The sequence below is a fragment of the Lepidochelys olivacea genome, assembly GCF_965140295.1.
Source record: "Lepidochelys olivacea isolate rLepOli2 genome assembly, chromosome: 9".
Taxonomy (NCBI): domain Eukaryota; kingdom Metazoa; phylum Chordata; order Testudines; family Cheloniidae; genus Lepidochelys; species Lepidochelys olivacea.
In genome coordinates this window covers 54,467,469-54,592,468 of record NC_140419.1, presented here as the reverse complement: position 1 = coordinate 54,592,468, position 125,000 = coordinate 54,467,469, and the positions used below count along the sequence as shown (strand labels likewise).

Genomic DNA, 125,000 nt, shown 5'->3' with positions numbered 1-125,000 from the left:
TAACTCAGATCCCACCCCATTTAACATCCCATCACAGGCCATTGGGCCTATTTACCATGAATAGTTAAAGATCAATTAATTACCAAAATCATATTATCCCATCATACCATCTCCTCCATAAACTTATTGAGTTTAATTTTAAAGCCAGATAGGTCTTTTGCCCCCACTGCTTCCCTTGGAAGGCTATTCCAAAACTTCACTCCTCTGATGGTTAGAAACCTTGGTCTAATTTCAAGTCTAAACTTCCCAATGACCAGTTTATATCCATTTGTTCTTGTGTCCACATTGATACTGAGCTTAAATAATTCCTCTCCCTCTCTGGTATTTATCCCTCTGATATATTTATAGAGAGCAATCATATCTCCCCTCAGCCTTCTTTTGGTTAGGCTAAACAAGCCAAGCTCTTTGACTCTCCTTTCATAAGAGAGGTTTTCCATTCCTTTGGATCATCCTAGTAGCCCTTCTCTGTACCTGTTCCACTTTGAATTCATCCTTCTTAAACACAGGAGATCAAACTGCACACAATATTCCAGATGAGGTCTCACCAGTACCTTGTATAACAGTACTAACACCTCCTTATCTCTACTGGAAATACCTCGCCTGATGCATCCCAAGACCGCATTAGCTTTTTTCACGGCCATATCACATTGGCGGCTCATACTCATCCTGTGATCAACCAATATTCCGAGGTCCTTCTCCTCCTTTGTTACTTCCAAGTGATGCACCCCCAGCTTATAACGAAAATTCTTATTAATCCCTAAATGCATGACCTTGCACTTTTCACTATTAAATTTCATCCTAGTACTATTACTCCAGTTTACAAGGTCCAGATCTTCCTGTATGATATCCCGGTCCTTCTCTGTATTGGCAATACCTCCCAGCTTCGTGTCATCACAAACTTTATTAGCACATTCCCACTTTTTGTGCCAAGGTCAGTAATAAAAAGATTAAATAAGATTTCTCCCAAAACCAATCCCTGAGGAATTCCACTAGTAACCTCCTTCCAGCCTGACAGTTCACCTTTCAGTATGACCCATTGTAGTCTCCCCTTTAACCAGTTCCTTATTCACTTTTCAGTTTTCATATTGATCCCTATCTTTTCCAATTTAGCTAATAATTCCCCATGTGGAACCATATCAAATGCCTTATTGAAATTGAGGTAAATTAGATCCACTGTGTTTCCTTTGTTTAAAAAATCTGTTATCTTCTCAAAGAAGGGGATCAGGTTGGTTTGGCATGATCTACCTTTTGTAAAACCATGTTGTATTTTGTCCCAATTACCATTGACCTCAATGTCCTTAAATTTTTCCAAGACCTTGCATACTCCAGATGTCAAACTAACAGGCCTGTAGTTACCCAGATCACGTTTTTTCCCCTTTCTTAAAAATTGGAACTATGTTAGCAAGTCTCCAGGCATATGGTACAACCCCTGAGTTTACAAATACATTAAAAATTCTTGCTAATGGGCTTGCAATTTCATGTGCCAGTTCCTTTAATATTCTTAGATGAAGATTATCTGGGCCCCCCCAATTTAGTCCCATTAAGATGTTAGAGTTTGGCTTCTACCTCAGATGTGGTAATATCTACCTCCATATCCTCATTCCCATTTGTCATCCTACCATTATCCCTAAGCTCCTCATTAGCCTCATTAAAGACTGAGGCAAAGAATTTGTTTAGATATTGGGCCATGCCTAGATTATCCTTGACCTCCACTCCATCCTCAGTGTTTAGCGGTCCCACTTCTTCTTTCTTTGTTTTCTTCTTATTTATATGGCTACAGAACCTTTTACTATTGGTTTTAATTCCCTTTGCAAGGTCCAACTCTACTTGACTTTTAGCCTTTCACACTTCATCCCTACATGTTCTGACTTCAATAAGGTAGCTTTCCTTGCTGATCCTTCCCATCGTCCACTACCTGTATGCTTTCTGCTTTTTCTTAATCACCTCTCTGAGATGCTTGCTCATCCAGCTTGGTCTACAACTCCTGCCTATGAATTTTTTCCCCCTTTCTTGGGATGCAGGCTTCTGATAAAAAGAAAAGGAGTACTTGTGGCACCTTAGAGACTAACCAATTTATTTGAGCATGAGCTTTCGTGAGCTACAGTTCACTTCATCGGATGCATACCGTGGAAACTGCAGCAGACTTTATATACACACAGAGATCATGAAACAATACCTCCTCCCACCCCACTGTCCTGCTGGTAATAGCTTATCTAAAGTGATCATCAAGTTGGGCCATTTCCAGCACAAATCCAGGTTTTCTCACCCTCCACCCCCCCACACACAAACTCACTCTCCTGCTGGTAATAGCCCATCCAAAGTGACAACTCTCTACACAATGTGCATGGTAATCAAGGTGGGCCATGTCCAGCACAAATCCAGGCTCTCTCACCCCCCCCCCCTTTTTTTTTTCCAGGGACACACACACACACACACACTCACTCTCCTGCTGGCAATAGCTCATCCAAACTGACCACTCTCCAAGTTTAAATCCAAGTTTAACCAGAACGTCGGGGGGGAGGGGGGGAGGAGGAAAAAACAAGGGGAAATAGGCTACCTTGCATAATGACTTAGCCACTCCCAGTCTCTATTTAAGCCTAAATTAATAGTATCCAATTTGCAAATGAATTCCAATTCAGCAGTTTCTCACTGGAGTCTGGATTTGAAGTTTTTTTGTTTTAAGATAGCGACCTTCATGTCTGTGATTGCTTGACCAGAGAGATTGAAGTGTTCTCCGACTATTTCCCCTTGTTTTTTCCTACCCCCCCCCCCGACGTTCTGGTTAAACTTGGATTTAAACTTGGAGAGTGGTCAGTTTGGATGAGCTATTGCCAGCAGGAGAGTGAGTTTGTGTGTGTGTGTGTGTGTGTGTGTGTGTGTGTGTCCCCGGAAAAAAAAAGGGGGGGGGTGAGAAAGCCTGGATTTGTGCTGGACATGGCCCACCTTGATTATCATGCACATTGTAGGGAGAGTAGTCACTTGGATGAGCTATTACCAGCAGGATAGTGAGTTTGTGTGTGTGTGTTTTTTGGAGGGGGGTGAGGGGATGAGAGAACCTGGATTTGTGCAGGAAATGGCCCACCTTGATTATCATGCACATTGTGTAGAGAGTTGTCACTTTGGATGGGCTATTACTAGCAGGAGAGCGAGTTTGCGTGTGGGGGGGTGGAGGGTGAGAAAACCTGGATTTGTGCAGGAAATGGCCCAACTTGATGATCACTTTAGATAAGCTATTACCAGCAGGACAGTGGGGTGGGAGGAGGTATTGTTTCATGATCTCTGTGTGTATATAAAGTCTGCTGCAGTTTCCACGGTATGCATCCGATGAAGTGAGCTGTAGCTCACGAAAGCTCATGCTCAAATAAATTGGTTAGTCTCTAAGGTGCCACAAGTACTCCTTTTCTTTTTGCGAATACAGACTAACACGGCTGTTACTCTGAAACAAGGCTTCTGATAGTGTCTGCAACTTTGACTTGAAGTGATTCCAGGCCTCCTCCACCTTTAGATCCACAAGTTTTTCAGTCCAATCCACTTCCCTAACTAATTGCCTTCATTTTTTAAAGGTAGCCCTTTTGAAATAAAAAACCCTAGTCACAGATCTATTTTTGTTTATCCTTCCATTTAGTTTGAATTGAATTAGCTCATGATCGCTCGAACCAAGGTTGTCCCCTAAAACCATTTCTTCTAGGAGGTCCTCACTACTCACCAAAACCAAATCTAAAATCAAATCCCCTCTTGTTGGTTCAGCAAAAAGGAATCCAGGAAAATCTGAGCCCTATTATTGTTTCTAGCACTTGTTGTCCAGTCTATATCTAGGAAGTTAAAGTCTCCCATGATCACACAATTCTCATTAGTATTTACTTCATTAAAAGCATTAAAGAGGGCTCTATCCATATCCAAATCGGATCCTGGTGGTCTATAACACACCCCAAGCACTACCCCAGGGAAGGCTCTAATCGCTTTCTTTTCCAATGTGATTTTTGCCCGGACAGACTCTGTCTTACCCATTCCATCACTTCTTATTTCTTTACAGTCTACCTCATCCTTGATGTACAATGCTACTCCATCACCTTTGCCTTTATTTCTGTCTTTCCTAAACAGCACATACCCTTCCATACCTGTACTCCAGTCATGACTAATATTCTACCATGTTTGTGTTATCCCTATAATATTTGGTTGCACCAGTAGCTCTAGTTCCTCCATTTTGTTACCTAGGCTCCTCGCATTAGTGTACAAACATCTTACTTTTTGCTGTTTGGCCTCACTCACATTCTTTACCCGATTAGGCACAAACATTCTACCACCAGTATCACCTATTAGACTGGTATCTACACTACCCTTCCTCTTTATGTCCATTCTCCTACCCACGGCTGTATCCTTTCTAACTTCGTTTTCTTCCCTCTCAATGTTAAAATCTGGCATGGAGATTACCTGGACATCTCCCAACCATCTCCCACAGATTCCTAGTTTAAAGCTCTCCTAATCAGTTGTGCCAGCCTCCATCCTAGAAGTCTATTTCCCTCCCTATTCAGGTGAAGTCCATCCCAAGAGAACAGTCCTCTGTCCATGAATGCTTCTCAGTGGCTATACACCCCAAAGGCCAATAGCACCAATGCCTGAGCCATCTGTTAATCCTCATAATCTTGTCACACCCTTGTTGCCCTTCTCCAGAAACAGGCAGAATCCCACTGAAGATCACCTGAGTCTCAATTTCCTTAAGCGTCTTCCCCAGCCTGGCATAGTCTCCCTTGATACGTTCCAGCAAGAATCTAGCTGTATCATTTGTTCCCACATGAAGGACAATCAGTGAATTCTTTCCCGCTCCTGTTAGGATCCTCTTCAGCCTCAGGTCCACATCCTATATCTTAGCACCCGGCAGACAGCACACCCTTCTATTCTCTGGATCAGCTCTGGTTACAGGCCTGTCTATTCTTCTCAGTAAGGAGTCCCCAGTCATGTAGACCTGCCTTTTCCTGGTGATGGTGCGATTCTCTGGTCTATTTCCTGTTCCCTCTGGCTGCAAGTCCTCTCAATTCCTATTGTCCTTTGCAAGCCTCTGCAACCCATCCTGTATCCTCCTGGGGCTCATATTTGGTGTTATGTCTATTGACTCTTCCCCTCTTCCTATAGAACTAGCTGCTCTTCTCTTCTTCCTTGCTGTCTCACCTTCAGAGACCACCTGCTGTGCCCCTTCTTCATTTTCCAACTCCGCAAACCTGTTCCTGAGCTCTGTTTCTCCTTTACTAGCCTGTCTTTTCCTCTGCTTGGTTCTCTTAGTCACATGCTTCAACTGTCCACTTTCCTCACCCAGCAGTCTCCCCTCAGAGTTCTTTGGTCCTGCTTCCATCTGCAAGTCCGAGCTTTTCCCCTCAGCCTCCTTCTGTCTTTGCTCCATCATCTGCTCAAACCCCCTTCTAAACTGAACCAGAGTTTCCACCTGCATCTCCAATCCTCGGATCTTTTCTTCCAACAGCTCTATCAGGTGGCACTTCATACAGACAAAACTCTTTTCAGGTACCCCCTCGAGGATCAGGTACATCAGTTCCACATCCAGTCATCTTCATTCTTTTTAGGTGGCAAATTTGAGGAACTGTCCTAGATTGAGGTGTCAATAGAGGTGTAACAAATTGAGAAAAAGCAGGACCACATGGTATTCACTCAAGAGTTCTGAAGGAACTCAAATATGAAATTGCAGAACTACTAACTGTTGTATGTAACCTATTGCTTAAATCAGCCTCTGTAGCATAGGACTCAAGAATAGCTAACATTACGCTGATTTTTAAAGAAGGCTCCAGAGGCAATCCTTGCAGTGACAGGCCAGTAAGCCTTACTTCAGTACCAGGCAAACTGGTTTAAGTTATAGTAAAGAACAGAATTACCAGACACATATAGATTAACATAATATTATAGAAACGGATGGAAGGGACCTCAAGATCTTATCTAGTCCATGTCCCTGTGATGAGGAAGGACCAAGTTTACCTCGACCATCCCTGACAGGAGTTTGTCTAACTTGTTTTTAAAAACTTCAAAGGATGGGGATTCCACAATTTTCCTAGCTATTATGGGGAAGAGTCAACACGGTTTTTGTAAAGGGAAATCATACCTCACCAATATATTAGAATTCTTTGAGGGGGTCAACAAGCATGTGGACAAGGGTGATCCGGTTGATATAGTGTACTTGGACTTTCAGAAAGCCTTTGACGTGATCCCACACCAAAGGCTCTTAAGCAAAGTAAGCAGTCATGGGATAAGAGGGAAGGTCCTCTCATGACTCAGTAATTGGTTAAAAGATAGGAAACAAAAAGATGAGAATTAAATGGTCAGTTTACACAGTGAACAAGTAAATAGTGGGGTTTCCCAAGGATTTGTAGTGGGATCTGTGCTGTTCAACATATTCAAAAATTATCAGGAAAAGAGGATAAGCACTGAGGTGGCCAAGTTTGCAGATGATACCAAAATATTCAAGATTGTAAAGTCCAAAGCTGACTGTGACGAGTTACAAAGGGATCTCACAAAATGGGGTGAGTAAGGAAGAAAATGGCAGAGGAAATTAAATGTTGATAAATGCAAAGTAATGCACATTGAAAACATAATCACAATATACAAGCAAAATGATGGTATCAAAATTAGCTGTTAACACTCAAGAAAAAGATCTTGGAGTCATCATGGATAGCTCTCTGACAACATCCACTCAGAATGTGCAGCAGCAGTCAAAAAAAGCTAACAATATTAAGAATCATTAGGAAACAGATAAAATATAATGCCACTATATAAATGCATGGTACACCCACAGTTCTGCTTGCCCCATCTCAATATATATATAAAGAGAGAGAGAGAATTGGAAAAAGTACAGAGGGCAACAAAATGATTAGGGATCTGGAACAGCTTTCATAGGAGGAGAGGTTTAAAAGGCCAGGACTGTTCAGCTTAGAAACTAAATGATTAAGGGGGGATATGATAGAGGTCTATAAAATCATGAATGGGTTGGAGAAAGTGAATAAGGGAGCGTTATGTATCCCTTCACATAACACAAGAACCCCAGGATACCCTATGAAATTAATAGGTAGCAGTTTAAAACAAACATAAGGAAGTACTTCTTCACACAATGCACAGTCAACCTGTGGAACTCATTGCCAGGGGATGTTCTAGATTTGATTTTGACAAATTGGGAAGAACTGGTTGAGAATTTGAAAGTGAAAGGCAACTTGGGTGAAAGTGATCATGAAATGGTAGAGTTCATGATTCTAAGGAATGGTAGGAGGGAGAACAGCACAATAAAGACAATGGATTTCAAGAAGGCAGACTTTAGCTCAGGGAGTTGGTAGGTAAAATCCCCTGGGAAGCAAGTCTAAGGGGAAAAACAATTGAACACAGTTGGCAGTTTTTCAAAGAGACGTTATTAAGGGCACAAGAGCAAACTATCCCACTGCATAGGAAAGATAGGAAGTATGGCAAGAGACCACCCTGGCTTAACCAGGAGATCTTCAATAATCTAAAAGTCAAAAAAGAGTCCTACAAAAAGTGGAAACCTCGTTCAAATTACAAAGGATGAATATAAAGAAGTAACACAAGTATGTAGGGATGAAATTAGAAAAGCTAAGGCACAAAACGAGATCAAACTAGAGACATAAAAGGAAACAATAAAACTTTATACAAATACATTAGAAGCAAAAGGAAGACCAAGGACAGAGTAGGCCCATTACTTAATGAGGGGGGACAGACAATAACAGAAAATGTGGAAATGGCAGAGGTGCTTAATGACTTCTTTGTTTCAGTTTTCACCAAGAAGGTTGGTGGCGATTGGACGTCTAACCTAGTGAATGCCAGTGAAAATGAGGTAGGATCAGAGTCTAAAATAGGGAAAGAACAGGTCAAAAATTACTTAGACAAGTTAGATGTCTTCAAATCACCAGGGCCTGATGAAATGCATCCTAGAATACTCAAGGAGCTAACTGAGTCATTAGCACTTATCTTTGAAAAGTCGTGGAAGATGGGAAGACTGGAAAATGGCAAATATAGTGCCCATCTATAAAAAGGGAAAGGACAACCCGAGGAATTACAGATCAGTCAGCTTAACTTCTGTACCCAGAAAGATAATGAAGCAAATAATTAAGCAATCAATTTGCAAACACCTAGAAGATGGGAGAAGAGAGGAGCTCCTGGTATCCAAGAAGGTGGTTCCTATGGTCAAGAACAAATCGCGTCAAACCAACCTGATAACTTTCATTGACAGGGTAACAAGCCTTGTGGATAGGGGGGAAGCAGTAGATGTGGTATATCTTGACATTAGTAAGGCTTTTGATAGTGTCTCACATGACCTTCTCATAAACAAACTAGGGAAATGCAACCTAGATGGAGCTACTATAAGATGGGTGCAGAACTGGTTGGAAAATCATTCCCAGAGAGTAGTTATCAGTGGTTCAGAGTCATGCTAGAAGGGCATACCGAGGGGGGGTCCCACAGGGATCGGTTCTGGGTCCAGTTCAGTTCAATATTTTCATAAATGATTTAGATAATGGCATAGAGAGTACACCCATAAAGTTTGCGGATGATACCAAGCTGTGAGGGGTTGCAAGTGCTTTGGATGATATGATTAAAATTCAAAATGATCTGAACAAACTGGAGAAATGGTCTGAAGTAAATAGGATGAAATTCAATAAGGACAAATGCAAAGTACTCCACTTAGGAAGGAACAATCAGTTGCATACATACAAAATGGGAAATGACTGTCTAGGAAGGAGTACTGCGGAAAGGGATCTGGGGATCATAGTGGATCACAAGCTAAATATGAGTCAACAGTGTAACGCTGTTGCAAAAAAAGCAAACATCATTCTGGGATGTATTAGCAGGAGTATTGTAAGCAAGACACAAGATGTAATTCTACTGCACACTGATTAGGCCTCAACTGGAGTATTGTGTCCAGGTCTGGGTGTCACATTTCAGGAAAGATGTGGACAAATTGGAGAAAGTCCAGAGAAGAGCAATTAAAATGATTAAAGGTCTAGAAAATATGACCTATAAGGGAAGATTGAAAAAATTGGGTTTGTTTAGTCTGGAGAAGAGAAGACTGAGAGGGGACATAACAGTTTTCAAGTACATAAAAGGTTGTTACAAGGAGGAGGGAGAAAAATTGTTCTTCTTAACAAGAAACAATGGCCTTAAATTGCAGCAAGCGCAGTTTAGGTTGGACATTAGGAAAAACTTCCTAAGTGTCAGAGTGGTTAAGCACTGGAATAAATTGCCTAGGGACATTGTGGAATCGCCATCATTGGGGATTTTTAAGAGCAGGTTAGACAAACACCTGTGAAGGAGTGTCTAGATAATACTTAGTCTTGCCTCGAGTGCAGGGGACTGGACTAGATGACCTCTCGAGGTCCCTTCCAGTTCTATGATTCTGTGTTGTGAAGGCATAAAGTATAACTGGGTTCAAAAAAGAGTTAGATAAGTTCATGGAGGATAGGTCCATCAATGGCTATTAGCCAAGATGGTCAGGGTGCAACCCCATGCTCTGAGTGTCCCTAAACCTTTGATTGACAGAAGCTGGAACTGGATGACAATGGATGGATCACTTGATAGCTGCTGTGTTCTGTTCATTCCCTCTGAAGCATCTGACACCAACCATAACACTTAGTCCTGCCTTGAGTGCAGGGGACTGGATTAGATGACCTCTTGAGGTCCCTCCCAATTCTATGATTCTATGATTGTTGGAAGACAGCAGACGGCTTAATGGACCATTGGTCTGACCCAGTATGACAATTCTTATGTTGGTTACTCTCAGACCAGTTCACACCTTAGAGCGGCTGTTCAAGGCTGCCTGTAGACTCAGGCACACATCATTGCATATGGGATGTTCAGCTCATGGTTTGAAGTGTTTTTTTAAATATTTTTTTAAACAACCATGAAATCTAAACCCATTATTAAGTTAAGCGCTGGAATAAATTGCCTAGAGACGTTGTGGAATCTCCATCAGTGGAGATTTTTAATAGCAGGTTAGACAAACACCTGTCAGGAATGGTCTAGATATACTTTGTCCTGCCATGAGTGCAGGGGACTGGACTAGATGACCTCCTGAGGTCCCTTCCAGTCCTATGAGTCTATGTTTTTTTTTAATTAAACTTGAGATTCATCACAGGACTCCAGGAACTAGGGCTTTAGGCAGGTACCTAGAGCGCTATGCTTCAGTGCAGACCTTGGAGGCCGCACATTGAAGCTAAAGGCCTCAAGCACTATCAATGGTGAGACTTGGGCTCTGGGGGGAGTGCTCAGAACTTCCATACTTCAGCAGGCCTACACATTATAGTCAGGGCTACAAAGCACAAGCACTATGAATGCAGTGGGTGCTATAGGTGGCATAGGTGCTGAGAGGTATTGAATTGGGAAGTGCTGGAGGGGCAGCAGTGGTGCAAATGTTGTGGGTGAGGCAGAACATAGTAGTGTAATACCTGTGTGTGGGCCAAGTGATGTCATGAGTAGTGTGGGTGTTTTGGTGGCAGCTCATGCTATGAACAGCTTGACTGAAGGTTTTGTAGCTCTAAAAGTGACACTGGACTAGACTAGAGAAACTATAGTGAAATATGTCCTATCCATAGAAGGCAGTTCCCTTTGTCATGTAGCTTACCTTAACAACAGGAGTTTTAAAACTTTTTAGTGAGAACTACATCTCACTAGAGCAACTGTCTCATGGGTAACTTCACCTTCCATGTACACTCCTATAAGAGCCCTGTGCCAACTACTGTAATTGTTTACCTTGAGTAGTAACAATTGGAAAGTATTTTTTGTGTTTTTAGTTGTCTTTTAATTCAATTTGGCAGCAGGCCACCAGGAGAGTTAGAACTGAATGGCCAGCTTGCTCACAGACAGCCTTGAGAACAAATGTTTTAACATTAATGGAGATTTTTTTTTTTTTTATACAGAACCAACTCCAGATTATGCCTGAGATGGAAAGATCTTCAAATTAAGTAATCTGTGCATGGACCAATTTTAGAAATACACATTTGTCATAAATATAAAGGGAAGGGTAAACCCCTTTGAAATCCCTCCTGGCCAGGGGAAAGCTCCTCTCACCTGTAAAGGGTTAAGAAGCTAAAGGTAACCTCGCTGGCACCTGACCAAAATGACCAATGAGGAGACAAGATACTTTCAAAAGCTGGGAGGAGGGAGAGAAACAAAGGGTCTGTGTCTGTCTGTAGTCGTCTTGGCCGGGGACAGAACAGGAATGGAGTCTTAGAACTTTTAGTAAGTAATCTAGCTAGGTATGTGTTAGATTATGATTTCTTTAAATGGCTGAGAAAAGAATTGTGCTGAATAGAATAACTATTTCTGTCTGTGTATCTTTTTTGTAACTTAAGGTTTTGCCTAGAGGGGTTCTCTATGTTTTTGAACCTAATTACCCTGTAAGATATCTACCATCCTGATTTTACAGGGGGGATTTCTTTATTTCTATTTACTTCTATTTTTTATTAAAAGTCTTCTTGTAAAACACTGAATGCTTTTTCATTGTTCTCAGATCCAAGGGTTTGGGTCTGTGGTCACCTATGCAAATTGGGGAGGCTTTTTATCCAACATTTCCCAGGAAAGGGGGAGTGCAAGTGTTGGGAGGATTGTTCATTGTTCTTAAGATCCAAGGGTCTGGGTCTGTAGTCACCTAGGCAAATTGGTGAGGCTTTTTACCAAACCTTGTCCAGGAAGTGGGGTGCAAGGTTTTGGGAAGTATTTTGGGGGGAAGGACGCGTCCAAACAGCTCTTCCCCAGTAACCAGTATTAGTTTGGTGGTGGTAGCGGCCTGTCCAAGGTGTAATATTTTGTACCTTGGGGAAGTTTTGACCTAAGCTGGTAAAGATAAGCTTAGGAGGTTTTTCATGCAGGTCCCCACATCTGTACCCTAGAGTTCAGAGTGGGGGAGGAACCGTGACATGGTGGCAGAGGTGGGATTAACCTGAAATCATTTTGAGATCCAGTTGAGATTTTTTGAACTAGAAATACAGATTTTAAAAAGGAATTTTAGGAAGTCCAGGAAGCAGCTTTGAAACTGAAAGCAGCTTGGTTTCTCTCTGCTTTGTGGCCAAGCAGAGACAAAAGGGGATTATCTTGTGAATTGCAGGTTTTCTTTGCCTGGAGGCAGGGTACTTAACTCCTGCAGGGAAATTCACAGTCTTCCAACCCAGAGGTTTTTTTTTTCTTTTCTTCCTAAAAGTAAATAGGGGGTGTGTGCTCTACCCATTTGCCTGGAGACAAAAGTGGCAGGGTTTTTTTTTTAGGATTTTGATTTTTTTTTTTATTTTACAAGGAGCACAGGTTTGAAAAGAAATTTTTTTTTTCTTTGGGCTGGGTAAGCAGGTTTCCAAGTAGTTGGAGGTTTTTTGCTTTAATTTGGGCCCAGAGCAGAGACAAGGGAATTGTCTTTTTCTGTAGGCTGACAATCACTATCAGAGAATAGGTATTCTATTCCAGCACAGCAAAATTTTACAGCCAAGTTTTATTTGTTTATTTCTAAACCTCGGGTGTAAAGTTAGTTAAAAACAGAGAGGTTAGAATGGCCAAATCCTCGGCTCGACTACAGCTGGAATTAGCCAAATTTCAGGCTGAGGAAAAACAAAGGGAACATGAAAGACAGATAGAACTCATGCGGCTGGAGAAGGAGGTACAGGAGGCTGCCCACAAGAGGGAAATGGAGGCAAGGAAGCATGTGGAGGAGATGGAGAGGATAAAGGCCCAGCAGAATATACCAACAAACCCTAGCAATCCTTCTCCAGGTACCACTTCCCATCCCAGAAAGTTCCCCACCTACAAGGCAGGTGATGATACTGAGGCCTTCTTAGAAAACTTCGAAAGGGCCTGCCTTGGGTACAACATCTCTACTGACCAATACATGGTAGAGCTGAGGACGCAGCTCAGTGGACCCTTAGCTGAGGTGGCAGCTGAAATGCCTAAAGAACATATGAACAAGTATGAACTGTTTAAATCCAAGGCGAGAGTCAGAATGGGGATAACACCCGAGCAGTCTCGTCGGAGGTTCCGAGCCCTAAGGTGGAAACCAGACATGTCATTTACCCGACATGCCTACCACCTTGTGAAACATTGGGATGCCTGGATATCAGGAGCAAGTGTTGAATCTCCAGTAAATTTGCCCTTCCTAATGCAAATGGAACAATTCTTAGAGGGTGTTCCTGAGGAAATAGAAAGATACATCCTAGATGGGAAACCCAAAACTGTAATCGAGGCAGGAGAGATTGGAGCCAGATGGGTGGAGGTGGCAGAGAAGAAGAAAACTGGTCGCAGTTGGAGCGGAGACCAGAAGAGACCACCCCAGACCACACCCTATTACCGGGGGCCGCCCAAAGCCCCACCTACCTCCCAAAGAACCCTCCAGACCCCTTATCGTCCCACCACCCCGTTCTCCAGCAACCCACCTCGCCCCGGTGACCCGTCAGCTGGACGATGTTTTAAATGTAACGAGCTGGGGCATGTAAAGGCCAACTGCCCCAAGAACCCCAACAGATTACAGTTCATTGCACCGGAATCACACCAGAGGTCCACAGGCCCAGATACCTCCCAGATACCCTTGGAGCGGAGGGAAACTGTGAGTGTGGGCGGGAAGAAGGCCACCGCGTGGAGGGACACCGGAGCACAAGTGTCAGCTATCCATGCTTCCTTAGTGGACCCCAATTTAATCAACCCAGAAATCCAAGTGACGATTCAACCCTTCAAGTCCAACTCTTTCAATTTGCCTACAGCCAAGTTGCCTGTCCAGTACAAGGGCTGGTCAGGAATGTGGACTTTTGCAGTCTATGATGATTATCCCATCCCCATGCTGTTGGGGGAAGACTTGGCCAATCACGTGAAGCAGGCCAAGAGGGTGGGAACGGTCATCCGCAGCCAGGCTAAACAAGCCGTGAGGCCTAGTTCTGTTCCGGAAACTTCTATCAGGGCCCGGTCAGAGGTGATGGACCCGGACCCCAGGCCAATGTCTGCAACAGCAGTAGTGGATCCAGTCCCAGAGACCCAGACGGAACCAGTCCCAGAACCGGAACCAGCCAAACAACCAACACCAGACCCCGTGCCAGCACTGAATCCAGTACTTGCAACCTCAACACCAGAGGGCCCCACCGAACCTGAACTGGCAGCAGCCGATAACCCTACACAAGAGGCTCAGCCGGAGCCTGAATCCCAACATAGTGCACCAGCGGAGAGCGGTTCACAGTCAACAGAAACCGCTCCATCCCCTATATCGCTTCCAGAGGGACCAAGCCTATATCCCCAATCCAATGAGGAACTGATGTCTCCAGCATCAAGGGAACAGTTCCAGACCGAACAGGAAGCAGATGAAAGCCTCCAGAGAGCGTGGACAGCGGCACGGAGCAACCCACCGCCTCTCAGCTCTTCTAATCGATCCAGGTTTGTGGTAGAAAGAGGACTTTTATACAAGGAAACTCTTTCTGGGGGACACCAGGAAGACTGGCATCCTCAGAGACAGTTGGTAGTTCCAACTAAATACCGGGCCAAGCTCTTGAGCTTAGCCCATGATCACCCTAGTGGCCATGCTGGGGTGAACAGGACCAAAGACCGTTTGGGGGGGTCATTCCACTGGGAGGGAATGGGCAAGGATGTTTCTACCTATGTCCAGTCTTGTGAGGTGTGCCAAAGAGTGGGAAAACCCCAAGACCAGGTCAAAGCTCCTCTCCAGCCACTCCCCATCATTGAAGTTCCATTTCAGCGAGTAGCTGTGGATATTCTGGGTCCTTTTCCGAAAAAGACACCCAGAGGAAAGCAGTACATACTGACTTTCATGGATTTTGCCACCCGATGGCCGGAAGCAGTAGCTCTAAGCAACACCAGGGCTAAAAATGTGTGCCAGGCACTAGCAGACATTTTTGCCAGGGTAGGTTGGCCCTCCGACATCCTCACAGATGCAGGGACTAATTTCCTGGCAGGAACTATGAAAAACCTTTGGGAAGCTCATGGGGTAAATCACTTGGTTGCCACTCCTTACCACCATCAAACAAATGGCATGGTGGAGAAGTTTAATGGAACTTTGGGGGCCATGATACGTAAATTCGTAAATGAGCACTCCAATGATTGGGACCTAGTATTGCAGCAGTTGCTCTTTGCCTACAGAGCTGTACCACATCCCAGTTTAGGGTTTTCCCCATTTGAACTTGTATATGGCCGTGAGGTTAAGGGGCCATTGCAGTTGGTGAAGCAGCAATGGGAGGGATTTACACCTTCTCCAGGAACTAACATTCTGGACTTTGTAACCAACCTACAAAACACCCTCCGAACCTCTTTAGCCCTTGCTAGAGAAAACTTACAGGATGCTCAAAAAGAGCAAAAAGCCTGGTATGATAAACATGCCAGAGAGCGTTCCTTCAAAGTAGGAGACCCGGTCATGGTCTTAAAGGCGCTCCAGGCCCATAAACTGGAAGCATCGTGGGAAGGGCCATTCACGGTCCAGGAGCGCCTGGGAGCTGTTAATTATCTCATAGCATTCCCCACCTCCAACCAAAAGCCTAAGGTGTATCATATTAATTCTCTAAAGCCCTTTTATTCCCGAGAATTAAAGGTTTGTCAGTTTACAGCCCAGGGAGGAGACGACGCTGAGTGGCCTGAAGGTGTCTATTATGAAGGGAAATGTGCTGGTGGTGTGGAAGAGGTGAACCTCTCCATGACCCTTGGGCGTATGCAGCGACAGCAGATCCAGGAGCTGTGCACTAGCTACGCGCCAACGTTCTCAGCCACCCCAGGACTGACTGAACGGGCATACCACTCCATTGACACAGGTAATGCTCACCCAATTAGGGTCCACCCTTACCGGGTGTCTCCTCAAGCTAAAACTGCTATAGAACGGAAGATCCAGGATATGTTACAGATGGGTGTAATCCGCCCCTCTGAAAGTGCATGGGCATCTCCAGTGGTTCTAGTTCCCAAACCAGATGGGGAAATACGTTTTTGCGTGGACTACCGTAAGCTAAATGCTGTAACTCGCCCAGACAACTATCCAATGCCACACACTGATGAACTATTAGAGAAACTGGGATGGGCCCAGTTCATCTCTACCTTGGACTTAACCAAGGGGTACTGGCAGGTACCGCTAGATGAATCTGCCAAGGAAAGGTCAGCCTTCATCACACATCTCGGGCTGTATGAATTTAATGTACTCCCTTTCGGGCTGCGAAATGCACCCGCCACTTTCCAAAGACTTGTAAATGGTCTCCTAGCGGGATTAGGAGAATATGCAGTCGCCTACCTTGACGATGTGACCATATTTTCGGATTCCTGGGCAGACCACCTGGAACATCTACAAAAAGTCCTTGAGCGCATAAGGGAGGCAGGACTAACTGTTAAGGCTAAGAAGTGTCAAATAGGCCTAAACAGAGTGACTTACCTTGGACACCAGGTGGGTCAAGGAACTATCAGCCCCCTACAGGCCAAAGTGGATGCTATCCAAAAGTGGCCTGTCCCAAAGTCAAAGAAACAGGTTCAATCCTTCTTAGGCTTGGCCGGTTATTACAGACGATTTGTACCGCACTACAGCCAAATCGCTGCCCCACTGACAGACCTAACCAAAAAGAAACAGCCAAATGCTGTTCAGTGGATCGGAAAGTGTCAGAAGGCCTTTAACAAGCTTAAAGCGACACTCATGTCTGACCCTGTACTAAGGGCCCCAGACTTTGACAAACCGTTCCTAGTAACCACAGATGCATCCGAGCGTGGTGTGGGAGCAGTTTTAATGCAGAAAGGACCTGATCAAGAATTCCACCCTGTAGTGTTTCTCAGCAAAAAACTGTCTGAGAGGGAAAGCAACTGGTCAGTCACTGAAAAAGAATGTTACGCCATTGTCTACGCTCTGGAAAAGCTACGCCCATATGTTTGGGGACGGCGTTTCCACCTGCAAACCGACCATGCTGCACTGAAGTGGCTTCACACCGTCAAGGAAACTAACAAAAAACTTCTTCGGTGGAGTTTAGCTCTCCAAGATTTTGATTTCGACATCCAACACATCTCAGGAGCTTCTAACAAAGGGGCTGATGCACTCTCCCGTGAAAGTTTCCCAGAATCAACTGGTTAAAATCGTCCTTGAGATGTGGAAAATATTGTTAGTCTTTATGTACTTGGTAGTATATTTAGAGATGTATGTGTCTTATTAACTCTGTTTTTCCTAGAGCTCCAGGAAGAAATCCCAGCCAGTGTTTCACCCTAGCTGAGATTTGGGGGGCGTGTCATAAATATAAAGGGAAGGGTAAACCCCTTTGAAATCCCTCCTGGCCAGGGGAAAGCTCCTCTCACCTGTAAAGGGTTAAGAAGCTAAAGGTAACCTCGCTGGCACCTGACCAAAATGACCAATGAGGAGACAAGATACTTTCAAAAGCTGGGAGGAGGGAGAGAAACAAAGGGTCTGTGTCTGTCTGTAGTCGTCTTGGCCGGGGACAGAACAGGAATGGAGTCTTAGAACTTTTAGTAAGTAATCTAGCTAGGTATGTGTTAGATTATGATTTCTTTAAATGGCTGAGAAAAGAATTGTGCTGAATAGAATAACTATTTCTGTCTGTGTATCTTTTTTGTAACTTAAGGTTTTGCCTAGAGGGGTTCTCTATGTTTTTGAACCTAATTACCCTGTAAGATATCTACCATCCTGATTTTACAGGGGGGATTTCTTTATTTCTATTTACTTCTATTTTTTATTAAAAGTCTTCTTGTAAAACACTGAATGCTTTTTCATTGTTCTCAGATCCAAGGGTTTGGGTCTGTGGTCACCTATGCAAATTGGGGAGGCTTTTTATCCAACATTTCCCAGGAAAGGGGGAGTGCAAGTGTTGGGAGGATTGTTCATTGTTCTTAAGATCCAAGGGTCTGGGTCTGTAGTCACCTAGGCAAATTGGTGAGGCTTTTTACCAAACCTTGTCCAGGAAGTGGGGTGCAAGGTTTTGGGAAGTATTTTGGGGGGAAGGACGCGTCCAAACAGCTCTTCCCCAGTAACCAGTATTAGTTTGGTGGTGGTAGCGGCCTGTCCAAGGTGTAATATTTTGTACCTTGGGGAAGTTTTGACCTAAGCTGGTAAAGATAAGCTTAGGAGGTTTTTCATGCAGGTCCCCACATCTGTACCCTAGAGTTCAGAGTGGGGGAGGAACCGTGACAACATTTTTAAAATAAATTGAAATACTTTTGTATTAATTAGTTTTATTTTCATTTGAACACTAATTTAGAGTCACACTCAGATTAACCGTTTGGCCCATAAGGCATTCACGGTAGAGGACATTCAAGATAGCGGAATTTTGCATACTATTATGTAAGGATGACTTCTGAAGTGTATTTAATCAATGAATGCACGTGCTATGGCAATAGATACTACAATTTAAAAAAAAAAGTTTGGAGGGTCTTTTTCTACCATCTTTGATTTATAAGACAGGAAAAAAGCATTCTTGAAAATAGAATACACTTTTGCACTTCTATCATCCAATAATTCAGCACCAGCTGAGCAGATTTAACCAATTTCCCCCACAACATATGTAGTTTGGGAAGCATGAAAAATGGCAGCCCTACAGAAGAAATTAAATTAAAAGCAGAGGAGGTGGAAGGGGAATTTATTATAAAACCAGACTCGCACTGATTGGGCGGGGGGGTATATGAAATCTAAAGGCGGAGCCAATCCGGAATTTTAAAGATGGTTCTTACCTTTATAGACACAAAAGCCAAGGTAAAATAGGCAAAGAACCCTGGCTCCATATAGCCCTGAACTTTGAAGTGCTTGAAATCAGATCCAGGTCCAATTTTTGCCATTTGGATAGGTTTGTTTTTAACATCGCTATAACTGTAGGTTTTCTTATTTGTTATTAACCTCAATGGGAAAAGCACTTCTGAAAAATCAGGCCATTTATTTAGTTGTCTACATACAGACTGAGGAGCCTAACTGTAGGCATTCTTAAAAATCTTGCTCCTTTTCCCTAAATAATGCATCAGGTGAAACAAAGCATCAATGTTGTATCTGTTGAAAGTATGTAAAGAAAATGAGCCAGTAGCCACTGGTTTAGGAAGTCACAATAATCTCTGTAGGACATAATCTGATAGTTGGTGGGACAAGAGCCTCACCAGCAAAATTTCTCCAATACACGGTTTAATCCAGCAAGCTAATGTGACTGCCATCCAAGTTTTTAAAAAGCATGAGTCAAGCACCCCAAAAGTCATGAAACTGACTTGAAAATAACTTTTTGTGCTTTTAGGAGTCACATTTTCAAGCCTTCCTTTACAACCATAAGGGTTAGAAGATTTTTTTTTTTTAATTAATGAAAAGTAAACTGAGATTCTCACAATCACATGAGTGAAAGGCTCTTCACAGGAGTGAAAGATCAGTTTTACAAAAACAATTTGAATGGGAAGTGGAAGGGAAGAGTTTGAGAGTCAAGGGGTAGATTTTTGGTTATTTTTTATATAGAAGCTGAAACCCCAGGAGCAGATGAGATCTCATGATCTTAAAGCAGTTAGCCAAGGAAAAATCTCCCTTTGAACTATGCATACTTCTCAGCTTCATCAAGGCACTGACATCACTCTGAAACAGGTTTCAGAGTAACAGCCGTGTTAGTCTGTATTCGCAAAAAGAAAAGGAGTACTTGTGCCACCTTAGAGACTAACCAATTTATTTGAGCATGAGCTTTCGTGAGCTACAGCTCACTTCATCGGATGCATACCGTGGAAACTGCAGCAGACTTTATATACACACAGAGAATATGAAACAATACCTCCTCCCACCCCACTGTCCTGCTGGTAATAGCTTATCTAAAGTGATCATCAGGTTGGGCCATTTCCAGCACAAATCCAGGTTTTCTCACCCTCCACCCCCCCCACACAAATTCACTCTCCTGCTGGTGATAGCCCATCCAAAGTGACAACTCTCTACACAATGTGCATGATAATCAAGTTGGGCCATTTCCTGCACAAATCCAGGTTCTCTCACCCCCTCACCCCCCTCCCAAAAACCACACACACAAACTCACTATCCTGCTGATAATAGCTCATCCAAACTGACCACTCTCCAAGTTTAAATCCAAGTTAAACCAGAACATCTGGGGGGGGGGGAGGGGGGGAGGAAAAAACAAGGGGAAATAGGCTACCTTGCATAATGACTTAGCCACTCCCAGTCTCTATTTAAGCCTAAATTAATAGTATCCAATTTGCAAATGAATTCCAATTCAGCAGTTTCTCGCTGGAGTCTGGATTTGAAGTTTTTTTGTTTTAAGATAGCGACCTTCATGTCTGTGATTGCGTGACCAGAGAGACTGAAGTGTTCTCTGACTGGTTTATGAATGTTATAATTCTTGACATCTGATTTGTGTCCATTTATTCTTTTACGTAGAGACTGTCCAGTTTGACCAATGTACATGGCAGAGGGGCATTGCTGGCACATGATGGCATATATCACATTGGTGGATGTGCAGGTGAACGAGCCTCTGATAGTGTGGCTGATGTTATTAGGCCCTGTGATGGTGTCCCCTGAATAGATATGTAGGCACAATTGGCAACGGGCTTTGTTGCAAGGATAAGTTCCTGGGTTAGTGGTTCTGTTGTGTGGTATGTGGTTGTTGGTGAGTATTTGCTTCAGGTTGCGGGGCTGTCTGTAGGCAAGGACTGGCCTGTCTCCCAAGATTTGTGAGAGTGTTGGGTCATCCTTTAGGATAGGTTGTAGATCCTTAATAATGCGTTGGAGGGGTTTTAGTTGGGGGCTGAAGGTGACGGCTAGTGGCGTTCTGTTATTTTCTTTGTTAGGCCTGTCCTGTAGTAGGTAACTTCTGGGAACTCTTCTGGCTCTATCAATCTGTTTCTTTACTTCCGCAGGTGGGTATTGTAGTTGTAAGAAAGCTTGACAGAGATCTTGTAGGTGTTTGTCTCTGTCTGAGGGGTTGGAGCAAATGCGGTTGTATCGCAGAGCTTGGCTGTAGACGATGGATCGTGTGGTGTGGTCAGGGTCAAAGCTGGAGGCATGCAGGTAGGAATAGCGGTCAGTAGGTTTCCGGTATAGGGTGGTGTTTATGTGACCATTGTTTATTAGCACTGTAGTGTCCAGGAAGTGGATCTCTTGTGTGGACTGGACCAGGCTGAGGTTGGTGGTGGGATGGAAATTGTTGAAATCATGGTGGAATTCCTCAAGGGCTTCTTTTCCATGGGTCCAGATGATGATGTCATCAGTGTAGCGCAAGTAGAGTAGGGGCTTTAGGGGACGAGAGCTGAGGAAGTGTTGTTCTAAATCAGCCATAAAAATGTTGGCATACTGTGGGGCCATGCGGGTACCCATAGCAGTGCCGCTGATCTGAAGGTATACATTGTCCCCAAATGTGAAATAGTTATGGGTAAGGACAAAGTCACAAAGTTCAGCCACCAGGTTAGCCGTGACATTATCGGGGATAGTGTTCCTGACGGCTTGTAGTCCATCTTTGTGTGGAATGTTGGTGTAGAGGGCTTCTACATCCATAGTCGCCAGGATGGTGTTATCAGGAAGATCACCGATGGATTGAAGTTTCCTCAGGAAGTCAGTGGTGTCTCGAAGGTAGCTGGGAGTGCTGGTAGCGTAGGGCCTGAGGAGGGAGTCTACATAGCCAGACAATCCTGCTGTCAGGGTGCTAATGCCTGAGATGATGGGGTGCCCAGGATTTCCAGGTTTATGGATCTTGGGTAGTAGATAGAATATCCCAGGTCGGGGTTCCAGGGGTGTGTCTGTGCGGATTTGATCTTGTACTTTTTCAGGAAGTTTCTTGAGCAAATGCTGTAGTTGCTTTTGGTAACTCTCAGTGGGATCATAGGGTAATGGCTTGTAGAAACTCGTGTTGGAGTTACACAGACTTGAACCTCCAGATGAGGCACAAACAAAATGGGTCCTTCTCCTTCTGTTGCCACTGCCACCCTTTGGCTTAAGGAAAAGCAAACTGACCAATGAACCAGGCAACCATGAGTTTTAGATTCACTTCTCCTAACTGGTGTTAGTGCTGCACATTCCACAGTCATTAACATTGAGTAAGGTCTCATATCTGTAACATTAGGAGGTAAGAGGATACAGAGTCACTGCTGGCAGGAAGCTGTAGAACTGTTCTCTCTAATATGGCAGCCCAAATCTCAGCTGTATTGCCTCTCAAAGAATCTGCCAAAGCTAGGTGCTTAGGTATGTTATCTGCAAAATGGGGCCATTCCTGTATATGTAACCACTGTTTTAGCATGTTATGTGGCAGGTCCAGAGAGGATAACAGCCTTCTGACTCTAATAAGTAATGTAATTACTTTTTTAGCTCAAGCAGTAGAGGTATGCTACCGCACTGAACTGTCCTAGGTTTTAACTCTGCTGATAATCCAAAGCAGTTGGTGAGGGCAGGGGGGCTGCTAAACTTGCACACAATATATTTTTTTCATTTTTAAACTAGGAAATCACAGAAGAATATTAAAAGATCGTTGAGGTTACCAACAAAGCACTCTAAAGTTAGGAAGTGTCAAAATTAAAGTTGCATTTGTAACTTTAATCCTCTCCCATTGTACGTATGCATTTGAGAGTCTTTAATTATATGACAGTACACCTGAGAAAAATAGGGCCAATGACCCATAGTGTGCCAAAGGCTCACTCTATGGTACAGCTGTGCCACTGTAAGGTCTCCTGTGTGGCTGCTTTATGTCGGTAGGAGAGAGCTCTCCTGCTGGCATAATTAAATCACCTCCAATGAGCAGTGGTATCTATGTCGGCGGGAGAGCATCTGCCACTGCAATAGTGCTGTCTACACCAGCACTTTTGTCAATGAAACTTATGTCAGTCAGGGGTGTGTTTTTTTTCCACCCCCCTCACTGACAAATGTTTTACCAACAAAAATGCTAGTGTAGACATAACCGAATTGATCTACCCACAACAGCCAAAAATCCCTCCTTGCCTCAAAGCAGCACTGATAACTCAGACTATGGCTATGTCTAGATTACAGAGGCTGTTCGCATAGCCCCTTAGCCTAGATGCAGCATACACCGACAGAAGTAGCATTTTGGCCGATATAGGAACACCACTTCCCCTGAATGTTAGCTATGCTGACAGAAGCCCTCTTCTGTTGGCATAGCTGTGTCTTACACTGGTGGTTTTGTCAGCATAGCTATGTCACTAGGGGGTATGGTTTTTTTGTATCCCTGATCAATATAGCCATGCTGGTGTAAATTTTTAATGTAGACTAGGCCTACTTCATCTGCAAAGCTAAAAAGCACCAACGGGGAGACAATGCTGTAACCAAAAGAGAACAAAGGAACAATAAAGTTGCAGAAATGCCATCAAAACTGGATAAAAAATTTGCCGAGGCAATAGAGAGCTAGACAGGAAACTTCTTTTCTGAACAAAGTCAGAAGGAACTGAAACAAAAACACTGCAGAAGGTATTAGGGAAGGAAGGAGGAGGATCCTGGGAACTACAGGCCAGTCAGCCTCACCTCAGTCCCCGGAAAGATCATGGAGCAGGTCCTCAAGGAATCAATCCTGAAGCACTTACATGAGAGGAAAGTGATCAGGAACAGTCAGCATGGATTCACAAAGGAAGGTCATGCCTGACTAATCTAATCGCCTTCTATGATGAGATTACTGGTTCTGTGGATGAAGGGAAAGCAGTGGATGTATTGTTTCTTGACTTTAGCAAAGCTTTTGACACTGTCTCCCACAGTATTCTTGTCAGCAAGTTAAAGAAGTATGGGCTGGATGAATGCACTATAAGGTGGGTAGAAAGTTGGCTAGATTGTCGGGCTCAACGGGTAGTGATCAATGGCTCCATGTCTAGCTGGCAACCGGTATCAAGTGGAGTGCCCCAAGGGTCGATCCTGGAGCTTGTTTTGTTCAATATCTTCATAAATGATCTGGGGGAGGTTTAGGTTGGATATTAGGAAAAACTTTTTCACTAGGAGGGTGGTGAAACACTGGAATGCATTACCTAGGGAGGTGGTAGAATCTCCTTCCTTAGAAGTTTTTAAGGTCAGGCTTGACAAAGCCCTGGCTGGGATGATTTAATTGGGGTTTGGTCCTGCTTTGAGCAGGGGGTTGGACTAGATGACCTCCTGAGGTCCCTTCCAACCCTGATATTCTATGGTTCTATGATTAAGGCATAGGCAGTTGGCCTTCAAATGGGGCTGAACTACCAGTGCCTCAAAGAGAAAAAAATCTTTTGAAAGCTAGAGGAATCACAGCTTGTGCATGCTAGGGAGAGCAGGAATCTAGTCAACGTTTTGTTTTTAGAGAAACATTTTAATGTAGGAAAGGGTTAACAGCTTTGGGAAAAGATAAGATTAGTAATAGAGTAAATACATATTAAATAACTATAAAAATTGAAAAGAAAAATTAAGGGCTGGACTGGGATAGAATATAAATTAGGTTTCAGAGTAGCAGCCATGTTAGTCTGTATTCGCAAAAAGAAAAGGAGTAGCTCAAATAAATTGGTTAGTCTCTAAGGTGCCACTAGTACTCCTTTTCTTTTTGCGAATATAAATTAGGATATTTTATAAAGAAAAATACAGTAAGTGAAGGCTTCTGCACAAGGGTTGAGAAAGCAATAACCTGGGCAAAGTGGAGAATGGTTTTGTTTTGGGTCTGGTGTTTTTTTTATTTTAAATGTATCATCTCACCTATTGTCTTTGTTAGACTGAAAAGCTCTTCTGGGAAAGTACCATTTATGCATATAATGCTCATACCATGCTGCTATTATTATTGTCATAAACATCAGAAGACAAAAAGTCATGCACAGCTTTTTGGCTTGTCCCACTGCTTATGCTTTCCAGAAATTATTTTAAAATGCTGTTTACACCAGTGGTTCTCAAACATGGGTCCAGGCCCCCCTGGAGGGCCATGAGCAGGTTTCAGGGGGCCACCAGGCAGGGCCAGTGTTAGACTTGCTGGGACCCAGGGCAGAAAGCTGAAGCCCCATTGTGTGGGGCTGAACCCCAGGGCTCCCAGCCCTGCCACCTGGGGCTGAAGCATGAGCAACTTAACTTTGTGGGGACTCCTGCAGTGTAGGGCCCCAGGCAACTGCTCTCCTTGCTACACCAATGCTGGCTCTGGCTTTTATATGCAGAAAAAACAGTTGTGGCACAGGCAGGCCATGGAGTTTTTGTAGCTCGTTGGGGGGCCTCGAAGAAAAAGGTTGAGAATCCCTGGTTTACACCCAAAATTTAAAAACGGGTATTTTTAGTCTTCCCTAGGAAAAGAATGGCAAAATAATTAATTCAAGTTATATAGTGATGAAAGCCATTTTAATTGATACAAAGTCAGAAGAAACAGCAGCTGTATTGTTGCTTGGGAACATCTCACACTTAAACCATGAAAAGTGCTTGACCTTAAAGACTAAACTCAGAGCCAAAACACAGTTTTTGTTTTGGAATTTTTCATTCCAAGTACACCCAAACTAATTGTTGTTCAAACAAATCTACAGATCAAAATAAGATTCAAACATTTACTGTAATACTCATTCACTAAAAATGTGAATATACATAGAATAGTGTCATCAGTATTTCTGTATATTATCATTTAGGTAAACATTTGGCAAGTCCAAATGAAACAAAATTGTTAATTTTTGTTTCCTCACAATGCAGGCAAATAGTAAACTGGGAATTTCAGAGAAGTAACGAGGAAGGAGAAATGTGGGCAAATGAGAACCCTTTATCTATCTTTTGTAGCCTGCAATAACTTTTCCTCACAGGCCTGAAGTTTCTTGCACTCTAGACAAACAGCAATTCAGATGAATTATAAAACTCTGATATTATTTGCTTATTTGAACAAAAACATTTAACATGTACCAAAAAAGCAAAGCAGGAGGAAAATGGTTACTGACATAAAGGGATGATATACTACAAAGACAACAAAAAGAAAGGGTAGTCTTATAACCAGACAAATAAACTAACTCAAAACTGGGAATAAACCTAGTCCTTATTCACACTTGTTGATTCATTAATTATAACTTATTCCAAATTATAGTCTCTTTATCTTGACTTTTCCTCCCCCACCCCCCATTTTCCAGTCTGGTGATTTTGTATATTATATACTTTTGATGAAATTCATCATATTGTTATAGAAAAATAAGTAATGCTAATTTATCCAATATTTTCTATAGTAATCTAATTACAAAACTGTGAGTGAAAAAAACTACAACAGACATGGTTAACTGTCATATCTTCACCAGCCAACACTAATCAAGCAGGGTGAGGTTCCAGTCCAGGCCTTCAACATAATGCACAGCAGCTGTGTTGATGGAAGTCTGTAGTGCTGTACCCCTGCAGTGAACAAATAATTGAAGATACAGACTCGTTCTGTATTTAGTTAAGAAATTAACTAAAACTAATAAGGTCTGGAGAAAAGGAAGGCATTAGAGGCTCCTTGGCTCAACAGCACTGTATAATTCTGAGTGCATTTATGCTCTAAAATGATCCTCTTTTAATACAATCAACTTAAAAGTAGCTGTTTACAATAAGCTTTATCTGATACCAGGAAGGATACTGCTTTATTTCCCATCCACCCCACTGTGCCTTCATAGTCCTATTGATCGTTTACTTTGAAACAGACCTCTTAAACATCTGAAGGATTGTCTTTTGCTTATTCTTGGTCAACAGAGATTGGATATCCTTTGAGGCACAGCTGTTGACACAGTTCAACACTTTTCCTCCTCTGACACTGGGCGATTTCATCTGGAGCTTGGTGGGAGGCTGCCAGTTCTCATTGTGGGAGCTTCTTCGCAGTTTCCGATGACTCATTTCAGTCTGGCTCTTGGGAGATGTCGACTCACTTGCAGTCTTATGACTACCTCTCCCAGTTGGAGATTCCTCCAAAGATGGAGATGCTTTAGGACGCAGAAGGTACTCATCTGGAGAGCCTTTCTTTCGGTTTAATGTCTTTTGCTCCCTGTTTATCTCTCTCTGAAGTTGTAGAGCCAGGAGCCTGTCTTGCTCCTCTTGCTTACGCCTCTCATAAAGCTGCTTCTCCAAATCTATATGCATTTGCACATTAAGATCATTTACCTTCTCCTCTTGGTCTTCAAAAGTTTCTGGAAAAATTTTCCTCCTTTTATCAATCAAGCATAAATCAACTGCTGCTTCAGTTGGAGATACTTGAGATTTTCTTTTTGGAGTTTCCTTACTGTTCTGTAACACATTTTGTTTCTTTCCTTCAACTGAGCAGTTTGCAGCCACTTCCATGAGATTATGGGATGCATCCCTGTTCTCTAATTTGCCAGACGTCACAGAATCAACCACTTCCTGAAGAGAAGAGCTAATTTCTACACATTTTTCAAAGTCTATGTTTTCTGTACATGTAGAGTTATCATTTTCAAAGGCACTTCTGGCTACCTCTCCACTGGAAGAAGGAAGTCCAGTATCAGGCCTTTCCTGTTTTGACACATTGCGAAGTGCATTTGTAATTTTATCTACCTGATAGTTTGCTCCTGACAGACCTTCCCACTCAATGGGATGAGACCCCACTACCGGAGAGGTATTTAAATAAGTCAGACATGATTCTAAAAATGAATCCTTAACATTTCTGTCTTGAACAGTGGAGAAAGTTTGTGGAGACAGTGTTGGCATTTCCTCTCTATCCTTTTCTTGCCACATTAAGATGTCCTCTTCAGTGTTATTATTTTCCTACAGAAAAGATAAGGCAAAACTGAAAACAAACCGATCAAATACAGCTTGGTGAAAAGTTATTCTATAAACTTTACTTCTGTTCAGAAACGTTTATTGTGCTCTGATAAGCTTTTATATAAATAGAAAATTTGATAAAATAAAAAGCACGTTTCATTTCTGTTGGCTGCATTAGCTCTGAAAGCTAGAGGGTATTAAGTTGGATTCTTTTCTGGCCTGTGCACCAACAGAACTATTAACCAAGTCACCATTGTACAATTCTTGTTGGGGATGATGCACAAGTCAAAATGAATACAAGCTTGCCTTCCAGATGCTATGTTGAGTTTGCAGTTAGAATATTTTTTTTGGTCAGAAAAGTAGAGGTCTCAAACATAAGGCGAAATTACCCCTGTTTAGCAGACCTTAACAATGAATTTTCTGGCTCCAATACTTGATATCAGAGAATCAGAATATATATTTGGATCTTGCAATTTTTCACAGAGTAACAAAAATATATTTTGCCTAGTCAGTGATACAGATTGTCTGGATGAAATGCTTTCTAAGGCCATTTCTGAAATTCTGTTTAAATACAACCTTTACCTTTTTAAGATGACAGTGTGTTCATTTTTATGGCTATATATGTACTTCCAGTCTATATACCCTCAACAAAAAGAAAAGAACATGCAACTACTAAAAAATTGTGCCATATATAACTTCAATATGGAGACATAGATTACCATAGAAAAGGAGTTATTCCTGCCTTTCTCTGCTTTTTTAGAGAGCGACATTGATACCGAGGCACAAGGTGATTTTGGAGACAGATACCTTAAGGGGGGGGAAAAAAGCACATAGTAAGACAAAACTTTAAGCATCACATTAAAGTCTGAGAGTCCTCCACATTTCTCTGAATCTTCAGATCAGTGTAGGTGAGTGTCCCACTATTATCTTTCACATTATCCTGTGCTGAAATACTATAACATTCAGTAGCTTCTAGTTACCATAGATTACCAAAAAAAAAAAAAAAAGGTATGCTAAAAAAGTAATGCAGATCACCACTAGAATCCAAAGATTACACGATAGCTTATTTTACAAATGAAAAACCATTTACCTATAGTCGTTTTGAAGGTGATTTATTGCATCAACAAGAAACAAATGCTTGCCATTACACTTTCTAAGCCTCCTTGAAGCCATGAGAAATAGTTCATATTTACTTTAAAAGGCAATAGTGATTACCCAGTGTGGCTACCAGCCACAGCTGGAGGACCATAAAGGGTCAAGTTCTCTGATCCTAACTGGAAGACTGGATGGCATACAAGTCCATAAGGACTGAAGAACACTTCTCTGAAAAGGTTTCTACTCCTTTTCTTCTCTGAAAAAGTGAACTTAAAAACGAAAGGTTTCAGAGTAGCAGCCGTGCTAGTCTGTATCTGCAGAAAGAAAAGGAGTACTTGTGGCACCTTAGAGACTAACCAATTTATTTGAGCATAAGCTTTCATGAGCTACAGCTCACTTCATCGGATGCATCCGATGAAGTGAGCTAGTGCCACAAGTACTCCTTTTCTTTTTAAAAAAGAAAAGAAGTTAACAGAAACTGATCTGCCAGGAACAGAACTAAAGGTGAGTAACCAAAGGGGCCACAGTGATCAAGTTTAAAGAATATATCAACATAGAATAAATTCAGCCTAAGTAGGCCAATGAGACTACAACAGGATATCGAGGCAGAACACAGTGATCTTAAAGTGAGGTTACAATCGAAAGAGTCAACTATGCAAAGGCGGCACTTGTTATTCAGTAGATCTACCTGTATATGTCAAATCTTATCTGTTTACTGATGTTTTCACTATTTGCACTGCAGCTACAGGAGAACAAGACTGATTCTATTCTTGGCCATACATCAACAGAATTACTAAACGAGCTCCAACTGCAGAATCTCTATTGCTATGTCATCTCAGAGTAAGAACACAACTTGACTTTCAGATTCCAGGTTGAATTTGCTCTACTGACAATTAGAAAATCCATCTTTTTATCTGTTACCTGAGCAAGTTTGATAAGGAAGTAGTTGAGAGAATCAACACAGACTGCCAATGTGCTCTTTTACAGGGGTACATTTTCAAGTTTAGCCACACTTATTTCTTTCCAAACTAAAAACCATATTTCTCCTTTCACATGCTGTGTATGTTGTGGAAATGTACCAACAAATCTTGGACAGAAAGCTTGATTACTTACTTTTGGATGTCTCCAGAGTTGCTTGATTTGTTCTTTGTCTTGCATGAACTAATTGGAGATGGGCCAGACGTGTGACTGTTTGCAAGTAAAGGAGTGCTGAACATGTGTTCACTGGTGGACTTGTTCTTTAATGACAGGAAACATATAGAAATTAGACAAAATTGAAAATAATTGTGCTTCTGTACACAGGATTAGTTATTTGCACGAATTTTTTGGTGCAAACAAGAAGTATAGATAGGGAACTGCATTCAGCATGCATTAAATTTACCTGGAGGCAGTGATATCAGGAGAAGAGGAGTTTTTCCATTAGTGATAAATCCATTGTTTTTCATTAGTATACTGGACCCTTGCTAGAACATGGGATTTGGGATCCATACGCAGTACCGCGTTAACGTGGGGGGACAGCGTTATAGCAGGGACTGCATTAAAATGAACTGCAATTAAAGTAATTTGGGGATCTATGGCCGCGACCATGTTATATGTGAATTCGCACTATATAGACGTGCGTTCTAGTGAGGGTCCAGTGAATTACCACAAAATGGCAGGTTATATCAAAATGCAACTGAGGCATGTACATCCCACATCTATAAATATTTCAATGGTTAGGATTCTTCTAAGTTACTCTTTCTCAAACAATGCCATTGCGTTTTCCACTCCTAAACACAGGCTACAGACATTAACCTCCTCCAAAAAAGCATTTTTTAAATGACGGGAGAAGAGAGGAGCTCCTGGTATCCAAGAAGGTGGTTACTATGGATGAGATTTTAAATCAACTACTGGTAAGCACTTCAAAAAGTGGAAATTTTTATTTTCTCCTCTCTTTTGTTGGATTTTAAACTTATTTAAGCACTGAATATTTAATGTTGGGTTCCAATATAAAATTTGAAGAATTTTTTTGAAATTCTTCATAAGGATTTTTGCATATGCTCTGGAAGATATAAAGATCACTCACTTTGAGATACACACTGCTCTAATGCCCCCAAGAGCCAAACTCACCAGATTGATACTCAGCTCCCATGCCAGCTCTTCATCTTGTTTAAGCTGTTCATCCATCTCTCTTTGCCTTTCTTCTGCCAGCCTGTGCTCTTCTTCTTCCTCTGCTAATAGCCTTTGAATGTACTCCTCACTTGCTTTGCTCTCCTCTTGTTCATGTGCCCACCTCTCTGCCTTCACCTGTAAGAGAAGTTTCTAAAAGATCTCAAATTAAATTTCAAGTGAACCTGCAGACAACACATTAATTACACTAGAACCTCTCTATCTTGCACTTCATTAATATGAACAAAACATTCACAAAAAGGCACTCTTCATGTTCTCAGCAAACATTTAATAGCAGAGTGCTGTGAAACTTAGAATCATAGAATATCAGGGTTGGAAGGGACCCCAGAAGGTCATCTAGTCCAACCCCCTGCTCGAAGCAGGACCAATTCCCAGTTAAATCATCCCAGTCAGGGCTTTGTCTTCACTATTAACTTCACTATTAAGACTTCACTAATTTTAGCATATATACAGGATGCAATCTAGGATACTATTAAGTATTAAAGAATCAAGTACACTAATGAGCTACTTTTTAATTCTTAGAAAACTGCATTTTCAAACTTGCTAATTTGCAGGATTCAGTGATTTGCAAAGGGTCTCCCAGTCAGTGTGAAAAGGTTACTTACCTGCAGCTAGAATTCTCCAACTACGTGTATCTACAGAGAACCTTGAGAAAAAGTAGAGGAGGCCTGGGATTATTTTAAATTAAAGCTGCAGAAGCTATCGGAAGCCTGCATCCCAAGAAAGGGGAAAAAATTCATAGGCAGGAGTTGTAGACCAAGCTGGATGAGCAAGCATCTTAGAGAGGTAATTAAGAAAAAGCAGAAAGCATATAGGGAGTGGAAGAAGGGAGGGATCAGTAAGGAAAGCTACCTTATTGAGGTCAGAATATGTAGGGATAAAGTGAGACAGGCTAAAAGTCAAGTAGAGTTGGACCTTGCAAAGGGAATTAAAACCAATAGTAAAAGGTTCTATAGTCATATAAATAGGAAGAAAACAAAGAAAGAAGAAGTGGGACCGCTAAAAACTGAGGATGGAGTGGAGGTCAAGGATAATCTAGGCATGGCCCAATATCTAAACAAATACTTTGCCTCAGTCTTTAATAAGACTAAAGAGGATCTTAGGGATAATGGTAGCATGATAAATGGGAATGAGGATATGGAGGTAGACATCACCATATCTGAGGTAGAAGCGAAACTCAAACAGCTTAATGGGACTAAATCAGGGGGCCCAGATAATCTTCATCCAAGAATATTAAAAGAATTGGCACAAGAAATTGCAAGCCCATTAGCAAGAATTTTTAATGAATCTGTAAACTCAGGGGTTGTACCGTATGATTGGAGAATTGCTAACATAGTTCCTATTTTTAAGAAAGGGAAAAAAAGTGATCCAAGTAATTATAGGCCTGTTAGTTTGACATCTGTAGTATGCAAGGTCTTGGAAAAAATTTTGAAGGAGAAGGTAGTTAAGGACATTGAAGTCAATGGTAAATGGGACAAAATACAACATGGTTTTACAAAAGGTAGATCGTGCCAAACCAACCTGATCTCCTTCTTTGAGAGAGTAACAGATTTTTTAGATAAAGGAAACGCAGTGGATCTAATTTACTTAGATTTTAGTAAGGCGTTTGATACTGTGCCACATGGGGAATTATTAGTTAAATTGGATAAGATGGGCATCAATAGGAAAATTGAAAGGTGGATAGGGAATTGGTTAAAGGGGAGACTACAACGGGTCCTACTGAAAGGTGAACTGTCAAGTTGGAGGGAGGTTACCAGTGGAGTTCCTCAAGGATCAGTTTTGGGACCAATCTTATTTAATCTTTTTATTACTGACCTGGGCACAAAAAGTGGGAGGGTGCTAATAAAGTTTGCAGATGATACAAAGCTGGGAGGTATTGCTAATTTAGAGAAGGACAGGGATACCCTACAGGAGGATCTGGATGACCTTGTAAACTGGAGTAATAGGAATAGGATGAAATTTAATAGTGAGAAGTGTAAGGTCATGCATTTAGGGATTAATAACAAGAATTTTAGTTATAAGCTAGGGACGCATCAACTAGAAGTAACGGAGGAGGAAAAGGACCTTGGAGTATTGGTTGATCATAGGATGACTATGAGCTGCCAATGTGATATGGCTGTGAAAAAAGCTAATGTCGTCTTGGGATGCATCAGGAGAGGTATTTCCAGTAGGGATAAGTGTTTGTGTGTGTAACATCTCTACATTTAAATAAGTAGGCACTAGCAATTTTGTAACCACATGATTAGAATCTAGCTTAATAAATTTTTGGTAACCATTTATGCATAAGCCTGACTTGTTTTCTCTGGTTTACTGTAAAGCAGCCAACACAATTAAAGAACCTCAGCCGTTTTGGCTCTAAAGCCTGGCCATTAGGTGAGAGTACTAAGAGCCTAGCGTTGAGTTGTGCCGCCTCCACGGGGCAAACTCTTGGGGCACCTGTCAGTCAATCCTGGCTGCCCGCTGCGAAGGAGCTCTGAGCTCTAGCAGTTAAAGTCACGGGTGTGGAGAGGCTCTTAGTGCTGCCATTGGGGCACCTGTCAGTCAGTATTGACTGCCCGCTGCGAAGGAGCTCTGAGCTCTAGCAGTTAAAGTCACGGGTGGTTAGGACCTTGGGGCATCCGTCAGCCTAGCCTGGGCTGCCCGCCGCGAAGGGACAGTGCGTCCTAGCGGTTAAAGTCACGGATGGTATAAACGGGCATAGCTGGCACCTCACCAAACATCCTTGGCCGTCGGCTAACAGAAATTGGCGTCACGAACAGGATTGTGATATAGGCTGCACTACAGTAACACAATGAAACCAGTCATGATAAACACCACAGAATTCCCTGAGCTAGAGAAAAGTTTGACCCAAGAGGGATGGGGAAACCCCCTGTGGAGCAAAGAACTGCTGGAGAAATATTGGGGAAAACCAGCAGAGATCTGGCAGCATTTCTGTAACTGGAGAACTGCCTGCAAGATGAAGAAAGGGAAAGGAAAAGGTGCTTGTATATGGCTGCTTACTAACGTTTGGCAAGCTGCCTGTAAGGATTATCATGGTCTGGCAGTAGAATTTAATAGGCTGCAACAGGAAAGGGACACACTGCGCAAGGAATGCCAGAATTTAGATACCAGAGTAAGAACACTGAATAGGGATATGGAACATCTTCAGAAAAGATTACTTCCCTTAATTGAGAAAGAAGGGATAGAACGAAGGGAAAAGCTGGAGACTAAAACACGCAGTATCAACCGGGCTAAAGTTGAGACTGCTCTCTGGCTAGACCCTGAGGAATGGGATGGAGACATTTGGGATTCAGCAAATGAGTCCCCCTCCTCTGAGGAGGAAGGTCCCTCTGTAAAATTAAGACCAGCTATCACACATCACAAATCAGAAGAACATGAGGAAAATTTGAGTGGGGCAGAGCTGGATGAAGAAGGGGATGACAATTATCCATCCACCTCTTCAAAAACAAAGAAGGGAGGTAAAAAGGGAAAAGGGAGTAAAGCTCCAACACACTTTACCAAAATTACCACCCGCCAATATACTCCCATGGAGTTAAAAACAATCCAGGGAGATTTTGCTAAAAAGCCTGAGGAAGGTATAATAGAGTGGCTGGTCCGCCTCTGGGACACTGGGGGTGGATATATACGCCTGACAGCCCAAGAAACTGAGCGCCTTAACTTAGGTGCAGGAATATTCCTGGAACACTCAGAGGGGAACACCCCTAAAACACTTTGGCCTCTGGCTTGTCGATGGGCAAGAGGAATTTACCCAGCAGACCGAGATGAACCCACAGTAATGCACTGGACCAACATAGATGAGGTAAAAACAGCTCTATTAACTGTGGCTGTTATTAGCATGCTTGGCCAAAACCCTCAAGAGTTAGCCTATGAAAGCCCATGGGAGGGTCAGGTAGATGTAGATGATCTCAGACCCCTGCTTAAGGGAGTTCCGAGTAACCACAGGGCTATGGCACTGTCCCTTAGATCAGAAGCTGCAGCACATAACAGTACCTTTCGGGCACTGCTAAACCTTCTGGTGTCATACTTTAGAGAATTCGGAGACATCAGAGCACTGACAGGCAAAGCTAAGATGCGTTCCCTTCAGGGAAACAAGGGGACACCATCTAAAGGACAAAAAAACAAGCGAGAGCCAACCCAGGAGGAAAAGGAGCTTAGAGCCAAGTTGTGGAGACAATGTCTGGCTTTAGGTTATCCCAGAGATGTGATAAATGGACTGCCCACAGAGCGGCTAAAATTATTCACCACCTTTAGAAGAGCTGACTGGGAGACAACTAATGCTACTCCCAGTGCACCTCTGCAGCTCTCTCCTCTTCCCCCACCTGCAGACACCCGGTATACTCCATTGCTGCAGCAACTGCAAGAGTTACCAGAGCAGGGAAACTAGCTTGCGGGGGTCAATCTCCTCTCCTAATAAACCAGCTTAAATCCAAAGAGGAGAAAACAACAGCAAAAGACCCCCGGATACATGTAACTGTAAATGACAAACACATTATTCCTTTCTTAATGGACACAGGGGCTCAAATGTCCATGATTAAGCGAGAAAGTTTTCAGGGCTTGCCACCTACTGGCGGAAAACAGGTACTTGTTACAGGGGTAAATGGCAGTACCATAACTTACCCATTAGTTAAGATAAAACTGGATATCCCCTTGCAACCCCACCATCAGCCCCGAAAATATGAGGTGATTTTGGGCAATGCCAACATACTGGGCATGGACGTTTTAAGAGGAAAGAAGGGAAGGATTAATGGGGAAAGATGGGCTTTTGGAGTCAGTTCTGTTCCTCATGCCACCCACCTGGAAGAGGAAAGCCCTCCCCACTATTCTGTAAACTTACTTAGCAGCGCGCCTGCTCTCCCGCCCTCAACAGTAACAAACATAAAGCAGTATAATGTCCCAGCTGAGGCCATAAGCCCTGTTACTGACCTGATCAAAGATTTGGAACAGCGAGGAATTTTAATTCGTACCCACTCTCGCTTTAATTCTCCTGTGTGGCCCATCAAGAAACCAAATGGCAAATGGAGACTCACTATAGACTATAGGAAGCTAAACTGTAACACTGGACCATTAACTGCAGCAGTCCCTAGCATAACAGATATTGTAAACACCATACAAACCTGGGATAAACCCTGGCTAGCAGTATTAGATGTAAAGGACATGTTCTTCATGGTCCCTTTGCAACCAGCTGACCAGGAAAGATTTGCTTTTACTTGGAAAGGTGTACAATACACTTTTACCCGAATGCCACAAGGGTTTAAACACTCACCCACTATTTGCCATGGGGCACTGGCAAAGGTCCTAGATGACCTTATACTGCCACACAATGTACAAACTGTGCAATACATTGATGACATCTTAATAGGTGGGAAAACCCCAGAAGAGGTACAGGAGGCTATGAATCAAATCAAAGGAGCACTAGAAGCCCTTAATTTAGAGTTACCAGCTGAGAAATGCCAAGGTCCCTCCCAAGAGATAAAATTCTTAGGTACTGTATGGATGGGAGGTAGGAGGTCTGTGCCTAATGACACTGTGCAAGAGCTAAATCAGGCACCCTCCCCTGAAAGTAAAGATCAATTGAGACAGATTTTGGGAACCCTGGGGTTTTGGAGAAAACATGTACCTGGCTTTGCCATTATAGCCAGACCATTGTACAATTTGTTAAAGAAAAGTGCTGCCTGGGAATGGGCTCCTGCCCATGAGGAAGCCCTCAGGCAACTGATAGGGGAGATACACACCTATCAGGCTCTGGGTCCCATACATCCTGAAGCCCCATTCCATTTGTACCTAACTGTGGGAGCCACTGGAATGTCTTATGCTCTCTGGCAAGAAAGTGACACTGCTCCCAGACGACCAATTCAGTTTGGTTCCAAGTCATGGCAAGGGTCACAGGCTAACTACACGCCTTATGAGAAGGTGCTTCTGGCAGCTTACACAGCCTTGAGAGAAACTGAGGAATTAACTCAGGATAAGGACATCACAATTCACACTCCTCTTCCAATCATTAAACCTATATTGGAAGGGAAAGAGTTACCACCTGGTGTAGCACAAAAGATGACTATCCAAAGATGGGCACTTTACATACACCACAGGGTAGGGAGTGCAGACACTGCACAAAACCCCACTATGATTCAGGAATCCCTATGGAAAGTAGGAATGCCTGATGAATACCGCCTGCCTCCACAGCAGTCTCCCATTAAGGATGCTGCCCCATTTGATCCTTCTAAGCCTGAGGGAGTATGGTTCACTGATGGCAGTGCCAGGCTGGTCAAAGGAAAATGGAAGGGAAAAGCTGCAGCAGCGCCTGCAGACCCCTCTGCAGCACCCCTAACTGCTGAAATTGATGGGTCAGCACAACTTGCAGAATTGGCTGCAATTAAACTGGCCTGTGAAGCAGGAGCCACCACAGTATATACGGACTCCTATGCAGTATGGGCAGGTGCCACTCAGTGGATCACTAACTGGAAAAATAACCACTGGGAAATAGGAGGTAAACCAGTCTGGGGACTGGAATACTGGAAGTGGTTATATCAGCATGCCCTGCAACAACCCCTGTCTATAGGACATGTCTCAGCTCATCAGAGGAATAATACCCCAGCTGCACAGTTAAACAATTTAGCCGATGCAGCTGCCCAGCTCTTTACCACACAAGTAGAATGGGAACGCTTATATTCATGGTTACATGATAATTTAGGACACACAGGAAGTGATGAGTTAGTGCGGCAAGCACATATCAGGGGGTGGCCTATCACCCACAGACAGGCTAGAGACCTGGTACAAGCCTGCACTATTTGTGCTGAGACTAGAAAACATATAGTAGAAGGACAAAGGTTTGCCAGGCTAAGAGATGGAAAAACACTATGGGCAACCTGGCAGGTCGACTATGTCGGACCACTGCCCACTACAAGGCAGAGGTGGAAATACATCTTGACTGGAGTAGAAATTGTTTCAGGGATTGGTTTTGCATATCCAACCCGATTGGCAACAGGGTTGTCCACAGTTATGGGACTAACCCGCTTAACAGCAATTGTCCCAATGCCTCAAGAAATCCAATCAGATAATGGTTCGCATTTTAAGAATAAACTTGTAAGGGAATGGACCCTTAACCATGGAGTCCAATGGACCTTCCACCTTCCATATCGACCTCAATCTAATGGCATGGTCGAGCGCTGGAATGGGTTGCTAAAGAATCACTTGAAGCCTACTGATGGCACATGGGGAGACAGACTGGACGAAGTGGTGCAGAGATTAAACAACAGACAGACTCCTACAGGAAGTCCAATCAGCAGGGGATTCTTCCCTACAGGGAAAGCTATCTCCCCTGCCAGAACACCACTGCACAGTTCCAAGTATGCTCCCGGAGATACTGTTGTGATTAAACACCCAGCCCTGGGAACCTTTACCTGCGTTTTGCACGCCTATAAAGAGAAAGGTGTATGGAGTGCCTTAAATGCTGATAAAAGGCTAATAACCATTACAGAGGCTTGGATCGCATCCAAGACCGGCTGACCATGTGATTTATTGCAGGAATGGTCCCATCGTTCCGAGCAACCTGCCAGCTAACCTGTCAGCAAAATGGACCATGCAGCAGACCTGTTTGATCACTAGAGACTACTATGGACTGTTGATATATTTGCCATTACTTATAATAGCAGGTGTAATTTTTGCTTTTGGTTTTAAAATAAGTTTTTTAGCTAGAACACGACCCACCAGAGATATGTTCCTGCAAGCCCTCATGATCCTTCTGTTGGCTCCAGTCACCTTGGCAATACCAGAACATCCTCTTCGGGGAGCAATCCAAACCATCGCCTCAGCTGCTGGTGCTACAAATTGCTGGATGTGCACCTTGCTGGATTCAACCAATGGACTGGGACTTGAATTGGTACCACTACATGCAGTGGCTGAGAATGGACAAACCTCATGGATGCGATGGTTAGCTCAACACTTGGGATTCTCCCTCTCCCCGTTTTTACATTCGGTTGTGAATACTGTTTTAACCATTTTAATTATTGTAATTGTTTTTTGTGTAACTTTATGTATTATGAAGCGTTTGATTCAAACTGCTCTGTCCTCCACACAAATCAGATACCTAGAGCTAAAAAGGGATCCTACCCAATTCCGCGAACCCTCATCCTCTAATTTGGTTGTTGGGTATTTCTAGATTTCCCCAAGGAGGGCAAGAGGTGCTGGCATCACCGCCACCTTGCAATCTGGGATGTAGTGTGGTGCATCAGGGGGTGGAATGTAGCCAGACAGACAGCCCCCCCCCCTCTCAGACCAGCATTGCTGGAAACACAGGAGGAAGCCGGAACAGGGCACTTAACATATATTCCAGCACAGCCTTTGAAGCTGTGAAAGCACAGGTGTGCTGCTACAATGTGCCTCTGGGAACAGATACAACGATTAAACTCACAGCAGGCAGAGGCCCTGTGACAGACATGGCTGTTAGCCCCTACTAAATAGCGTGATGCACACACACCAACATCCTAGTTGGGAAAATATTTACCCTGATAAAAGAAATGTCTAGTCGTCGACACTTATTGTTTCTCTCCTTTGCAAGTGTAAACTACTCTTGCGAAAGCTGGCGTCACCCCGACAGACCAGCCTCAATTTGGCATAAGAAAGGAGAAAGAGAATAAAGGAGTACAGAGGTATAAGTAGGGGACCTACAGCACCATGATTTTTGAGTGCTTTCACTATCTATCTGCTGGTCAGATAAGTGACAGCCTCCCAAGGCTTCTGCAGCTAAGAGGGTCCCTACGCCTTGTCCCTTATTCGTCTTTCCGCGGAATTGAGTGACCGATCCTGGCTTGGCACCGCTGGAATCGAGAGATGCAAGGAGGGTAAGAAGCACCCACACCTGATCTCCTATCTTTAGTGTACACATATTTTGAAATAGAGCTCTATACTTTGTTTTCTTTCTTTGGGATTGTGGCTTCAGTTTTGTAACTTGTTTGTGTGTGTAACATCTCTACATTTAAATAAGTAGGCACTAGCAATTTTGTAACCACATGATTAGAATCTAGCTTAATAAATTTTTGGTAACCATTTATGCATAAGCCTGACTTGTTTTCTCTGGTTTACTGTAAAGCAGCCAACACAATTAAAGAACCTCAGCCGTTTTGGCTCTAAAGCCTGGCCATTAGGTGAGAGTACTAAGAGCCTAGCGTTGAGTTGTGCCGCCTCCACGGGGCAAACTCTTGGGGCACCTGTCAGTCAATCCTGGCTGCCCGCTGCGAAGGAGCTCTGAGCTCTAGCAGTTAAAGTCACGGGTGTGGAGAGGCTCTTAGTGCTGCCATTGGGGCACCTGTCAGTCAGTATTGACTGCCCGCTGCGAAGGAGCTCTGAGCTCTAGCAGTTAAAGTCACGGGTGGTTAGGACCTTGGGGCATCCGTCAGCCTAGCCCGGGCTGCCCGCCGCGAAGGGACAGTGCGTCCTAGCGGTTAAAGTCACGGATGGTATAAACGGGCATAGCTGGCACCTCACCAAACATCCTTGGCCGTCGGCTAACAATAAGGAGGTTTTAGTACCGTTATATAAGGCACTGGTGAGACCTCACCTGGAATACTGTGTGCAGTTCTGGTCTCCCATGTTTAAGAAGGATGAATTCAAACTGGAACAGGTACAGAGAAGGGCTACTAGGATGATCCGAGGAATGGAAAACTTGTCTTATGAAAGGAGACTCAGGGAGCTTGGCTTGTTTAGCCTAACTAAAAGAAGGTTGAGGGGAGATATGATTGCTCTCTATAAATATATCAGAGGGATAAATACCAGAGAGGGAGAGGAATTATTTAAACTCAGTACCAATGTGGACACAAGAACAAATGGATATAAACTGGAAAATTTTAGGAAATTTAGATTAGAAATTAGACGAAGGTTTCTAACCATCAGAGGAGTGAAGTTTTGGAATAGCCTTCCGAGGGAAGTAGTGGGGGCAAAAGATCTATCTTGCTTTAAGATTAAACTCGATAAGTTTATGGAGGAGATGGTATGATGGGATAACATGGTTTTGGTAATTAAATATTCATGGTAAATAGGCCCAATGGCCTGTGATGGGTTTTTAGATGGGGTAAGATCCAAGTTACCCGGGAAAGAATTTTCTGTAGTATCTGGCTGATGAATCTTGCCCATATGCTCAGGGTTTAGCTGATCGCCATATTTGGGGTCGGGAAGGAATTTTCCTCCAGGGCAGATTGGAAGGCCCTGGAGGTTTTTCGCCTTCCTCTGTAGCATGGGGCACGGGTCACTTGCTGGAGGATTCTCTGCTCCTTGAGGTCTTCAAACTACAATTTGAGGACTTCAATAGCACAGATATAGGTGTGAGGTCTTTTTTAGGAGTGGTGGGTGAAATTCTGTGGCCTGCATTGTGCAGGAGGTCAGACTAGATGATCATAATGGTCCCTTCTGGCCTAAATATCTATGAATCTATGAATACAGTAGACTGGAAACCATCCACATTGCAATGACTGCTGAAGCTGTTCATTCTCTCATACAGCCAATCATTTAATGCAGGGATATGGAAGACGGCATAGCACTCACCTCTTTCAATTCCTTTCTAACCCTTTAGAGCATCAAAAGAACTTTAACATAGTAGGGTGGGTGAGTATGGCTTTCTTGATGCAATATACTGAGAACTCCAGTTATGGGTTAAAAATCTTTTCTTCCTTTAGGAATTACCTCTGCAGACTTTATTTCTTGGGAGATCAGCCAGAAGAAACCACCCCAGTCAGACTAAAGGCACTGTGTTTGTTCTGCATTACTTGACTACAGATTGGAAAAGCCTGAACTATAGAGTGGAGGTGTAGAAGTGGCCCAAAGAAGCACGTTTTAAGGTGCTCATGAGTGTCTGACCTTGGCAAACCCTCGCAGGGCTCTGGGCCGAAGACTGGTGGAGTGGGAGGGCCCAGGCTCCCTTACCACCCTCTAACCACAAGGCGCCATCTCTTTTAAGTGCCAGCCATCACAACCTTTCTCCATTATTCCATCAATGCCAGCCTTGACATCCCTATAATCTCTTTCCACACATGCTGTAAGAGGAAGGTTGCACATGATCACTGGGTTCGCTCAACTTCCTTGTTGCCATAATGAAAAACAATGCAGCCATCAGGAAAAGGTGGTACAAGAACATTCATACTTTGGTTCAAATCGAAAATCTATAAAACATTATTAGTACCATGTTTAATTCCACTTAGAAGGGTCCTAAAGTCGAGAGTAAAAAAGAAGCAAGTGATCGAATAATTCCTGCACTGAGCCCAACAATTTGTGGTTAAACAAGAGCATGTCTTTAAAGAAACATCCAATCTTTATTGAAAGATGAAGATTGAGAATTAGTCACATTCCTTGGTAAACTACTCCAATGGCCACCTACGACAACTTAAATCAGGTGTGCAATTTTCTTGTTTGAATTTTTATAGCTTTGACTTCCGGACATTTGATATTGTTACGCCCTTGTGTGCTAGATTAAAGAGCCCAGTAGTATCAAATGCCCTCTCCCTGGATAGTGTCTTGTACATCATGATCAAGTCACCTCCTAACCTTCTCTTTAATAAGAAAAACTGAACTCAAGTCTGTCACTGTAAGGTGTGTTACCAAACCTCAAACCATTCTTGTAGCTCTTTCCTCTTCAATTTTCCAACACAGCACTAAACTTACTTTCTATTTTAAAAGAAAGAAAGAGGAAAGTTATTCTAATTAAATAGTCAAATACTGGAGTCATTCTATACATACAAGATTCAAATAAATCAATAGTCAAGGCAGTTACTACTTTAAACAGAATTTTCTAGACTTACCTTGCTAATCTCTGCCTCATATTCCTGTCTCAGTTCCCCAGGCTTGCTTAGCTGATGCAGTGGTTGGGATATGCAAACTAATCCAGAGAAAGAGAGAAGGGGAGTGTGGGGAAAACAAAATGATCACTTTAGATAGCTCAGATTTTTATAGATTATTTTCATCCTATAGTCCATTACAATTTCATATTATCCTAGTTTAACTTAAACCTAAAATATGCAGAACACAACCATATCCAATACTGCACCTTAACTCAACTGTGTCCACCTAGTGGGAACATGCAGTATGTTCCAATTCAGTGAGAAAGCAAATACATCTCTCAAATCACTTCCAGCTTCCCTCACCCTCTATGACAGGGGTGGGCAAACTTTTTGGCCTGAGGGGTTCTGAAACTGTATGGAGGGCTGGGTAGGGAAGGCTGTGCCTCCCCAAACAGCCTGGCCCCTGCCCCCTATCTGCCTCTCTCAGAACCTCCCACCCATCCAACCCCCCCTGCTCCCTGTCCCAACCCCTATCCACACCCCCGCCCTCTGACAGGCCCCCCGGGACTCCCACGCCTATCCAACCTCCCCTGTTCCCTGACCACTCCCCCCGATTACCTCCCCAAAACCTCCACCCCATCCAACCGCCCCCTGCTCCCGGACTGCCCCCCAGGATTCCCTACCCCTTATCCAACCCCCCGCTCCCCGCCCCCTTTCCATGCCGCTCAGAGCGGCATGTCTGGCAGCCACGCCACCCAGTCCGAATGCTGCCCGGTAGGAGCTTGCAGCCCCGCCTCCCAGAGTGCTGGCGGCACAGCGAGCTGAGGCTGCAGGGAAGGGGGGACAGCAGGGGAGGAGCCAGGGGCCAGCCTCCCCGGCTGGAAGCTCAAGGGCCGGGCAGGATGGTCCCACGGGCCAGATGTGGCCCACAGGCCGTAGTTTGCCCACCTCTGCTCTATGAGGAAAATGGCCAGGCTTCCTTACACTTTAGGATAGTGCAGCATGAAATGTAAAGATCTTAAAGCTGACCTTCAAAGGAAAAAAAAGAGTCTGTGCCCTCTTTTGTTCTTTATAGTATATAAAGACAGCCTGAAATGTGTGTTGCTCTGTCGATTTGAAGCTATTTCACAGGATTCTCACTCTTGAGCGCTAAAAATTCTTGACTGGATAGAACTCTCAAAGCTAATCTGTTGCAGGGCTTCACCTCCATATATCAACAGAGGAACATTCCCAGCCTGGATTGGCAGTGATAGAGCTCACTGGTGTCCTCAGATGTCAGTTTCTTTTTCAAATAAATGGAAGAAATTTATCAATTCATAGCTGTACAGGTAAAGCCACTCAAACTCTGATGACAGTGAATGGACAAGTGAGATTCCTGTAAGATTATTATTTTCAAAGAAGCAAAATTAAGCATGTCTCCCTCCTTCTTGATGAAGGATATGATGCCCTGATTACTTGTTTGAAATTTCTGGGATATCAGGCTCTGAAGGTTCTTAGAGCAATCAGAACTGCCCTTATTTTGCAAACACTAATGTGCAGGTTTCATCAGTGGAGCAAGTTCATAGCATGTGCCTATAATTTTATCACTGCCTGATCTAGTGTGTATTGTCGCTATTTTTATTAAATGGGACATTTCTTGAGCTATTTACTTTCTAAAAGTAAGAGTCCTTTCCAAAGCCTTGGCTGGGACGATTTAGTTGGTGTTGGTCCTGATTTGAGCAGGGGTTGGACTAGATGACCTCCTGAGGTCTCTTCCAACCCTAATATTCTATAGTCATAACATCTTCACATGAAGACAAAATCTGTATAAAACAGCCACAAATAGCCAGGAAACCCAATTTAACACCAAGAGACAATCTGTGTTCCTGTTGCGAGCTTTATTTGGGGCCATCAGGCCTAGGGTGCAGGCTGCAGTGCAACAACCTCCCATAGTTTTGGGATTCCCTTGTCAGGCAGTCTGAGGGCCTGGCTGTCAAGTTACAGTCTGTCATCCCCCTGTGCTTCCTGGGTTCTCTCAGTCAGCCAGCAGAGGAGGGAAGGGGTACCAAGGTCCTCCCTCTCCAATGGGGAAGTGGTGAGGAGACAGTCTCAGACCCTCTTAGCTAATACACTAGACCAGCCTCTCCTGGGCCACTTCCTACATCTCCTGTTCTCTCTTTGGCTAGGGGTGAAATCCCCACACACTGCTTCCCTCTCAGCAAAGGGTTGCTCTCACAGTCTCAACAATTCAGATAATCATCTGGGGCTTCCCAGTTCACTTTCAGTGTCTAGTTGTTTCCTCTTGTTGGAGTGGGAGAGAAGGGGGTGAGGCCCCTCGCCTCTTGGTCAGATCTTACTCCAGTCCAGACCTTTCCCCTATAGATCGCTTTGTCCCAGAAGCTACAGGACCTTACTCCTAAGGAAATTCTGCGCCACTGCGCAATGCAGAATTTTGCAGAAATTAATGTTGTATGTGCAGAATTTCCTTTAGCCCACAAAAATGGGCTGCAGTGCTGCTGGCCACCACTAGGGTCCAGGGGACCTGGAAGAGCCCAACTTTCACATAGAAGACACTGCCCATCATAGTCTCCTGAGCAACAAGTCTGTCTTTTGATATTTAAATACAGAACAGCAAAGATACTGAAATAATTTGTTGAAAATCCTGAGGAAACCTCAGGAGTAAATAAAATCAACTGATGTCAGTGAAAGCGTTCAGCCCTCCAAAACTATTTGGTTGGAACTTCCAAAGTCAATATGAAGTTGGAGGGTTAAGACCCAAGGCTGAGAATCATCATGATGATGATGATATCTAAAGAATTTTTTTCAATTTATTTTACCTTAGAAATATCAGGAATGTCAACATGGGAGCTGAGGTCGATATAACTATGTTGCTCAGGGGCATGGATTTTTCACTCCCATGAGCGACACAGTTATTCCGATATAGGTCTATAGTGTAGACCTGGCCTAAATAAAAATCATTCTAACTCTCAGTTAACCACGTTTCACTTCCTTATGACTGTGATGCCAATCCTAGTAGTTGTCAGAACCTTGGGCTTGAACCCATACCCACTGTTTTGTTTGGAAGTAGCCTAGGCCATCAGGCCACACCGACACATTGGTTACAAGGGAATTCACAGACTTGGTGGGCCAGCTTTCAGGGTTCCATGACCTGCTTCTTGACTGACCACAGGATCTTGACTCTGATTGGTTGGTGACTATATATAAACTTACTGCCTCACTTCTGGGCTTGTCTGAGCAAGAAGCCATTGCCTGCTAGTTGCTAGTCAGACCCACCTGACCCTGCCTTGCCCCACCTGACCTCATCTGGCTGCCTCGCCCTAACCCCAGCACCCTCCTCGCTGTACCTTCCCCTTGGATTAGATCTTCCCTTGTGTTAACTCTGACCACCACTTGGGACTACCCATTGCCCTGCCCAACTTCCCGCCATTACAGTAGTCTATCCAGCAGTCTCCCAGGCTGTGACCTGGTGTCAGTAAAATGTAGCCAGGGCTTGGGTATTTTTAACCATGTCACTCATACTATGTTGGTGATCAAATAAAAAGACCCAAGCACCATTTACATTTACAGCCTCCTCTATTACCACTACTGGTAATTTTCCTTGCATAGACAAGATGCCCATTTTTTGTGTAAAACACAAAACAGAAAAACAAATGTGCACTTTTGAAAAAACGAACATAAAAAAGGGCACAAGCTCATTTCTTTCCTTTGCAAATTACCTTTAACAACAGCAAACTAGTGTGAGACTGCATTTCCCAGATGATTCAATAATTTAGCTGTGCCAGCAATTGCTTTATGATCTCACTTCATGACATCCAAGCTCACTAATACCAATTACTTTGCGACAGCACAAACAGATACAAGACAAATGTCATTTTACTTACTGTCCTCTTCCAGATCCTGTCCATTAACTCTGCGCTGGCATTCTTCTGGGTAATTCTTTTGAATCCTTTCCCACAGTTCCCAATTGATAAGAGTATTTTTGCGGGCATTATATCGTGCCCAAGAAGAGACCCGCCGGCGGCAAAAAGGGCAGTACAGACTTGCCTTCTCTACTGTCAACTGGAAACAAGAGTTACAGAGTGTGTGGTTGCATGGCAGGGTCACTGGCTCCACAAAAATTTCCATGCAGATTTGGCAAAGACAGTCAGTCAAGGAAAGCGGAGCCTCAGATCTCTTTGACATTTTGATTCCAAGCAAAAGAAGGAGGTTAATGCAACATCAGTACCTGAAGCCAAAACAAAAAACGCATTTCTTAGTTGGTACTATCAAGAATACAATTTAAAACAGAGTTTAAAATGTTTGCTGAATAACGTATAAAAAGGCTTGCGCTATCAAAATGTGTGCTTAATCAGCTATTTTTGTTCATCACACCCAAGATTCCAGATTTGCAGAGTAAACTGGAAATCCTTCTCAAAGTCATCCTGAAATGTTACACAAAATGCTTGGAAATGAACTGCAAAGTTTTGCACAAATCCTAAATGCTCTATTATAAAATTCCAAAATAGAAGGGGGAAAAAAATGTATGCAGGGCTAGAAAATTTACATGCATCCACTAGCTACGGTGAAAAATACTTTTCCCAACATACCCCTTTTCCCTTACAAAGATATGCCCCTTGCAACGCCACTTGTGGGATGGGGAGTATGCTGAACACGCAGGTGAGAAGCCAAGCCCATTTGCCCTATTTCCCCAGCCCCTCAGTTCAGGGACAGGGAAGGTATTGAGATTTCTACCAGGGTGATTCCCTTAATTAAATGGCGGATGAAATTCAATGTTGATAAATGCAAAGTAATACATTTTGGAAAACATAATCCCAACTATACATATGAAATGATGGGTTCTGAATTACCTATTACTAGGGCCCCACCAAATTTACAGCTGTGAAAAATGATTAACAGACTGTGAAATATGATCTCCCCTGTGAAATCTGGACCCCAGCCAGCAGCTCCTATCCTGCACAGGGCTCTAGCTGCTAGTGCCCGCCAGGGATTGAAACAACTTCTTCCCCTGTAAGACCACTCCCACAGAAGGTCAGATCCATCTCTGGGATTCTCCCCAGCTGCAGGAAGCTCCACAGCTCCAGCTGTTACACCCCTCCTCCCTGTCCCAGAGGCTGTGGCTCCAGCTGTCACCCCTCTGTGTGGAGAAGCTGCGGCTCCAGCTGTCAGCCGGCCACAGGGAAGGGAAACTGCAGGAACCAGACCTATGGTAACTCATCCTGCAATACCCTGCAACCCTCACTTCTGTGCTGCTGGTGGCTTTAGAGATGGGTACCCAGGCAGCAGCCTTCCTCTCTGGCTGCCCAGCTCTGAAGGCAGTGCTCCTGCCAGCAGCAGGGCAGAAATAAGAGTGGCAATCCCACAATCCCGCTACAATAGCCTTGCGGCCCCACCACCACCACCTGACCACCTTTTGGTTCGGGACCTTCACGGTTACAACACCGTGAAATTTCAGATACAGTAACTCCTCGCTTAACATTGTAGTTATCTTCCTGAAAAAGGCTACTTTAAGCGAAATGATGTTAAGCAAATCCAATTTCCCCATAATAATTAATGTAAACAGGGGCGTTAGGTTCCAGGAAATTTTTTTTCATCAGACAAAAGACATGTATATATATATATACACACACACACACACACACACACACACACAGAGTATAACTTTTAAACAAACAATTTAATACTGTACACAGCAATGATGATTGTGAAGCTTGGCTGAGGTGGTGAAGTCAGAGGGTGGAAAAGGGGATATTTCTTAGGGAATACCTTACTGCTAAATGATAAACTAGCACTTGGCTGAGCCCTCAAGGGTTAACACATGTTGTTAACGTAACCTCACACTCTACAAGGCAGCACAAATGGAGGGAGGGGAGACTGCATGGCAGAGAGAGAGACAGAGACACCACTGCCCACACTCTAAGTACACTGCCTTTTTAAGTAGATAAGTAAATTGAGACAGCAGCTGCTGCCAGCAAGCTCGCTCTGTCCTGAGCCCTGTCGCGTGTCCCCCCTGCTCTGAGGAGATGGGGTGCAGGAGCAGAGGGGAGGGGGACACCCTGACATTAGCACCCCTGTTCCCCCTCCTTACCTCCCCGCACAGCAACTAGGAGGCTTTCGGGAGCAGCTCCAAGCCAGAAGGCAGGCAGGAGCAGCACAAGGCAGTGGGGGGAGGGACAGCTGAACTGACTGGCAATTGACAGCCTGCTGGGCGGCTGCAGCACAGGGAACAGGGAGCTGATGGGGGGGCTGCCTGCCGACCCTGGTTCCAAGCCCCCACCAGCTAGCTCCAATGGGCTGCTCTTCCTGCAAGCAGTGGACAAAGCAGGCGGCTGCCAAACAATGTTATAAGGGAGCATTGCGCAACTTTAAACAAGCATGTTCTCTAACTGATCAGCAACATAACAAAACATTAACCCGCCAGTGAGGAGTTACTGTGTAAACATCTGAAAATGTGAAATTAACTAATTTTAAACACACACACACACACACTAAAATTGACCAAAATAAACCATGAATTTGGTAGGGCCCTAATAATAAGACCATAACTATCATAATGCCACTATACAAATCCATGGTAGACCCACACCTTGAATACTGCATGCAGTTCCAGTTGCCTTATCCCAAAAAATACATTTTAGAAGTGGAAGAGACAGAGAGAACGGCAACAAAAATGATTAAGTGTACAGAACAACTTTCATCTAAGAAGAGATTAAAAAGACTGGGACTATTCAGCTTGGATCAGAGATGACTAAGGGGGTGTATGATAGATCAGGGGTTTTCAAATTGGGGGTGGTGACCCTCAGGGGGTCACAAGGTTATTACGTGGGGGACGCAAGCTATCACCCTTTACCCCAAACCCTGCTTTGCCTCCAGCATTTATAAAAGTGATAAATATATATATTATAAAAAAATGTGTTTTTAATTTATAAGGCGGGGGCTTGCTGCGTGAAAGGGGTCACCAATACAAAAGTTTGAGAACCACTGAACTAGTAGGACTATATATTTGAAGCCACTTATTCCACACCATTACTGGAAAAGTTGAGCATTCTCTCCTCCCTCTTGCTGTGTTTCCCAGGGGAACATTTCCAACACTGTACATATTTTCTAGCCTCTGGTTTGAGGTCCCCTTTCTCAGTCAACACCTCCATTAACTGCATCACGAAATTTGTCTATTCTTGTCTGTTTAACTGTTACCAACATGATTCTGAACACTAGTAAAGAAAACTGACAAGAGTCTGGTCAGATTTTACTGACTTCATCTGGCAAAGCTCTGAACAGAAGCATAGGCAGTGGGATTGTCAGCAGACTTAGCCCTGGTCTACACTACGAGTTTAGGTCGGATTTAGCAGCGTTAGATTGGTTTAGCCCTGCACCCGTCCACACTACAAAGCCATTTTTTCCCCAACTTTAAGGGCTCTAAAAACTGGTTTCTGTACTCCTCCCTGATGAGTGGATTAGCGCAGAAATCAACCTTGCTGGGTCCAATTTGGGGTAGTGCAGATGCAATTCAACGATATTGGCCTCCGGGAGCTATCCCAGAGTGCTCTATTGTGACTGCTCTGGACAGCACTCTCAACTCAGATGCACAGGCCAGGTAGACAGGAAAAGCCCCGCGAACTTCTGAATTTCATTTCCTATTTGGCCAGCGTGGTGAGCTGATCAGCACAGGTGACCATGCAGAGCTCTTCAGCACAGGTGACCATGCAGTCCCAGAATCACAAAGAGCTCCAGCATGGACTGAATGGGAAGTACTGTATCTGATCACTGTATAGGAAGACGAATCCGTGCTATCAGAACTCCGTTCGAAAAGACGAAATGCCAAAATATTTGAAAAAAAATCTCCAAGGGCATGAAGGACAGAGGCTATAACAGGGACCCGCAGCAGTGCTGTGTGAAACTTAAGGAGCTCAGGTAAGCCTACCAAAGAACCAGAGAGGCAAACGGCTGCTCTGGGTCAGAGCCCCAGACATGCCGCTTCTATGATGAGCTGCATGCCATTCTAGGGGGTGCCCCTACAACTACCCCAGCCCTGTGTGGGGACTCCGTCAATGGACTCTCACGCAACAGGGATGCGGATTTTGGGGACGAGGAAGAGGAGGAGGTTGAAGCACAGTAAGCAAGCGGAGAAACCGTTTTCCCCGACAGCCAGGAACTGTTTCTCACCCTGGATCTAGTACCCTCCCAACCCACCGAAGGTGGGCTCCCGGATCTAGAAGGCGGAGAAGGGACTTCTGGTGAGTGTACCTTTGTAAATATAATACACGGTTTAAAAGCAAGCGTGTTTAAAGATTAATTTGCCCTGAAGACTTGGGATGCATTCGCGGCCAGTACAGCTACTGGAAAAGTCTGTTAACACATCTGGGGATGGACTGGAAATCCTCCAGGGACATCTCAGTGCAGCTCTCCTGGATGTATTCCCAAAGCCTTTGCAAAAGGTTTCTGGGGAAGGGCAGCCGTCTTCCGTCCTCCATGGTAGGACACTTTACCATGGCACACCAGCAGCATGTAGTCTGGAATCATTGCATAACAAAGCATGGCAGCGTATGGTCCCGGTGTTTGCTGGCATTCAAGCAACATCCGTTCTTTATCGCTCTGTGTTATCCTCAGGAGAGTGATATCATTCATGGTCACCTGGTTGAAATAGGGGAATTTTATTATGGGGACATTCAGAGGTGGCCGTTCCTGCTGGGCTGTTTGCCTGTGGCTGAACAGAAATCTTCCCTGCTGTTACCCACGTGGTGGGGGGAGGGGTGAAGCGATCATCCCAGAGAATTGGGTGTGTGTGGGGGGGAAGACGGTGAGTTGGGTTTGTGCTGCACGTTAACCTGAAAACCGCAGCCCCTCCTTTTAAATGGCCAACCCAACGGGTGCTTGGTATGTGAAATGAGGGCACTGCTGTTTGAAACCATCCCCACATCTTAGGAAGGTTAAAGAAGTCAAAAAAGACTGTGGCTGCAAGCTGAATTCTGTTGCCCACTGGCCCTGTGCGTGTCATCTCTCACACCATACCGGCAGGCCCTCAATATAAGGGGCAAAATGCGACCTTGTAAACAAAGCACACATACTATGTAATGTTAACAGCTTGGTTCACCATGAAAGAGTCTACCCCTTGTTCTCTAAAATGTGTACTTTTAAAGACTAATCTCCCTTTTTTCCCCTCCTGCAGCGGCAAATGTTTCATCGCTCCACGTATCATCTCCGTCCCAGAGGCTATCAAAGATTAGAAGTAAAAAAAAAACCAAAAAAAAAAAAAACCACACACACACTCGCGATGAAATGTTCTCTAAGCTCATGCAGGCCTCGTACACTGAAAGAGCCCAGCACAATGCGTGGAGGGAGACAATGTCAGAGTCCAGGAAAGCACAAAATGAACACGAGGATAGGAGGGACGAGCAAGAGAAGAGCTGGCGTCAGCATGATGAGAGGAGGCAGGATGCAATGCTGAGGCTACTGGAGGATCAAACTGATATACTCCGGTGTATAGCTGAGGTGCAGGAAAGGCAGCAGGAGCACAGACCACCGCTGCAGCCCCTGTGTAACTAACCGCCCTCCTCCCCAAGTTCCATAGCCTCCTCACCCAGACGCCCAAGAATGTGGTGGGGGGCCTCCAGGCACCCAACCACTCTACCCCAGAGGACTGCCCAAGCAACACAAAGCTAGCATTCAATAAGTTTTGAAGTGCAGTGTGGCTTTGTCCTTCCGTCCTCCCTTACTCCCCCACCCCACCCGGTGCTTCCCTACTCCCACCCCTCCCGGGCTACCTTGGCAGTTATCCCCCCATTTGTGTGACAAATTAATAAAGAATGCATGAATTTGAAACAACAATGGCTTTATTGCCTCTGCAAGCAGTGATCAAAGGGGGGAGAGGAGGGCGGTTGGCTTACAGGGAAGTAGAGTGAACCAAGGGGCAGGGGTTTTCATCAAGGAGAAACAAACAGAACTGTCATACTGTAGCCTGGCCAGTTATGAAACTGGTTTTCAAAGCTTCTATGATGTGCACCACGCCCTGCTGTGCTCTTCTAACTGCCCTGGTGTCTGGCTGCGCGTAATCAGCCTCAACCTCCCGCCCGCCATAAACGTCTCCCCCTTACTCTCACAGATATTGTGGAGCACACATCAAGCAGTAATAATGATGGGAATATTGGTTTCGCTGAGGTCTAATCTAGTCAGTAAACTGCACCAGTGTGCTTTTAAACATCCAAATGCACAGCCTATGGATGAACAGCTCCTGACTACTGTCCAGGGTGCCTGTGTATAGCTTCATGAGCCATGACATTAAGGGGTAGGCTGGGTCCCCAAGGATAACTATAGGCATTTCAACATCCTCAACGGTTATTTTCTGGTCTGGAAAGTAAGTTCCTTGCTGCAGCCGTTCCTACAGACTAAAGTTCCTGAAGATGCAAGCGTCATGTACCTTTCCCGGCCATCCCACGTTGATGTTGGTGAAACGTCCCTTGTGATCCACCAGTGCTTGCAGCACCATTGAAAAAGTACCCCTTGCGGTTTATGTACTCGCTGCCTTGGTGGTCTGGTCCCAAGATAGGGATATGTGTTCCGTCTATGACCCCACCACAGTTAGGGAATCCCATTGCAGCAAAGCCATCCACTATGACCTTCACATTTCCCAGAGTCACTACCCTTGATAGCAGCAGCTCAGTGATCGCGTTAGCTACTTGCATCACAGCAGCCCCCACAGTAGATTTGCCCACTCCAAATTGATTCCCGACTGACCGGTAGCTGTCTGGCGTTGCAAGCTTCCAGAGGGCTATCACCACTCGCTTGTGAACTGTGACGGCTGCTCTCATCTTGGTATTCATGCGCTTCAGGGCAGGGGAAAGCAAGTCACAAAGTTCCATGAAAGTGCCCTTACGCATGCGAAAATTTTGCAGCCATTGGGAATCGTCCCAGACCTGCAACACTGTGCGGTCCCACCAGTCTGTGCTTGTTTCCCAGGCCCAGAATCGGCGTTCCACGGCATGAGCCTGCCCCATTGCCACCAGGATGGCCAAATTGCTGGGGCCCATACTTTGAGAGAAGTCTGTGTCTATGTCCTCATCACTGTCCTCACCGCACTGCCATCGCCTGCTTTTGCAGGTTCTGGTTCTGCATATACTGCTGGATAATGCGCATGATGTCTAGAACAGTCACAACTGCCGCGGTGATCTGAGCGGGCTCCATGCTTGCTGTGGTATGGCGTGAGCAGGAGAGCAGAGTGGCAGCAGAAGCAGCGGGTGGAGGACGATGCTGACAGCAATATGGCGCCCGCGCAGAAAAAGGCGCAAAAAGATTGTTGGCTGTTGTTTTCATGGAGGGAGGGAGTGGGGAGAAAGGGGTAGGCTGGCAGCAGACAGTGCAGTACGACTGCAAGCTGTCAGTCTCCTGGGTGGTCACGGTGCTGCTGGCTGGAAGAGCGACCTGAGGCAGAATGGTTCTCTCAAGGATTGAACTCACAACCCTGGGTTTAGCAGGCCAATGCTCAAACCACTGAGCTATCCCTCTGCCAATATTCCAGGCAGGACTGAATCTCCATTAGACAAAACTTAAAGAAGAGAATGACCGAGTCACTCCCGTTTATGTCCAGGGGCCCCTGACAGACCTCATTGAGGTCTTCCAGGAGCACCTGTGTCTGCCCAGGCGCCCTGACCGACCACACCGAGGTCGGCCAAGAGCTCCCAGGAGATGGGGAGGACGGCTACCAGTCGTAATGCACCATCTGGGGGGGAGGGATAGCTCAGTGGTTTGAGCATTGGCCTGCTAAACCCAGGGTTGTGAGTTGAATTCTTGAGGGGGCCATTTAGAGATCTGGGGCAAAAATTGGGGATTGGTCCTGCTTTGAGCAAGGGGTTGGACTAGATGACCTCCTGAGGTCCCTTCCAACCCTGATATTCTGATTCTATGATCTGCTGCCACAAGGCAATGAGCTGCTGCTATGTAGCAATGCAGTCCCGCACCTGCCAGCACCCAGGAGATGTACGGCGACGGTGAGCTGAGAGGGCTCCGTGGTTGCTGTGGTATGGCATCTGCATAGGTAACCCAGAAAAAAGGCACAAAACGATTGTCTGCCGTTGCTTTCAGGGAGGGAGGGCCTGGCAACATACCCCGAACCACCCCTGCAATGTTTTTTGCCCCATCAGGCACTGGGATCTCAACCCAGAATTCCAATGGGGGGCGGAGACTGTGGGAAAGCTACCCACAGTGCAACGCTCTGGAAGTCGACGCTAGCTTTGGTACTGTGGGCGCACTCCGCCGACTTAATTGCTTTCTAAAAAATTGACTTCTATAAATTCGACCTAATTTCGTAGTGTAGATATACCTTTAGGGAAGCAACACTATATCTGAGACATGTTTGGAAGGTCATTTTCACAAATATAGAAAATACTTTATTTTGCAAAGTTTAGGGAACTCCTTGCTCAAGAAAGCTTCCTACTCACCATTGGCATGTGGATTTTTTGAGCCCTGATGTTGCTACACCCCAGTTTTTAAACAATCACTTGGAGGAACCCCTTCAGTGGGCCAGAACCCCATTAGATCTCATTGCTCCGAGACCATGAATCCTCACTGCCTCCTGGACTGAGCTACTGGCTCCCGCTCTCCTACTTCACATTGTAAGCGCCACACAGCGAGTCCAAATGAGATAGCCCCCTGGTAGAGACTTGTACACTCTTCAGGGACTAATGCACCCCAGCCAGTATTTGCAGTAAAGTCCCAAACAGCGTTTTCAAAACAGAATAGGATTTATTTGTTAACTGGACCACCACATTAGAAGTCCTTAGATTAGCATTCAGACATGTCGCTTAAAGCACATAGTCCATTCTGGCCAAGACCCAATTCATCAGATGAGCTGTAATGAATTCTATTTTCAAGTTCTCTCTCTCTGGTGTCCTTTCTTAGTAAATTCAAAAGGTAAGAGAACCCATATCTCATCCAGAGCCCACACTTATCCCCACACCTCCCAGTCCCTTGCTCTCCAGGCAGGGCCATGCTTTGTTCACAGCACCCCCCTAACCAGAGCTTCCCACTGTTGAGCACTGATTCATTAGTCACTGGAGCGTGCATTGTCTCTCTGGACTGGTTCTTGATCTGGGTTCATTTCAGCCAATTCCTTCATGATTTTATTTATTCCACTCAGACAGGGAGGTGACAAACATACCTATGTCTCTTAGTCTGCCCTTAAAGCAAACTTAATCCTTCCCCCACCAATGAGAAGCAATACAAAGTATGAGGGGAAACTGAGGTGCCCAGAGGATTCAAAAATAGAAAATTCCCACTTTGTCACATCTGAACATAACGATTATTAATAATGAAATCAAAATGTGTATTTTAAGAAGGTTAGAGACATTTACCTACTCAAGATCCTGAGCTGAAGACATTCTAGTTCTTCTGAGTGATATCACAAGTGTTATAAGCAGTAGTATCTGTGATATCATTCAATTCAGGCAGAGAAAAAGTCTACAGCACACATTTGTCAGGACCTAAGAGAGGTAATCTTGTTAAAATACTATTTACACTTTTTAAAATAGTCGCATGTGCACTACACTAGAATCTCAAGAGTTTTCAACTTTCAGTAAAGCCTTTCCAGTTTATCTGAAGATAAACATTTTTCAAAGAAATCATAAGTACATAATCAAAATTAAGCTAATATTGCTCATGGCAACTTAACATTTGAGTAATTTGATAACAGAATATTTATTTTTGCATCTGTATTCTCAAGTTACTTTTGCCAGCTGTGTACACAATTATATCACAATTGTTGCTTTGTGTTCATAAACATATGTCTTCCATTAGTCAAGGTTTCAATGCATTGCATCCACATGTCCTTTAAAAGTTGCTACTACTACAGGACCCCAATTTTAGCATCATCTGAAGTTAACCTTCAGTATTGTTCTGTGGATCAACAACGGTTCTTGCTCAAAAGGATAGTTTATTTGCATTCACCTGGTTGACTAACCTAGGGCTAAAAAGCTGAAATGAAGTAATCAAAACTGAAAAGCATGCAAAAAAATGAAATGATATGCTGTATACCTTTGGTTGTCCAATAAGAATTTGTGATACTTTTATGGACCATCCCATACCTTCCTCACAGCATTTTCCATCTGCTCTAATAGTACTGTGGAACACAAAATACATTTCATAGGCCAGTTTCAGAGTAACAGCCGTGTTAGTCTGTATTCGCAAAAAGAAAAGGAGTACTTGTGGCACCTTAGAGACTAACCAATTTATTTGAGCATGAGCTTTCGTGAGCTACAGTTTCCACGGCATGCATCCGATGAAGTGAGCTGTAGCTCACGAAAGCTCATGCTCAAATAAATTGGTTAGTCTCTAAGGTGCCACAAGTACTCCTTTTCTTATTTCATAGGCCCTGATTTAAAAAAAAAACAAACAAACATATGGATCACTGATACTCAGACTGAGGCTTGGGAATGCAAGCAGCTCTTTAATTTGCCTCCAGCACCTTTTTGCAGCACATGTTATTAAAGCACTGTGTGATTTCATTATTAACCAATCAGGATGTACTTTTACTATGTTATTAACCAACTGCTGTTGATAAAATAATAATACTTGGTCGGTCATTTAGTTGTGAGAAAACATATCTATATATTAAAAATAGTAAATGAAACAATGAATTCACACTACAGTGGCTCTTTTGGGTAATGCTGATTGCTAATTTGGCTCCTGAACCACTGAGGTCGGAGTATCACTGATATAGATCAGAGCAGAACAAGTGACAATATATAATAATGAATAAGTGTTTTGTAAATGCTCCAAGTTACAATAGCTTAAGTTTAAATAACCTCTCCCAATTATATCCTCAGAACTACAGGGAACATTTATATAGGTAACAGTTAACCCATTCAGCTTGCATCCAGGACACTCTGACAACTAAAGAGGAGTGGGTAGAGACTGTTGGAATATGCAGTCCAATAACCAAGCTCTGGACATTCTGGGATGCATGCTATGAAATGCAGCACTCGCTTTCATAAAACATTATTATGGACAATGACGGAAGAGACTCTGATCACCTGACCAGGATGGTGATAGTGTCTGTGAAATGCTCAGGGGAGATTAGAGAGGCTATAAAAATAAAAAAAAAAACCTCACTAATAATGGGGGATTTCAACTATCCCCATATTGACTGGGTACATGTCACCTCAGGAGGGGATGCAGAGATAAAGTTTCTTGACACTTTAAATGACACCTTTCTTGGAGCAGTTAGTCCTGGAACCCACAAGATGAGAGGCAATTCTTGATTTAGTCCTAAATGGAGCACAGGATCTGGCCCAAGAGGTGAATGTAGCTGAACCGCTTGGTAATAGTGAGCATACCATAATAAAATTTAACATTCCTGTGGGGATGGGAGGACACCACAGTAGCATTTAATTTCAGAAAAGGAAACTACACAAAAATGAGGAAGTGAGATAAATAGAAATTAAAAACTACAGTGCCAAAAGTGAAATCCCTGTAAGCAGCATGGAAACTTTTTAAATAGAGGCTCAATTTAAAAGTATACCCCAAATTAAAAAACATAGAGGATCAAAAAAGTGCCACCATGGCTAAAAAAAAAAGTAAGAAGTAGTGAGAGGCAAAAAGGCATCCTTTAAAAAGTGGAAGTTAAATCCTATTGAGGAAAACAGAAAGGAGCATAAACTGTGGCAAGTGAAGTGTAAAATATAACTGGGAAGGTCTAAAAAGAATTTGAAGAACAGCTAGCCAAAGAGTCAAAAAGTAAGAGCAAAAAAATTTTTAAGTATATCAGAAGCAGGAAGCCTGCTAAACAATCAGTGAGGCTACTGGACGATCAAGATGCTAAAGTGGGATCCGCGATCGGCCGAACCTGCGGACGCGGCAGGTAAACAAACCGGCCCGACCCGCCAGGGGCTTTCCCTGAACAAGCAGCGTCCCAAGTTTGGGAAACACTGATCTAGATGATGGAATGGATTGCATCCTCAGCAAGTTCGCAGATGACACTAAGCTTGAGGGAGAGGTAGATACGCTGGAGGGTAGGGATATGGTCCAGAGTGACCTAGACAAATTGGAGGATTGGACCAAAAGAAATCTGATGAGGTTCAACAATGACTAGTGCAGAGTCCTGCACTTAGGTTGGAAGAATCCCATGAACTGCTAAAACAGGCTAGGGAGCAACTGGCTAAGCGGCCGTTCTGCAGAAAAGGACCTGGGGATTACAGTGGACGAGAAGCTGGATAGGAGTCAACAGTGTGCCTTTGTAGCCAAGAAATCTAACTGCATATTGGGCTGCATTAGAAGGAGTGTTGCCAGCAGATCAAGGGAAGGGATTATTCCCCTCTATTCCGCACTGGTGAGGCCACACATGGAGTACTGCGTCCAGTTTTGGGCCCCCCATTACAAAAAGGATGTGGAGAAATTGGAAAGAGTCCGGTGAAGGGCAACGAAAATGATTAAGGGGCTGGGGCACATGACTTATGAAAGGCTGGGGGAGCTGGGGTTATTTAGTTTGCAGAAAAGAAGAGTGAGGGGGGATTTGATAGCAGCCTTCAACTAGCTGAAGGGGGGTTCCAAAGAGGATGGAGCTTGGCTGTTCTCAGTGGTAGCAGATGACAGAACAAGAAGCAGTGGTCTCAAGTTGCAGTGGGGGAGGTCTAGGTTGGATATTGGGAACAACTATTTCACTAGGCCCTGGTCCACACTGGGGGGGAATCAATCTAAGTTACGCAACTTCAGCTATGTAAATAACATAGCTGAAGTCGACGTACTTTGATCGACTTACCATGGTGTCTTCGCTGTGGTGAGTCGACTGCTGTTGTTCCCCCGTCGACTCTGCCTGTGCCTCTCGTGACACTGGAGTACAGGAGATGACAGGAGCGTGCTCGGTGGTCAATTTATCGCATCTAGACTAGACGTGATAAATTGATCCCTGATGGATTGATCACTGCCTGCCGATCCGGCAGGTAGTGAAGACATACCCTAGGAGTGTGGTGAAGCACTGGAATGGGTTACCTAGGGAGGTGGTGGAATCTCCATCCTTAGAGATTTTTAAGTCCCAGCTTGACAAAGCCCTGGCTGGGATGATTTAGTTGGGGTTGGTCCTCCTTTGAGTAGGGAGTTGGATTAGATGACCTCCTGAGGTCTCTTCCAACTCTAATCTTCTATGATCTTGGAGTTATTGTGGGTAGTTCTCTGAAAACATCCACCCAATGTGCATCAGCAGTCAAGAAAGCTAACAGTGTTAGGAATCGTTAGGAAAGGGATAGAATAAGAAGACAGAAAATGAGGAAGTGTATTGCCTCTACATAAATCCATGGTACACCCATATCTTGAATACTGCGTGCAGATCTGGTCACCCCATCTCAAAAAGATATATTGGAATTGGAAAAGGTTCAGAAAAGGGCAACAAAAATTATTAGGGGTATGGAACGGCTTCCATATAAGTAGAGATTAATAAGACTGGGACTTTTCAGCTTGGAAAAGAAACAACTAACAGGAATATGATAGAGGTCTATAAAATCATGACCGGTGTGGACAAAGTAAATAAGGAAGTGTTATTTACTCCTTCTCATAACACAAGAACTAGGTGTCACTAAATGAAATTAATGGGCAGCAGGTTTAAAACAAACAAAAGGAAGTATTTCTTCACACAACATACAGTCAACCTGTGGAACTCTTTGCCAGAGGATGTTGTGAAGACCAAGACTATAACAGGGTTCAAAAAGGAATTAGATAAATTCATGGAGAACAGGTGCATGAATGGCTATTAGCCAGGATGTGCAGGGATGCAAACCACGCTCTGAAGTGTCCCTAGCCTCTGTTTGCCACGAGCTGGGAATGAGCAACAGGGGATGGATCACTTGATGATTACCTGATCTGTTCATTTCCTCTGAAGCACCTGGCATTGGCCACCGTTGGAAGACAGGATACTGGGCTATATGGACCATTGGTCTGACCCAGTATGGCCGTTCTTTTGTTTTTAAATGCAGAAGATAATCTGTCTGATCTGCTGGGCCCCTTCTCATTCTATGATATAGAAGGAGAATATATAAGAACCTGAAGCATCCCTACACTACCGTTAGAATAGCATTGAAAAGCGCCTAGAACAGTGGTTCTCAAACTTTTGTACTGGTGACCCCTTTCACACAGCAAGCCTCTCAGTGTGACCCCCTTTATAAATTAAAAACTTTTTTACATTGAACATTATTATAAATGCTGGACGCAAAGCAGGGTTTGGGAGTGGAGGTTGACACCTTGCGACCCCCCGAGGGGTCACAATCCCCAGTTTGAGAACCCCTGGCCTAGAAAGTCCATAGATCTTTCTGCAGGACTCTCAGCTATTTCACTTTTGTACACACTGACAGAAGCAATGTATCGTGAGCCTCAAAGCTTCACATCATATTAAATATGAATTATTATAGTTGGCTTAAGCCTCTTCAAGCTGGTGAAAGAAGCTTGTACCAGTGAGCAAGGACACGGTCTCCTTTCATTTGATTCTTCCTTTGTTAAAGGAAACAGACTCTGGATATTTTTTGTAATAAACAGGGCCGCATCCAAGTTACCTGGCTCCATCATCAATTTCTCCTCCTATCTGTAATAACCTGCAAGACCCCAAATCTTTGACTAACTGCTTGGGTCAAAAGAAGTAATAGAATGCTCAAAAATGATGAGAAGAAAGGAAAAATAAGGTAGGAAGGTTGTGCAAAACCGTCCCTGATGTGATGCCAGTGCGCTTGGCACTCCACAAAGAGTGCAGCCCTGGCTCCAAAGATTATAATCTAAATCAGACAAATAACATAGCTCTGACTCAATATATAGTCTCAAAGTGGCACAGATTAAAAATCCAAAAGTAGAATAATCAATAGAAGGCTTCAAAGAAAACATTTTAAGGAAGAATCAGAAAACAACAGAAAGTAGCTTGGCACATAAGGAGAGAGGAAGAATTTTCTGAATAAACGGAAGCTTAAGAGAGAGGGAATATAAGGAAAGTAAATTTGCTGTGCTGGGACTTGAAGAGGATAAACTTGATGCAGATTGTGAGGAAAGGACAGTGAACAGGGAAGTGACACAGTCAGAACAATGAGAGAAGTGCAATTTTCACAGCAGCATTTTATACAGACTGGAGGTGAACAAGGTGAAGTCTGATGACTTATGATGAGATTACTGGTTCTGTGGATGAAGGGAAAGCAGTGGATGTATTGTTTCTTGACTTTAGCAAAGCTTTTGACACGGTCTCCCACAGTATTCTTGTCAGCAAGTTAAAGAAGTATGGGCTGGATGAATGCACTATAAGGTGGGTATAAAGTTGGCTAGATTGTCGGGGTCAACGGGTAGTGATCAATGGCTCCATGTCTAGTTGGCAGCCGGTGTCAAGTGGAGTGCCCCAGGGGTCGGTCCTGGGGCCGGTTTTGTTCAATATCTTCATAAATGATCTGGTGGATGGTGTGGTTTGCACTCTCAGCAAATTTGCGGATGATACTAAACTGGGAGGAGTGGTAGATACGCTGGAGGGGAGGGATAGGATACAGAGGGACCTAGACAAATTGGAGGATTGGGCCAAAAGAAATCTGATGAGGTTCAATAAGGATAAGTGCAGGGTCCTGCACTTAGGACGGAAGAACCCAATGCACAGCTACAGACTAGGGACTGAATGGCTAGGCAGCAGTTCTGCGGAAAAGGACCTAGGGGTGACAGTGGACGAGAAGCTGGATATGAGTCAGCAGTGTGCCCTTGTTGCCAAGAAGGCCAATGACATTTTGGGATGTATATGTAGGGGCATAGCGAGCAGATCGAGGGACGTGATCGTCCCCCTCTATTCGACATTGGTGAGGCCTCATCTGGAGTACTGTGTCCAGTTTTGGGCTCCACACTACAAGAAGGATGTGGATAAATTGGAGAGAGTCCAGCGAAGGGCAACAAAAATGATTAGGGGTCTGGAACACATGAGTTATGAGGAGAGGCTGAGGGAACTGGGATTGTTTAGTCTGCAGAAGAGAAGAATGAGGGGGGATTTAATAGCTGCTTTCAACTACCTGAGAGGTGGTTCCAGAGAGGATGTTCTAGACTATTCTCAGTGGTAGAAGAGGACAGGACAAGGAGTAATGGTCTCAAGTTGCAGTGGGGGAGGTTTAGGTTGGATATTAGGAAAAACTTTTTCACTAGGAGGGTGGTGAAACACTGGAATGCATTACCTAGGGAGGTGGTAGAATCTCCTTCCTTAGACGTTTTTAAGGTCAGGCTTGACAAAGCCCTGGCTGGGATGATTTAATTGGGGATTGGTCCTGCTTTGAGCAGGGGGTTGGACTAGATGACCTCCTGAGGTCCCTTCCAACCCTGATATTCTATGATTCTATGATGAGGAGACTGTAGCAGATGATGCAAGGGATAACCTACACACGGACAAGGGCTCTAATAGTAGGTGTTAAAGGATTTTAGAGCGGTTCTAAAGGAGCTTAGCTTTAAGGATACAGTTCCAAAAATTCTGGGTACTGTTCATTTTTTTAACAGGATAAATTACTTTTATTTGACCTTTTAAGTGCAACCTGTATTTTATGTTCACTCTTCAATAGTTGCACAGATTTGTTGGTAACTATTCAACTGATTCATTTACAGAAAACAGGCTTTAAGAGTAGTGTATGCACATGTTGCCATTAGAGTGACTGAACTATTCAGTGCCAGGATACCTGAATAAATGGGCTCTCTTTTTATGAATATTTAAATGGACAAAGCAGGAGAAAAGCATTAGACTTAAAAGATGTTCTATTTTTTCATTTATAAGGACTTTTCCATAAAAAGCACAGCTGTGTATCCAGTATGATGTTCAGATTTACAGGTGTAACGCACAGAGGGGCACTTACACCACAGCAGTGAAGGCTGCATTGGCATCTCACCAGCAGCTTGGCGTTTGCTCGCCACTTGCATTTTTCAGATGCACACGCTTGCCTGTATTTTTGCACACATAAATAAGAACAGGGTTTCAGCGGTTACCCCTCGCCCCCAACTGATCCTCTTGACCCCCCTCCAGTGCAGGGCCTCCTTCCCCCAACCTACCCCTCACCTTCCAATGCAGTAGGGTTGCCAACTTTCTAATTGCACAAATTTGAACACCCTTGCCCCACCTCTTCTGAGGCCCCACCCCCAACTCACTCCATCCCCCCACTCCTTCGCTCATTTTCACCGAGCTGGGGGTTGGGGCATAGGAGGGGACTAGGGCTGTGGCTGGGGGTGCAGGCTCCAGGGTGGGGCCAGAAATGAGGGGTTCAGGGTACGGGAGGGGGCTTAGAGCTAGGGCAAGGTGTTGGAGCATGGGAGAGGGTGTGGGCTCCAGGAGGGAGCTCAGGGCTGGGGCAAAGGTGCAGCAGGGAGTACAGCCTCCAGGAGGGAGTTTGGGTGCGAGAGGGGGCTCTGGGCTGAGGTGCGGGAGGGGATGTGGGGTGCAGGTTTCAGGAGGGATTCTGGGTGCGGGAGGGGGCTCAGTCTCCGGGAGGGAGTTAGGGTGCAGATTCCAGGATGGGGCAAGGGATTCGCGTGTAGGGTGCAGACTCTGAGAGGGAGTTTGGGTGCAGGACGGGGGTGAGGGTTGAGGTGCAGGAGGGGTGTGGGGCATGGGCTCCAGGAGGGAGCTTGGGTGCAGGGGAGGGCTCAGAACTGGGGCAGGGGGTTGGGATGCAGTAGAGGGTTCAGGGTGCAGGGTCCAGACAGGCAGCACTTACCTTAGGAGGCTCTCTGGAAGCATCGACGTGTCCCTCGGCTCCTAGGCAGAGGGGCAGCCAGGGAACTCTGCGCAGTGTGTACTGCCTCCCCATGCAGGCACCACCCCCGTAGCTCCCACTGGCTATGGTTCCCAGCCAATGGGAGCTGCAGAGCCAGCACTCAGGCCATGGCTGTCCCTCCACCTAGGAACCAGATGGACATGTCACCACTTCCAGGAGATGCGCAGAGCCAGGTAAGGAGCCTGCCAACCATGGCCGTTGCTACCAATTATGGTGCCCTAAGCACCACGAGCATCTGCTCTTCCCCCCTTTCCCCCCCCAGCAGAGGATATGAGCTGTGCTCGAGGCCTGCGGGGCCAGGGAGGCAGGAGTTTTGGGGGGCTCCACAGGCCCAAAGTGGCCCGGGGTATTAGCATGGGGCCTGACGCCAGCAGTAGGAAGTGGAACAACTCAGCCCCAGCCAGCTCTGCTTCCCGCACCCCGGCCCCAGCCGTGTTGCTTGCATGGGTGAGGGTGGGGGCTGGGGAAAGGACTGCCCCTGCGTTCACCAGTAGCAGGAGTGGAACGACCTGGCCCCAGCCTGCTCTGCTTCCCCGCCCCAGCCGTGTCACTTGGGGAGGGAGAAGGACTACCCCCTGCACTCACCGGCAGCGGGAAGCGGAGCGACGCAGCTGGGAGCTGGTAGAGTGGAGCAGGCTGGAGCCGGGTTGCTCCACTTCCTGCCGATAGTGCAGTCAGTCAGGGAAGAGGCAGGGGTGGGAAAGAGGTGGAATGGAGAGCAGGCGGGTGACAGAGCATGGGGGAAGACTAAGAGTTGTCCTGGGACCACACCACCCTAGGGACAGCCCTGCCCCTTGTAGTGAGTGTAGCCCACAAAGGGGCCAGCCAGGGGATAGGGCTGGCCATCAGAGCTGCTGCCATGTATGCAGCATGCAACTGCCTAGGGCACCATGAAATGTGGGGCAATTTGGTGCCCCACACAGCTGTGTATTCTGCATATGCCGAGGGATGGCCCTGCTGCCAGCCCTGCACCAACTGGACTTTTAACGGCCCAGTCAGCAGTGCTGACCAGAACCTCCCGGGTTTTCCAATACGACTGGGCTTTCCAGCCAAGAAACAGACACCTGACAACCCTAGCGGTGGTCCAAGGGCCTAGAGCCCTCTTCCCCCTCAGGGTCCCTGCCTATGCCCCCAGTGCAGGGGCCCAGGGATCTCTCCCCACCAGTTCAGTGGCCTGTTACCCCCAGGAATCAGCATAAGCTGGGCCTGAAGCCTCCACTAACCACCACCCCCGAGCTACAGCCTGACACTCACCGCCCGCCTCAGCTCGAAGCCGCACGAGTGCAACGGATTCTTAACCCTCTCTCTCCCTCGGCGACAACCAGCTGATGTCATCGCGGCAGGCGCGCGCGGCCCGCACTTCTGGATCCCACGGCTTCCGCCTTCCCCAGGGTCCCGCCCCCGCCCCCGTCCTCTGGCGCGCCGTAGGGCGGGAGCCGCGGCTTGGCTTCTAAAGGCCCCGCCGGGAGCGAGGAAGGAAGGAGAGGCCAGGGCTACTGAGGGGAAAGGCCGGGCCCCAGTCCCGCCCCCAGCTTGCCTGGCTTCGGCCGCCCAACCCCGTTACAGGGCCTGGCCTGGCTGGCTCCGCCCTCGCTCAGGCGGCGGGCGGAGGCATCTCATTTCAGGCAGGGCGGGCCCCAGGAAAAGGAACGCGGAGGAACGACGCGGGGCTGCCAGGCGCCGCTCGTGCGTCAGAAGCTTATCTCCCGCCCGGCCGTGCCTGCTGCTGGGAGAGGCCGGGGCCGCGCTGGGAGCTGCCTGCTGCGGGGGCACGGCTGAACGTGCCGGCTCCTGTTTGATATGGCTGCCCTTTCCTACATCCAGTCTGGGCCCTTAGCCTGCTCTGGCACAGCTGGCCGAGTGGAGCCGGGGGAGTGGAAGCCAGGCTATAGGCTTTGGGGAGGAGGGATAGGTCAGTGGTTTGAGCATTGGCCTGCTAAACCCAGAGTTGCAAGTTCAGTCCTTGAATAGGCCACTTAGGGATCGAGGGCAAAAATGGGGGATTGGCCCTACTTTGAGCAGGGGATTGGACTAGATAATTTCCTGAGGTCCCTTCCAACCCTGATCTTCTATGATTTCCCCACCCCTGCAATCCTAACTACAAGGAAACTCCTAAATATACCCCCCCTCCCCCAGCCGTTTAAAGTATCATCTTTAGCTGGAATTAGAAACTTTTAATATAAGAGATCCCAGGGTATTATGATAATAATGCAAATTTCTAGACCCATGCAAAAAAACCCTGGCAGATTAAATTATTTTTCTGGTAATTGGCAAATTTTTAAAAAACCTGGCCAGGCCTGTCAAATACTGGCCAGATGGTAACCCTACCTGCAGGAATCAGGCAATACTAATTAATATTTTCATTAATTACTTGGATAGTGGAGTGGAGAGTATGCTAATGAATTCTGCAGATGACACAAAGCTGAGGGAAAGGAGTACTTGTGGCACCTTAGAGACTAACCAATTTATTTGAGCATAAGCTTTCCTGAACTACAGCTCACTTCAGCTCAGAGGTTGCAATCACTTTGGAGGATGCACTTAGAATTCAAAATGAACTTGCCAAATAGGTAATTGATCTGAACTGGGACCAGTGCTATTCAACATAGTCACTAATGATCTGTAAAAGGGGGTGAACAGGGCCATGGCAATGTTTTCAAATGACACAAAATTATTCCAAATTTTTAAGTCCAAATCTGACTGTAAAGAGGTACTCGAGGAACTAACAAAACTGAGTGACTAGGCAACAGAATGGCAGACAAACTTCAACAATGACAAGTGCAAATAATCTCTCTCTCTCTATATATATATATAAAATGATGGGTTCTAAATTAGCTGTTACCACTCCAGAAAGAGATCTTGGAGTTACTGTGGATAGTTCTCTGAAAACTTTAGCTGTGTTCAAAAGGGCTTACTGAATGTTAGGCGCTATTAGGAAAGGAATAGAAAATCAAGACAAAATATTATAGCACCAATATTTAAATCCAGGGTGCACCCACACCTTGAATAGTGTATCCAGTTCTCGTCTCCACATCTCAAAAGAGATATAGTGGAACTGGAAAAGGTTCAGAGAAGGGCAACAAAGATTATCAAAGCTATAGAATGGCTTCCATATCAGTAGAGCCTAAAATGAGTAGGGCTGTTAAGATTAGAAAAGAGATGATTAAGGGGACATATGACAGAACGGTATAAAATAATAGTGTGGAAAAAGTGAATAGAGACATGTTAGTTATCCTTTTCCACAATACAAAAACCAGGGGTTAGGCAATGAAATTAATAGACAGCAGGTTTAATACAAACATAAGGAGGTACTTTTTCACACCACACACAGTCAATCCGAAGAACCCATTACCATGGGATGTTGTGATGGCTGAAAGTAAACTGCGTTCAAAAAAGAACTAGATAAGCTCATGAAGGATGTGTCCAGCAACTAGAATGGCTATTAGCCAAGAGGGTCAGGGATATGACTCCATGCTCAGTGTGACCCTAAACCTCTGAATGCCAGAAGGTGAAGACATGGGTGGATCTCTCCAAAATTGCCACTGTCAGAGTCAGGATACTGTGCTATATGAACCATTGGTCTGATCCAGTATGGCAGTTCATAAGAAATCAACAAGATGAAATTCAGTAAAGATAAGTGTAAAGTACTACCCTAAGGAAGGAAAAATCAAATCCACAACTACAAAATGGAATAACTGGCCAGGGTTAGTGCTGCTAAAGAGGATCTGAGGGTTATAGTGGATCATAAATTGAATATGAGTCAAAAATGTGATGAAGTTACAAAAAGGGGTAATATCAGTCTTGGGTCTATTAACAGGAGTATCATATATGAAACACAGGAGGTAATTGTCCTATTCTAGTCAGCACTAGTGAGGCCTCAGCTGGAGTAGTGTGTCCAATTCTGGGTGTCACACTTCAGAAAAGATAGGGATAAACTGTCGAGAGTCCAGAGGTGAGCTGCTGTTGCAAAAAATAAGTTGTTTAGAAAACCTGACCTATGAGGAAAGGTTAAAAAAACTGCACAAGTGTAGTCTTGAAAAAAGACTGAAGGGGACCTGGTAAATCTTTAAATACGTTAAGTGCAGTTGTAAAGAGGATGGTGATCAATTGTTCTGTATCTTCACTGAAGGAAGGACAAGAACTAATAGGCTTAATCTGCAGTCAGGGAGATTTTAAATTAGATATTAGGAAAACTTTCTGGCTATAAGGGTAGTTCAGTTCTGGAATAAATAGGCTTTTCAGGGAGATTGTGGAATCCCCATCATTGGAAGTTAAGTACAGGTTGGACAGACACTTGTCAGGGATGGTCTTAAGTATGCTTGGTCCTGCCTCAGGATGGTGGACTGGACTTGATGACTTCAGGAGATCCCTTGCAGTCCTATATTCCTAGGATTCTGTGAAAATACTGATTTTCCACAGACCAGTAACACACATTAAACAATAAACCAAGGAGTTTTATTACAAGAAATTAGTGTCTCTGTTGCATACTACAGTTTACAGCTTTCATAGACATGCAATGAGAATACAAAGTACAGTAAAGCAGATTTTATGCTGGAAAATGTTGGCATTTGAACTCTTCAGCATTATGCAAGTGTCAAAATCTTTAGCTAAGAGACAGAAGAATCTTTGTGTCCTTCCCAGCAGCCTCTGGCTACACATTTACATGTACATACTGAGCTTGTACATGATGGTGATGAAAATCTTTTTGACTGGTGTATTGATTCTGGGAATCTGCTTGGCTTTTCAGACTCATGATACAGATTAGCATGTCATGGTTGAGAGTGTTTGTATGTATGGATCTGTGTGTTGATATACACATGCACGGAAGTAGTTGGGATATGTAATTGCATGTTTATGTAGAAACCTCTTTAGGTTGTAAGCTTGTTTGTCCTAAGTGGGTAAGGGAATTTTAAGAAATCTGCCACATAGGTTATTTTTGGACAAGGGTTACTTTCTTTTTTGGATCCCTCTGTGCTCTGCCATTCTCTACCACCTGTACAGCACACAGCAGGCTCTCTTGGAGGATCTGGTTCTTCACCACCTTGGTTATCATTGTGCTGATATCACTGGTGTACTTTTGCCTCTGGTTAGCTGGGTAATACTGTGCTTCAGAGCAATGTATGATGAAAAAGGTGCATAGAGCTAGGACATCTCCTTCTTGCAGCCCCAGCATCTCCAGCACAGCTTCCCACACCAGTCTAATTTTCTGGTTCTTGCCTTTGTGCCTCATGACAGAGGCTAAGGTGGGGAGGCCTCCCGCCAGATCTGGCAGCTTCACTCTGACACGGGAATGTAAGCAGCAGAGCATTTCACTGACATAGCTGTAGAAAAGATTTATCTCCACTGAAGTGAACCTGCCATGGAGATGGAGACAGAAACCACTTCTTAGACAAAAATACTTCCCATATACTTCAGTTCATTCCCATTTAGGTAATAAGTGGAGAATTCATGTGATCTGTAACCCCAGTAATCCTTGGTAATGCAACCATCACATCACAGTAACCCTTCTACTTAAAAGGCAAACACACAGTTATCATTTTCAACAAGGAGTCCGGTGGCACCTTAAAGACTAACAGATATATTTGAGCATAAGCTTTCGTGGGTAAAAACCCCACTTCTTCAGATGCATGGAGTGAAAATTACAGATGCAGATATAAATATACTGACACATGAAGAGAAGGGAGTTACCTCACAAGTGGAGAACCAGTGCTGACAGGGCCAATTCGATCAGGGTGGATGTCGTCCACTCCCAATAATAGATGAGGAGGTGTCAATTCCAGGAGAGGCAAAGCTGCTTTTGTAATGAGCCAGCCACTCCCAGTCCCTATTCAAGCCCAAATTAATGGTGTTAAATTTGCAAATGAATTTTAGTTCTGCTATTTCTCTTTGAAGTCTGTTTCTGAAGTTTTTTTGTTCAAGTATAGCTACTTTCAAATCTGTTATAGAATGTCCAGGAAGATTGAAGTGTTCTCCTACTGGCTTTTGTATGTTACCATTCCTGATGTCCGATTTGCGTCCATTTATTCTTTTATGTAGGGACTGTCCGGTTTGGCCAATGTATCTACACCATCAGAGGACCCAACCACATCAGCCACGCCATCAAGGGCTCATTCATCTGCACGTCTACTAATGTTATATATGCCATCATGTGCCAGCAATGCCCCTCTGCCATGTATTTAGACCCCAGTTCTGCAGAGGATTAAGCATGTGTGTAATTTTACTCATAAGTAGTCCCACTGAGTTCAGTGAGACTACTTATGTGCCCATAGTTACACATCTGTAAGTTTTCATAGGATCAGGTCAGAGTTATCTAAAAGTAGCCTGTTTTTCAAAGCACTATGCACCTGAGCTACCATTGCTTTCCATGGGAACTGTGAGTAGCTCAGGACCTTTTAAAAAAAGCCTGTTATTTAGATGTCTAAATATGGATATGGGAGCCTAACTTCAGGCACCAAAATGTGAAAGATTTGGCCTTATTTGCTAGCAGAACAAAACCAGGGCATTAATAAGATTCTGATTGTTACTGCTTATAGTGGGACACAATTATCTGAAAGATTTTGAAAGAGCATATGGTGTCTCTGGTATTCTTAGAAATGGTATAGGTTTTTAAGATATAATAATATTTAGTGCATATTTAAAATTTCTTTAGAAGTTTTTGCACTTGGAATGGAATTTGCCTTGCATTTGCTGAGATCAACAAACTATATTCTCTTGTGGTAAAAGGCAATTCAAAGCCACATCCCTGGATATAGAAAGAGTTTTATTCTTTTCACTCAATGTAGCATAAGCCTATTCATCTTCACCTGCACATATACAATTTACACGTTTCTCAATTCTCTAATCTCCCAGCTGATGCATGGAGGGGAAATTGAGCTGTTTTTTAATTCTGTGGCTCACCTGTCCTCCAGCAAGGATATCCACATCTCATCCTCGTCCACCTGCTTCTCCAGGGTTTTATCCTGAAACTGCAGCTTCTGTGTCAGTTTATCCATGGCAGAGTTCAGCTCTTTGAACTGAGTCTCCACAATCTGCAGCCTGTTTTCCACCCTAAGGAATATAAGAACTGGAGTCATTATTAGAATCAGTATATCTGAACTTCTACACTGAAAGAGGGCTCCATTTCTGCTGCATTATGACTAACTTCAGATCCAGTTTAAGATTCCTCCATTTTACTTGGAAGTCATTCTGACTCCTTTTGAAGGTGTTTGCCAGTTGAGCGTCAGTTGCTTGATGTAGTCTGGGTCCTTTAGAAGTAGTCATAACATAACCTTGACAGTCTTTGAAGACTATCTGAATTAATGTATCAGACACCCTCATTCTTATCATAAGAGATTAAATGTCTACTAATAGTGACCTATCAAGCTCAGTCTAATCTCATTGAGGGTTTCATTTTAGGACCCAAATTGATCCTATATAACATTTAAATCAGCCCTGTATAAAATCTACCATGAAAATACAATAATACCTAATACTTAAATAATACTGTAATACTTAAAACCAGCCTTTTCCTTGCCTCCTTCAGTACCATGGCTGGTGACTTCCTAGTCCCTACTAACTCTCCCTACATAGGTGCTAGAACTAGGGGTGCTACTACACCCCCTGGCTTAAAGTGGTTTCCATCATATACATGGCTTATAGGGTGGTTCTATGGCTCTCAGCACTCCTGTCCTTCTACTGCAAGGTTTTCCTTTTATAGGAACATATTTCCCCAGCATGCTTTTCTAGAGGTGGCTCTTTAAATATGGCAGAACCAAATAGCTGCAGCACAAAAAAGGCTATTTCCAGCTAGTAAGTGCTTGTTATGTTTTCCTTCTGATTTCTAAGAAAGTGGTTCTTAGGGGGTTTATTCCTTCGCCCACTTACTTCCCTGGTCCTTCTCGCATGAACAGAGAGCAACAATACCCAAAGTCCAAAGGTGCAAACAATTCGATGTTTATTGGGGTGAACTTCCAGCAAGCATGATTCCAGTTTCCTTCCTTAGTATCCTCCTTCCCAGCTCTGACACCACAGAGCCTTACACCTGTGTCCCTGTTCCCATTCCTGCCCTTAGCCAAACATGATTCCAACTTCCTTACTCCCATTCCCCCCTTTAGCAAAACATGATTCCAATTTTCTTACCCCCATTCCCTGTTCCCATCTCCCCCATCCCCACCCACTCACTTCCTCATTGACTACAGATTATATAGTAAAACTTGAGTTCTGCTTAGCTATACCTTAACCAATCATTTTCCTGAAATTTAACTAACCAATCCTAACATATTGTAACATGATTATTTAACCAATTATATCCCACCACCTTAATTAGTTTACACCCAGCAAAATTAATTATACAGCACACAGGAACAATCACAGAACCAGACAGAGATTATACAGACACAATAGCAAAGTGGAAACTATAATGACAAGACAATACAGAAGTGAGGGTTTCACATCCCAGCTATTGATAAGTGAGTTCTTGCCAGACAGGATGCTATCAAACTAAGTTTCCTTTTACATTTTCTAGGCACTTCCCTTTCTCTGGAGGTGATAGGAATACAATCCTGTCCTGATAGTGCCTAACAGCCCAATAGCACCTTATTTCAATGTGACTAGTTTGGAATGTGAGGATGTGACCGTTCGCTTCCCAGCTTATGGCTGCCTCTGCTGCTTAGCCAAAGGCCTTAGCCTAAGAACAGGGTCTCAGACTGTCACAGTAAGAGAAGGCCCTTACACCAGCAGATAGTGATTTTGATTCCTTCTTTTATACCTCTAGAACTAGCCAAGCGACAAGAATACACCTAAATTCTTAAAGTACAGGCCTTTGCAGACAGGCCTGAATATCTATATCCTAACACTCCATCCCTTTTTTTTCTTTTTCTTTTGGGATCCTCCTGCCCAGGTATCCCTGGAAAAGCATAGGACATATGGCGACACATTTCCTGATAGGGCCAGGCATCAAGGTGGAAGGTGTCGATATTCCATTTGTCCCACTGCCCCTTGTGTAGTATAGTGCCCTGCACCTTCTCTCATACGGGCATACCACACCTATTCCAATTAGTGTTCCAGACTTCCCATTAGAGTGGGCCTGAGAAGATTGGGTCCGGGTTGTCTAGTACACTGCAGGGTTTGGAGGGCTTATTACATTACTTATAGGTTATCTCCCTATGCAACGTAACACAAGTACAGTTAACAATTCAAAATCCACAGCAACACTGAGTCCTGACCACTGCAGTATGGTCCAACATCCAAGACACCCCCAAAACACTGCCTCTCCTCCTTCGATGGGGTCACGATCTTGTGTCCAGTTGCTGGCAGTTGCAACAAGCTGCCTCTGGAGGTTTTGCTTGCTTTTGTCCATATCATAAGTCCATTGAATGTTCACAGAGAAATGGGATATTGTCCAAACCAACTTGACCACTTGGTATGGAATCAGGCAGTAGGCACTGGCTTATTTACAGCAATAAGATTCACAGATCCATTTGTGCACCAAAGTCCATATAGCAGCATGTAGATGTGTGTAGTTTGGTTATGAGCTGGTGTAATTGTGCCCCCAGTAATATGTACATTCCCAGCAAAACACCTTATACACAGGTTTCAGAGTAACAGCCGTGTTAGTCTGTATTCGCAAAAAGAAAAGGAGTACTTGTGGCACCTTAGAGACTAATAAATTGGTTAGTCTCTAAGGTGCCACAAGTACTCCTTTACCTTATACACAGTACACCCAGTTGTCCACCCCTTGCATAGGCCATTGATCCTGCTCCTCTATAGTCATAGGAGAGGGGCACATCCAAACATCTTCTATTGATTTACACTATTTTACACACCCCTCCATTGATTCCCAGTGAGCTCCTCCCCTTTTCATTATTTCCATAGGGCTTGTGGGGGCCACCTTAGTTGCCATTCCATTTCCAGGTACCACAGTAGCTATTACACAGATGCTGGCCTCCTAGTTGAGCATTTTGCATTCCCATACACATCTCCCCACCAAGGTCAGCCTTTTGAAGCCATCCCCCCACCCACATCATGAGGTTTTCTGTTCATTAAAACACAGCAATGCTAGCAACAAGACAAACACCACAGACAAACAACACAAAACACAGATCCATGGTATTCTGGGTTATTCTTCTGCTGGTGCCAGCTTGCTTGTAGAGTGTCTGAAAAACAAAAGAAACAGCTTCCACCCCCATGGTGGGGACAGACTATTGCTTAATAATAATACCACTTTCTTTTACAAATTTCCTTGCTAATTGCAGGAAAAACAGAAGAATTACCTCCAGGCTGTCCTTATTTCGTTCTATAGTCAGGCTAGTGAATTACCTCACTCACTGGTCATTTATGAAATTCATGAGATGGTGTACCTCAGTTTCCCCTCTTGTACAACAGACCAAGTTTGCAATAGTTTCTCTGCTGTACCAAGCTTTAAGTTTATTCTCAGGTAATAGCTGAGACACAGCTTCAGATGTTAGCACTGTACACACATACACACCCCCCTTAAGGTTAACCTGTCCCCTTTATTTTCAGGCTTGACTTGTTTTTTTCACCTCCCTTTCCTGGAGGGCCATAATCTGAGTCTTCTAGTAGCTTGTTTGCTGACCGGATGTATTCATTATTTGCAGCTCCTTTGTGCCCATCAGCTAGGTAATTTGCATTTACACAGAGGCTTACTAGCTTGCTTCTGGATCCAAAGCTGTTAGCAGCTCAGACACTGTCTTAAAAGGGAAACATTTTACTTCCATCAGAGTTCTGATTACTTTCCACTTTCATCTCCTGCTCCAAAACACACACAGATCTGAAAAAGAAAGCACAACCTATTGTGGCCCCTTTTGAAGCACTATTAGGATTTTAATGAAGTACCATGTTTTATTTCAGGTTTCAGAGTAAAAGCCATGTTAGTCTGTATTCGCAAAAAGAAAAGGAGTACTTGTGGCACCTTAGAGACTAACCAATTTATTTGAGCATGAGCTTTCGTGAGCTACAGCTCACTTCATCAGATGCATACCGTGGAAACTGCAGCAGACTTTATATACACACAGAGAATATGAAACAATACCTCCTCCCACCCCACTGTCCTGCTGGTAATAGCTTATCTAAAGTGATCATCAGGTTGGGCCATTTCCAGCACAAATCCAGGTTTTCTCACCCTCCACCCCCCCACACAAATTCACTCTCCTGCTGGTGATAGCCCATCCAAAGTGACAACTCATTACACAATGTGCATGATAATCAAGTTGGGCCATTTCCTGCACAAATCCAGGTTCTCTCACCCCCTCACCCCCCTCCCAAAAACCACACACACAAACTCACTATCCTGCTGGTAATAGCTCATCCAAAGTGACCACTCTCCCTACAATGTGCATGATAATCAAGGTGGGCCATTTCCAGCACAAATCCAGGTTTTCTCACACCCCCCGCCACCCCCATACACACACAAACTCACTCTCCTGCTGGTAATAGCTCATCCAAACTGACCACTCTCGAAGTTTAAATCCAAGTTAAACCAGAACATCTGGGGGGGGGGGGGTGGTAGGAAAAAACAAGGGGAAATAGGCTACCTTGCATAATGACTTAGCCACTCCCAGTCTCTATTTAAGCCTAAATAAATAGTGTCCAATTTGCAAATGAATTCCAATTCAGCAGTTTCTCGCTGGAGTCTGGATTTGAAGTTTTTTTGTTTTAAGATAGCGACCTTCATGTCTGTGATTGCGTGACCAGAGAGATTGAAGTGTTCTCCGACTGGTTTATGAATGTTATAATTCTTGACATCTGATTTGTGTCCATTTATTCTTTTACGTAGAGACTGTCCAGTTTGACCAATGTAAATGGCAGAGGGGCATTGCTGGCACATGATGGCATATATCACATTGGTGGATGTGCAGGTGAACGAGCCTCTGATAGTGTGGCTGATGTTATTAGGCCCTGTGATGGTGTCCCCTGAATAGATATGTGGGCACAATTGGCAACGGGCTTTGTTGCAAGGATAAGTTCCTGGGTTAGTGGTTCTGTTGTGTGGTATGTGGTTGTTGGTGAGTATTTGCTTCAGGTTGCGGGGCTGTCTGTAGGCAAGGACTGGCCTGTCTCCCAAGATTTGTGAGAGTGTTGGGTCATCCTTTAGGATAGGTTGTAGATCCTTAATAATGCGTTGGAGGGGTTTTAGTTGGGGGCTGAAGGTGACGGCTAGTGGCGTTCTGTTATTTTCTTTGTTAGGCCTGTCCTGTAGTAGGTAACTTCTGGGAACTCTTCTGGCTCTATCAATCTGTTTCTTTACTTCCGCAGGTGGGTATTGTAGTTGTAAGAAAGCTTGACAGAGATCTTGTAGGTGTTTGTCTTTGTCTGAGGGGTTGGAGCAAATGCGGTTGTATCGCAGAGCTTGGCTGTAGACGATGGATCGTGTGGTGTGGTCAGGGTGAAAGCTGGAGGCATGCAGGTAGGAATAGCGGTCAGTAGGTTTCCGGTATAGGGTGGTGTTTATGTGACCATTGTTTATTAGCACTGTAGTGTCCAGGAAGTGGATCTCTTGTGTGGACTGGACCAGGCTGAGGTTGGTGGTGGGATGGAAATTGTTGAAATCATGGTGGAATTCCTCAAGGGCTTCTTTTCCATGGGTCCAGATGATGAAGATGTCATCAATATAGCGCAAGTAGAGTAGGGACTTTAGGGGACGAGAGCTGAGGAAGTGTTGTTCTAAATCAGCCATAAAAATGTTGGCATACTGTGGGGCCATGCGGGTACCCATAGCAGTGCCGCTGATCTGAAGGTATACATTGTCCCCAAATGTGAAATAGTTATGGGTAAGGACAAAGTCACAAAGTTCAGCCACCAGGTTAGCCGTGACATTATCGGGGATAGTGTTCCTGACAGCTTGTAGTCCATCTTTGTGTGGAATGTTGGTGTAGAGGGCTTCTACATCCATAGTCGCCAGGATGGTGTTATCAGGAAGATCACCGATGGATTGAAGTTTCCTCAGGAAGTCAATGGTGTCTCGAAGGTAGCTGGGAGTGCTGGTAGCGTAGGGTCTGAGGAGGGAGTCTACATAGCCAGACAATCCTGCTGTCAGGGTGCCAATGCCTGAGATGATGGGGCGCCCAGGATTTCCAGGTTTATGGATCTTGGGTAGTAGATAGAATATCCCAGGTCGGGGTTCCAGGGGTGTGTCTGTGCGGATTTGATCTTGTGCTTTTTCAGGAAGTTTCTTGAGCAAATGCTGTAGTTGCTTTTGGTAACTCTCAGTGGGATCATAGGGTAATGGCTTGTAGAAACTCGTGTTGGAGAGCTGCCGAGCAGCCTCTTGTTCATATTCCGACCTATTCATGATGACAACAGCACCTCCTTTGTCAGCCTTTTTGATTATGATGTCAGAGTTGTTTCTGAGGCTGTGGACGGCATTGCGTTCCGCATGGTTTTATTTGCATTTCTTTTACCCCTTCTCCAATATACACTGCACACGTCCTGGGAAAATGCACATTCCTTCCATATAGTTTAACCTCCATAACATTATATTAGCCATATTAATTTTACACAAGGTGTAACTGCCTCCCCCATGCCCACAGAGTTTTCATGCAAACCCGCCAAAGCAACAATCTGATCCCCCAGAGCCATCCCAAGGCTCAGTGTTCCCATCATTCCTCCCCTTTTCTTTTTACCTGTGCACATACAAAATTCTCTTTTACCTAACATCCCTTGCACTGTGATTACTCAAATACATAACTGTACCCGATTACACTTCCATCTTGTACAACTAGACACAACCAGGAACAGCCAAGTTAAATTCCAATAGAAACCCCTTCCATCCTTTAGTGATTTTGATTACATTACCCAAAAGTCAAATAATTTTGATCAGATTCTCTCTTTGCCTGCTGCCTGCAGCAGTTCCTTATAGACCATTTCTGTGGGAAAAGGGCCCATTTTCCCTCAGAATAGCTGTAAAGGCTTCTGGAGACAGAAGCGTAGTGATGGTAGTAACCACTCTACCTGACCCCCTTGGATAATTTAATTACCAAGCTTCCATCCAATATGACTGCACAGAGTTGCACATACAGTTACATTTATATAACTGGGTTTTATCATTAAACAAAAACTTCCTTCTTGACATCTCACATAAGTATCCAAAGTACCCTCCATTAAAACTTCAGAAAAACAAAAGAGTGTGGAAAGGCAGGTTGCACTTAGAAACTTTTTCTTTTTCTTTCTCTCCACTCCCCCAGGACCAAGTCCCAGCTCCAGTCGCTAAAGGTCATCTGTTAACTCTGCTTTTGACTATAGACCCTTTTGTGCCAAATCATCTTTAACTACCCCTAACTAATTTACAACCCTTCTGCAGCCCTTGCTGAAGCAGCACCAAACTTGAAAGATTACTGGCAGCTTCCCATAATGCTGCCCTTACTTCAAACCTCTCACAAGCAGACTGAAGTGCCTCCTTTCCCTGGAAGGCATTCAGTCCCCATGCGCAGAGACCTTCTTCCACTACCCATGTACCAAGGAGGGTGGGCTCCTCAGCCACCCCCCATCCCTCTGGGTCCCCTAACACTTCCTCCATTTCCTTTTTAATCTCATCCCAGGTTGACAGCTGTACCTGGTATGGGCTCTGGTTCTCCCTTATCCATTTATCCAAAAAATCCTTTACCCTGGCTTGCCAGAACCCGCAACTACCATCACGAGAGTTCGCAATACTCCCTCCAAGCAGCTGCGCGGACTGTTGGGGAGGGGGACTTACAGGTTGCCACTCACCTATCCAATGCGATGCATCCGAGTCACGGCACCAAGATGTTAGGGGGCTTATTCCTTCACCCACTTACTTCCCTGGTCCTTCTCGCATGAACAGAGAGCAACAATACCCGAAGTCCAAAGGTGCAAACAATTCGATGTTTATTGGGGTGAACTTCCAGCAAGCATGATTCCAGTTTCCTTCCTTAGTATCCTCCTTCCCAGCTCTGACACCACAGAGCCTTACACCTGTGTCCCTGTTCCCATTCCTACCCTTAGCCAAACATGATTCCAACTTCCTTACTCCCATTCCCTGTTCCCATTTCCCCCTTTAGCAAAACATGATTCCAATTTTCTTACCTCCATTCCCTGTTCCCATCTCTCCTCCCCCACCCACTCACTTCCTCATTGACTACAGATTATATAGTAAAACTTGAGTTCTGCTTAGCTATACCTTAACCAATCATTTTCCTGAAATTTAACTAACCAATCCTAACATATTGTAACATGATTATTTAACCAATTATATCCCACCACCTTAATTAGTTTACACCCAGCAAAATTAATTATACAGCACACAGGAACAATCACAGAACCAGACAGAGATTATACAGACACAATAGCAAAGTGGAAACTATAATGACAAGACAATACAGAAGTGAGGGTTTCACATCCCAGCTATTGATAAGTGAGTTCTTGCCAGACAGGATGCTATCAAACTAAGTTTCCTTTTACATTTTCTAGGCACTTCCCTTTCTCTGGAGGTGATAGGAATACAATCCTGTCCTGATAGTGCCTAACAGCCCAATAGCACCTTATTTCAATGTGACTAGTTTGGAATGTGAGGATGTGACCGTTCGCTTCCCAGCTTATGGCTGCCTCTGCTGCTTAGCCAAAGGCCTTAGCCTAAGAACAGGGTCTCAGACTGTCACAGTAAGAGAAGGCCCTTACACCAGCAGATAGTGATTTTGATTCTTTCTTTTATACCTCTTGAACTAGCCAAGCGATAAGAATACACCTAAATTCTTAAAGTACAGGCCTTTGCAGACAGGCCTGAATATCTATATCCTAACAGTGGTCTATTTTCATATTTCCTATGAATAATATAACTAAAAGAGGTATCTTGATTTTAAAGTTTCTCCATGTGACCTCTATCAGAAAGTTTATTTTATGAGGTGCTATTGTGTTGAACTTATGTCAAAACACGAGGAGGCAGGGAACATGCTTTATATTCCTTCACTGCTGTTCTGTAGATGTAAAGGCGTGGAATATGCTGGTTACCGTCCATTTTGATAGTGTTCCTCAGGAATAATTTAGGGTAACAGCTTAACTAAGTTCCTAAGATCCCAGTTAAATTGTTCTCCCGAGGTGCAACTTTCGGGTATTTCTAGGATCTTGAAGCTGTTGAAACACTTTAGACTGAAAGGTTTTTTGCCTAGATTTCATAAAAATAACAAGGGATCCCACAACTGGCCAAGTATTGATTAATTAGAAGTTCAGTTAGCCTTGATTTATTTTTTTTATTGGAATGAACTTCAGGCTATCTTGAAAAACTGTCTATGGCACCTAATAGCTATTGAATTGCAAGTCTCTGTTCCACAGCAGTCTGGTCCATGGGTATTCTTACTACTGTTTTATTCATTTTGCGATAGTGCTGAGGAGCCCAAGTCATGGACCAGGACCCTATTATGCAAGGCACTGACTGTATAAACACAGAATGAAAAGACTGGTCCTGCTCCAAAGACTTTGAGATCTGTTGCATTTGGTGAGCTCCCTAGACTAAGAGTATAATTCTTTGCCTTACAAATATTACATTTCCTGGTCTATTTTTTCACCTTTATCTGATGTTTTTGTAATGCCAAAATATCCAGTAGTTTTCAGGTCATAGCATAATCTCTGTCTCTTTTCACTTTAGGTGGTAGGAACAGTTGATACTCAAACCTATTAACAGCTGATTTCCACCCCCTTTTTTTCTGTAATATACAATGAGAATTTTTTTGGCAACTAACTTCAAATAAAATTTTGCGTTAACCATGCTTACATCTCATTTTACTCATAAAAGTGTAAACATTTTCATATAAATGTTTGCCAAAAGGGAATTTTAGGCTAGTAACAGAGATTTGTTTAATCACAAAGGAAATTTGTTTAATGAGAAAATGAAATTCATGTTGGGCAGAAATAGAATTAGCTTACAAAGGTCAGAGTAACTCATTTCAGTAGAATGGGTCTTTGTCCCCTTCTAGTGGCTGGTTATCACACTTATTCCTTAATGTAATAGTCAGCACACCAGCTCCAGCAGTACAGTAGTACTTCATTAGCAGTGAAGGAGTAAGAGTTCAAACCCTACTATTTATATGAAGATATCAATTAGAGAATAGGAACAATACTATGATTTAAGTGACTAATCACATAGCTCACAGACTAGATACTCAAAGGAATAGCTGTCAGCAAACACTTTGTGTCATGGAGTCACCGGGTCAATGGTCTGGAACTACTCCATATGAAGCCAGTCAGGACTCTAGGGGAGCATGCCTCCTCTCTCTGAGCATAATGTCTCCAGAGCAAGAAGCTTACACAGCTTCTTCCTGGGTCTGACCTCAGAGCATTCATCATCTGCTTCCACACCATGTGCTTGCCACAGCAAGTCTGCCCAGGCAGGGCTCCTGGGGAAGCCAGAGGGCCCTGCATCCAAACTCCGCAGTCAGACGTGACTCTCAGCCAACCAGTAAAACAGGTTTATTAGTCGACAGGAACACAGCGTAGGACAGAACTTGTTAGCACAGAAATCAGTGACTTTCACCCAAGTCCATCTTGGGGGGAAGAGAGCCCAGAGCCAGGGCTCTGGTCCTCCCCCTGAGCCCCAAGCCAGCCTAGACTGACTCGCTTCCAGCTGTCTGGCCCCTGCCCTGCTTGTTACTCCTCCTCCGGCCTTTGTCTCGCTTCCTGGGCCAAGAGTCACCTGGTCGCATCCCCCTCCTGGGTCTCAGGTTATGAAGGGGCGGTTATAGCATCAGTGCAGGCAGCTGGAACAGCCTCCGCAAAAGTCACATCCCCTTATTCCTACCACCTAGACATTGGTGCAATACATAGGGAAACTGAGGTACACACAGCATTCATGCAAAACAGTAAGACTCACATAGGCTCACATACAACATAACAAGGGAAAATCCCCACTTTGTCACATCTCTCCCCCCTTCGAGACTGAACTGAGTGGGGTCACTTTCCCCAGTGATCGGGGGAAGTTCAGGCCCCCCTCTCCGGGACAAAGCATCAGCTATAACATTTGCACTCCCCTTAACATGGACCACCTCCATCTCATAATCCTGAAAGGACAGACTCCACCTCAGGAGCTTGGCATTGGCATCTCTCATCTGGTGCAGCCACGGCAGGACGAGTGGTCCAGATACTCAGTGAAGCGCCGCCCAAATAGATCCGGCTGCAGCCTTTTAGAGCCCACTCTGTGGCCAGGCATTCCTTCTCTATGGCTGCGTAGCTCTGCTCCCGGGGCAGCAGCTTCCTGCTCAGGTACATGATCTGGTGTTTCTCCCCCTTTGCATTGGCCTGCCTCGGCACCATACCCTACCCTGTCTGTGAGGCATCGGTGAACACCATAAAGGTCTTGTCAGTCTGGGTTTCCCAGCACCGGGCCCTTGACCAGATCCTCCTTCAGTGTACAGAGAGCCCTCTGGCACTGCCCGGTCCAGACCAGCTTTTCTGGCTCACCATTCTTGCATAGCTCAGTGATGGGAGCTGACACAGAGCTAAAGTGGGGCACAAACCTCCAGTAGTGCCACACCATCCCAATAAAGGTCTGGGCCTGTTTCTTAGTCTGGGGAGCAGGTCAGTCTTTGATTGCCCGCACCTTGGCTGGCTCTGGCTTTAGGCAGCCGCTCCCCACCTTACACATCTCAGCTTTTACAGTCAGCCCTGCATCCTGGAGGTGACTCAGCTCCCTCTTCGCCTAGGACACCTGGTCCTCCCAGGTCTGGCTAATGGCACTGTCATAAATATAAAGGGAAGGGTAAACCCCTTTAAAATCCCTCCTGGCCAGGGGAAAGCTCCTCTCACCTGTAAAGGGTTAAGAAGCTAAAGGTAACCTTGCTGGCACCTGACCAAAATGACGAATGAGGAGACAAGATACTTTCAAAAGCTGGGAGGAGGGAGAGAAACAAAGGGTCTGTGTCTGTCTATGTCTATATGCTGGTCTTTTACCGGGGATAGACCAGGAATGGAGTCTTAGAACTTTTAGTAAGTAATCTAGCTAGGTATGTGTTAGATTATGATTTCTTTAAATGGCTGAGAAAAGAATTGTGCTGAATAGAATAACTATTTCTGTCTATGTATCTTTTTTGTAACTTAAGGTTTTGCCTAGAGGGGTTCTCTATGTTTTTGAATCTAATTACCCTGTAAGATATCTACCATCCTGATTTTACAGGGGGGATTTCTTTATTTCTATTTACTTCTATTTTTTATTAAAAGTCTTCTTGTAAAAAACTGAATGCTTTTTCATTGTTCTCAGATCCAAGGGTTTGGGTCTGTGGTCACCTATGCAAATTGGTGAGGCTTTTTATCCAACATTTCCCAGGAAAGGGGGGGTGCAAGTGTTGGGAGGATTGTTCATTGTTCTTAAGATCCAAGGGTCTGGGTCTGTAGTCACCTAGGCAAATTGGTGAGGCTTTTTACCAAACCTTGTCCAGGAAGTGGGGTGCAAGGTTTTGGGAAGTATTTTGGGGGGAAGGACGCGTCCAAACAGCTCTTCCCCAGTAACCAGTATTAGTTTGGTGGTGGTAGTGGCCAGTCCAAGGACAACGGGTGGAATATTTTGTACCTTGGGGAAGTTTTGACCTAAGCTGGTAAAGATAAGCTTAGGAGGTTTTTCATGCAGGTCCCCACATCTGTACCCTAGAGTTCAGAGTGGGGGAGGAACCTTGACAGGCACAGATATAATCAACGTATGCTAGGGTAAAATTCTCCATCCCCCTCAGTAATTGATCCACCTGTCGCTGGTTGGTGACAGGCGCCTCCTTGAGGCTGAAAGATAGGACTAGGGACTTGTAAACCCCCAAAGGGGTGAGAAAAGCAGGTTTCAACCTGGCATCTGGATCCAAAGGCACCTGCCAGGAGCCTTTGGTAAAATCCCTGGTATTGGGGTACCGAGTTCCACCCCAACTTGTCTAGGATTTCATCAGGCCTAGGTATGGCAGGCACGAGACATGGTGATGGCATTGAGCTTCTGATAGGCCACACAGAACTGGATCGACCCATCTTTCCTGGGGGCAGCACCACGGGAGAGGCCCCCAGGGCTGGTGGATGGCTGGATCACCCCTAAAACCAGCATGTCTCTGACCTCTCCCTCCAGGGGCTGTTCTGTGTTCCCCATTACTCTGAGTGGGGAACACCTGATGGTAGGGCCAGCTCCCAGATCCCCACAGTGGACAGCATGGTTAGTGAGCCCAGGCCAGTTGGAAAACAGCTGTTGGTATGAATGCAGCGTCTCTCTGATCTCTGCCTGCAGGGCATGGGTTAGCCGGTCAGAGAGGGGAACTGATTCCAGCAAGGGACCGGCTCTGGTCTCAGGAAGAGACCCACCAGGGATCTTCCCCCTTCTCCCACTGGCCATATATGGCCAATACCAGCCTCTCCCTGTCACAGTACACTTCATCATGTTGACCTGGTCCCCTCAATGGCTGTGAGCCTGGTTGGGCAGTTCCACCACATCGTCTCCTCATTCAACTGCTTGATGACCTTGAAAGGCCCGTCCCAGGCAGCTTGCAGCTTATTCTTCCTCACCGGGATGAGAACCCTCACCTGGTCGCCGGTGCCAGAGGCTGACTGGTCATACCAGACTTTCTGCCTCCCTTGGGTCCTGGCTAGATTCTCCCTGGCCGGACCCATGAGCTCAGCGAAAAAGTCAGTACATACTCCACCCCTGATTATCCATCGGGGGAGGCCTTCCCCTACCATCCGTCCCTCACCAAGCCCAGGGCCACCTTCTGAAAAGGCTCCTCTATGACAGGCAGGTGTCCCAAGGCTGCTTTACCCTTGTTCGAGGTCATTTGCACCTCTGGACCATAGGCGCTGACTCCGTGGGTGCTCTGGGGCTAGAGCACCCATGGGGAAAAATTAGTGGGTGCTCTGCACCCACTGGCAACCAAGCTCCCCTCCCCCCTCCCCCCTGCCCCATCTCCTCCTCTTCCTCCTCCCCTGAGCGCACCACGTCCCCGCTCCTCCGCCTACCTCCCAGCGCTTCCTGCCCAACTGCCACCAAACAGGTGTTTGGCCACTCCGGTGGGGGAGGAGGGAGAGGAGCGGGAACGTGGCACCGTCAGGGGAGGCAGCAGGGAAGAGGCAGGGCTGGGGCAGGGATTTGGGGAAGGAGCCGGAATACGGGCAGAGAGGGGGCGGAGTTGGGGTGGGAACTTTGGGAAAGGGGTTGGAATGGGGGCAGGGCAGGGGTGGAGTCGGGGCGGGGCCGGAGGCAGAGGGGGGTTGAGTATCCACCAGCGGGAGCAGAAGCTGGCGCCTATGCCCTGGACAAGGCAGCCTTGGTTGGCAGCTGTCCCACCCTGGCTGTGGTTCCTCACACTCAGCTGGGGTCTCTGATCCCCCGGGGTCAGCTTTGCCCCTGATGTCCCAGTGAGGGCAGGCAGAGAGCCCATTGCTTTGCCCACAGCATCAGAGCCAGCGTGAGCCATCTCCCCCGTGTGCAGGGAGGTGGGGAGCATCTCTCTGTCCCACTCAGCTCCAGGGCTCTGGTTACAGACAGGCAGGTATCCTGAGCTTAGCAGCTCCTCCTCCCTGCCAGCCAGGTCATTTGTATTTTCACTGACCGCTTCAGTCGCAGCCGTTTGGTTCCCTGGATTCAAATTCAAATCCTCTGTCCTTACAGGAGCATGGCCTGGATCCTGCCCCAGATAGACACAGACATCCTCCAACAGGACTTCGCAGCTGATATCTTGGAGAACCCCAACTACCAGCCAGCCCGACTCCTCCTGTGTCTGCACAGGGACCTGGGCCATAGCAGGGGGAGGGGCTTCATCCCTTGGATCCTCAACCAGGTCACACAGCCCCTCAGCACCTGGTGAGGCTGCAGCACCTGGGGCCTGACAACAGTTCTCTCTGTCCCAGGGTCTCCCCACCCCAGGAATGTCTCCCCATTGACCACCACCTTCCACTCCCACTGAGGGTCCGAGGGGCCTGAGCCCAGGAGAGTCCACGCAGACATATGCTAGGGCCAGGAGTGAGAGCCAGTCTGCCACCCCGCCCTTTTGGCTAAACAGCTCTATGGCCTTGGGACCCAGGAAGGGGGCTAGACAACAGAGCCTTTCTGCAGAGCCAGCCTCAATCCAATTGCCAGCCTTCCCAAAGGCCGTGAGACAGGCATCTATATCTCCCCTCTCCTTAACCTGGGGCAGCAATTTAATGTCGAGGTTCCCTGCAGAATTGGCACCCCAGGGTCCATCCCCATTCACGCCTGGACGGGTCCCTCTGCCTCTCAGCTCAGCCATCTCCAGTTTATGCTGCCTCTGTCTCTCCTGCTGATCTGCTTCATGTCTTCCCTGTCTCTCATGGTCCTCTGACTCCTTCAATCTCAGTTTCAATTCCATCTGTCTCAGATCCAACGATGGGGAACCTGGTGGAGACCCCCAGCTGGTCAGGGACACGGGTTTCCAGGACACCTGGATGCCCCCAGCCTCTCTCGTGGCCCCAGCTGGGTCAGGAACTGGCGCAGGCCCTGGGGCTGCCTGGCTGCTCCCAGCGTCTCTCGCGGCCCCAGCTGGGTCAGGAACCAGCTCCTTAGAGCGATCCTCCTCTTCCAACTGAGCAATCAGCTGTGCCTTAGTGAGCTTTCCAATGCGCAGCCCTCTTTCTCTGCACAGATCTACTATGTCCTCCTTAAGGAGATGCTTATAGGCCATCTCCATGCTGTTCCCAAGTGGTCACGGATTCAGAGGCCTGTGCTCTTTTAGCACCCCATGGTCCCTGGGAGGAACCCCTTCAGTGCAACAGCCCTTCTCGGGGGTCCACCTCTCTTGGGGTTAAGCCGTAGGCTCCTCCACCTCCTGGAACTGCACCTCTTGGAGCCTGCAGCATGTCCGACTCTCTCTAATCCCTCTTCGTTTTACTGCTCCCCAGTCACTTACTGCAGGATGCTCTGTCCATGGGGTGTAGTTTATCCCACGTCTGCCACTGGTTGTCATGGAGTCACTGGGTCAGTGCTCTAGAACTACTCTGTATGAAGCCAATCAGGACTCTAGGGGAGCATGCCTCCTCTCTCTGAGCTTACTGTCTCCATGGCAAGAAGCTTACACAGCTTCGACCTTCCTGGGTCTGATCTTGGAGCATTCAGCATCCCCTTCCACACCGTGTGCTTGCCACAGCAAGTCTGCCCAGGCAGGGCTCCTGGGGAAGCCAGAGGGCCCTGCATCCAAACTCCGCAGTCAGACGTGACTCTCAGCCAACCAGTAAAACATAGGTTTATTAGTTGACAGGAACACAGCGTAGGACAGAACTTGTTAGAACAGAAATCAGAGACTTTCACCCAAGTCCATCTTGGGAGGAAGAGAGCCCAGAGCCAGGGCTCTGGTCCTCCCCCTGAGCCCCAAGCCAGCCTAGACTGATTCACTTCCAGCTGTCTGGCCCCTGCCCTGCTTGTTACTCCTCCTCCGGCCTTTGTCTTGCTTCCTGGGCCAAGAGTCACCTGGTCGCATCCCCCTCCTGGGTCTCAGGTTATGAAGGGGCAGTTATAGCATCAGTGCAGGCAGCTGGAACAGCCTCTGCAAAAGTCACACCCCCTTATTCCTACCACCTAGACATTGGTGCAATACATAGGGAAACTGAGGTACACACAGCATTCACGCAAAACAGTAAGACTCACATAGGCTCACATACAACATAACAAGGGAAAATCCCCACTTCATCACACTTTGTCAACAATCTACAGCCTGAAACTTATTTAGGTAACATTTGCTGGAAAACACGAGCAAACATATTTGTAAAAGTAAGGTTGTGGATAAGTCAGAGATAAAAGGCTGAGTGAATTATTCATTACAGATTGTAACAGCTCATTGATAGAGTTGCGTGAACAAAGATTCATGGTTTCTGTTCTCACAAGCTTTCTTCTACATAAATGGTGAAAATGGCCAATAGATTTAATTACTGATGAAAATGGGTCACCACTGTTGCAATAATTTTTCTCTGCTGCCTTTAATATTTAATAATGTTGCTTTAATATTCCTTGGCTTTTCCAGCCAAGGTTGCCTTGGCTTTTCCAGCCATTTCTGTTCTTGGGAGAAACTGCTCCCAGCCTCTAAGCTACGTGCACTGAAGAATTCACAAGGGTACGTTCTGAAAATGCCAATTCACACTGCAGTGACCACTTGAAATTATGAAGTGGTTTTACAATATTATGATACATGGAAATGACCCTTCATTAATAACAGCAAACCCCAGGAAAATTTTGCATCTTGAGCCTTTGGGGAATAGATCAGCTCTACATTGCCCCAATATTCACTTTGCCAACGAAAATGTATTCCTCACTCATCAAAGGATAATGGTAGGTTATCTGACTTTTTAAATAACTCACATTTCTTTGGGTTCCATTTCAAAATAAGAATTATTTTACACTTACACTTACACAAACTGATGCAATTACAAATGTGGGAAAACATCAGGATGGCATCCACATATAGCGAACAGGAGAGAAGAATGCAGGGCAGGATGGTCCTGTGTTTAAGACACAGGGCTGGCAGTCAGGAAAACTTGATTTTGTTACTAGCTGTGTCACTGAACCTCTCTGATTCTGGGCAAATAAATTAACTTTGTGCCTGTTTTTTTAAGTAAAATGGGACTAGTTAGATTTCCTAATCTCACTGGGGTTTTATGAGAATTTATTAATAATTGTGAGGCACTCAGATTATAGAGTGATGAGTCTCTTTACTTTTTGAAAGTGGTAACCAATGAGGTTGCTACTAAATTAATACCACCTTGTGTCAATCTTATTCTGTACAAGCTCAAAACAAATCCTGATCCTTTACAAGAAAGCTTTTAAAACCTTCCTGCTGCTCTTCCTGTAAATATACAGCACTGCACTTAGAATACATCCAGTAAAAACAGAGCTCACATTCTTATGAAGGTTATTGAACACTATATGGAAAAAAGAGGCTTTTTAAAAATACATTATTTAATGCTGATGGCTTTTCTTTCCGAGTTTAGATCCTTTCCAGAAAATCAGACACCATCATTTTTATTAGTTTTAGAGCTAAGCTATAGATGTTCATATTCCAGGTGTGTGTGTTCATGGACTTGTGTCCTGACACATAGACTGTCAGATCTTTGGGGAAAAGATTATCTTCTTTGTTAATTGTCTCTATCATGTCTAGCACAGTGGGGCATTGATCTTTGGGGTTCCTTTCCTAGGTACTTCCATAATACAAATAATCTGCATACAAATATGAAGATGTTGAGATATTAGAAATGTTCATTGAAATACTGCATCCCAGCAGCAATAATATATTTGTTTTACAGCAGCCACTTTTACTACAATGATATTTATTTAAGCAGACACCAGCTTTACACATACTCAAGCTTCCCTTGTTATATAACATTTGCAGAATAATGTCAGACCTGGGATTTCCGCATATAAACTATTTTTTTTTAAAAGGGACTATTTTTTAACCATCTCCAGTAACTATAGGAGCATTTTCAAATCTTTTTCTTTCCTTCTCCTCTAATTTTAATATGAACTGTTAACTATTTAAATTAGAAAAATAGTCTGCAAATTAAAGAAAGTGGTTATATGTGACCAGGCAATTGATGAGATACACAATATGAAGTAGAGTTTCCTCTGTGAGGTGCCTTCCTTCCTTTCTTGTCTTTTGAATCCACTGGGTTCTGAGCTATTTGCCTCTAACCCATCCTGGGCCTGAGCTCTCCTAAAAACACTTGTTCAGAAATGGACCTTATCAGAACATTAGCATATGGTTCAATATGGAAATATTAGAATTTCCTGCTGGTCCATAACCAAATTGCAACATTTAAAAAAAGAGATCATTTATGATTGGGGATCAAGAGGTTGCATTCAGGCTGATGGCAAAGCACTTGTGTACCCTGGTCACAGGGTTAAATACTTGCGAACTATATGCAAAAGCTTATTCACAAAACAGGCGGTTGGTTGTTTTCAGAGATAAAGGAGAAACAAGGAGACTCCTTGTGATCTGAGGCCCATCAGCTGCTAAGTTCATGTTTATACCCCCTCTATTTCCCATAAAGAATTAAGAAACAAGTACAGGCTCATCTAATATACAGACCTGTCACTCCGGTAGTTGTTAGTTTCGTCCCTTGCCCATCTTGCAATAGCCCCTTCCCAGCACAATGGAGCCTTGCCTTGTTCCTCCTTGTAGTACTAACACACACAGCCCTTTGTAACCTGTTTAATGTCTTGTTCAGGGAGTGCAGAGATATGGCCTCTTTGGTCATCCTCATGGGGAACAGGAAGAGAAGAAATGCAATTTTAATAGGCTTGAATCTTCTCTCTTGTGGGCAGTCAGCAACAGCATGGACAGGAGATCTGACTTCTGCTAAAGGTCACTTTCCACTGAAGGCTTTTTATAGCCAGTACATCCAAATATAGTTCAGAAACACACAAACATGTTACTTAATGAATTATGAATTTGGTGCAGCTCCTCCAACACAAACACCCCACTTGTCTTTCTTTGTATATGAATTACTCTTATTTAAAGGTGATCTGAAAAGGGGGTTGTGCCCTGTTCAGCTTCTTCCTGATATATTATTATTTGTATTACTGTAGCATTTATGGACGAGGGCTCCATTGTGCTAGCTGGTGGACAAACAGAACAAAAATACCTGGCTTTTATATAGAGACAAGGTGGGTGAGGTAATGTCTTTTATTGGACCAGCTTCTGACATCACAAGAATCAAAGGTTTTTGCTACAAACATTAGTTGATTGCCAGCTAACTTGTTAGCTATCATGTTTGTCCATGCTACTCTGGACACTACAAACATTTGTGTGCTAGCAGACTAGCATCACTATATCTGAAAAAAGAGAGAGAAATGGGGCTTTTTATAATTTTTGATTAATCTCTGGCTCTCCTTTTCATCCTCAGACTGGAGGCTGGGCCCTACCATGCCTGTCCCTCCAATGAACTGTGGTAGTGCAGAGAGATAGAAGGAGCCAGCATGGGGCTGGGTGAGTAAAGAGCTAAAAATGAACATAAATTGCTAGCCCTAACATTGTGCACCATTTCTTTCTCTTTTTCCTTCTCTCCTACCTGTCTTTCATTGCAATGTCATTGCCTTTCAATTTTTCTCCCTTTTAATTATTTGGTTACCTCTTGTCTCTCCTCATACCACTTTCTTACCCCCCACCTTATTTCTTGTTCCCCCTATTCCCATAGCTTCCTGCATTGCCGTGAGGGACTTTAACTCTATTTTTTTGAACTGTTGAGTGAGACACTTCCTAATTGTTAAAAAGTTAATTCCAGAAGCGTGTCGACTGTCCTTTTGCTCAGGATATGAGGATTACAAAGATGAGAGCAGCACAAAGATTCACACTGCCATAGAGATGATACCCTTATACCTTGAAATGCACATCTGATAGAAGGCATTACTTTATTGTCACCATGGAAATGTAAGAGTGTTAAATATTCAAAAGCAAAGGATAAAAAAATAAGATAAAGCATATACAATTGTAAGGAATCTTTTAATCTTTACTGATGCATAAGACGTTGTGACGGGTTCAGTCATAGAGACCCCCTTGCGACTGTCACCTGACGTGCTTAAACTAACTCTGAGCCCATTTTCCCTGCCTGGTTGGGACTCCAGGACCCTGTCTTGTTGAGCCAGACATGCTACTCTACTGCAACACAGACCCAGGGTCTGAACCACGCCCTGAAAGCTGCAGACTTTAACCAAAACTGCTCAGCAGGTTTCCTGTCTCCAGCACCCAGACACCCAGCTCCCAATGGGATCCAAAATCCAAATAAATATGTTTTACTTTGTATAAAGCTTATACAGGCTAAACTCATAAATTGTCCCCCCTCTATAATACTTATAGAGAGATATGCACAGCTGTTTGTTCCCCCAGCTTACTCTGGGTTAATTAATAAACAAAAGTGATTTTATTAAGCATAAAAAGTAGGATTTAAGTGGTTTCAAGTAATAACAGACAAAACAAAGTAAGTTACCAAGCAAAATAAAGCACAACACGCAAGTCTAAGCCTACTACATTAAGAAACTGAATACAAGTAAATCTCATCCTCAGAAATGTTCCAATAAGTTTCTTTCACAGACAAGACTCCTTCCTAATCTGGGCCCAATCTTTTCCCCTGGTACAGTTCTTGTTAGTTTCACCTCAGGTGGTAACAAAGGGGATTTCTCATGACTGCAGCCCCCTTTGTTCTGTCCCACCCCCTTTTATGGCTTTGGCACAAGGCAGAAATCTTTTGTGTCTCTGGGTCCCCACCCCTCCTTCTAAATGCAAAAGCACCAGGTTTAAAATGAATTCCAGTACCAGGTGACATGATCACATGTCCTGTGAGACCCCAAGCCTCCATTCTTTCTGGCCTGACTCACAGGAACACAGGAAGGCTTACAAGTAAATAGAGCCATTTATAGGTGATTGATTCTGAAGCACCCTTAATGGCTTCCACTTAACATGTTTACAACAGTAATACAAGTTTATATCTTATTCTCCTAACTCCAGACATAGGGCATGGCTACACTTGCAGATGTAGAGCACTGTGAGTTAAACCAGCCCTCGGAGAGCATACTAGGGAAAGCGCTGCAGTATGTCCACGCTGTCAGATTCAAGCGCACTGGCACGGCAATGTTAGCAGCTGTTGCAATGCCACAGAGAGCAGTGCATTGTGGTAGCTATCCCAGCATGCAACTGGCTGCAACATACATTTCAAATGGGGTGGGGAGTAGGGTGGAGTGGAGTGTGTTGTGTGTATGTGGGGGGAAGAGAGAGTTGGTTTTCGAGGGGCTGAGACCATGTCAGCATGCTGTCTTGTAAGTGCAGACCCCCCGCTCCCTCGCCTCTCTCTCACACACACTCACAGCAGCAACATTCCACACTAATGGTTGCTTTGTCCCGGAGCAGATAAGCAGCCGGCCGTCAGAAACGAAGCTTTGAAAGGGCATATCGGCATTCCTACAGCTGAGTTCAAAACAATGACAAGAGTGGCCATCTGATTTAAGGGGTGTTTTATGGGATGTTTTATTTATGGGATGTTTATGGGATGTTTCCAGAGGCCGATCGCAGTGCAGTAATGCAACACCTCGTTCACACTGACGCTGGGGCATTTCAGCCAAGGCACAGCAAGTGTTATGCTTCTCGTGGAGGTGGATTACCGGGAGCGCTCCAGCTGCAGAGTCCAGGCGCTCTAAGTGCCTTGCCAGTGTGGACGGGTCGTGAGTTAGGGCGCCTGGGACTGCTTTAATGCGCTCTAACTTGCAAGTGTAGCCAAGCCCATAGAAACGATACATTCATACAAATAGGATGAACACACTAAATAGATTATAAGATTTGTAATGGTATCTTACAAGAGACCTTTTGCATAAAGCATATTCCAGTTACATTATATTCACACTCATTAGCATATTTTCATAAAGCATGTGGAGTGCAACGTCACACCCTCCTCCTGAACTTACTGCCAGAGACTTGGACACTGTCCACAGTGGAAGCAGTATACCTAAAATTCCTCTTTTCTGGACAGGGCATCTGATACCCAGTTCTCCTTTTGTTTAATATGCATAATCTCCTTATACTCTTCATCTCAAATTCCTGCAGGACCAGACTCCAGCATAGCAGTTTGGAGTTTGTGCCATTAGTCCAGTTAAGCCATACCAAAGGTGAATGGTCAGTTAGAATCCTGAACCTCCTATTAAAGAGTTAAGGCCTTAGATGTTTGATGGCCCACACAATGGCATAGCACTCCTTCTCTATGATCGAGTAATTCTGTTCAGCAGGGGACAGCTTTTTGCTTAGGAAGGCAATGGGATGCTTCTTGCTGTCTTCCTCTGTCCTGCATCAACACAGCACCCAACCCTGTGTCTAATGCATCAGTACACAATTCAAAAGGCTTATCAAAGTCAGAGCTGACCAGCACAGACTCTGCAGACACGAGTGCTTTTATTTTGTCGAAGCCTTTCTGGCACACCTCTGACCAAATTACCTTATTAGGTTGATGCTTTTTACATAAATCTATGATTGGGGATACTATGTCACTGAACCCCTCCACAAACCTCCTGTAATAGTTTGCCAAGCCTATGAAGGATTGGACTTGCCTTTTAGTTTGGGGGTACTGGCCATTTTACGATGGCTTCTACCTTAAGAGGGTCGGGGGATATTTTGGCCCCCTCCCTGTGCCCTAGATAAGGGACTTTGGCTGCCCCTATCTTGCACTTAAAGGGTTTCACAGTTGGCCCAGCTTCTTTGAGCTTTGATAGCACAATTTCCAGGTACTCCTTGTGGTCCCCCCAGGTGTTGCTGAATATAGCAATGTCATCTATATATGCCATAGCATAATTCTGCAAACCATTTAACACTCTGTTGACCAGTCTCTGGAAGGTTGCACCAGCATTTACCAGACCAAAAGGTAACACTGTAAATGCATAGAGTGATAAAAGCTGATTTTTGTTGTGCCTCCCCCTCCAAAGGGATCTGCCAGTAACTTTTGGTTAGATCAAAGATACTGAGGTACTTGGCTTGGCTTAGCATATCCAGCATGTCATCAATTCTTGGCATGGGGTATGTATCTGTGACAGCATGGAGTTTCCTATAGTCTACACAAAATCTTACAGTGCCATCCCTTTTGGGGACCAAGACCACAGAGGAAGCCCATGCACTGTCAGATTCCTTAATCACCCCGAGCTCCAACATGCTTTGTATCTCAGCACGAATTTGCTCCTTCACCTTGCCGGTGGCCCTGTAAAGCCTGGAAGGCGGTGGGCTGAGCCCCTTTCATGAGGAGTCTATGGGACAAGTGTGTCCTCCCTGGTTTGTTGGAAAATACCTCACTGTACCTTTTCAGCGTTGATAACGCTTCCCCCTTTTTGACTGGTGTCAGATCACTACAAATTTCCATACTTTCCAAAGTTGACCCATCTTGGCATTCAGCCATCAAATCAGTAAGTGGGTGTGCCTCAGTTTCCTCTTTGACACAACAGACCATATTTACCCCGGTCACTCTACTGTGATAGGCCTTGAGTCGGTTCACATGTACCAGTTGGGGCACAGTATCATCAAGGGGCTTTTGAACTTTGTAAGTGTCCTCATTCACCACTTCCACCACTTCAAACGGCCCCTCCCAGGAGTTTTACATTTTGAACTTTTTTAAGGGCTGAGTACCATGACCAAATCTCCTATGTCAAAAGTGCGTATACAAGTATTTTTTTTTATCATACCACACCTTTTGCTTAGCCTGACTGCAAAGGAGATTGTTTTGGACAATTTCCATCATGTCCTTCAACTCCCTCCTGAACCTCTGAACATACTCAGTCATGCGTTCTTTCCTCACCGTGGTGCATCCTTCCCAGGTATCCCTGATGAGATCGAGGGGTCCCCTCACTTCCCTCCCATACAGAAGGTCAAATGGGGAAAATCCTGTAGACTCTTGGGGCACCTCCCAATAGGCATACAGCAGGACCAACAATAACTCATCCAACTCTGGCCCCTTTTCTGGGCATACATCCCCAGCATGGATTTTAGGGTCCCATTGAACCTTTCCACCAGCCCATTAGCCTGGGATTGGTAGAGGGCCGTCTTAAGCTGTTTCACTCCACACACCTTCCATAGCTTATTGAACAACTGCAACATAAAATTTGCCCCCCCGATCAGACAAAATCTCCTGAGGGAAGCCCACTCTGCTGAATATAGTGAGCATGGCTCTTGCCACTGTTTCAGCTTCTGTTAGACAGTGTGATTGCCTCAGGATACCGAGTGGTGAAGTCTATCACAACTAAGATATACCTGTTCCCCCTCCAAGTGGGGAGAGACATAGGACCCGCTATGTCCATTGCCACCCTCTGGAATGCCTCCTGAATAACAGGCAAGGGACGCAGCGGAGCCTTCTGGGCTCCCACCGGTTTCTTCCTCTCCTGACACACCACACAAGTTCTACAATGATCCCTTGCATCATTCTGTATCCCAGGCCAGTAGAAATTCCTCCTTAACTTGTCATAAGTCCTCTGTACCCCAAGTGACCAGCACAGGGACTATCGTGCGCTACCAGCACTAATTCCTTTTGGTGTTGGCTGGGTACAACCAACTGCTTATAGGGTTGGCTGGGGTCTTGGTTCTTCCCTACAGAGGCCTCCCTATACAGTTTCCCATCCTCTTCAAAAAACTTCTCCTCCACTCCCTTCCTGGAGTTCCCTCTGAGACACACTTTTTTATGCCTCAAGGGAGGCGTCGGCCCTTTGTTTACCTACAAATTCGTGACAGACAACCCTCGAGATAACATCCCCATCCCTGGGCACTGACTTCATCTCCCCTGCACCCACTCCTGGGAGTTTGTCATCTTCAGCCAGGCAGAGGCCTGACTCTGCCTCTCCCATACTTGGAAGCACCCCACCTTCCTGCATTGGCCTGTCAATAGGACCCTCCGCCACCTCCTCTATAGGTTCCAAGGTCCCCGCCCCGTTTCTGGGGATTCCCTCCGAGTCACCTACTCCATGTTCCCTAGGGTAGGATGTGTTCGCTGCTCTGCGTCAGACCTACAATCATCAGCTAGAACAGCCGCCTCATTGGCAGACAGTGCTCTCTCCTCCCTCTCTAGGAGTCCCTCACTGCCTTTCTTCATGCTGCAAGTTACCACACTAACAGTCCTAGTGTTGCTGAAAAAATCATTTCCCAGCAACATGTCCGCGGGGATGTCCTTGAGCATCCCCACCGCTAAATCACCTTCCATACCTTCCCAGTCCACATGAACCTTTGCCGGGGTACAGGGAACCTTTGTGGCCCCACCCCTTAATGTGGGTCATCTGCCCCATCAAAACACTAGCATCTGGAACCACACTTGGTCCAACCAGAGAGAACTGAGCCACAATATCCCTCCACTGCAGACACTTCGTGCCATCAATCTTGATATCCTTAGTGTGTTCCCTGTCCGCTTCACTAGGACCTGTGTCCACCAAACTGGTGTGATAAGAGGTGGGAGTGCCCTCTGGGGCCTCAGAGCTGAGGGCAACTAAGCCAACATGGGACAAGGGAGGTTTACCCTCCTTTAATTTGGGGCTGCTGCTCTTCAGGTGCCCTGGGGAATTACAGTGAAAGCACCTTCTGGGCTCCTCTGGTTGTCCAGGAGACCTGAGGTGAGTAACAGGGGCGTGGAGAGGTGAACGCTCAGCCTCCTTTTTCCCAGGGGTAAAACGGTGATTCTGCTTTCCCCCAACCCTGTACCCCTCTGCCAGTGGTTTGTGTTTAATTGCAGCTTGTGACTGCTCATAAGAGTCTGCAAACCCAGCTAATTCACCCACCTTTTTGTCCCACAAATACGGTTTTACATCATCATTGCACATATTCAGGAACTGTTCCTGAGAAATTAAACACATTTCTTCAAAGCTTGTAATGCCTTTCCCTGTCACCCACTTGTCTAACAAATCCCTCATTTCATTTGCATAAGCCACATTATTCAATCCAGATCTCCTCTTAAGACTTCTGAATTTAACCCTGTAGGTTTCAGGTGTAATCTGAAACTGTTTCAAAACCAGTTCCTTAAATTTACCATAGTTTGAAGCATCATCAATAGATATCTTACTGAATACGTCCAGAGCTCTCCCAGTCAATTTTGCAACCACAGTGGTCATCTTTTGATCTTCAGGAATCGCCTGGAGAGTGCACAGTCTCTCAAAGGTGATGAAATATTCAGCAATATCACTGGATTCATCATACTGTGGGCATAATCATTCCCATTTGTGGATTTTTGAGGAAGTAGAGCCAGCTGCTGAAAGGTTTTCTCTCTTCTACTCCATTACAGGCAGTTCATGCTTCTGGGTCTCAGTTTAGGCCTGTATTTCTTGATTTTCTATTAAGTCTTTTAACTCCAGGGCTAGCTGCCTCTCTCTTTTCTTCTCCTTCTGAGCATCTTGCTATGCTAGCCTCTGGGCTTCAAGCTCTTTCTCCTTTAACTCCATGGCTCTTTTGCGAGCAACTTCCTCCCTGGCTGCTTCTGCCTCCATAGCCCTTCTGTGTGCAGCCTCCTCCCTGGCTGCAGCTGCTTCTTTGAGCCTCATTTGAAACTTGCGGTCCTTTGCCTTCTCTTTCGCTTCCAGTCTGGCCAGCTCTAGTTTTGTGGCTGCCTCACTGGTAGTCATTTTCCTGTTTTCCTGTGCTTATTTCCCTCACCCGAAATAAACAAACAGAAAATAACAAACCAGTAACCACTTTGTCGGTTTTCCAGCTAGCACACTTAAAACTCACTTAAAATCACTGCCAGTGTCTCAAAGCAATCAGCTGTGCACAATCGTGTTCAAATATGCCATTGTGATGGGCTCAGTCACAGAGACCCCCTTGCAACTGTCACCTGACATGCTGAAACTACCTCTGACACCGTTTTCCTTGCCCAGCTTGGGACTCCAGAACCCTGTCTTGTTGAGCCAGACATGCTACTCTGCTGCAACACAAACCCAGGGTCTGAACCACACCCCCAAAGCTGCAGACTTTAACCAAAACTGTTCAGCAGGTTTCCTATCTCCAGCACCCAGACACCCAGCTCCCAATGGGATCCAAACCCCAAATAAATCTGTTTTACTTTGTATAAAGCTTATACAGGCTAAACTCATAAATTGTCCACCCTCTAGAACACTGATGGAGAGATATGCACAGCTGTTTACTCCCACAGGTATTAATCACTTACTCTGGGTAAATTAATAAATAAAAGTGATTTTATTTAGCATAAAAAGTAGGATTTAAGTAGCTTCAAGTAATGACAGAACAAAATAAGTTACCAAGCAAAATAAAGCACAACACACAAGTCTAAGCCTAATACATTAAGAAACTGAATACAGGTAAATCTCACCCTCAGAGATGTTCCAATAAGCTTCTTTCACAGACTAGACTCCTTCCTAGTCTGGGCCCAATCCTTTCCCCTGGTACAGTTCTTGTTAGTTTCACCTCAGGTGGTAACAAAGGGGATTTGTCATGACTGCAGCCCCCTTTATTCTGTCCCACCCCCTTTTATGGCTTTGGCAAAAGGCGGAAATCTTGTGTGTCTCTGGGTCCCCACCCCTCCTTCTAAATGCAAAAGCACCAGGTTTAAAATGAATTCCAGTACCAGGTGACATGATCACATGTCCTGTGAGACCCCAAGCCTCCATTCTTTCTGGCCTGACTCACAGGAAGGCTTACAAGTAAATAGAGCCATTTACAGGTGATTGATTCTGAAAGCACCCTTAATGTCTTCCACTTAACATGTTTACATCAGTAATACAAGTTTATATCTTATTCTCCTAACTCAAGACATAGAAATGATACATTCATACAAATAGGATGAACATTCAGTAGATTATAAGCTTTGTAATTATACCTTACAAAAGACCTTTTGCATAAAGCATATTCTAGTTACATTATATTCACACTCATTATCGTATTTTCATAAAGTATATGGAGTGCAACATCACAGATGTACAGTGGATTATTTCGGTAGCCAGAGGGGAATGTCTACTAAGTATTTTAGTTACAGTTTGGCTCTTTTCTTACGATAAAAGGACAATCCATCTCTCCCATTATCTTACTGCTTGCCCCCAAAAAAAGCTTCTAATTGACAAACACAAATTAACCTTATTTTAGTAATCTCAGATTTAATACTTCAAAGTTCAGTATTTTTGGCAAAGATCGCTCGTTTACATGTATAAACAAAGAGATGGAAATAATTTAATTGGTCAGATTGGTTTCCAAACTGTAGAAGTAGTGCACTTTTAGCACATTAGTGATACAGGTCATCCTGGGAAAATACAATTTCTGAATTATTTGCATATTGCATAAAAGCCGAGAGTTTATTAAATAACTTCCAAGGCACAGGATTTACATTTGGTCACCTCCCCCCCCCCCCATTTTTAAGCTAACAGTCCACCTAAGGCAAGAACCTGCTCGCCCTATTTATGCAAGTAACGCTTGAAATCAGTGATACTATTTGTGTAAGGAAGACAGCAGCATTTGGCCCTCTATATTTTTATTATACTCTGCATTTAAGTTATAAAATGCTCAACTTCACATTTTGCACAGCATATAGGGTTACATAGGATAGTCATACAAGAGCAAGCAGGAGCACAAGGAGCACAGTGAGGGAGAAAGCTTTTATTAAAACAGATTTAAAAGATTTTTTCTTCTGTGACACAAAATCAGAGGAGGACAAGCCAAGTAAACAGCTGTTAACATTTCCCCCCACCCCCAATGTTGTTCCAGTCTGAAAATCCCACTTAATGATGAACTTTAATCAATTTGGCTATTTAACCCACTTCCGTAATTATTCTTAACTATATTAAATTAAAAATAGTTCAAACATGCTTGAAACCCACATTTTCAGTTGTTGCAGCTCAGATGATCAGAGAATATGTCTAATTTAGGCCTAAATTGCCAGAAATGTTGAAACAGGGAAAGCAAAGAACTAAAGAGGTAAGGAGGCAAAGCAGGAAAATTAGTAGTTTTCTTATAGTGCAGGGGTTTGAGGACTCCAGTCAATTACACCTGCAGCAAAGCTTACCACACCCATTGATTTAGTTTTTACAGAAAAGGCCACCATTTTTCTCCCAGACTGAATAGGTTCTTTCTTACAATGTTTGCATGTTACAACCTGCAGCATGAGCCTGCCTCAGTCTGCTCATTTTTGAGCCGCCTCTCAATCCATTTCAAACAAAGTCACACCTATGTTCAAGATGCACCATCTTCCAACCCCCATAAGAAAATATTTACAGTGAAGATGTGCCACTACTGAAAAAGATAAAGCAATGTTACTTATGTGCATAATGTGCCACAGCAAATTCCTGGCCGCTTCTAAACATGCATAAGAGCTGGTAATTATTTAAGCTACAGGAAGTTTACTCTCCATGGTAACAAACAGGAGGGTACTCTGTAGAGAACCAGGTAGGCCAGCTCACAACAACCCAGAAAACTAGCTACTTGCCAAGATTTCCTTAAACAATGTGTGTCTAGGTTTCAGTCAGAGGATATACAGATATACAACTGCTCTGATCCGCAACTAATACCCTCCTGAAGCCTTTGATCTCTGCATATGAAATCCAGTTCACCTTCTCTCCATGTTCTATGCTTAGTTTTGGTAAAACTCCGGCATGTTCATTTGTAACCATTGCATTGGGCTCTCCATCTCTCTTGGTGGAAGTTGGTGTTCTGGCCTTCCTCCTGTGGATGGATTTCACAGGACTCTTCAGTTGCTTCCCAACTTCACTGCTGACATCCCACAGTAACACCTTCCCATCATTTCCTCCAGAAAGCAGCCAATATACTTCTGGCAGAAAGAGGACCTGTGACACCCCCAAAGTGTGACCCTTAAACCCCAGCTCCTGTTCAAACTTGACACCTGTTACCCTGAAGATCCGGATTTTACCGTCTTCACCTCCACAACCAAAGATGTTGCCACATGCTGCAACAGACAGAGAATGGGCTAGGGGAGGATTAAAGAACTGGCCAGCTGATTGGTGTTCTGCTCCCTCTGCTTCGTTCTCCTGCAGGTTCATGGTCCACAGCGGGCGAGCTTTCTGCAGGTTCCACAGCATAACCTTCAAATCAAACCATAAAAAATGACTTAGCACTACAGCTGCTGAAACAGCCTTCCTTTGGATAGTTAAGACTCAACCCTTGAGAAGGTGGAAGTGGTGAAGAAACCACTCTGAATGCTTTCAGAGGCATCTGAGCAGTGGTAGCCATGACACACTGACAGTTTTAACTATGAAACTGAAAAAGGAACACACCAGTGTAATGGGGAATGAGAACAGTGTTGAGAGTCAGACACTTTCTCTGCCGCCTTTGGTTACCCATTTCATTTCCTTATCTGTAAATGGGGAGAACGCCTACTTCATAGTGGGGGTTGATGACTTTGTAGATAATGCTGAACATATTTAAAACATTATATAAATACTAGCCAAATTTCATGATAACATACTAACAGTTCAGGGGAATCCAAGCCTCTGTGCTCTGGACCCCCAGGGTGTTTCAAGTTCCTGGAGCCTGAATGGAGTCCAGCCACTGTCCCAAATCTGAGTCCCTTGACACTCAGGGCACAGACCAATGTTCCCTTTAATTTTTGACAGGTTGTGTGCGCAAAAAATTTCTTCTGTGCAAATTTTTGTGCTTCTGTGCAAATTTTGTGTGCGCGGTGTTTAGGATGTGTGCATGCGCACACGTGTACAGCTTAGAGGGAACAGTGGCGGAAATCTTTTATCCATCACCTCCTTCTGAGTGTTGGAACCTACTGTCCAGCTGCCTAAGGCCCTCTGGGTGCAGCACTGACCCGTCAGACCCCCTGATACTTAAACACACCCCTCTCCCAGAACTCCATCCAAAGTGTGAAGCTTCTGATTACATTGAACTCTCCCGGGGCAATATTGTGAATGCTTAACACATACTGGTAGACAGGCTTTGCACTGATTCTAGCACAATTGCTCTTTAACAGATAAAGCACAGGAGGCCACACATGATACAAAAACATACATTTGAAATTGCAAGATCCCTCACTTGCTAGCTGGCCCTTTCCTTGGGGTACCATGTGGGTCCAGGAAGGCAGGGTGTTACAAGGTCAGTGATTTCTCCCTCAGACTACAGTAAATGGCCCCAACCCCAGCTGAGCAGACCATCCTCTGCCCTTTTCAAACCTTCAGCCTCCCCTTAAGGTGACACCCTTGCCAGCTTCCCCACAGGAGGGCAAACCCTTGTCAAGTGACTTTGTTGCTGTGACTTCCCCTGCTAAGCAGTTCTTCTGGGCTAGGACCAGTCTTTTGTCTGGAGTGAATAGGTTTCCTATGATTGGGTACTTAGGAGTCAACTACCTTCTACTGTTGTTCTGACACCACCTTTGGAATTTTTAACCCAACATGGAAGGAAGTACACCATAGAGAAGTCAAAAGGCTGCATGTTCAAAATGGAGTTTGCAGCCTGACTGACACATAGGGTTCATTAGCTCATACACAATCCATGAATTGTACAGCTATATTCCCAATTTATCACACCACAGTATTTGCAACCCTCAGTGTAGCATTGCGCTACTGCATGAGAAGTGAAACTGACTAGAAACAGGCCAGTCCAGTTTCTCTAGCCAGGCTGGGTAAAATATAAAAATGAAACATTATCAATTTTAACAGGTAGTGGCCCTTTAACAGTAACCGCCTAAGTCTCCAAAACAGCACACAGGGATTTACCTGCATAGTTCCCATTATCAGTTGGGGGGAGGGGACCACAACCCAAATTCCATACTCACCTCACTGAACATTTGAGTTCACTTATTTGAAGAGACAATACAAGATGATCAGAATCGTTTCCTGTATTATCATAATCTGGTGAGAACACATCTCCAGATGATAAAACTTAATAAGACTCTACCACCTGCAAAATCCCCATATTGCAATAAATATGCTTCCAAATGGAGCATTATTTGACTTCCAGTACTGCAAGTCAGAATTATGGATGAGCCACCCAACGGGGTAGTACGTGTGTTAGGTGGCAATGCAAAACAAATGATGTTACTGGCTGGTGAATCTTGCCCACATGCTCAGGGTTCAGCTGATCTCCATCTTTGGGGTCAGGAAGGAATTTTCCTCCAGGGCAGATTGGCAGAGGTCCTGGGGGTTTTTCACCTTCCTCTGCAGCGCGGCGCACGGGTCACTTGCTGGAGGATTCTCTGCACCTTGAAGTCTTTAAACCATGATTTGAGGACTTCAATAGCTCAGACATAGGTTAGGGGTTTATTACAGGAGTGGATGGGTGAGATTCTGTGGCCTGTGTTGTGCAGGAGGTTAGACTAGACGATCGTAATGGTCCCTTCTGACCTTAAAGTCTATGAGTCTACTGAGCTACAGGAACACAAGGAAGCTTCAGAAACTGTAAAAACATCTATTCTCTCCCCCACCCCACCCCCAGCACGTGAGAAAAAGACATATAAAAGGACAAGACTCTGACCAAAATATTCAAACCTGGTGTGTAAAGTTAAGCTCCTAAATCTATATTTAGGCACCTTAAAATAAATGGCCTGATTTTCAAAAGTGCTGAGTGCCTGCACCTCCCATTAACTTCAATTGATTTCTTGGGTACTCAGCACTTCTGAAAATTATTTCTCAAAGTACTTAACTATAGATTTAGGAACTTTAGGCAACCAGGTTTCCAAATCTTAACCACTATATAAAAAAGTCTGCCTTTACTGAATTATAGCTACATTATGAATTCAAAAATTGAGGTTTATAATGAACACTATCACCTTAACTAGAACATGACAAATGTGATCGTGCTCGTGGGAATTAGTATATATGCAGCTAAAGTCATAGGATGAACACTCAAAGCTGTTTTTTTTCCCCTCTCAAAACTTAGAGGCAAGTAAATAAAATAGCAGTGACCTGTAGAGATGGCTATGCCAGTTCCAGGAGTACCCCACCCCTCAGGATATCCTGGAAATACGCATCCAGTGTCAGGTTTTGAATCTGAAAGCCCTTCCATACAAAAGTAGTCCTTTAACGTCAAGGGGCCTATTTGCAGGACTACACCCTAATAAGCTATCAAAACCTGGGTACTGCAATGTTTGGAATGTTGTTTGCATTAAGTTTATATCACTCCCCCAGTGGATTTTGCCTTCAAGAAAAAAAAAACAGACCCCAGCATCTCTATGCTCAAAGAATAACCTGAGTCATGTTTTATCATTGGAGGATTAATAAAGGGTACACTGTCAAAGTTAGGGTATACTCCCAAACTGACTTTCCCCCTATCTTTTTGCAAAGTCCATGTGATTCAGTAACATTTAAATATTTTTCTTTAAAAAAAGAAATCTAGTCCTAAACAGTAAACCTAAAGTTGGAATTTGAAGTGAGGTAGAGGAAGGACAATTTAAAAAAAGTAATTGATTTCATTTAAACTTTCAAGAGGTTATTAAAACAAAGGAATAACCCATTAAATTTTAAACAAAAACCTCGTTATCATTGTATGTATCAGTCAAATGTGCTTTTAACTAATCTGTATTAAATGTCAGAACAGTAGTATCAAAGGTTAACCCTTTTTGCAAACCACTCACAAAGTTCTGTTTGCAATATTTAATATATTTGCAATATTGGAAAAAGTCAGTATGCATAAAGAAAAACAATGATAGTTAATGTGGTGCAAGCTCTTTACAGCCACCTTCTGTCATGATTTTTCCCCTTTCTTCACACCAGACAGAACCTCTGAGTCTTGGCTAATTCAGGCTTTGGGTGATTTGACCTGTGATCTGTTTGTTGACGACAGACTGAAGTTCTCAGCCACAACTATCCAAGGGCTGTTCCTCTCTGTCTTAGGCTAGTTGCTTTTTTTAGCTCTGCTGCCACTTCTCACACCCCCTTTGAAAGAATACTGTAATTCAGTGACACTCGGACCTCAGTGGTTCAGAAGCCAAATTGGTGATCAACATTACCCAAAAGAGTCATAGTAGTGTGAATTCATTGTTTCATTTACTATAGTGCTATACATTCATATTTAAATATGAATGGGTTTATATTATATATAAATATATACAAATAATTATCACAGCAAAATGAGTGACCAAGTATTATTTTATCAACTAAAATTGGTTAATAACATAGTAAAAGTGCATTCTGATTGGTTAATAATAAAATCATAGTATTTTAATATGTGCTGAAAAAAGCCACAGGAGGCGCATTAAAGAGCCACTTGCTACTCGCGAGCCTCAGTCTGAGTATCACTGCTCTAATTCCTGCTTTCCCAACTCTTTTATAATAAAGGAAGGCAACAATAGAAACAATGCAACTACTGTGCAGAAAACAGCATTATGAATATCCTCACTATACTGCTGGCTATTATGGTGGGACCACATTAGGAGTGTTGGAGAGCCACATTAACTATCCTAGAATGGAAGAGTACAGCAAATATCATCTAATTACTCATATCCGGTTGATATTTTAAGATCTCTAGCCATCATCCACCATCTACTATAAAAATCACCTTCATGTCCAGTCCACAAGACACAAGGCTTTGAGGGCGCTGAGGTCGAAAGGCAACTGAGGAGCAGATGTTTGAATGCCTCCTCAAGGACCGGCTGACTTTCTTGTTTTCCAAGTTCATAATTTTTATTGCCCCAGAGTCATCTGCAGCAGCCAGGACACTGTCTATCTCATTCACTGACAGGCAATTGATCTCTTCTTCATTCAGACGAAAGCATTCAACTGGCCCCTTAAGGGATCTGACATCCAATACACTAATGGTTTCACCATGGGAGGTGTACAGCCTGCTGGGATAGGTGGGAGAGAACACAACACAGGTGACATCATCTGCCCTCGGGAGCTGTATCTGTCCTAAATGAATCCCCTCCTCATTCCAGATTGTGAGTTCTCCTCTCTCTGCTCCTGAAGCTACCAGCCCTTCTTTGTTTACATTCAAGCACAGTATAGAAGAGGAATGTCCATTACTCCACTTGACTGCCATGATACTTCAAAGGAGTCTGTGAAAGAAAACAAATTGATGTTAGGGAAGGGTTTTTCCTATTACAGTAAAAAATTAAGAATGAAAGCATGTTTGGCTGTCACAGTGACATGTACTGAATGAGATACTAGTGTCCCTAAGGTAAAACAGACACCTGTATAGGTAAGCACTTTAATTGGGACTTGGGCTCAAACACTATTGATGTTTTGCATCATCCCCTTGTTGCTCTATTGGGAGAAGTGCTCTGTCCGGTACATGAACTAAATTAAATCACGTTCTGCTAATCTTGAGTAGCTGTGTAGGTGGAAGTTACTTCAGCTGCAACCCCTGCAACAAGGACTGTCTTTTCATTATGTGCATATAGCGCTCAGCACAATGGAGTCACAGTCTCTGACTGGTTTCAGAGTAGCAGCCGTGTTAGTCTGTATTCGCAAAAAGAAAAGGAGGACTTGTGGCACCTTAGAGACTAACCAATTTATTAGAGCATAAGCTTTCGTGAGCTACAGCTCACTTCCTCAGTGAGTGAGTGAGTCTCTGACTGGGGTATCTAGGTGCTATCACAACACATAAGTTAAAGTTTCTATTGCACTTACTGAAAAGAGTAGGGGAAAAATCTCAGGACTTGTTTACACTTTCAGAGCTGAAGCAGTGCAGCTGAATCCTGTAGCACTTAGTGAAGATGCTACCTACGCTGACAGGAAAGTTTCTCCCATTTGTGTGGGTACTCCACCTCCCCAAGAGGCAGTGGCTATGTTGATGGGAGAACCCCCCCACCTCCGCCCCGTCAACATAGCGCTGTCTACACCAGGGGTTAGGTCTGTTAACTGTCACTCAGAGGTGTGGTGTTATATTGACATAAGTTCCTAGTGTGACCAAGCATTAATATCCTGGCCAACACTCCCTTTTCATAAAACAAATTCTAAGGTTCCAAGCTGTGTGAAATCTACCATTTACAGCATGACTACTTCCTCTGACTACACAGTCACTAAACTGCTTTGTAAAGCACACAGATACCTAGAGTAAGAAAATTGCTGTATAAGACAAAGTTCTATTCTTCCTAAACAATAAGCTTATTTTGATAATGGTGGGGTTTGCATGAAGTAACATCATCACTGTAAGCAGAACAAATACAATCGTTTAGCTATATACAGCACTACCCACATAAGCAGAAAGGAAACATACAAAGATGAGATATGGAAAAACTGAAATGAAAAAATAAAAAAGGACTCCACCAGTCTAGTGTCAGTGAAGCCAGAATGATGTAAATTGGTGGAGGTCGGAGGAACTGAGTTAATTGAGGGATGAAGTGAACAAGTTTAAATATGAGATCAGAAGGGAGGAAGTAACCTGTTGTTCAGAGCCATTGAGAGAGAGAAGGTTGAGGAACTTTCTTTGGTGCTTTGACTTTAGCTATTGAATTTTCAGGTAAAAGAGACCAGCATCTAAAACTATAAAAATGTGATGTGCAAAAAACTGTGTTCAGCATTTTTCTGAAGTTGCTGGAAGCCTCATCAGAGGAGGAATTCAGCATTTGTGTAAGGTAAAACTTTTTGCTCGTTTGGCCCCATTGCTGGTCCTAAAGTACGAATCACCACCAGTCTCCAGCTTCTTGCGTGTGACACCACTGCTTGCAGTCTGCTGGTACACCTGTCCTGGAACCTCACTGCCAACCCACTCTATGGGGCAAAGAAAGCCACTTTGAAAAAGTGTGGATTTTCTTTAAAAAAACCTTGCCAGTATTTATAAACCCACATGTTTTTAAAAAATGTGGATCTGTAAAATATTTTACATTTTAGTATAATAGGATATAAAGAACATGATAAAACCATGCTGAATTCCTTATACACGGCACTCACTTTACTATGGGGTTGCAAGGTGGCACATACCTGCATGTGACACTGCTAGCAGAATGCTTTTACAGAACGTCACATTCCAGGAGTTGGAGATCTGTGGCTGGTCCAGACTTCCCAGGGCTTGAACTTTAGCTAACTTGAATTTACTAATGTGCTTGATGACCATGTTTACCCTTATTAGTTGGAGTCATCAGCAAGTATGTCTAAAGCTCTGCTCCTGCAATTGGACCCACCTGGAAGGACCCTGGCACCTATATGAATCATATTGTAGGCTAGGGCCTAAAATTGTTGAGGCTTTGTAAACAGCTTTACATATTATGGTTGAAACAACACAAATATATTAAGTATTTCAGCAATTTGTCATTCCAATTCAAAGTGTGATAAGAAGCATCGCCTCTATTTTAAACCAAACATGATTTGTTCAAATTTTGTGGTGGAGGCAAAGATCAATGATGTTAAATATATTAATATGATTTTAAATTGTAAACTCTTGGCAGCAGGGATCTTTTTAAAACTATACAGCACATCTAACAAAGCTCTTTGTGTGCACACAGGGGTAGGACATGGCCGTAGTGGAGGTTTACAGTTGGGGGTGGCAGTCATAGGCAAAGGCCCCTGGTGGCGGGGATGAGCAAGAGGAATGATGGGCAGCTGTAGGCAAAGCTCTCCCCTCCTCCCCCCATGGGATGGATGAGAGTGGGTTTGTGTGGAAGTGGCTGTAGTCAAAAGCCAGTGGTGGTGACTGGGGATCGAGGGGGGTATAGGAAAGGCCCAGGGGGTAAGCAGGAAGAGGGTGGCCGTATGAAAGGGCCCCTGCAAAGGGAAGTGAGTGGAGTGCAGGTGGCTGGAGGAAAGGACCTGACAGGTATGGCTGGATGGAAGACCAGGAAGGGGGGGGTGTTTGGGGGTGGCTGTAGGGAAGGCCTGGGGTGTGTGTGAGGAGGACGGCATGAGGGAGGTTAGCGGGGGAATGGTAGGAAAGGCCCAGGGGGAGGATTAGCCGGGGGGGAGGGGGCAGGGTGGCTGGAGGGAAGGCCCGATGCGGGGGGAGAAGTTGGGTGAGGGAGATGGCTCGAGGGAAGGCCCAGGTGAAGGGGAGAAGGCTGGAGGTAAGGCCTGCGCGGAGGGGGAGGCTCGAGCGGGGTGAGCAGGGAAGGCGATAGCTAGCAGGAAGGCCGGCGTGGGGGGAAGGGAAATAACTATAGGCAAGGAGCGGGGGACGGCGCGACGGGGGGAAAGGCCCAGGAAGGATGAGCTGGAAGGAAGGCCAGGGGATAAGCAGCTCCCACCGCTCGCTCTTGTCCGTGCTGCGAGGGAGACGGGGGGGGTGAAGGCCGCTGGAAAGGAGGCCGCGTTACCTCTAAGTACACCAAGCACCCAGCTTCCCCGCGTGACCCGCCTGTTCCGGCGCAGCATAATTACGTCAACTCAACGGACTTCTGTGTCTCCTCTATGGCCAAGGTAGTGTACGCTGAGGCGCATGCGCTCCGAGATCCTATGACAGCTCTGCCCTTAACCAACATGGTGCCCCTGCTTTCACTCTCTCCTGGTACAAAGTAGGCGTGAAGCTGCTGTGGAGAAGGCCGGGTGGATGGGCTGGGCTGGGCTGGGCATCGCTAACTACTATGTTCCCGGGATAAACTGTGGCACTCTGGAATCTCAGTTGGACCCCTCCTGCCCAACCGCAGAGCTCACTTCCGCCCGCACTTGTCGCCAGTCCGGGGAGGGCAAACAGCTCGCGCCGCTCCGCACTGTATTGCCGGTTGCCGCGAGGCTGGCTAGTGTGGCTGGCGCCGCCTCAGGGGCTGGTACCGCGGCTCGCGCCGTCGCGGGGGGTCTCGCGGAACGGGCGGCGGCGGCTGTTGCCGGCCGGCCGGCCGGCGCCGGGAGGAGGGGCGAGCGGCCGGTGAGCGCCGCCAGAGGCGATGGCGGCGGGCGGCGGTGGGGGCGCGGCGGGGGGCACGGGTTGGCGGCTGCCCGGGAGGGTGCTGGAGCTGGTGTTCTCCTACCTGGAGCTGCGGGAGCTGCGCAGCTGCGCGCTGGTCTGCCGGCTGTGGCACCGCGTCCTGCACGGTGACGAGAACAGCGAGGTGTGGCGCAGCCTGGCCGCCCGCAGCCTGGCCGAGGAGGCGCTGCGCACCGACATCCTCTGCAACGTGCCCACCTACAAGGGCAAGGTGAGCGGGGCTTCGCCACAGGCCCCCAGCGGCCGAACCGCCCCGGCGGGGGGCAGGGCTGGCGGCTCGTGCTGCGCCGCCGGGATCGCTGCAGGGCCAGGGCACCCCGTGCGGCGATAGCGACTGTGCAGGGCCGGCCGGCGCTGTCCGCGCACCCGGGCACTTTTGGGGGGGGACCCTCCCGCCGCGCCCGCCGTCCCGGCCCCAGCGCTGCCAGAGCCGTTCTCTACTCCCTGAAATGACTGTTCTCTACCTTCGCCTTGACAACGGGACTGGCCTATGGAGAGCAGGTTTTCCCTGGCTGCGCCTCCCCACACCCACTGCCCAACTTCCATCTCCCCTGTTGGAAAACGGCAAGTAGATCTGGTGCTGCTGAATTGTCATCTTCTTGCAAGGAAGGCTTGTCTTAAGCTGCCGCCATAGTATTAAGCGTTGGTCTTACCAGCTGTTCAAAGCAAGTCTGGTCAACTGTGCTTAAAATACTCTGCACAGCCAGGAGGCTGTCCCCATTGCTGTGGCCTGGGAAGCTGAAATCGGGTTGGCTATTTGAAAAATTTCCCTAATATTGACAGGGCTTTTAATTGCTTGTCTTACAGGTGCCCTCCACTTCCTACCATTCCCCTCCGTCCTCTCTACTGCTCTGTGTCAGGGGCTCATGTACTCTGGTTCCCTAGTCTCTGGAGTCTTCAACCAGTAAACCCACTATCCTGCATATAGGTGCTGACTCTGGGTGCTCCGGGGCTGGAGCACCCACAAGAAAAAAATAATGGGTGCTCTGCACCCACTGGCAGCCCCACAGATCAGCTCCTCCCACAGCCCTCCTGCCTGCCACAATCAGCTGTTCAGTGGTGTGCAGGAGGCACTGGCAGGGAGGGAGAGGAGCAGGGGTGGGAAGAGGTGCGGGAAGGGTCGGAGGTGGGAGCTTGGGGGAAAGGGTGAAGTGGGGGCGGGATCTGGGATGGAGTGGGGGGGGTTGTTGAGCACCACTCGGGAACTCAGGAACTTGGCACCTCTGATCCTGCGTACTTTTGCGTCTCCTCTACACTGGTTTTAAAAAAAAGTTTGAAATTTGGTGGGAATGAGCTGTAGGATGTTAATGAATTAATTCATTTTATGATTATTCCCTCCACTCAAAAATCCCTTCTTTCTTCCTGTGGTTTTAGGTACGGGCCTTTCAACATGCTTTCAGCACCAATGACTGCTCCAGGAATGTGTACATCAAGAAAAATGGATTTACATTGCACCGGAACCCCATTGCTCAGAGCACAGATGGGGCAAGGACCAAGATTGGTTTCAGTGAGGGTCGTCATGCTTGGGAAGTTTGGTGGGAGGGCCCTCTTGGCACAGTGGCAGTAATTGGAATTGCCACAAAACGGGCTCCCATGCAGTGTCAGGGCTATGTAGCACTGCTGGGCAGTGATGACCAGAGTTGGGGGTGGAATCTGGTGGACAATAATTTGCTACATAATGGAGAAGTAAATGGCAGTTTCCCACAGTGCAATAATGCACCAAAATACCAGGTGAGTGAGACTAAGCACCAGCTAGAGGCTCTACTGCATCTGTAAACAGTTCTTCTTCAAGAATTGTTGGGCAAGAAAAAGACTTCATTGCCTAATAAGCCTTAACACTGTTCTTTAATATGTCCCTTTTCTATTATAAAAATGTCTGTTTCCTAAACTGGTCAGACATGGCAATGTATACAATATGTTTACCTTTTGAGGGGAAAAATTTACCTGATAACCTTTTTTCTAATTTACTGGTTTATTTTAGATTACATCCCTATATGGTATACGGATTCTGGATCCTACGTTGTCTCTTCCAGTTAGAATGAAATTAATATTGAACCTTTCTTTTATCTCAAATCTTATTTGATATTATCCTGCATTCATACAGTTCATTGAAAGGAAGCTACCTCTTTTTTTTTTTTTTGTAATAAAAGGTACTAGAGCATTCTAAATGTTTTAACCAGGGATTTGTCCACCAATAACAGGGCTGTGTTTGATAAGCATTATGTCTTTTTGGTACATCCCAGTGTTAAGTGTGCTGAGTCTAGTCGGTAATTGGATAGGAATTCTCCAAGGAAGTCCTGGGTGATGTAGAAGTGATGTTTATTCAATAATTGATATTCTTAGAGGTGACATCTTTTGGATGAAACATAACATTGATGTTCAGGTAACTCGCCATAATTAGGGAGTGTGTGGCACTTTCCCCCCGCAAAATTGTGGTATTTAGCTTTGGCCAAATTCCACTTTTGGTTAACTATGTTCTGCCTACTAGATTTTCTGACAGTACAGCTTCAATTGAATATGCTATACTTCCTGACTTACACTATTATGTAGTGTTGTTGTGTGATGTTCCACTTCAGATGTGGCTGCATTTTAGTCGGTGAACATTGTTTAAATGTATATTTATATATAATATTCCTAAATCCCCACTCTAAGTAAAGTTAGCTGTCTGAATGGTATGATCTGTGTAATGGCACTTAAATTTAAAAAATTGCACTTTTTTCTGAAACATGTATCTATGATTTTTATGAGTAAAACATAATATTACTGTAATTTAAAGATCAGAGAGACTATTTTTTCTGTAGTTGATTTTGTGTGTTTGATAACACTGTGTGTAGTCACTCTACCTATTTACTTTGTTTCAGAGTAACAGCTGTGTTAGTCTGTATTTGCAAAAAGAAAAGGAATACTTGTGGCACCTTAGAGACTAACCAATTTATTTGAGCATAAGCTTTCGTGAGCTACAGCTCACTTCATCGGATGCATACTGTGGAAACTGCAGAAGACATTATATACACAGAGACCATGAAACAATACCTCCTCCCACCCCACTCTCCTGCTGGTAATAGCTTATCTAAAGTGATCACTCTCCTTACAATGTGTATGATAATCAAGTCGGGCCATTTCCAGCACAAATCTAGGTTTTCTCACCCCCCCCCCTTTTTCCAAAAACCACACACACAAACTCACTCTCCTGCTGGTAATAGCTTATCCAAAGTGACCACTCTCCTTACAATGTATATGAAAATCAAGGTGGGCCATTTCCAACACAAATCCAGGTTTTCTCACCTTCCGACCCCCCCACACACAAACTCACTCTCCTGCTGGTAATAGCCCATCCAAAGTGACCACTCTCCCTAAAATGTGCATGATAATCAAGGTGGGCCATTTCCAGCACAAATCCAAGTTTAACCAGAACGTCTGGGGGGTGGGGGGGGAGTAGGAAAAAACAAGGGGAAATAGGCTACCTTGCATAATGACTTAGCCACTCCCAGTCTCTATTTAAGCCTAAATTAATAGTATCCAATTTGCAAATGAATTCCAATTCAGCAGTTTCTTGCTGGAGTCTGGATTTGAAGTTTTTTTGTTTTAAGATAGCGACCTTCATGTCTGTGATTGCGTGACCAGAGAGATTGAAGTGTTCTCCGACTGGTTTATGAATGTTATAATTCTTGACATCTGATTTGTGTCCATTTATTCTTTTACTTAGAGACTGTCCAGTTTGACCAATGTACATGGCAGAGGGGCATTGCTGGCACATGATGGCATATATCACATTCACGAAAGCTTATGCTCAAATAAATTGGTTAGTCTCTAAGGTGCCACAAGTACTCCTTTTCTTTTCACCTTGATTATCATACACATTGTAAAGAGAGTGGTCACTTTGGATGGGCTATTACCAGCAGGAGAGTGAGTTTGTGTGTGGGGGGGGGGCGGAGGGTGAGAAAACCTGGATTTGTGCTGGAAATGGCCCAACTTGATTATCATACACATTGTAAGGAGAGTGATCACTTTAGATAAGCTATTACCAGCAGGAGAGTGGGGTGGGAGGAGGTATTGTTTCATGGTCTCTGTGTATATAATGTCTTCTGCAGTTTCCACAGTATGCATCCGATGAAGTGAGCTGTAGCTCACGAAAGCTTATGCTCAAATAAATTAGTTAGTCTCTAAGGTGCCACAAGTACTCTTTTTCTATTTACTTTGTGTGGTCAGTTTCCCTTGTTTGGGTCTTTTACACCCTAACAGGAAAGGAGGGTGGGGAAGAACTTAAAACCGGGGTGTGCAAACTTTTTGGCCTGAGGGCCACATCAGAGTTCCAAAACTGTAGGGAAGGCTGTGCCTCCCCAAACCCTAACTGCCCCCTCCCACTTCCTGCCCCCTGACTGCCCCCCTAAGAATCCCCAACCCATCCAACCCCCCCTACTCCTTGGCCCCTAACCACCCCCCGGGACCCCACCCCCTATCCATCCCCACCCCCTGACAGGCCCCCCTCTAAAGCCCCATTCAGAATGCCGCCCTGCAAACATGGGCGGAGGACTCAGGAGGAGCAGGGGCAGCCATGCAGTTGGAGAGAAGCAGCGGTTTCCCCTTCAAAGCACCACTTCTCTCCCGCCGGCTGTGCAGCCGCCCGGTGCTCCTCCTGAGTCCTCCACCTGCATTTGTCGCCCGCCTACTCCCCTGAGGCTGCAGGTGAGCCTCCCTTCCTGGTTTCCTCTGCCCCCACAGTGCAGCCCCCTCCCACGGTGGCGGCACGGCGAGCTGAGGCTGTGGGGGAGGGGGGACAGCAGGAGAGGGGCTAGGGGCTAGCTGGGCCTGGCAGGCCGGGCCCGCAGGCCATAGTTTGCCCACCTCTGACTTAAAACCATAGCAATGGTCATGGAGACTCAAGGATATGGTGTAGACAAAACTGTTTTGATCTTAGTTTTTAATTGACTTGATTTCAAGTTGATGTCTCTTTAAAGTATGCTTGAATTAAGTAAAACATGTGAGATGATCTTTCTTTTCATAAAATAAAGACTAAAAAGTATACATTCTTAAGTGCCCTCTTATAAGTTAGAGGTTAAAGGAGACTACATCTGAGGGTGGCTTGACTCTTCCACAACATAGGAGCTTGTGCAATATCATGTTACTGCTTGCTGTTGGGAGCTGTGACTTATTTAAATTTCAAATCATGCTCTAGGTAAATGAACTGACATGCAATATCATGTTTATATGCTGATCTGTGATTCTGCTGGCACAGACAATGTTTATTACTCTCATATCTTTTTTTTCTTTTGGCAAAAACAAATGGGAAAAGCCTACACATAGTTCTGAAATTTCCTGCTCTATCGGTAAATAAGAGTGTAATGCCAATGTTCAGAGTGCATGCTTGGCCAAAAAAGTGGTTTAGTGCACCTGGCATAGAGTATCTACTTTCTTAAAACCAGTTCTGTGGCTTTAAAAGCTCTCTGCAAAGGCTTTACCTATTTATCATAATGAAAGCTATATTCAGAGTCATGGGAAATACAGGGTGGAGGCCATTACAAAATAGCCACATACTGCAGAACACTGAAGTAGATGTAATGCAGTGTATTAATTCTTATTGCCAGAACAGTCACATGTGAAGAGTCACATTTGGTGGTTGTACCCTATATGGGGTATTTAGCATTGTGATTGTTAACTTGAAATTTTATGTACAGCTATACAGAATCTTGTGAGCATTCAGTAAAACTGACACTCACAGAAAAAATAATTCATTTTTATTGAGAAACAGAAACACACCCTTCTCCTAAGGTCTTCTGTTCTACTGTCTATGTGCCTATTTGTTTTATTTCCCTTTTGATTGGTCTCTCTTTGAATATTGTCTGACTCTTCTTCCTATCTCCGTTTGCAGATAGGTGAGAGGATTCGAGTAATCTTGGACATGGAAGACAAGACATTAGCCTTTGAGCGAGGCTATGAGTTCTTGGGAGTTGCATTCAGAGGATTGCCAAAGGCTTGCCTATATCCAGCAGTGTCTGCTGTGTATGGCAACACAGAGGTGACTTTGGTCTACTTGGGAAAACCTCTAGATGGATAACGTTGTTTCATTGGGACATCAAGATCTGGAAGGTCTGGAGGAGAAATCTGCACGTTGGTTAGAAGGAAAGATGAACTTGAAATAAAGTGTGGGTGCGTGTGCAAGAAACATCCAGGAAAACAAAGAATTGTGATTTGGAGAACCAGCCATACTGCAGGAATAGTTACATTTCCTTTTTCTACCAAGCCAGAAAAATCCTCACGGTTGGAGTTGGTTGAGTGGGCAGTTCACACATGCATGTTGCAACAGATTTCATTGCTAAGATGGCTGTGTGTGACATCAAATATGTAAGGAAAGATTTTATAGAAGTGCTTGAGGAAATTAACCTGAGATTTGTAGGTAGCGTGTTTTGTGAAAGACTCCCATTTTAAAACGGTTCCTTCCGGGCCAGCGTGGCTACCAGAGGAGAAAGAGTCTGGTTGGGTTTTATTTATATTTTTTAACGTATTGAGAAGCATGGTCTACCTGGACTGCACTTCTCTTATACAATGAGATATAAAATGTGTGCAGCTATTTTTAAGTGTATTTTAAAGGTTGTATATACAGAACATTGTAAAAAAAAATCCTGTTAAACAAAACAAAAGGGTGGCTTTGTTCTAAACTGGGATATAATTTCTTAAAGGAAAAACCACTACATGGCATCAGAACAACCTCTGCTGAGAGATAGACAACATAACATGCTTTATAACACTTGCATGCATCTTGGGATGCTTTTGTGGAAGAAGGTGTTACATATGCTCATTTGGATGTGGTAGAATGTTTCCATGGCTAGAGCAATTTTTGTTTGTTTTCTTGACAAAAAGAAGTCCCCCATGAGTTTTATTAGGCCACAAATCCTGATCCCTATTAACAAGGGATGCAAACCAATTTACTGGGTTGATCTTCCTCTTGATGCAGAAAAACTAATTCATCTTTAAGAAGTCGTAAAGTTTATAATATTGTAAAATGAGGCTTTCAAAGTAATATGAAAAACAATGTTTAACTTCCTGGGTCTCGATTTTATTTTCCTGTTAAAAATGTTTTAATAAGGATTCAAGGCTTTCTTTTACTTGACTTAAATTGGGTATTTAAAAAACAAACGCCCCAATATCCAGGTATGGGCTCTGTCCACCTACAGCCAAGAGTAGTAAAACTCTCACCTCCCACTGACAGGAATTCTGGATCAGGTCTGTTGTGGGGAGTCTTCACCCATTTCATTTTTCTAAAAACTATTTTTCACAAACTTGTCAGCATTACAATACTCATGGAATCTGAGAAGACTGTGATACCAAATCAGTTGTGTCCTAAGAAAGTACATATAGGTGCTGTAGCAGCTGCTTTCCACAGAGGCTGAAAGCTCAGCAGTGGTCTAGGAAACTGCCAGCTTCCAAAATGAAAAATGCAAAGTTAGCCTCCAACCTGGCAGTAACATGTTAACCTCTAAGCCCTGAGGCCAGCCCTTGGTACTAAAATTTTATTTTATTTTTTTTTAAATGATCCTCCAAGTTACAAAGAGCTATCTTAACTGTTTCAGGATTATTAGCAAAATGCTTTGAGGGACGAAGGAAGGAAACATTTGTACAAACCCTTAATTTGTCTGTGCTAGAGAATCTGAATCATGTAATCTCAGACATATCTTTGAGTTCTCTGTGTATGGGCATGAGAGGAAGTTCTTAAATTATTGATTTCAATTTTTTCTGTTATCTGATGAAGGCAGGGGAAATGGTACAGGTAGCTGTCTGGAATAATTGGGGTGCTGCTGAAGAAATAGGTTTGGAATGCTTTTTACATAATATATAACAGGGTTCTGCCCTGGAACAGACTCTGTTGTTGCCACTTGAAGAGTTTTAAAAAATATTTATTTGTTTTATGTGTAGTCTGTTACTTAAAGGGAATATCTGTTGAGGTCAGTTTCTCTTGTCTGTTTATTTGAAAACAAAATGCACATTAAGAAATGAAAGACCTTTTAAAACATGGAACTGAAACATGGAACAGTTGAATGAGGTGAGATGTGAATAACTTTTAGAAAAATCTATTGTTACAAACATTTACTATTTGTACTAGATTGTAAACTATATATCAGTACAGCAGAACATTATGGCATTAATTTAAAAACTGTCCTAAAATGAAAGAAAAACTTCAGTTAGATTAATGTGCTCTTTAAATGAGTCTTGGAAGGCGTGGCCTCTGCACTTGTTTATGGAATCCAAGTAGATATAGTTAATCCCAAGAACTGTTCCAGAGAATTCTGTTCATGAATTAGGTTTCATTTTTGTTTTTCAGGTAATGTCATTCCCTGTTTCCCTATAAATTAGAAGTGGTGGAAGCTGAACATTCCTTTCCTTGGGGGGCAGGGGGTGGGGAACATCTTGCTTATGTAAACTTCTTATAACTTATTACTGGAGACCAATGCTAGTTGTACAAAATATTAAAATAAACTCTGTTACAACATAAAAGGAAATGTTTGTGTATTGTTATAACAGCATTCACAGCATGTTGGTGGGGGAGTTGAAGTAGCAATTTTGAGAGTGTTGAATTGGAGAAATTTCATTAAGTCCAACTGCCAAAAAGGTGAGGCCTATTGTGACTGGTTTCTGCTGTTTGATTTGTAGTATGGGCATTTAAAAAAAAAAAAAAAAAGGCCCTGGCCAATGATTGTAAAGAGCTTGTAACTCAATGGTATGTATATGTGCTTGTGTACTCTTTGAAACACAGGGAATCTCACAGGTGACTTTAACGCAGTTGGGAGCACTCTCCCTAAGAGCCAGAAAGATGGTTCAAGTTTCATACCAGGAGATGAGTTGATATTCATTGCTGAGACTGCACTGCGGTGTGTGCAGTGCTACACAGAGAGTTCTTTCTGCCACTCTGTGGCTCTTGATGTGAAAGTTAAAGGTTGTGGGTACCTTTAAGGAGAATGAGTAAACGTTTCCCGTCTTGATAAGAGACTCCAGAACAGGGGTTCTCAAACTTTTTTTTGTTGGGCTCTCCTTTGAAAATATTTCAGGTTGTGATGACCCTCTAGAGTTACCATATTTCAAGTTCCCAAATAGAGGCTGGGACACGGGGGTGGGGAGTGGGATACAGCAGCCCCCTCTCTCTGGCCACCCAACTCTGAAGGCAGCACTGCTGCCAACAGCAACACAGAAGTAAAGGTGGCAATACCATATCATGCCACCCTTACTTCTGCACTACTGCTGGCGGTGGTGTTGCCTTCAGAGCTGGGCACTTCGCCAGCAGCCACTGCTCTCCAGCCACCCAGCTCTGAAGGCAGCGCAGAAATAAAGGTGGCAATACCAAGTCATGAACATGGGTTCATATTTCAAAAATCTGCTCAGATGGGATCCTGCCTATCAGTTCCCTGAGGGAGTCAAAGTCTGCATTTCTGAAGTCCAGGGTCTGCTTTCCTTTCTTCCTTGTGTCAGGATCGTGAACTTGACCATTTCATGGTGTCTACCTCCCACGTTCCTATCCACTTTTGCTTCCCTACTAATTCTTCCCTGTTTGTGAGCAGCAGGTCGAGAAGAGCTCTGCCCCTAGTTGGTTCCTCCAGCACTTGCAGTAGGAAATTTGTCCCCTACACTTTCCAAAAACTTCCTGGATTGTCTGTGCACTGCTGTATTGCTCTCCCAGCAGATATCGGGGCGATTCAAATCTCCCATGAGAACCAGGGCCTGTGATCTAGTAACTTCTGTTAGTTGCCTGAAGAAAGCCTCATCCCTCTGGGCCGGTGGTCTATATAGCATATTCCCACCACAGCATTACCCTCGTTGCTCACACTTGTTCCATATTATATTGTATCAGCTATTCAGTATTATACAAATATAGTTATTTGTGGCTTTCAGATTTTTTTGCTCATTCTTAAAATGAAACACTTACTACGTAGTATCACTAGGAATGGAAGATTTAAGGAACTATGCTGTTACCCCCAAACTAACTTTTCTATATTATAGATGCTGCTTTTAAAATGGCTTAATTTGTGTAAACTTGTCCTAAATGAAAAGTTGTATGCTCTTTGGTTCATTATATTAGTGAAACACAGTCAGGTACTCTAAAGTTGAAATATCTGAAAATAAATCCTTCTTCTGGGTTCTGGATTTCAGGGAATATAAAAATATGACAGAAGATAAGACCGAGTGGTGGTGCTGGTCACTTGAGCTAACTTTTGTTCTGAAGGTACATGATCTGTGGGATTTGTGGCTGCTTTTGGATGCCCACTTTGCAGAAGTACCCAGATTAATTTTTCTTCCCCTTTGGCTAGGGTATTGGTGACTTCTTTTAGATGTGGATCTTGCCACAGTCATCTGTAGCACCTCTAGCCTGGGTTACACTAATTGGGGCTACACTTGAAGAATGCTCAAAAGTGTCAGCTAATGGAGAATGCAGCTCCTTGTTTGTTACTCATATCTTACTTGTAGAGCATATTACATGGTTTTCCATAGGGTACCCTTGCTTCCAGTTTGTTTGCAGAGGCAGTTCAAGGTGGTGTATTTGACTCAAGGCTCTTCATTTTTCAGGTACTGGTTAGGATCAGAGAGATGGTCTCAATGGAATCTTCCTCAGATGAAATCCAACTTAGGTGATCTAACTTGGTGTGTATTTTTATATAGGTAGTGGCCTCTCAGTTCTTGAGCTCCTCTTTGGTTTGAAGGGCCAGAATTAGAAGGTTTTTAGGGCAAAGCCTGTTGGTTTACTCAGATTTTCCCTGAAGGGGTAGTTTAGTGGGGAAGGAGTTCCATTCTATTTTGGAGGAGTAGGAACGGACTTCTTTCAGGATCATGAATATTTTATTAATAGATTTGTGCTTTTAAAGCTTTTGTTGTAAATGTGCCTAGAAAGATACTATGTGATACATTACCTTTAAAAACAGATGACCATCTGTTTATCCTGTATGGAGAAAACAAGAAGAGCTCAAAAAACTTACAAAAAGGAAGACCTACTTTCTCAGCTTTGGGGCCTATTCTGCTAGAGCAGCGGCCCAGCTATGTGCTAAAAAATTCAAAATTTGCTTCTCTGGTCTGGCAGGGGGCGGGGCTGGCTTGTGCTAAAACTTTATTTCTAGTAGTGATTAATCTGACTTGTAATTAATCTTGGATGTGATCCCCAAATCTGTGTATTTTAATTCTAATGTTTTAGCTCTAATTGAATCTCATCATTTCTTTCCCCTTGTGACAAGATGGCCAATGTTAGTATGGTGGGTCCTGCACTTTTCTTGGTGGGAGGGCTAAGATGCCACCCCTTGCCCCTGCTCTTGGGGTGCCAAGGGCCCCGCTAGTAGCCCGGGAAGATGGCAAAGGAGGGAAGTTGTCTGGATTTGCTCCTCACTCTGAGCCCGCAGCCCCTCTCAACCCCTGCAGGTTCTTACCCTCTTGGGTGGGGAACCTTCAGTCCTTAGACACTGGGGGAGGGAGTTTCCCTTACTTCGGTTCTCTGGTCTTTCAAATCTCACAACACACCTCAAGCCTTGCTCCTTCTCCCTGTCTGCCTGAAGCAGGGGGTTTTATGAGGTTCCTGACTGGGCCTTAATTGACTACAGGTGCTCCAATTAACCTGTAGCCACCCTCCCTAGTCTACTGGGAACCAGGCCTTAATTAGCCTTGGGCTTATATTTCCACTCCACCACTACTCCCTGGCCCTCCTGTCTCCTACTGCAGAGTTGTTGTCCTAGCAGTGCTGGCTGATTGTGCCCCATTTCTGGGGTGCTGTTACTGCTGCTGTGAGGAGAGGACTCTGTGGGTATGATCCCCAGAGGGGCATGTGAGGCCCCGCTTCTTCCATCTCCTTTAGGGCCTCCCTTGACTGAGTTGCTGTTGACCGTGCTGCTGCTGCTGTTAGAGAGCTTGTCGTTGCTGCTGCTGGAGCTGAGGAGGGAGTAGAGGAGGCCTTGTTCCGTGGAGGGGGTTTATACCATCTTTGCTTCTGTGGTGGTAGGTGCCTTTGCTGTAGGGTGCTGGGGGAGTGGTGTGGAGCCCTCCCCCTGGTCTGTCCATTCCCCTACTGCCACCACCACCACTCCCTCCACCTTCTCTATTATCACCTGGCTCTGATCTCTGCTCCCCAGCCTAGCTGTTTGCTCTGGCCTTCTTCCACCTTGGGACAGCTGCAGCAGTGAGCAGTCATTTGTTTTTCGGGTGCGCATTTCCTCTCCCCTCCCTTGGACTTGCCCTCCCTCACCTGCTGCATTCAGCTGGTGGGCTCCCTTCCCCTCTGCCTCACCCACTACCCTGTTTTTGCAGCTGCTTGCCCCCTTTCCCTTTGCTGCCTGCCCCGCCTGTCCCCTTCTAACTTCCCTGTTTGCTCTGTTTCACCCTGCTCTGTTTTTTGGTCCTTGGTTACTTTGTTTGTCCCACCCTCGTCCCGTGGTGTGAGCATGGTTGCCAGTCCCATTTCCCCACTTTTGGTTTGGTTGCTTTTGAACCCACCCTGTTTTTTGCTCCACACCTGAGGCATACCTGATGTGACCCTCCCCTTCATTCCGACCCCTTGATTTTTGCCTCCTGGTCTGCCCTCATTGCCTGCGTGCCCATGCTCTGCTGTTGGTGCTTGAGATTCCCCCCACCCCCTTTTTTTCTGTTTTTCCCTTCACTGGAACACACTCCCCCATGATGTCTTAGTTTTCCCCACCTTTCCTTAGTGCAGCCAGGGGAGCCAGTTTTTTCATCTTGTGCTGGGAGCGGTGTTCCTTGTTTTCTTCTGTCCCTTTCTGTTGGTGCCCTCCTGCCCTGCTCTCAGCCTAGCGGGTGGGGTGTGGTAGCAGTTTCCTCCCCCCTTCCCTTCTCTCCCACCCCTTCCTACCCTCCATTCCCCTCTTCCTGCCCTAGTGGCTGTCCCTATCCCTCCCTTCCTGTGGTGGGTGATCCAGGGGGTGGGACTTCCCTGGTTGCTCCTGCAGCTCCCTTTCAGTCCCCCCCACACACCCTCCCTTGTGATGGCCGCCTTGACTGTCGCTGCCAGACTGCCTGCCATCACTGCCAGTGAGGCAGTGGCGGGCACAGATGGGGACTCCCAAGACTCCGTTGCTGCTGCTGCAACCTCTGCCACCTCCACCTCTGGGACCGCACCCTTGGCCGGTGGGAAGGGCCGAGGGATGAAGCAGGGTAAGGGCCCCGCCCAGAAGGTGAAACCTCCCGTGGCGGTGGTCCCCTCTCCCGCTGTGGCCCCATCCCCAACCCGTTGCTCCCTCCACCAGCCCTGGAGGTGCTGCTTCCTGGGCCCCAGGTAGCCGCGACCCCTCCGCTCGCTGCCTCGTCGTCTGCTCCAGCTGTCTCCCAGAATACCATTCCTGGTGGCCAGGGCCCCTTTCCCACCCTCACCAGGGAGAACAGGGTGTGTTGCCTTCTTGTGTCTGCCTCGACACATGTAGAAACCTACTTGCGGGTGGTGGGGCCCACGGCCATGGTGGCGGCCTCTAAGATGTTTGGGAAAGTGGTGTTCTTTCTGGTGTCGAAGGCCACTGCCCAGGAGGTGGTGGAGAGGGGCTTGGTAGTGGGGGGGGGGGGCGTTCATGTCCCCCTTGAGCCTTTGGAGGACCTGGGCGAATGGGTGGTGTTTTCCTCGGTTCTTCCCTTCCTCCCCAATGCCACCCTTTTGCCGTTCCTCTCCACCCTTGGGAAGCCTTTGTCCATCCTCAGCCCCCTTCCATTGGGCTGTAAGGACCCCACCTTCTGCCACGTTTTATCGTTCCGCCGGCAGGTGCAGGTTCAAGTGCCGCTGGCGGCGCGTGATGGGGAGACTATGGAGGGGTCCTTTCTGGTGCCCATCACAGAGCCCAGTACTGGGTTTAGTATTCTTTGGGGCAGGCCCGGTGCTTTCTCTGCTGGGCAGTGGTCCCAGTGGTCTCCCTGGTCTCCCTGGTCCAGCTTGGAGGGGTATCTTGGACCCCTAATACCTAGGAGGGCGTCAGCTTTACCATGGCCGGCGTCACTGATCGCCCAGTCCCTGGGGTTGCCCCTCCATCTGTGACCATTGTCAACTCTGTTTGGGTCTTGTGGGAGGCCCCCCCTGACGTGCCCAGATGAGCATGCGGGCCCCGCCGCTGTGGTGGGTAGTAGACAGGGGCCCGCGGAGGAGAGGGTGGTAGGGCCAGTAGCTGGCATTGAGCGGGGCTTGCCTCAGGGGGAGTCTGTCCTTTTCCTGCTGTCCCGCCCTCGTCTTCCCTTACCCTCCTGTCATCACCCTCACTCCCAGGCTCTGACCCGGCTGGCCAGCCCCCTTCTTCGGGGAGCTGGGAGCTCGTGTGAGGGATGCGCTGTAAGCGGGGAGTGTGGTCCCAGCACCGCCCTCCCCCCATTGGCGAGGGAGAAGAGACCCCCCTGTAAACTATGAAGGGGATTGCTGGTCCTGGGTTTTCCGCTGCCTCTGCCGCTGATATTCATCAGTTGGAGTTGACCGAGGTCTCTGCAACCACGGAGGTGAGCATAAGCGAGCATTCGGCTTCTGGCATACCATTCCAGGTGGCTT

The 125,000-nt window shown here is 45.0% G+C and overlaps 4 protein-coding genes across 10 annotated transcripts; 1 reads left to right on the top strand and 3 right to left on the bottom strand.

The window, feature by feature from the left end:
• Window positions 1–25,203: 25,203 nt before the first annotated feature.
• On the bottom strand, window positions 25,204–65,933 carry RNF168 (ring finger protein 168). Of its 3 annotated transcripts, XM_084640238.1 has the most exons (10): window positions 65,616–65,933; window positions 56,650–56,734; window positions 55,971–56,099; window positions 46,512–46,855; window positions 42,652–42,728; window positions 30,809–30,985; window positions 29,813–29,937; window positions 28,324–28,411; window positions 26,538–27,607; window positions 25,204–26,248 (listed from the first exon to the last, which is right to left on the bottom strand). In XM_084640238.1, exons 4-10 carry the CDS (start codon window positions 46,810–46,812, stop codon window positions 26,164–26,166), a joined length of 1,923 nt encoding a protein of 640 aa, XP_084496364.1. In that variant the 5' UTR covers window positions 46,813–46,855; window positions 55,971–56,099; window positions 56,650–56,734; window positions 65,616–65,933; the 3' UTR covers window positions 25,204–26,163. The 3 variants fall into 3 exon arrangements, with proteins under 3 accessions (XP_084496364.1, XP_084496365.1, XP_084496366.1); XM_084640239.1 differs by lacking the exon at window positions 56,650–56,734; XM_084640240.1 differs by lacking the exons at window positions 55,971–56,099; window positions 56,650–56,734.
• A 3,011-nt stretch (window positions 65,934–68,944) lies between these two features.
• Window positions 68,945–71,556, bottom strand: SMCO1 (single-pass membrane protein with coiled-coil domains 1). The gene is made up of 3 exons (XM_084639718.1): window positions 71,500–71,556; window positions 71,256–71,405; window positions 68,945–69,712 (listed from the first exon to the last, which is right to left on the bottom strand). Exons 2-3 carry the CDS (start codon window positions 71,348–71,350, stop codon window positions 69,289–69,291), a joined length of 519 nt encoding a protein of 172 aa, XP_084495844.1. The 5' UTR covers window positions 71,351–71,405; window positions 71,500–71,556; the 3' UTR covers window positions 68,945–69,288.
• Window positions 71,557–98,924: 27,368 nt separating this feature from the next.
• Window positions 98,925–110,688, bottom strand: WDR53 (WD repeat domain 53). 4 transcript variants are annotated; one of them, XM_084640084.1, is made up of 3 exons: window positions 110,550–110,688; window positions 106,211–106,706; window positions 98,925–101,796 (listed from the first exon to the last, which is right to left on the bottom strand). In XM_084640084.1, exons 2-3 carry the CDS (start codon window positions 106,688–106,690, stop codon window positions 101,209–101,211), a joined length of 1,068 nt encoding a protein of 355 aa, XP_084496210.1. In that variant the 5' UTR covers window positions 106,691–106,706; window positions 110,550–110,688; the 3' UTR covers window positions 98,925–101,208. The 4 variants fall into 4 exon arrangements, with proteins under 4 accessions (XP_084496210.1, XP_084496208.1, XP_084496209.1 ...); XM_084640082.1 differs by lacking the exon at window positions 110,550–110,688 and adding an exon at window positions 109,899–110,021; XM_084640083.1 differs by lacking the exon at window positions 110,550–110,688 and adding an exon at window positions 109,830–109,958.
• FBXO45 (F-box protein 45) lies at window positions 110,115–118,973 on the top strand (the record flags this gene model as incomplete). 2 transcript variants are annotated; one of them, XM_084640086.1, is made up of 3 exons in its annotated part: window positions 110,115–110,446; window positions 111,881–112,237; window positions 116,376–118,973. In XM_084640086.1, 3 exons carry the CDS (start codon window positions 110,132–110,134, stop codon window positions 116,559–116,561), a joined length of 858 nt encoding a protein of 285 aa, XP_084496212.1. In that variant the 3' UTR covers window positions 116,562–118,973. The 2 variants fall into 2 exon arrangements, with proteins under 2 accessions (XP_084496212.1, XP_084496213.1); XM_084640087.1 differs by lacking the exon at window positions 110,115–110,446 and adding an exon at window positions 110,466–110,717.
• Between the last annotated feature and the right edge of the window lie 6,027 nt (window positions 118,974–125,000).

What these genes read in the sequence shown, in the direction of transcription:
- WDR53 (XM_084640084.1), bottom strand. Translation starts at nt 106,690, where the DNA reads ATGGCAGTCAAGTGGAGTAATGGACATTCCTCTTCTATACTGTGCTTG. An exon ending in CTTGTGGACTGGACATGAAG is followed by an intron (nt 101,797 to 106,210) that starts GTGATTTTTATA and finishes TTTGATTTGAAG; the next exon opens with GTTATGCTGTGGAACCTGCA.
- SMCO1 (XM_084639718.1), bottom strand. Translation starts at nt 71,350, where the DNA reads ATGGATAAACTGACACAGAAGCTGCAGTTTCAGGATAAAACCCTGGAG. An exon ending in ATATCCTTGCTGGAGGACAG is followed by an intron (nt 69,713 to 71,255) that starts GTGAGCCACAGA and finishes TCTCCATGGCAG; the next exon opens with GTTCACTTCAGTGGAGATAA.
- RNF168 (XM_084640238.1), bottom strand. Translation starts at nt 46,812, where the DNA reads ATGTCAAAGAGATCTGAGGCTCCGCTTTCCTTGACTGACTGTCTTTGC. An exon ending in ACAGGATCTGGAAGAGGACA is followed by an intron (nt 42,729 to 46,511) that starts GTAAGTAAAATG and finishes TCTCTGGATTAG; the next exon opens with TTTGCATATCCCAACCACTG. An exon ending in GGAATAACTCCTTTTCTATG is followed by an intron (nt 27,608 to 28,323) that starts GTAATCTATGTC and finishes TCTTTTCTGTAG; the next exon opens with GAAAATAATAACACTGAAGA.